This window comes from Sphaeramia orbicularis, chromosome 16 (assembly GCF_902148855.1).
Source record: "Sphaeramia orbicularis chromosome 16, fSphaOr1.1, whole genome shotgun sequence".
In the NCBI taxonomy this organism is placed as follows: domain Eukaryota; kingdom Metazoa; phylum Chordata; class Actinopteri; order Kurtiformes; family Apogonidae; genus Sphaeramia; species Sphaeramia orbicularis.
The window spans coordinates 15,191,983-15,299,666 of NC_043972.1; the positions used below are offsets into that span (position 1 = coordinate 15,191,983).

At 37.9% G+C, this 107,684-nt stretch overlaps 1 protein-coding gene and 1 long non-coding RNA gene across 2 annotated transcripts; both read right to left on the reverse strand.

Annotated features, from left to right (window-relative positions):
- Positions 1 to 56,416: 56,416 nt before the first annotated feature.
- Positions 56,417 to 85,122, reverse strand: cyb5r4 (cytochrome b5 reductase 4). The gene is made up of 17 exons (XM_030158329.1): positions 84,930 to 85,122; positions 79,791 to 79,915; positions 78,664 to 78,817; positions 77,712 to 77,812; positions 76,367 to 76,451; positions 76,004 to 76,085; positions 75,839 to 75,896; positions 75,642 to 75,735; positions 74,823 to 74,855; positions 74,601 to 74,723; positions 72,172 to 72,312; positions 70,331 to 70,477; positions 69,590 to 69,740; positions 67,061 to 67,147; positions 64,496 to 64,657; positions 58,919 to 59,582; positions 56,417 to 56,428 (listed from the first exon to the last, which is right to left on the reverse strand). Exons 1-16 carry the CDS (start codon positions 85,042 to 85,044, stop codon positions 59,528 to 59,530), a joined length of 1,713 nt encoding a protein of 570 aa, XP_030014189.1. The 5' UTR covers positions 85,045 to 85,122; the 3' UTR covers positions 56,417 to 56,428; positions 58,919 to 59,527.
- A 2,806-nt stretch (positions 85,123 to 87,928) lies between these two features.
- On the reverse strand, positions 87,929 to 94,851 carry LOC115435957 (uncharacterized). The gene is made up of 3 exons (XR_003937759.1): positions 94,839 to 94,851; positions 94,545 to 94,560; positions 87,929 to 88,006 (listed from the first exon to the last, which is right to left on the reverse strand). It is a non-coding gene; the product is annotated as an uncharacterized LOC115435957 (long non-coding RNA).
- Positions 94,852 to 107,684: the final 12,833 nt, after the last annotated feature.

Genomic DNA, 107,684 nt, shown 5'->3' on the forward strand with positions numbered 1-107,684 from the left:
TATTGTATCACTATAATACAGTTTGATCATTGGTTTGGTATTGGTAATATTTACACCTATTAGTAATAGTAGTAATATTGGAACTTTGGAAAAGGGATAAAAAAGACTCTAATCATGCAAACACTAACCCTAACCCTACTAACCCTAACCCTACTAACACTAACCCTACCAACACTAACCCTACTAAACCTAACCCTAACCCTACTAACACTAACCCTAACCCTACTAACCCTAACCCTACTAACACTAACCCTAACCCTACTAACACTAACCCTACTAACACTAACCCTAACCCTACTAACACTAACCCTACTAACACTAACCCTAACCCTACTAACTCTAACCCTACTAACACTAACCCTACTAATACTACCCCTAACCCTACTAACCCTAACCCTACTAACACTAACCCTACTAACTCTAACCCTACTAACACTAACCCTCTGTCATTGTCTATAAACCACCAGTTTCACAGGGTTAGGGTTAACCTTACTAACCCTAACCCTGCTAATCGAACTAACCCTAACCCTCTGTCATCATCTATAAACCATTGTTATGTGTGTTTTCTGTCTGAAGAACAGCTGATATTTTCACTACGTCTTCATGTATCTGTGGTTTTTTTTAAAACAAAGTTTAACAGGCTAAGGGTTAACCCTACTAACCCAAATCCTATCTCCACTAACCCTAACCTGTAACCCTAACCCAAAGCTTGGGGTTAACCCTAACCTTGACCATAGGGTTAACCTTAACCCTCGGGTTAACTCTAACAATGGGGTGAACCCTAACCCATAACCCCATGGTTAACCCTAACCCATAACCACAGGGTTAACCTTAACCCATAACCACAGGGTTAACCCTAACCCATAACCCCATGGTTAACCTTGACCCATAACCACAGGGTTAACCCTAACCCATAACCACAGGGTTAACCTTAACCCATAACCCCATGGTTAACCTTGACCCATAACCACAGGGTTAACCCTAACCCATAACCACAGGGTTAACCTTAACCCATAACCACAGGGTTAACCCTAACCCATAACCACAGGGTTAACCCTAACCCATAACCACAGGGTTAACCTTAACCCATAACCACAGGGTTAACCCTAACCCATAACCACAGGGTTAACCCTAACCCATAACCACAGGGTTAACCCTAACCCATAACCACAGGGTTAACCCTAACCCATAACCACAGGGTTAACCTTAACCCATAACCACAGGGTTAACCCTAACCCATAACCACAGGGTTAACCCTAACCCATAACCACAGGGTTAACCTTAACCCATAACCACAGGGTTAACCCTAACCCATAACCACAGGGTTAACCCTAACCCATAACCACAGGGTTAACCTTAACCCATAAACCCCGGGTTAACCCTAACCCATAACCATAGAGTTAACCTTAACCCATAACCATAGGGTTAACCTTTACCATAGGCCCGGCCCCCCCAACAGCACCTGCTTCCCCCTCAAGAAGGCAGAGCAGAAGTTGCAGGAGGCTGTCTTGTACAGGCAGGGGGAGGCTGTGGTGGGGCGGGGGGGGCTTTGTAGTCAGGTGATAGTTTTGTACATGATATGTCCATAAACAGTGATATATATAATATGTTCTCTACATCTGAACACAGCCCCTCAGACCCCCCCATCCACTTCCAAATAAGGTTCTCCATCAGCTCCCAGTTCTGTGTCTGCATCAGCCTGACTGTCTCCCTCTCCCCCTCTCTCTCTCTCTCTCTGTCTCTGCCTCTCTCTCCCTCTGTCTCTCTCTCTCTCCCTCTCTCTCTCTCAGTACACAGGACATGCAGACGTACAGCTGCAGGTGCTGCTGACCTGCCGTCCATACTACGTTGCTAAATAGGAAATTTCACACACTCGCATGTCCATCTGCATGCAGATTTTCCCCCCAAAATGCATGTCTAAATGCAGAATTAATAGTGAGAACACAACATCATTTATGCCTTTTCGATTCAGATCATTACCGTCTAAACGTCAAGTTACCGGCAGATGAGCGGTTTTAATCCAGCTCTGCTGACAGAGGCCAAATACTGGCCCTGACTGGACCAGACTGACCTGGGAAAGGAGTGAGGGAGTTCCAAAAGAAATACATGACTTAGAGTCAGAGAGAGAACAGATCGATAGTAACAAAAATAAAATATTATATTATATTTGTATTAAGATGAGTAGCTATAAATAACTGAATAGTTTGTGAGTTTTTTATGTTTATTTTTTACATTACTGTAGTCGCATGAAAAAAAAAATCAGAGAAAGAAGAAATAGATTTTGCTTTCAATAATAAAATCTTCATATAAAATTGGCTGCTTTTTAAAATAATCTCCAGCATAGTTTTATTCTAAAATACATTTCATAACACTGTTTTTCCACTGTGAATCCTCATCAGTAAATTAAGAACAATATTTACAGACATATTTGAAATGTCATGGTAAGCATAATTATTTTTGATTAACTTGCTATGAACATTATATCTTTAGATTTAAGAAATATCTTACTACATATTTAATCCACATTTTAAAAATTTTTTTGGGTATTTTTTACATTGGTTAATAAAGACTTAATTAAACTAATTTATTTTCAGCATTAAATTAAAATAAACAAAATGAACTAAAGTGTCATAAAGAGAGCATGTCAGAGACTATAAATGTGTTTTTCTCTTCAACATTACTTTCATCTATAATAAATTCATTTTTCACTCAAAAATCAGACATGAAACTAAAGGGAAACAAAGTGACCTTTATGGTGATAATTAACAATAATGACTGAAGTTAATTTTTAGCATCAAATGTTGGCTGATGTTGTCATACAATAATTCAGTTTCTGATGCTGTTAAAGTTCAATATTAATCCTGGTGTTTTCCTACAGTGAAATGAGTCCCACCGTCTTTATTAAAGGGACATTTTCATCATATTTCCATCATGGTTTCAGGGTCTTTCCTCTGTGTTGGTGCTGCAGGTGTACGTTATATCTTAACGGTCTAACCCGTCTAATTATCTGTTCGTTATGGTGGGGGTGGGGGGTCCACACATTAAACACAGATGACAGAATGTACGAATGTGTTGTATGAATGCGACGGTGCTGACGTTCCCATAACTGCCTGACACCTCCTCAGCCTGGAGAACCATCCATCACACTGCATTATTTAAAAGTGGGGGTGGGGGGTGGGGGGGGCACATTCAGGTATTCTTCAACACTTTGCATCTCCAGCCAGTCTGAGTTCAGCACCGCTAGAAAACACAGATAATTATCCTGGGCCTGTGGTTTCCCATGTGTTTTCTCCTCCTGTTACCGTGACAACACGCCACCAGGAATGTGACAAGCACAGCAGCAAGCAGACAGCTGTACAACATCCCATAATAACCCAACAGTGGCCCAGTGGGCTCCTCTTTCTGAAGCTGTGTTCAGGTGTCCTTAAACATGGACCAGGTGAGTTCCTCTGTCCTAACCCAGTGCATGTTGGGAACAGATGTTGTCCCTAAACCAGTGGTTCCCAACCTTTTTTGTCTCCTGACTCCATTTTAACATCACAAATTTCTGGCGACCCCAGACATTCAAAACAGAGACTTTTTTTTTTTTTTGCTAAAATTAATTTGTTTTTGATCATGTAATAGTTTTCTATACTTTGTTTTAAATATAGGCTAATTTTAGAGGACATTTAGTCTATATAATGTCTATTATTGTGGACGGAGGCAGTAAAGCCAGGTGTAGATTACTGCACAAAGGCTCAGGATAAGTACAGTCAGTCCAGCTGGATTTCCAAGGCTGACAATTAATACTGAACAAACAAGAACTCAAACTAGGAATTATGAAAGAGCTGCAGCATCTGAAACTGACCAGAATGAACATTTGACAGAGAAACAGAACCACAGATAAACAGAATCAACCACAGAGAAACAGAACCACAGTGCTTCAGTTTCAGCTTCAGTTTCAGCTTCAGAGTTTATCATGTCTTTTATGTATTGGGATTGTCTCTACCGTATATTTTTTATTAGTACGTTGTTGTTGTTGTTGTTGTTGTTGTTTTTCATCAATTACTACAAATTTCAGGTGACCCCATTTGAATTCCAGGCGACCCCACGTGGGGTCCTGACCCCAAGGTTGAAAAACACTGCCCTAAACCCCTTCATCTTCAGTAATCATGATGAATCAACTAGTACAGACAAAAGAAAAACAAAACAAAAAACAATAAAACTCTAAGTAATACAACTCTTCAACAGACATTACATCCACATGCTCCCAAATGGAAACTACAGGTTTGTCTTTACATGTTTGTTTATTTAATAATGGCAATAATTCATGTAATCATCATCAATCACAGTTTCATCATATAGTATAGTATAGTATAGTATAGTATAGCACAGTATATTATTATATAGTGTAGTATAGTATTATATAGTGTAGTGTAGTATTATATAGTACAGTATTGTATTATGTAGTATAGTATAGCACAGTATAGTATTATATAGTATAGCACAGTACAGTATTATATAGTATAGTATAGCACAGTACAGTATTATATAGTACAGTATAGTATAGCACAGTATGGTATTATATCATATAGTAAAGTATTATATAGTATAGTATGGTATAGTATAGCACAGTGTAGTATTATATAGTATAGTCTTACTATAGTGTAATATTATATAGTATAGCATAGTATAGTATATAATTAAATAGTATAATATATTAGTATATAGTATAATATATTAGTATATAGTATAGTATAGTACTATATAGTATTGTATTGTAAAGTATTATATAGTATGGTACAGTATCATATAGTATAATATAGTATTATATAGTATAGCGTACTATAGTATTACATAGTATAGTATAGAATTACATAGTATAGTATATAGTATAGTATTATATAGTATAGTTTCATTAATCATTCATTCATTCATTTATTTGTTTTGAGCAGAAAAAAACAAAATCTTTTTATGTACAAAGAATTAATATCCGAGCAAATACATTAATAAATAAAGATGATCAAGACAATATTACAATTGTCACGTCCAACAGTAATAACAAAAAGGAGTGGGAATAAGAAAACGTATTAAATCCCACACCCATCTCACATTTATACAACACAACACATGACTTTGACTTCCTTAATGATAAAGTTACAACTGTTTACAGTCCTGAAAATGTAAATAACAGATTGTAAATAGATTAAAACTGAAGTATATGACACTTAGTAACTATGTCAATGATAGTCTGCACAACTAAGAATACAATATATGTCAACAATAATCACATACCAACAGTGATAACGGAAGTGACACAAGGTAAACAACAACAAGCACATAACAACATGGTAAACAACAACAAGCACATACCAACAAAGGTAAACAACCACAAGCACATACCAACAAAGGTAAACAACAACAAGCACATACCAACAAAGGTAGAGCTGCTGTAATAGAAATCATTCTGTTCAAATCTCAACACTGCCCCCTGTGGTTCCCGGTGGTACTGCTCTGTTTCATCCGTCTGAGTTCACATCTACAAGCTCCCAGAAAACAGATAGAATTATGCAGGTAATGTACGCAGGGGAGGGACAGAAGGCCGTGTCTGTATCCGTCTGCATCTTTAACATAGAACATAAATGAGCCCTAAAGCTCTTCCTGGTCGTTCGAACCTTAGATCGTGTAATATGTCATAAGTACACTCTGCAAAAAAAAACCTCTGGATGTTTTTTGGTGGTGATTTGTTGGAGGCTTTAAATGAGATGAACAGGGTCTAATATTTCACATGGTCATGGATCTGGAACAGATCATTATGATGTGTTTTAAATTCATCCTTGTGCCTGATCCTCACTGCTGGTTTTTGTTGTATGAATAATGGACGTATGGAACATTTTGAACTGTTTCCACACACTTCAATCCAACAGGTGAGATACAGCAGAACTAAAGAACACTAGAATGTTCTGAGAGCATCATGATCCAGGAATGGTTTTGATTTGTTCATAATTGAGAGGCTTTTTTATATCTTAGCTCTTATTTGTCTGATGTGGACATTCCATGACAACTTATTATCAATTACTACTCCCAAGAATTTTTATTCACTAACACTTTCGCACTTTATCTGCAATTCTGGGCTACTTTTATGAATACCAAATATCAATACTTTTGTTTTAATTACATTTAGAATTAATTTGTCATGATCCCTCCATTTTTTAATTTTATCGAGTTCTCCATTAACTGTACTCACAAGTTCCTTACAATTGTCACGGCTGTAGAATATATTTGTGTCGTCAGCAAATAAAATTAGTTTTAAAAATTTACATACATTGAATAGATCATTAATATATATACGTTGAACAGCTGAAAACCCAACACTGACTCCTGAGGGACACCACAAGCAACACCAAGTTCCTCAAATATACACTCTCCCATTTTTTACCCCTCTGCAGAGGGCGACTGTAATAGTTTTGTCATCTGTATGTCCGTCCGTCTGTCCATTCAACGACATAATCACACTATCTGAAGAATGCATTATCATATCTGCTCCATATTTACACAGTGGATGCATCTTATCATAGAGCAGAAGGCTGTTGAAAATAGGTGACCTTTGACCTACTGTGTCCAGGTCCTATGTCCTCCTGCCTTGTGCAGTTAAAATATTGGAGTACTTTCAAATATAAACATGGAAGTAATAAGTTTTACACAAAGAAATTCTGATCTAAATTATAGGGCAGTAACTTTCAACAGAATCTTACACTATATTTGGCCGAGGAGGATTAAAAGTACGCAGTACGTTATGTTTACATATTAAGTTTGTCCTGTTAAAGTTGGATTAAAGTTAGTATACTGTATCTGGGTAAAAGTTAGTATACTGTATCTGGGTAAAAGTTAGTATACTGTATCTGGGTTAGGGTTAGTATACTGTATCTGGGTAAAAGTTAGTATACTGTATCTGGGTTAAAGTTAGTATACTGTATCTGGGTTAGAGTTAGTATACTGTATCTGGGTAAAAGTTAGTATACTGTATCTGGGTAAAAGTTAGTATACTGTATCTGGGTTAAAGTTAGTATACTGTATCTGGGTAAAAGTTAGTATACTGTATCTGGGTTAGGGTTAGTATACTGTATCTGGGTAAAAGTTAGTATACTGTATCTGGGTTAGGGTTAGTATACTGTATCTGGGTAAAAGTTAGTATACTGTATCTGGGTTAGGGTTAGTATACTGTATCTGGGTAAAAGTTAGTATACTGTATCTGGGTTAAAGTTAGTATACTGTATCTGGGTAAAAGTTAGTATACTGTATCTGGGTTAGAGTTAGTATACTGTATCTGGGTTAGGGTTAGTATACTGTATCTGGGTAAAAGTTAGTATACTGTATCTGGGTTAGGGTTAGTATACTGTATCTGAGTTAGAGTTAGTATACTGTATCTGGGTTATGGTTAGTATACTGTATCTGGGTTAGGGTTAGTATACTGTATCTGGGTTAGGGTTAGTATACTGTATCTGGGTTAAAGTTAGTATACTGTATCTGGGTTAGGGTTAGTATACTGTATCTGGGTTAAAGTTAGTATACTGTATCTGGGTTAGGGTTAGTATACTGTATCTGGGTAAAAGTTAGTATACTGTATCTGGGTTAGGGTTAGTATACTGTATCTGGGTTAGGGTTAGTATACTGTATCTGGGTAAAAGTTAGTATACTGTATCTGGGTTAGGGTTAGTATACTGTATCTGGGTTAGGGTTAGTATACTGTATCTGGGTAAAAGTTAGTATACTGTATCTGGGTAAAAGTTAGTATACTGTATCTGGGTTAGGGTTAGTATACTGTATCTGGGTAAAAGTTAGTATACTGTATCTGGGTTAGAGTTAGTATACTGTATCTGGGTTAGGGTTAGTATACTGTATCTGGGTAAAAGTTAGTATACTGTATCTGGGTTAGAGTTAGTATACTGTATCTGGGTTAGGGTTAGTATACTGTATCTGAGTTAGAGTTAGTATACTGTATCTGGGTTATGGTTAGTATACTGTATCTGGGTTAGGGTTAGTATACTGTATCTGGGTTAGGGTTAGTATACTGTATCGGGGTTAAAGGTAGTATACTGTATCTGGGTTAAAGTTAGTATACTGTATCTGGGTTAAAGTTAGTATACTGTATCTGGGTTAGGGTTAGTATACTGTATCGGGGTTAAAGTTAGTATACTGTATCTGGGTTAAAGTTAGTATACTGTATCTGGGTTAGGGTTAGTATACTGTATCTGGGTTAAAGTTAGTATACTGTATCTGGGTTAAGGTTAGTATACTGTATCTGGGTTAGGGTTAGTATACTAGGGCTGTGCAATTAATCGAAATTCAATTACGATTTCGATTATTACACGCAACGATTACAAAAATTATGTAATCGAGAAAAAACGATTATTAATTTTGAGTTGTTTAATTCACGCGCACGCAAGCTACCATGAGCTGCTCTGCCCCGCCCCCCTCTAAGCTACTGCTACCAGCTAGCCGGCAGGTCCACCCCAAGAGGAAAGTTGTACCTAGCGGTCTGGAAAAATAGCAGGAGAATCGCAGCAGAAGTGCTTGGTAAACAAAAAAGGCAAGTCAAATTCAATTGTATGGAACCACTTTGGGTTTGATGAAGAGCAAAAACCCCTTATGTGCAAAAAGTGTTTCATAGTTGTGTCCGCACCGACCGGTAACACAGCAAACCTTTTAAACCATCTAAAGTTTAACCACCGCGACCTTTATCATAATCTTATGAAAAACTAAAACACATTAAAAAAACTCCATCTACAACTTTGTCCGCAATGCAATCTTCAGTCTCCGAATCTCTTTACGCTGCAACTCCCATATTAACCTAACTGAAACCTCACGGCACGCCACTGAATTTACTATGTTTCATACTACACTGAACATACTTGAATTTATAATTTGCACTTTACGTGAGTTTTTTTTTTTTTATTGCTCCAGTTCTATGGCAAGTCTAGAGCAGTTTAATTCCAGTGCACTATTTGTTTACAAAATGAAACATACTTGAATTTACAGTATACTTATTTGCATTCAAATATTTTTTTGTTTCATACAAAAGTGAATATACTTTGTTTTAATGGTTAAAAGCTTTATTTATATTTAAAGAGTATATTTTACATTGTTTTGCAAGAAATAAATAAACAACTTTAAGGTTAACAAATAATCGTTTTTAATAATTGTGATTTCAATTATTGCTAAAATAATCGTGATTTTTTTTTTTCTATAATCGAGCAGCCCTATAGTATACTGTATCGGGGTTAAAGTTAGTATACTGTATGTGGGTTAGGGTTAGTATACTGTATCTGGGTTAGGGTTAGTATACTGTATCTGGGTTAAAGTTAGTATATTGTATCTGGGTTAAAGTTAGTATATTGTATCTGGGTTAAAGTTAGTATAATGTATCTGGGTTAAAGTTAGTATACTGTATCTGGGTTAGGGTTAGTATACTGTATCTGGGTTAAAGTTAGTATATTGTATCTGGGTTAAAGTTAGTATACTGTATCTGGGTTAGGGTTAGTATACTGTACTGGGTTAAAGTTAGTATACTGTATCTGGGTTAGGGTTAGTATACTGTATCTGGGTTAAAGTTAGTATATTGTATCTGGGTTAAAGTTAGTATAATGTATCTGGGTTAAAGTTAGTATACTGTACTGGGTTAAAGTTAGTATACTGTATCTGGGTTAGGGTTAGTATACTGTATCTGGGTTAAAGTTAGCATACTGTATCTGGGTTAAAGTTAGTATACTGTATCTGGGTTAGGGTTAGTACACTGTATCTGGGTTAAAGTTAGTATATTGTGTCTGGGTTAAAGTTAGTATACTGTATCTGGGTTAGGGTTAGTGTACTGTATCTGGGTTAGGGTTAGTATACTGTATCTGGGTTAAAGTTAGTATACTGTATCTGGGTTAGGGTTAGTACACTGTATCTGGGTTAAAGTTAGTATATTGTGTCTGGGTTAAAGTTAGTATACTGTATCTGGGTTAAAGTTAGTATATTGTATCTGGGTTAAAGTTAGTATACTGTATCTGGGTTAAAGTTAGTATATTGTATCTGGGTTAAAGTTAGTATACTGTATCTGGGTTAGGGTTAGTATACTGTATCTGGGTTAGGGTTAGTATACTGTATCTGGGTTAAAGTTAGTATACTGTATCTGGGTTAGGGTTAGTACACTGTATCTGGGTTAAAGTTAGTATATTGTGTCTGGGTTAAAGTTAGTATACTGTATCTGGGTTAGGGTTAGTATACTGTATCTGGGTTAGGGTTAGTATACTGTATCTGGGTTAAAGTTAGTATACTGTATCTGGGTTAGGGTCAGTATACTGTATCTGGGTTAAAGTTAGTATACTGTATCTGGGTTAAAGTTAGTATACCGTATCTGGGTTAGGGTTAGTATACTGTATCTGGGTTAAAGTTAGTATACTGTATCTGGGTTAGGGTTAGTATACTGTATCTGGGTTAAAATTACTATACTGTATCTGGGTTAAAGTTAGTATACTGTATCTGGGTTAAAGTTAGTATACTGTATCTGGGTTAGGGTTAGTATACTGTATCTGGGTTAAACTTAGTATACTGTATCTGGGTTAAAGTTACTATACTGTATCTGGGTTAAAATTACTATACTGTATCTGGGTTAAACTTAGTATACTGTATCTGGGTTAGGGTTAGTATACTGTATCTGGGTTAAAATTACTATTCTGTATCTGGGTTAAAGTTAGTATACTGTATCTGGGTTAGAGTTAGTATACTGTATCTGGGTTAAAGTTAGTATACTGTATCTGGGTTAGAGTTAGTATACTGTATCTGGGTTAAAGTTAGTATACTGTATCTGGGTTAGGGTTAGTATACTGTATCTGGGTTAAAATTACTATTCTGTATCTGGGTTAAAGTTAGTATGCTGTATCTGGGTTAGAGTTAGTATACTGTATCAGTGTTAAAGTTAGTATACTGTATCTGGGTTAGGGTTAGTATACTGTATCTGGGTTAAAGTTAGTATACTGTATCTGGGTTAGGGTTAGTATACTGTATCTGGGTTAAGGTTAGTATACTGTATCTGGGTTAAAGTTAGTATACTGTATCTGGGTTAAAGTTAGTATACTGTATCTGGGTTAGGGTTAGTATACTGTATCTGGGTTAAGGTTAGTATCCTGAATCTGGGTTAAAGTTAGTCTACTGTATCTGGGTTAAAGTTAGTCTACTGTATCTGGGTTAAAGTTAGTATACTGTATTTGGGTTAGGTTAGGGTTAGGGTTATTTTTACATTCATCATGTCATTTATGATCTTTTTCACTGGTTGTGTAAAATATTCTCCTCATTCTGTAAAACTGACTACATCAAATTCTGTCATTTGTGTCAAATGTGGAAGAAAATCTGGTGTTTTCATTGACTCAGTCTAATTCTATTGTCTGTAGAAACACATTATGTGTAATATCACTGTCTCGTATTACAATAGACATACAACTACGTCAAACAGAAAGAAACATGAACCATTATCTGCAAGTGAAAATACACACTAGTGTGGTTGAATGTTCTGTCATCACCTCCTAATCTTACACCGATGTACAAACTCAACAAATTAAGGAGAAAAATGTTATCAAAATCACCATCAAGTGAGAATTTAAATAAATAAATAATAGTAAGTAAGTAAGTAAATCAGTGAACACAGACCTGAAATAAATCTGTCTGCATTTCTCAACTGTAGCAAATATCATTGGAGGAAAAAAAGCCTCATTAACAATATTAATTAAATTTCAGCAACGTGATTGGTTAGAGGAAGTGTGGTTTCCTCCCTTTTTCATGGTATTTATGTAAAAGCTGTGTTGTTATTCCACATTATAGGGTTAGAGTCCACAGAGATGCACTAATTAATACAGAGGATTAATAATAATATCACAACACTTAGGTCTCTTTCACTTATTATGAAACGTATAAAATATTCACAGAAATATGATGTGTTTAAAATAACAGCCTATAGGAAGTGAATAAATGTACAATTCAACTTCTGCATCAGATTAAAATTTTTAAAAACAACATGTATTTGTTTTAGAATCAACATCATTGACCACCTAATGGAAGTTATTAAAAACAATTATAACCATCCCTACAACTTCCCAATAAAACATCAAGAATCAGGTTTGACAAATGTCTTGAATGATGCTAACATCTGTAAGACGAGGACAGCACAGAGCCAAAGCAGGTCCAACCTTTGCAGAGCAGATGTCCGTCAGATCAACGGTAAAGTGTCCTGTCAGGGTGACGCTGCTGCCGCGGCCTCGGACGCCGCTTATTTATGAGCCAAATCCTTCAGAACAAGGAGCTTTCTGTGCCTAACCCTGCCGACAGACAGGGGCTTTGAAGGCCCCCAGCCGAGCTTTCAACCAACTGAAGACGGGGCTTCATTCCACCCAATAAAAGCCCCCATCCAGGGAAACTTCGGAAACACACCGGCAAAACTGGGGAGGCTCTTTTTCTGCTGCTTCATCAATGTGAGTTCATCTCTGGTCATAAATTGTACCTTTTTGTCTCCAAATACTCCAGATGTTTGGCATCGCATCACATGGACTGAAACTCGTCACTGCTGTTAGGGTTAGGGTTAGAGGAATAGGGTTAGGGAAGTAGGTTTAGGGAAATAAGGTTAGGGAAATAAGGTTAGAGAAATAAGGTTAGAGAAATAAGGTTAGGGAAGTAGGGTTAGGAAAATAGGGTTAGGGAATTAGGGTTAGGGAAGTAGGATTAGGGTTTTGGTTAGAAAGGGTTTGGGTAAGACAGGGTTTGGGTTAATGTTAGACAGGGTTTGGGTCAGACAGGGTTTGAGTTTGGGTCAGACAGGGTTAGGGTTAGACAGGGTTTGGGTTAGACAGGGTTTGGGTTAGTGTTAGACAGGGTTAGGGTTAGACAGGGTTTGGGTTAGACAGGGTTTGGGTTAGACAGGGTTTGGGTTAGACAGCGTTTGGGTTGGACAGGGTTTGGGTTAGTGTTAGGGTTAGATAGGGTTTGGGTTAATGTTAGACAGGGTTAGTGTTAGACAGGGTTTGGGTTAGTGTTAGGGTTAGATAGGGTTTGGGTTAATGTTAGACAGGGTTAGGGTTAGACAGGGTTTGGGTTAGTGTTAGGGTTAGATAGGGTTTGGGTTAATGTTAGACAGGGTTAGGGTTAGACAGGGTTTGGGTTAGTGTTAGGGTTAGATAGGGTTTGGGTTAATGTTAGACAGGGTTAGGGTTAGACAGGGTTTGGGTCTCCACAATAATTAAAAAAAAAACAAACAAACAGCATCTCTGAAGACAGCTGAACATGTGCAGTCAGATCAGTGACTCCACACTCTTAGAAAAGCCTTTATCTGTCCCCCTCCCTCAGTCCTTGTCCCCCTTCCTCAGTCCTTTGGTCTCCGTCCTTTCAATGAGTCCTTCAGGACCAAACGGTCCTTCTCCAAAGGACAAAACACTGGACATGTCTCTGTGACGTCAACGCCATGGGACCCAAAACCAACATCCACATAATGGAGCTTTGTTGGAGCGCCTTAATGTTTCTAATATCATGTAAATGAGCAGTGAAGAGGAGGAGGAGGAAGAGGAGGAGGTGGTGCCGGCGGTGGGAGTGTTTGTGTGTCCGAGGAGGCGGCTGAGCTCCCATTACCAGAGGATTAGGCAAATGCTCCTGTTGTATGGACAGTGAACCACCAGCACTAATCCCCTCCCCTTTTCTCCTCTGACAACACTTGTCAACGCCTCCTCTACGCCTTCTTTACGCCTTTTTTACGCCTCCTCTACGCCTCCCCTACGTCTCCTCTACGCCTTCTCTCCGTCTCTGCTACGCCTTCTCTCCGTCTCCTCTACACCTCCTCTACGCCTTCTCCATCTCCTCTACGCCTCCTCTACACCTCCTCTTCGCCTTCTCTCCATCTCCTCTACACCTTCTCCATCTCCTCTACGCCTTCTCCATCTCCTCTACACCTCCTCTACGCCTTCTCTCTTTCTCCTCTACACCTCCTCTCCATCTCCTCTACACCTTCTCTCCATCTCCTCTATGCCTTCTCCTCTCCACCTCCTCTCTGTCTCCTCTACACCTCCTCTACACCTCTTTTATGCCTTCTCTCTGCCTCCTCTCCATCTCCTCGACGCCTCCTTCATGACTTCCCTCCGTCTCCTCTACACCTCCTCTACACCTATTGGTTACACAGGGTTAGGGTTAGACATGTATTGGGGTCTGTGTTTGTGTGTGTGTGTGTGTGTCTTTGTCTGTGTGTTTGTGTGTGTCTTTGTCTGTGTGTGTGTGTGTGTGTGTGATATGTGTGGTGACACAGTTACAAACAGAACGTGGAATACTCAATTATCACATTAGCACATCCAGGCAGAAGCCAAAAGGCTGCACACACGTGCACATGCACAAACACACACTAACATACATACACACAGGCACAAACACAAACACATGCACAAACACACACTAACATACATACACACAGGCACAAACACACACTAACACACATACACACGTGCACAAACACATACTAACACACATACACACAGGCACACACACACATGCACAAACACATACTAACACACATACACACAGGCACACGCACACATGCATCCCCACCCCCACATATCTGTGGAGCTGCAGGCCCCCTGGTGAGGAGCTCAAACAGGCAGCTGAGGAAGGGGCGGCGGGGGGTGGTGGTGGTGGTGGGGGGGTATAGAGAAGGAGAGGCGGGTTCTGGTTTGTGGAGAAACATGAGGCTGGTGAGTGACATTGAGACCAAGGTGAAACTGAAAAGGTGTGTTGATTGTGCTGTGGGCCTGATTCACATTCAAAATTTCAATGTAAAATGTCGTGTCTGCATTTGTACGACCACGGCGTCACACAACCACGATCAACCTGGATGGAAAAACCTTACAAAATGTTGACATGTGCTAAATCAACTGTTAATCATGTAAACTGGCAACTTTCTTCATCTGTAAACAGTCAACATGACTGTAGACTGGGTGAGAGTTAGGGTTTAGGGAACCTCGGTAGGGATCATCAGCCACGCCCACTCACACACAGGTCTGATCATCAGCCACTCCCACTCCCACAGGTTTGATCATTAGCCACTCCCACTCACACACAGGTCTGATCATCAGCCACACCCACTCACACAGGTTTGATCATCAGCCACGCCCACTCACACACACAAGTTTGATCATCAGCCACGCCCATTCACACAGGTTTGATCATCAGCCAATCCCACTCACACAACTAATATGTATCATCCGGGTTTGATCTTAGGGCAGAGTTTTCTGTTTTTTTGACTTCTGGTTAAAATTGTGTAAATGTGACTGTATTTCATCTTCAGAAGTAAAGGGGTTGGACAAAATAATGGAAACACCTTCACCTCAAGATGATTATGCCCCAATCCATACAGCTAGAATTGTTAAAGAATGGCATGAGGAACATTCTAATGAAGTTGAGCATCTCGTATGGCCGGCACAGTCCCCAGACCTCAACATTATTGAGCATTTATGGTCAGTTTTAGAGATTCAAGTAAGACGTCGATTTCCACCGCCATCGTCTCTAAAAGAGTTGAGGGTATTCTAACTGAAGAATGGCTTAAAATTCCTTTGGAAACAATTCACAAGTTGTATGAATCAATACCTCGGAGAACTGAGGCTGTAATTGCTGCAAAAGGCGGACCTACACCATATTAAATTATATTTTGTTGATTTTTTAAGGTGTTTCCATTATTTTGTCCAACCCCTGTAGTTAACTGTGTGGGAGACTTTCGTGACCAATTTTTCATCAAATCTGTCAAACCTCAGTCATATCCTCAGTATCATGACTGTTAGTCTTTCTGTCATTACTCACCTGAATCTCTTGCTCACGGTGAACAGTTTCTTAGTTCCATCCACCAGAAACAAACCATATGTTTACAAACAGAGCCAGGAGGGAACTCGGGCATCTGAGGAATTTTGTCACGACGTGCATTGTGGGAAACGCCGGTCCGCACCGCTGTCTGACAGCAGCAGCTGCTACAGACACGACACGGAAACGGCAGGAGCTCCCTTCCCTCTGTGCATATTCCTCCAGCCGTTTCCGCATTTCAGCCATTTCCGCGTCGTCTTTGTTTCATCCATATAATATCATATGGTCACGCTGCCGCTGTCAGGTGGCGGCGCAAGCCTTCACTTCCCACAATGCACGTTGCGACAAAATTCCTCAGATGCCAGAGTTTCCTCCCGACTCTGTTTGTAAACATATGGTTTGTTTATGGTGGATGGAACTAAGAAACTGTTCACCGTAATGCGAGAGATCCAGGTGAGTAATGACAGACAGACTAACAGAGTTGTGATACTGAGGATATGACAGATTTGACAGATACGATGAAAAACTGGTCTCAAAAGTCTCCCACAGCTTTAACATTTCAGGCATTAATTAAAATATTTACCTATTAAAAATGAAGTAAAACACCTTTTTTCCCCATTCAGGTTTTTAAAAAATGTTCCTATTTATTATTATTATTATAAATATGCTTAAGAAATATTTTAATTTTATCAGTGCAGTGAGCAGTCCCCTTTACGTTTTACTCTTATCTTAAAGCAGATGATACAGATCGGTATCTTCTATAAATTTTCTTTCTATCGGTAAATTCTGTGATTTAATTTTTTTTCTGTTGAACAAATGTAATAGTCTTCTATCTTTTGAGTGTAATGTTTGTCCTGTCCACTTGTATAATTGGCTGATAAATCACAGTTGGAGAGTCCAGATATTTCATTGGATGGTGGCTCACTGGGGTTGTGCATCCACCTTTATTTAACCATCAGGACCAGGTTGTACTGTACCCCACGAAAAGTGTAAAACACTTCAAGAAAATCTGGGACAACAGACATATTCCTGCAGAGGGACTGAACCCTTTCAGCACCACAAAAAAAACCCAACAAATAATATGTTAAGGTGAGGTCATCATAGTTCAAATAATTAACAAATCTGTGTCCAAAAACAAAGACAGAAGTTCACACACAACCCATTTGGTGGTGTTTTGCTGTCTCTGCTTCACTCTCCCTTTTTGTCTCTCCCAGCAGGTGTGTTAGTGGGTGTGGCTGATGAGCTTCACCTGTTTTTGAGTGGGCGTGGCTGACAGCCTACACCTGTGTGTGAATGGGCATGATGGGCCAAACCTGCCTCCAATCATCCTCATCCTCCTCAGTAAATAACCCAGATCAGTTCACCTCCATTCTGTCAGATCATTTCTCTGTATTTGGGCATCTGCACTTATTCGGGCATCTGTGTTGTATTTGGGTGTCTGCATTGTATTCAGGCATTTGTGCTGTCTTTGGGCATCTGCGTTGTATTTGGGCGTCTGTGTTGTATTTGGGCGTCTTTGCTAGAGACGCTGTACGAGGACAGATGCAGAGTTCCACAGAGTGCTTCTGGTCCAAACATCAAACACAGGTGGAGGTGGTGGAGACGCTGTATGAGGATGATGCAGAGTTCCACAGTGTTTCTACAGTTAGGTTAGGGAGATTAGGGTTGGGTTTATGATTAGGTTTGGTCCGGTTAGGGTTGGCTTCCAGTTAGGTTAGGTTAGGTTAGGTTAGGTTAGGTAGGTTTAGGTTAGGGTTGGTTTCTGGTTAGGTTAGGTTAGGTTACATTAATTAGGGTTAGGGTTGCTGTCTATTAGCCCTCTGTCTGTCCTGTCTTCCATTCAGTCTCTTCATGTAACAGCTGATCCATGGAGGGTCCACTGAGTCCTTTGGCCAACTGAGACCAAATAGTACGACACCTGAGTGTGTCTCAGTGTGTTTGTGTGTCAGTTGTTGTGTGGCCAAACCTGTGTGTTAAAATCACTCTGAATCCAAGTGTGTGGTCAGGCGAATAAAAACATGTCATCTTCAGTGTTGGCCTGGAAAATCTAGTGGAGTCAGGTGTGTTCCTTTGGAAAGCGGACCTGTGCCGCACATACATACATGCATGGGTCAGCTGTGGTAGCTGACTTGAGCATTTGGACAGAGTTAATACTTAATCCACAACACCTATGGTAAACAGTGCAGGGCCCACAGATGATGACAATGAGCAGGTCAGATGATCTCAGCCAGCATACGACCATGGAAATACTCAGTGGATCTCTCTCATTATGTGGCTGACGGAGGCTCAACTGGAGTATGTCCTGTCCACTGAACACCCACAACATGGGGGCTCTACATAGCTAACCCCAACCCTAACCCAGAACATGGCGAATGAACAAAGGCATAGGCCGCAGATATGCTGTGCACATGTGCATGTATCTGATAGACAGTGGTGTCTGTAAGATACCGTTCTGTTACTCCTCTTCCGTTTAACTGCCTGCTTTGGATGCTACCTGCAGTCTATTATTGCTCTGTTACACAGGCACTGAACTCATAAATCTATCTTCTGTTCAAGGATTTTTAAAGACTTGAAACGATAAAAAAGCACCAGAAATGACCACCCGCAGTATTATAAAACATGTTTGTATGTATATGTAATGTAATGTAATGTACAGGGTAGGAGAGCAAAATTTACAATGAACATTTAGTTGTTTTTTCTCAGCAGGCACTATGTCAATTGTTTTGAAACCAAACATATATTGATGTCATAATCATACCTAACACTATTATCCATACCTTTTCAGAAACTTTTGCCCATATGAGTAATCAGGAAAGCAAACGTCAAAGAGTGTGTGATTTGCTGAATGCGCTCGTCACACCAAAGGACATTTCAAAAATAGTTGGAGTGTCCATAAAGACTGTTTATAATGTAAAGAAGAGAATGACTATGAGCAAAACTATTACCAGAAAGTCTGGAAGATACTATTAAAGAAGAATGGGACAAGTTGTCACCCGAATATTTGAGGAACACTTGCGCAAGTTTCAGGAAGCGTGTGAAGGCAGTTATTGAGAAAGAAGGAGGACACATAGAATAAAAACATTTTCTATTATGTAAATTTTCTTGTGGCAAATAAATTCTCATGACTTTCAATAAACTAACTGGTCATACACTGTCTTTCAATCCCTGCCTCAAAATATTGTAAATTTTGCTTCCCCATCCTGTAATTATATGTAATGGAAACCTTATAATAAACACCATCAGAACTATACGGATAAGTGAGCAATGATGATGAAGGCAGGAGAATGGCAGGACCACAGCAGCAGGTCCAGAGATGATCCAGGGAAAACCTGTGATGATCCAGGGAAAACCTGTGATGATCCAGGGAAAACCTGTGATGATCCAGGGAAAACCTGTGAGGACATAAAGTACAGAGACTCTGGGGAAGAAGGAGAGTCAAGAACATGTATTCACTGGGGCATAAATAGAAGAGAAATAAGGAGAGAGAAGGTCAGAGAGAAGGAGGAGCAGAGAGGAGGAGGAGTGGGAAGGAGATCGGTGTATCCTGATGAGTCTCCCAGTCTAGGCCTACAGCAGCAGGACTCAGATCAGCCTGATCCACCCTAATTATTGGGTTCACCTAGGGCTGCACGATTAATCGATTTTAAATCGAAATCGGATTTTTTAATTAGGACAATTTTTAAAAAAGGGAAATCGTAAAATCGATTTCATCTCTCTCGTGCCTCCGGGCCGCGCGCCTCCGCGTGCCCGCGGGCTACCGTAGGCTCTTCCTGTGACAGCGGTCTGTCACAGAAGTCTGTGTAATGACCGGACGTTAAATCTGTTCATGAACCCGCAGTACTTATACCAATATAGGCCGTGGCTTCACGCAGGGATCCCGCAACTGAAATATAACTGCAAGCGGATCACTAATCTTCCGTTGTCCCGGATCCGTACCGTACTGTCTTCTTGCGAACCGGGTCCGGGTCTCGGGGTCATCAGCCTCAGCTGAGGAGCCCAGACAGCCCTGTGCCCACACACATCCACCAGCTCCACAGATAGAATCCCTCCAGTGTGTCCTGGGTCGGTCTGTTCCACGCACAGATCCTCCAGTTTAAATAGAACCGCATGGGGAACACTCATGTTAACCTGGTCCACGCACACACGCACGACTGATGCCTGTCACTGACTGACACTGGTATCACTTCTGTGGGCCAGATACCCAGAAAAGAAAGAAAAAATAAACTTTTTTTTTTTTAAATAATTAATTTAGTCCTCTTACTTGCTAAATTTTTCATTCACAAATGTAAATTCTGTAACACAAAACCAAATATTATTTATGTTTTGTAAGATGTTGAAATTTATTTAAAGCTGTTAGATAAATGTGGAAACAAAAAGGCTGTAACAACTATCAGTATTTGCTCTGATTTGGACATTTTCTTGTAGTGTATTCCCCCTGACAAACTTATGTTATTTTCTTGTTGTATACATTGTTTGTATACTCTACTTCATTTCAAAGATTTAATGAAGAGAAAAAACAAAACAAAACTGTGGGTTCATCACGTGATCCCATCACAGCTTTGAGGTCAGAGCAGTGGCTTGCATTGTGGGCTGCTCACAAAAACGACATGCTGACTGCTGTTGCCTTTTCTAGTTATACCCAAAAATCGAAATCAAAATCGAAAATCGAGTTTTTAGAGGAAAAAATCGGGATTTTTTTTTTTGCCAAAATCGTGCAGCCCTAGGTTCACCTAAAAGGACAGTTTTCTTCCTCCTCTTGATCGTACAGAGGGTGTCTGTCTCCTGGTCTAAGGCAAGAGATAGTTCCACAATAGAGGAGCTGGATAGCTGAAGGGTCTAGCTCCCATCCTCCTGTGGTAGGTTCTAGAACCCCCAGTGTGCCTGCATGTTGAGAGTGTAGTGCTCTAGATGGATGGTATGGAACTAAATGCTCTTTCAGATCAGTCAGTGTCTGGACATGAAGGGTGTTGGAAGTGAGGAGTATTTGAAAGTCTGTCCTAGCTTTAACATGAGCCAGTGCAGAGAAGCCAACACGGAACAAATATGGTCTCTGATACTGGTTCTAGTTAGTACACGGGCAGCAGCATTTTGGGTTAGCTGAAGGGTCTTTAAGAACTGTTAGGGACAGCCTGAGAGAAGTGAGTTACAGTAATCTAGTCTGGATGGAATAAAAGCATGGACTAATTTTTCAGCATTGTTCTGTGTTAAAATATGTCTAATTTTAGTAATATTACGCAGATGAAAGAAGCAGTTCTAGAAATCTGTTTTATGTGAGAGTTAAATGATAGATCCTGATCGAAAATAACGCCTAGATTCCTCACGGTGGTTTTGGTCTCCATGGTAACACCATCCATAGCGACCACTTTATTGGACACCAATAGTTTTGGTCCAAACACAGCGACTTCCGTTTAGTCTGAGTTTAGCAGCAGAAGGTTGTTGTTCATCCAATCTTTAATCTCTTTAACGCACTCCTGTGGTTTAGTTAGCTGACTGGCTTCATCAGGTTTAATGGATAAATATAATTGGGTATTATCTACATAACAATGAAAGTTAACAGAGTGTTTCCTTATTAAGTTACCTAAAGAAAGCATGTATAAAATAAACAGTATTGGTCCAAGAACCAAGTGTAATGTACGGTTAGGGTTAGTGCTATTACATAGTGTAGGGTTAGGGTTTGTGGTATTACACAGTGTAGGGTTAGGGGTATAATTTCAACCTTAGTGTGTTATTGGAGGACACAAGACTTTATTAGTTTTGTGAAATTTTTCCAAATTTCTGTATTGTTACGTGGAAAATCAAGGTCAGTGAAGTTACCATATTTAGTTCCTTCCCTGTAAGTGGCAAAAAAAAAAAATACAAGAAGTGAATATGAAAATAAACTAAATAAAAACACATGTAATGTGAAAGGAACCTGGCTTTTGTACCACTAGAACCTGCCATTGGTCCCATTAGAACCTGCCTTTTGTCCCATTAGAACCTCTCCTTTGTCCCATTAGAACCTGCCTTTAGACCAGTGGTTTCAACCTTTTTAGGCTTATGACATTTTAACAGGGCATTTTAACTTCACACATTTCTGTCGACCCCAGACATTCAAAACTGAGACTTTTTTTTTTTTTTTTTTGCTAAAATTAAGTAGTTTTTGATCCTGTAATAGTTTTCTCTCCTCTGTTTCAAATCCAGGTTCATGTTAGAGGACATTTAGTCTATATAATGTCTATTATTGTGGACAGAGGCAGTAAAGCCAGGTGTAGATTACTGCACAAAGGCGCAGGATATGTACAGTCAGTCCAGCTGGATTTCCAAGGCTGACAATTAATACTGAACTAACAAGAACTCAAACTATGAATTATGAAAGAGCTGCAGCATCTGAAACTGACCAGAATGAACATTTGACAGAGAAACAGAACCACAGATGAACAGAACCACAGATGAACAGAACCACAGTGCTGCAGTTTCATAACCACAGTTTGGGATTGGCTCCGTCAACTCCACACAGATTTTTATTCGGAAGTTTTCATTTTTATCAATTACTAGATATTTCAGGCGACCCCATTTGAATTCCAGGCGACCCCACGTGGGGTCCTGACTCTAAGGTTGAAAAAACACCGCATTAGACCCCCTTACGTACTGGTCCAGACCCCTGTCCCATTAGACCCCCATGCATCCTGGTTCAGACCCCTGTCCCATTACACCCCCATGCCTGCTGGTCTAGACCCCTGTCCCATTAGACCCCCATGCATGCTGGTCCAGACCCCTGTCCACATCCACATGACCCCTTTGAACATCATTCCCACATTAGTACCATTACTTCATGGTACTAAACAAATCACAGGTGGACCTTACAGACACTGGAGATCACACTGGACCTGACAGACCCTGGATACCACATTGGTCCTGACAGACCCTGGAGACCACATTGGACCTCACAGACACTGGAGACCACATTGGACCTCAGAGGTGGACTTTACAGACCCTGGAGACCACAATGGACCTCAGAGGTGGACCTCACAAACCCTGGAGACCACATTGGACCTTAAAGACCCTGGAGACCACATTGGACCTCAGAGGTGGACCTTAAAGACCCTGGAGACCACACTGGACCTCAGACGTGGACCTTACAGACCCTGGAGTCCACAGTGGACCTTGCAGACCCTGGACCACACTGGACCTCAGATTGGGGACTCACTGTCCTCGGGTGAACAGGTGATGACACTGGAATGTGTGTGGAAATGACCAAAAATAGTCACATAGGGTTAATAAAACTTAAATCTTAAATGTTACAGACTGATCAGGGGAATGAATGTGCATATAAATATATAAAGTGACTGTAGTGAATCAGAGTTAATAAAGGCAGATCCAGCAGAAAGGTCGACAAACTGAAAACAACAACAACAACAACAAACACCCAAATGCTGCCTGTGTTCAGAGTGTGAACTCCTCAGACACAGGTGCAAAGCCAGCGCTGCTGTTTATGTGTTTGTTTATCTGTGAGTGCATGTGTGTATATGGGGGGGGGCGTGGCACAGGTGGCACGGAGCCCCCACCCCCCCACCCCCCACCAGCGCCGAGGGCATTGGATTGGCATGTGGCACAAAGCCAACCATGGAACAAACGGCAAGAGGGAGGAGACAGACAGACAGGACACAGACAGACAGACAGGAGACAGACAGACAGACAGGAGACAGACAGACAGACAGACAGACAGACAGGAGACAGACAGACAGGAGACAGACAGACAGATAGACAGGAGACAGACAGATAGACAGGAGACAGACAGACAGACAGGAGACAGACAGACAGGAGACAGACAGACAGATAGACAGGAGACAGACAGACAGGAGACAGACAGACAGATAGACAGGAGACAGACAGACAGGAGACAGACAGACAGATAGACAGGAGACAGACAGACAGGAGACAGACAGACAGGAGACAGACAGACAGATAGACAGGAGACAGACAGACAGGAGACAGACAGACAGATAGACAGGAGACAGACAGACAGGAGACAGACAGACAAAAAGACAGACAGACAGACAGGAGATGAAGGAGACAGACAGGAGATGGAGGAGACAGACAGACAGACAAGAGACAGACAGGCAGACAGGAGACAGACAGGAGATGGAGGAGACAGACAGACAGGAGACAGACAGACAGGAGACAGAAGACAGACAGGAGATGGAGGAGACAGACAGACAGACAGGAGACAGACAGACAGGCAGACAGGAGACAGACAGGAGATGGAGGAGACAGAGAGACAGACAGATAGACAGGAGACAGACAGATAGACAGGAGACAGACAGACAGACAAACAGGAGACAGATAGGAGATGGAGGAGACAGACAGGAGACAGACAGAAACAACCACAGACCATGACAGAAACATTAAACAGCTTGTAGTTGCGCTCGTCTTCTTCTGTTTATCCAGGTGGTGGAGGGGGGGGCAGCTAATGGTTTAGAGTTAGGCTCACTAACCCTAACCCTAAAGCCTAACCTTCAGCAGAGGAGCCCACACAGCCCTCTCCACAGCCTACCCTAACCCTTCACTCTAAAAATTGTAACTATGCTCTACTCAATTTAATCTGTGTAACATTTTTATATTCAAAAATATTGAGTACATTTGAAAGCTGTGAAATTATTTAGATGTACCTGAATGAATGAATGAAGCAAATGTAATTTGAACATGAAAAGCACTCGGAGAGCGCAGACCTCCACCAAGACAGATCTGCCTCCCGTGTGTGTTTGTTTGTTTGTTAAGCAAGATAACTCAAAAAGTTAGGGATGGATTTTCATGAAATTTTCAGGAAATGTTGATACTGGCACAAGGAAGAAATGATTAAATTTTGGTGGTGATCGGGGGTGGGGGGTGGTGGCCTGCCCCCTAACAATCAAACAAACAAACAAAGCAATCACAAAAAAATTGAAGCACATCTGAATAACTAAATTGAGTACCATGGAAAATAAAACTGAGTTGATATAATTAAAAGTTTAAGTCTATGCAATAGTAACCCTAAATTCAAACCACTCAAAAAAATGAGTATATATAATTTAAATAGTAGGTAGATCCAACTGAAGATGAGGTTATTTTACTGCCACTTAATCTGCCACATTTCTTTAATGTTTTTAATAGAATGTATTTCATACTGAATTATCAAATATCAGAGTCAATGTTGCATCGTGGTCGGGGAATTGGCAAGAAGTTTACTGAGTGAGTTACAGAGCACAGGATGCACTTATAAATAGACAAATGTTAGGTTTAGTTTAACAGTGGCCATGACAGTGATAATCATAGATGCACAGGTACGGCATTATTGGACCTACAGCTTTCACTTATGGTGCGCCTCAACAAAAATAACAAACACAAAAAGGCCAATAAACATTCCCATACACACATGAACCTCAAATACACAGTAACACCACAACCTGCTGAACCCCTGCACAGAAAAACAGCACATAATCAAGCAACATGCACAATACCCACAATGCAATGCAGCAAACACAATATGCTACATTTACTTCGTTTTTAAAAATGTATTTATGTATTTACTCTTTAATGTAGGAGTACTTCAGGTCAATACATGGGTTAGTTTGGAGTAAGTCTTTCTCGATGACCCCCCCCACCTGAGCTGACTGATCAGATAGTTTAAAGTAGGAGGAGCCAAAGGCAAAGCACTGGCCAGTGCACGTCAGTCTGTAACTCCCAAAACTTACTGACTTTCTTCAGTTGTTGTTACAGATGAAGACTATTGAGTTTGAATGAGTAATAATTAAAGTTCTTGAAACTGATCGGCAAAGTGCTCCATACTCAACTATTTTCACTGGTATTTATAGAAAACATCTTCAAAAAAAATCTTTAAAATATTATTTGTTACTCAAATACTCATTTCTTTTTGTGAAATAAACTGAAATAATACATGTAAATATAAGACGAAATTAACTGTTGGATTTTTAAGCATTTATTTTCAGTATAGTTCAACTCAAATAAGCACTTAAGTGATTTTCACATATTTAATTCAAGTAGTATAGCTTTTTATTATTGTGATATTTACTAAGGTGTAACCCTACTGTACCCTAACCCTCAGCAGAGGAGCCCAGACAGCCCTCTCCCCAGCCTTCCCTAACCCTAACCCTATACCGTAACCCAAACACCAAATCCTCTGGGAAATTCCAAGGTGTTCCCAGGCCAGCCCAGAGATATAATCCCTCCAGTGTGACCTGAGTCAGCCCCGAGGTGTCCTCCCAGGTGGACATGCCTAAAACCCCTTCCCAGAGAGGCATCCTCACTACATGAACCACCTCAAGTGGCCCCTCTCCACATCTACTAAACGGCTAATACGTGCATTTGTATTTGACATCACACAAGAAAATGATAATGTGCTTAGAATCTGCTTTCTTGACTCTATTATACCCTTATAATGTTTAATGTAAATATGGATGAGCATGGCTACATTTCTATGAATTAACCTGAAATAAATGAACAAAATGAAAAATACATAAATACACACTGAGGTGTTTGGTAGTCTTAAAATGTACCTTTCTAAGAAAAAGAAATCCTGCAGAAGGCCACTGCCAGGAGAATATGAAACAAATTGCTGAGCATGCATATTTCATCTGTTTGTCAGGTCTGGTTTGGAGTGGGTGGGGTAGCAAGTGTGGATTTGTCAGTTTCATTAACACATGCACATGCAAGCTCACAAAGGCACGTGCACACACACACACACGCACGCACGCACGCACACACACACACACACACACACACACACACACACATACAGCTTTGTGCTGAAGGCTGAGCAGGTGAATTCACAAGAGGTGAGAGAGACAAAACCAAGATCCACACATCAAGAGTCAATCCGTCGCCTATTTGACATTTCATATTGTTCTCCTGTTTCAATTTTCATGGAAATCCTTACAATGACAACTTGAAAATACTATTAAGGACGCAATGAATTTACACCCATTCATATAAGGTTAAGGTCAGGGTTAGTTTAGGGGAATTTTTTCTGTAATGCATGGGCTCACAAATACTTTAAAAGTTGTTTTCCTTATTAAGAAACCCTGACCCTCAGTCCAGTTAAAACAATAAAGATAAACATCCCAAACTCTAGATACATCTTCCAGGTAAGTATAGTTGGGGCTGTACTAAGGATGGGGTGGGGGTGGGGGTTAGGGTTAGGGTTAGGATTTAGTTTTAGGTGAAGGTTAAGGTTAGAGGTAAAGGTTAGGGTCACGGGTTAGGGTAGGAGGTTAGGACTAAAGGTTAGGGTTAGGATCAGGTCTAACCCTAACCCTCCAGAAGGGGACAGAGTTATGTAATGACCCTAACCCTAATCAACCTAGCCCTAAAGACCCTAACCCTAATCGACCTAGCCCTAAAGACCCTAACCCTAATCGACCTAGTCCTAAAGACCCTAACCCTAATCGACCTAGTCCTAAAGACCCTAACCGACCTAGCCCTAAAGACCCTAACCCTAATTGACCTAGTCCTAAAGACCCTAACCCTAATCGACCTAGTCCTAAAGACCCTAACCCTAATCGACCTAGTCCTAAAGACCCTAACCCTAATCGACCTAGTCCTAAAGACCCTAACCGACCTAGCCCTAAAGACCCTAACCCTAATTGACCTAGTCCTAAAGACCCTAACCCTAACCGACCTAGCCCTAAAGACCCTAACCCTAATCGACCTAGTCCTAAAGACCCTACCCTAGCGAATGCTGACTGTGAATGGTAACATGCAGAGAACAGGTTTCCTGTGGCCTTGACTGTTTGCTGACTAATGAGTGAATAATTGAGTGCATGTGACTGATTAGAGCCAGACTGGGCCATGAAAAGGCAGAAAGACAGGAGTCAGGTCTTTCTTTCTTTCTGTTGTATCATTTAATCTCTGCTATACTGTCTACCCTCCACTGCAAAGATACTTATCACATCAGATAAGAACGTACACACATACACCAACACACACAAACACAGTCTCCAACACACACAATTACACACTGGCACTGACTGCTGAAACAACATGTAGTCCAATCAGAAAATACCGAACCCTAACCCTAACAGACCTAACCCTAACCCTAATACACCTAACACTAACCCTAACAGACCTAACCCTAATCCTAATAGACCTAACCTTAATAGACCTAACCCTAATCCCAATAGACCAACTATCTCTCCTACTACTATAACCTCTACTACTACTACTACTACTACTACTACTATTACTACTACAACAACTTCCACTACTACAACTACTACCACATTTACTACTACTCCTCCTACTACTATAACCTCTACTACTACTACTACTACTACTACTACTACTACTACCACATTTACTACTCCTCTTCCTACTGCTATAACCTCTACTACTACTACTACTACTACTACTACTACTACCACATTTACTACTCCTCTTCCTACTACTATAACCTCTACTACTACTACTACTACTACCACATTTACTACTCCTCTTCCTACTGCTATAACCTCTACTACTACTACTACTACTACTACTACTACTACTACTACTACCACATTTACTACTCCTCTTCCTACTGCTATAACCTCTACTACTACTACTACTACTACTACTACTACTACTACTACTACCACCACATTTACTACTCCTCTTCCTACTACTATAACCTCTACTACTACTACTATGACTATTACTATCACCACTGAGAGATGACCTAAAGACCACCGAGACCTCCGACAGTCCACTAGGAGGCCACCAACAGACCACCGACAGATGACTGATAGACAAATGACAGACGACTGAGAGAACCTCTGACAGACCACAGACAGACCACTGACGAACCACTGAAAGATGACCAACAGACCGCTGAGAGACCACTGACAGACTACCGACAGACCAGTGTCAGACGATTGAGAGACCACCAACAGACCACTACGAGACCACATAGAAACCACCAACAGACAACTGACAGACCAGTGACAGATGACCAACAGACCACCGACAGATGACTGACAGATCACCAACGGACCAATAATAGACCTCTGACAGACCAATGAGACCATCAAGCAGACCACCAACAGACCACTGAGAGACCACCAACAGACCACTGAGACCACCAACAGACCACTGACACGACTGACAGACCACCGACATACCACTGAGATCACTGACAGATGACTGACAGACCTCTGACAGACCACTGAGACCTCAAGCAGACTACTGTCAGACCACTGCGAGACCACCGACAGACCACTGAGAGACCACCAACAGACAACTGACGGATAACCAACAGACCACTGAGACCACTAACAGACCACTGACAGACCACCAAGCAGACTAACCAACTGACCACTGACATACCTCTGAGACCACCTGACAGACCACTAACAGACCACCGACAGACCACTGAGACCACTGAGGAGACCACCGACAGACCACTGACAGACCACCGACAGACCACTGATACCACTGAGCAGACCACCAACGGACCATTGACAGAGCACTGACAGACCACTGAGACCACCCGACAGACCAACAAGCAGACCACCGACAGACCACTGATACCACCGAGAAGACCACTGACAGACCACCGACAGACCACTGATACCACCGACAGTCCATCGAGACCACCAAGCAGACCACCGACAGACCAGTGAGAGCCCATAATTACCTTTCAAAGACGGCCTTATTAACTACATTACACAGACACACACACATATACACATACACACACATACACAGTGTTGTGTGTCTTAGTCTTTACACAAAAAAAATAGTCTTTAACTCAAACGTCCATTTAAAGTCATTGATGAATGTGGGCGGGGTCAAATGTCCTCTAAATATAGGGACATGCTTCAATGTGTCTACACACACTTTCGCTCTTATCTCTACTAGCACATACACACACACACACACACACACACACACACATACACAGACTGTTGGTCCATATCTGGGCCAGAGGTGAACACTTAGGATGATGTGATGACAGGAAGCACAGTCCAGTACAGTCCACGACAGTCCAGCACAGTCCAACATAGTCCACGATAATATAATACAGTATATACTATGATATAATACTGGGCTCTGACCTCGATGAATGGTCCATGTGAAAAACTTGTCTCTATCCCCTCCACCCTTCAACACCTTAGGGTTAGGGCCAACATGGTGCAGATTTACTCAGCAATGGGGTTAGGGTCAGGGTTAGGGTCAGGGTCAACATGGTGCAGATTCACTCAGTTATAGGGTTAGGGTCAGGGTCAGGGTCAATATGTTGCAGATAGGGTTAGGGTCTGGGTAATGGGAGGGCAGAGCACTCAGTGTAGAAAACCCAAAATACAATTTGTCAACCTGTAAAAGAATTGATATTTTCCTCTGAATTGAAGGTGGAGGAAATATATTTACCTTGTGTCACCATCTTCTCCAGGTCAAAAACAAAGAAATTAATATAAACATAGTAGACACTGTTCCACAAACTGACAAATACACCAGTAGTGTCAAATCATGACTAATGGGATCAGTAATAACGACTGTCAATCACAGATTTAACCTTCTCAAAACGCAGATTTCCTTTTGTCCAGAGAACTGGATAGAATTCGTAGTGAAAATACAATCTATTGAAAGGTTGTTTTTCCTGGTCCAATGCAGCTTGAATTCAGGATGTTATAGTTGTTGTTTTTTTATAATTAGTCCCATTGCACAGCAGAATCAGTCCAAGTGTTTTTACTGCAGAAATGGAATGAGTTGCTATGTAAATGAGTGTTGGCCAGTTGTAGAGTGTTAGTAGACACTGATGGAGTGAAATAAAGCTGGATGTGGATTTGAAGGTTAGAGGCTATTTGGCCGGCTGCTCAGGCTGGAACTCCCTCTGTTCTAATCCCAACACAAACACACTGAGTTAGTCAATTAGGCTGATTAGCAAAACAAGCCAAAAGCACATAGATGGGCTCTTATTAAAAACAGAGACTAAGCTTATTTTAATATATTTCACACTGGTTCATCTCCCAAATGTCATGTCACACTGATGCTCTTAACACCAACTATTCTTGACTCCGTTCTTTTGTTGGTTCATAACTAAAATAGTTATGAGGAGCTTTTTAGATGCAGTGCATAATTTCCCTGTCCATGATGACAGAATGTTGGCAACACAATGCTTCAGTTTATTTTGGGTAAGCTGCCAAAAATATGAACTAGAAAATACTTCAAAGATTGATTCAAAATGTTTTTTTCTTTTTTCATAAATCCCTGTGTCTTGTTTCATTCCAAGTCAGATCTTTGTAAACATTTGCTTTTGCACATTTTTTGTGATATGTTGAAAATAAAAGACAACGTAGATAAGTGTTCTCATCCTGGGTTCAGCTCAGGTCTGGATCTACTCTGCAGATTTAAGTCATTATAAGTTACTACCAATTAGTGGATTTGTGTTTGGTCCATATCATTGCTCAAATTCACAGGCTTGCTCTGCAGTTCATCTATATACGCTCACACCGTATTGAAAAGACAACGCAACTGCAAAAAATAAACAGCAGATGAGGAAAGGAGTTGTTAAATTATTGAAAAAAAAGCAGCTGTTAAAAATCTATTTAAGTCTCCAGAGAAACTCCCCGCCTGCTGATATTTGTTTTCCTCCATTCGATCTGCGTTTATTGTCTAACTACCATGGGCCAAACCATCACAAGTGTCTGGGAGGGTGGGGGGGTGGGTGGGGGGGTCAGAGAAGAAGCCAAGTTAAGCACTGAGCTGCTGCGTTTTCCACATTTACATTCAGGAGCCATTTTCTGATAGGGTTACCCAGAATTCCTCTCTGTCTCTGTATCTCTGTCTCTCATCCTATCTCCACCATTCCCTTCATTATCACTGTCCACTCTACAAGAGAGAGAAAAAAAGGGGGGGGGGGGGAGTGACAGATTGAGAGAGAGAGAGAGAGAGGGAGGGAGAGGGAGGGCTACAGAGAGAGGGGGAGGGGGGGAGGGAGGTAGGGAGGGCTACAGAGAGCTGCAGCGATCTGCTGAAATATTCATGTTGGTGCCAGCAGCTTTTCCATTCCCCACTCAGCAGGGGGCTGCTGTTTGATACATCCATCGCTCTCTCTTTGCTCCCCCTCCCCTCGGCCTCCCCCCTCCCCTCGGCCTCCCCCCTCCCGTCTCTGTCTCTCTTAACTAGTAAGGTTAGTAGAGAGTAAATGCTCATGGAGAAATGGAGGGCCTATCTCTCCCTGAAGCTGGACAAAGACATAAATCATCATGAGCGTATTTTCAACTTCAGTTCCATTCAGGTTGGACTTTTCTCAACAGCGTCAAAGCATCGACGATAACAGATTTTATTTATAACAGAAGAAACCATAAAAACAAGGTTTTGTCATAGACAGACAGACAGACAGACAGATAGACAGACAGATAGACAGACAGACAGATGTACTTTACAGTGTAGCAGAAGCACATCACACATGCAATAAAAAATAGAGTACCACATCAACCATAACAAATAATACAACAGACACTATACACTACTACTATAGTGTATAATACCATAATATAGAATACTATAATATAGAATATTAAACACCATACGTAAGATATTAGAAGTAAAGATGTGGGTAGAATCTGGATAATAACTATAATGTGTTAAAACAGTAAAGTACAAAACCACCTGTAATATTCAGAATGAGAAGGTTCAAAATGACATATAATTGAAAAAGGATTTATAAGGGTTAGGGTTAGAGAGGGTTAGGGTTAGGGACGTCAGACAGAGGTTAGGGTTTATGTGAGTTAGGGTTAACCCTAACCCAGGGGTCTGCAACCTTTATTATCAGTCAGTCATTTTGCCCCCTCTTCCGCCAAAAAAAAAATAGTCTGGAGCAGCAAAAATAACAGAGCTTATAAACTTTTAAAAGTTTTAATCTTTTTTTTTACATTTTATCTGTTACAACCACTGAATACAACAGAAGTGCAGTGTGGAATGGATTCTGGACTATGATTACTCCAAAAGTCCACAGTAAAAGTAGTTCATAGTATATGTGCTAATAGTATATGAAGTACTAAGACCAAAAATACCAAATTCATGAGGTACTTATTGGAAAAAATAATTTTATTCATCATTGAATTTAGTCTTAAAGCCTCTTTCAGATGAAAAAACACACTTTTGTAGCTTGGAAGGGAATCTGTTGTAGGATTACCCCAAAAGTACACAGTACTCATACTCATACAGTCGCTCTATGAAAAGTATCACTATTTATGGAAATTATTCTCTTCAAAACTCAACATTGCCTCCGCAGTTCCCAGTTGTACTGCTCCATATTCTCCTGGAAAACGGACAGAATTATGTGAGTAATATACAAAGGACGGGCAGAACCCTCTGTCCGTCTGCGTCTTTAACGTAGAGCATAAATGAGCCCTTACTTTTGTTGTCTGGAAGGCACATTCACTCCATGCAGCTCATCTGCCATAATTGTCGAATGAGTAGCGCATAAGAAAAACGCTAGCGGCTGGCTTGACCGCAGTAAAGGGAGGAGTCACTACAAGGAGGATGAAGAGCCGCAGGTTGCCGACCCCTGCTCTAACCTGTATGTGTATATATATATGTGTGTGTATATATAAAATGTTGTCCAGTTTTTGAATCTGTTTTTGTTTTTGAAAAATTCCTGTTGACATAAAGTTCCACTCATATGAAGAAGAGTGGATCTACTCGGTGAAAGCACATCTGGGAATTGCAATTTTCTCTTTTTTTTTTTTTTTAATATTGTAAAAAATGTAAAAATGTAATATATGAAGTTCTTTTTTTCCATATTTTACTTTTTATTCTGTGGATCCAACATACTGTGGTGACATTTTTATACTACATTTTCCAAAAACTTATTTTATTGCATCTAAAGTTTGGGACCTGGAGATTTTAGACATTTGATCTGATACCAATTTATTAAATTAAATTTATTGAAATTAGTGTTTTTTTGCTTGTTTTATTTTTGTTTTGTTTTTTTATTATTTTTTAATGGTTTTACTTTGAACTGGATAATGAAAATTACAGAAAGTAAAGACAGATATACCTACTTTAAGGTACCTTATACAAATTTTGTATAAATTATAAAGTATGTGAACTTTGCATGTCTTTTTCTTTGATCTGTTACTGACGACTATCTTACTTGCATTAAACATTGGACCAAACCATCCTGAGCACATGGTTCCATTACATTTAAGCTTACCAAGTGTACACAAATATGAATTAACGTCAACTTATATATTGATGAAGAACAGGGTGTGTCAGACTTAGTCAAAATTATTCCCTTTTTAGAATTTATTAGTTATATGTATCAAAAACATTGGGTACATGTCCAACAGAAATTTTGGTTCCAGTGAATTATCTAGAATTTTTTTTATACATTTGTCTTACAAATGTCCTCACAAGAATACATATATGATTGATTCTGTGATATGATTTCATGGCCTTTTAAGGACCTACAGGAAGCAGTAGTTTTATTCCCCTGCTGTGCAGAGTGGAGGCTTCCTCACATTCTAACCAGATGAGCTAGAGAATTAGATCAAAGCTTCTATGTATGACTTCATCTAATCGACTGAGTGCTTGGGTTAACCCTGACCCTCACCCTGACCCTCACCCTGACCCTAACCCTGACCCTCCTGAGGATATGATCAATGAGTTTTAAGTTCCAGCACAATGCACAAACTGTAATCTTTTGTTGACAATGTATGATAAAAGAATAACATCAAGTTAATCCATTTAATTACATACAGTTACTTGTTCCTTATATTCGCTATATTGTATATAATACAGTTGTCATTGGAAACTTACCTGTTTGGTTTCTTCAAACTAAAGAGTCTGTGCTTTTGACTATAGTCTGTTTAGATCCATTACTCAGTGGGCAGTTTGATCTGTTCCTTTCTTTTGCCCCTAATTAAATTTTAACTATAGCACATTTTTGCTCCAACACTAACTTGTGTTATAGAAACACATATTAGCTAACATAATTAACTGTATTTTATGTGAAGTTTTGTTGGGAACAGGGTATTTTAGCCATTTGCTTAAGTAAAAAACAACTGAGGTTCTTTTTTTTTTTCGTTACCTGGTTTATTTTGCCATTTTTTACCCCAAATATATCATTTAAGTAAATCATCCTTCTTGCCATATCAAAGAACTTATAAATACATACCAAATTACGTTTTATTTGTTACTTTAGCTTATTTAGTTGAAATGGTATACCCATTTGAACAGCAACTTCTTTGATCCATTACCGCTTGACCATGAACAATATTATGAGTGTGTATTACCCATGAAAGCAGTTATGTATATCTATGGAACAGTATATATAACTGCTTTCATGGGTAATACATACTCCTAATATTGTTAATATTGTTCAGATTTACATACTGTCATACTGTTAATAGTGTAAATTTGTATCTATTCATATTTTATCTTTTTTTATTTTTTATTCTATTTGCTCGTTTCTTATGTTACTTTGTAAAATTACAAATTTTATATTCTATTTTCTTATTTTAGTTTTTGTAATTTTTTCTGTAGTACCGGGGTTTTATTAACCCTTTCATGCATAGTGGTCACTACAGTGGACAGCTGTTCTCTTGTATATTCATGGATTTTTTTGTTTTAGTTCCATATCAGCGAACACAGTGGACGTTCACTCTGCAAAAATCTAACTCTGACCAAGTGTATTTTTCTCATTTCTAGTCCAAATATCTCACCACACTTAAAATAAGACATAATCACCTAAAGAGGAACTTTTAGGTGAGATATAAGAACAAATTTTTAGACAATAAATCTGCAAAATCTTATTTCTAGTAATCTTACCAAGATAATTTTCAGTTGTTCCTTTGGCAGATTTTTTTTTTTGCTTGAATTAAGCAAAAAAAATTTTACTCTTCAGGTGATTATGTCTTATTTTTAAGTGTGTTGAGATATTTTGACAAGAAATGAGAAAAATACACTTGGTAAGATTTAGATTTTTGCAGTGCATGCACCATCCCATACACTGCAATTCGTACCGTTACTGTAACTTTACTGTTTCTGATACACCTGATCTACAGCAACATATCTAAATGTAAATCAGTTGCTTGTTATTGTTACTGAACTGTAATTAACAGGTTTTTGTGTTTTGTTTTTTTTTTTGCATATTATCTCCATGAAGTGAATAATGACAAGTATTAATGTATGTTAAAATGTGAGAAAACATCAGATTAGTCAGATCAGATAGTTTTCACACAGTTTACCAGTAAATTTGTTTCTTTGCTTCAAAAACTTAATGCATGGTGTCCAGCTGACTGGACATTTTTGCAACTCCATGAAAAATGGGTTCATAAAATCAATTTCAATCGCATTGTTTTTTCAGTGCCTCGAGGAATAAAACACTCAGGAAAAAAAAATCTTGATTAAGGCTCTCATAATTCATGCATGAAAGGGTTAATGTTGCACTGACTGGAGTAGCACAATGACAAAAGCTATTCTATTCTATTCTATTCTATTCTATTCTATTCTATTCTATTCTATTCTGTTCTGTTCTGTTCTGTTCTGTTCTGTTCTGTTCTGTTCTGTTCTGTTCTGTTCTGTTCCAGCCACAGAGGCAAGACGACAGTCCAAGAGAAACACTGCAGTTGGAGGTTCAGTGGGCGAGGTTCGGCCTTTTGGTCAACAACCCTAACCCTGTATATGTGTGTGTGTGTTGTATGTGGGTCCGTTTTACCCGCCCATGTGTTGAGGGATGTGGCAGATGTTGCAGAGGGAAAGATTAGTGTGTGTGTGTCTTTAAGCATGTGCATTAAAAATATCTTTGCCACAGCAGGAAGCCACAGTGGCCAATTACAGCGCAGCATCTGGGCTTGCACATATTTATTAGTGTGTGTGCGGGGAGGGGATGGGGAGGTTCAGGCGGAGTTCAGGTTATTTACATCTTAGCATATAGAGTTTCAGTCAAAGGTGCAGCATATGACAATAGTACGGCTTTGTGTCACAGCAGCACATTCTAAACACATACCATGAAGAAGAAGAGACACGCAGAGGGAGGGGAAGGACACAAGAGTAAATCCAATGAGTGCATGAAGGCAAAAGGATGAGAATGAAAAAGACACTTTAGGGAGGGGAAACCGGTGAAAACTAAGACATAAAAGCCCTCTTTTCCACTTCCTTACCTCTCTCTCCACACTCTCATTAAACACAAGTACAACCAACCGGAAAAGCTACAGCTCGGCACATTTTATTTAATTGCATAATTTGCTGTTGTGGAAAAGTGCATCAGTTCATTTTATTATTTTTTACAGTTGGTTTTTAATAGTTGTTAGTAACAATGTACAACTACATAGATCCAACAGTGAAGTGGACCCTGCCCTTTGGAATAAAAGAACTAATCTGGGGTTAAAAATAGCATCCTGAACAGATCATCACATACAAGGTGTGAGCTAAGGAACATATGAAGGAGCATTTATAAATGATATTCTCCAGTTAAATTAGCTGTGCGCTCTCAAGCTTTCATGTTATTGCAGGAAATTAATGTAGAAAACCTATTCTAATTGAGCTTCTGAGACAATAGACCTGAGCATCATTGTAATTACTTTGGAGAATCCAAGAAAGCAGCTCATGAAGATGGCACAAGGTTATGGATAAGCATAAAAGCCTGCTTTAATGCTGCCAGTTATGACAGGGACCATGCAAGACCAGGTAGGACACATCTAGCAGATATGGAGAGATGGGATGTATGCCACTAGTACCCATAAGTTCATCACAGAAGACTTCAGCCCATCCTCATTGGAATATGGGACTAGTTTGGCTGCATGTCCAGGATTTTAGGGGATGGGGGGGTTAAAGGTTGACCTCTGAGGCATTATTTTTTTATTTTATTTTCTTCCTCTTTTTTTAATTTGACTGTCAATGATCTATCATCTAATGAAACTTGCTTCCTGCATTACTATCAAGGAATTCCACCCACCTCCATTTGTGCTCCAAACCCACACATGAAAATACTTTACTTAAAAGGTTTAGTGCAGGGGTGTCAAACTCATTTTAGTTCAGGGGCCATATTCAGCTAAATTTGATCTGAAGTGGGCCGAACAAGAAAAATAATAACATAATAACCGATAAATAATGACAACTCCAAATTTTTGTCTTTGTTCTAGTGTAAAAAAAAAAAAAAAAAAAAAAAAATTATGAAAATACTTACTTTTATAAACTATCCCAAAAAAAAAAACTGAAAAAAATGAAATTTAAATTAAAAAATGTTGAAAATGTAAAAAAAAGTTTTTAATTCTAGATGTTTTTTTTTTTTTTTTTTTATCTTCAATATTTTTTTACTTAACTGAATTTATTTTTTTTTTTTTGGCTTAATACAAGGTTTTTGTTTTTTTTTTTTACTTAATTGAAGATTTTTTTTGGCTTAATTCAAGATTTTTTTTACTTAACTGAAGTTTTTTTTTTTTGCTTAATTGAAGATTTTTTGCTAAATTTGAGGGTTTTTTTTGGCTTAATTGAAGATTTTTTTTTTTTTTTTACTTAATTGAAGATTTTTTTTTTTTTTTGGCTTAATTCCAGATTTTTTTTTTTGGCTTAATTCAAGATTTTTTTTGGCTTAATTCAAGATTTTTTTTTTTTGTCTTAATTGAATTTTCTTTTTTGGCTTAATTAAATTTTTTTTCCTTAATTCAAGCTAAGTTTTTTTGCTTAATTCAATTCAAGACTGTGGAATTTTTGCACTTGGCAAAAACATCCCAGGGGCCAAACTGGACCATTTGGCGGGCTGCATTTGGCCCCCTGGCCGCATGTTTGACACCCCTGGTTTAGTGTGTGATCTGTAACTGAATGAAGGCCTCCCCATCTTCATCTGCACAGCCCCCCATTACAACCAGGGTTAAAATTGACAAAAAAAACAAAAAAAAAGAGTTTTCAACTGTACAAACATGTTGACAGTGTTAACAATGACCTGCTCCATCTGTCTATGTGAACGGATCATTCAAAGGCACTAAAAACCAAACCATTTTCATTTTTACATGATTAGACTGTAGTGAAAACCCAATAATCCATACTTAGTGTATTTCTACAATTAAATCCTACTTGATTACCTCAAATCTCACAAACCGAACCTTAGACATTTAACCCACAAATAGAGAACACTGGTGATGTCAGTTTCTTTTAAAGGCATTTTAAATACATATTGTAAGAAATAAAAATGAGTAACTCTTGACTCTGCGTAGGGTTGAATTAGGGTTAGGGTTGGGGTAGACCCTAACCCTAGAGTTGTTGTTATGAAGATGAGTGACGAGCAAATGATAATGGCAGATTATTAGAGCTGTAACAAAGAGGAATCACCAGGAATTCACTGTGGGTGGATCAGGAAGTGGGCGGGGCTGAAGCAGAGAAAGACGGACACAAGTTAATCCAATAAGAAAAGCTTTCAGTAACTTTAGAGAAACTGCAGGTGACCATCGACAAAGACCTCCATAAATTCATATATTCAGTTTAAATATCATGTTGAACATACATGTTCCGTTCTAAAGATTGAAACTAAATGACATAAAAATATCAGATAAACTTACAAAATGATTATTATAATAAAAGAAAGTTTAGTTTTTCTCTACAATTGACAAAACATATAGGTATTTTGAAGGTGGGAATGTTCAATCAAAAAATAATTCAGAATGTCCTGTAACATCAGAAAATGACATAAATATTGTGTATCTGTTTCTAATTAATGGAATGAAAATGACCTTGGTCCTGCAGTGATAACTGGCTGGTAGACAGCTCATATAGGAAATCTGTTAGTCTCAAAAAAGACTAATGTCTTTTGCCACAGACTGTCAATAATCTTTACAGCTAAATACCTTGATTGGCCATTTATTTCTGACTGTTCTGTTGTACAGAGCCACCGACTCCACCGGTAAAGCAGGTCTACGGCTTCAATAAACGGAGAGTGAGAGTAATGCAGAGTATAGATTGCTGCAGTGGATATATTGCTGTACGTAGCAGAATGTACTCAGCAGGGGAGCATTACTCTATCAAGATAAAGCATGTCAAATATCCAGACCGATAATGCAATGCCTCTACTGCAGCACAACAAAACAAAGCCTCTTATAGGGAACTTTACACTCTTTTTATTGCTTTTACTGCTTTGCTTCATTGCCATTTGAGTCTTTTTATATGTGATGACTTTTTGTATATTCACCTTCCGTTTATACTGGAGCAATCACTGTTTTAACTATGCTGGTGTTCTTAGGGAACTGCCCCCAGTGACAAGCAATATCTAACCTCACAGATTAAATCCAAATTCAATCAAATAATAAGAGAAAACACAAATTGAATATTTATCCTGTTTCACAATAAAGATGTTGTTTTCCAGTATAAACCCTTTTTTCTCTGGTTGATTTTTTATCTTATTGGAATAATAAATCCATTCAGACATGTATAGTTGTAAGTGTCAGTAAAATGTACATGAAACATTGTCTTATGCAGGTTTTTGATTTGTAAAATTTAATATATTCTCACTTCATTCAGTAACAGGTGTCCTCTCCTTCGTAACATGTTTTAGTAGAAAAGCAACGACAAGTAGTTTTAGACAAATCCCTCCAATTCTTGTTTTTTTTTTCTAACCCTCAGGTCTTTTGTCCCAGTACTAGACACAGTTAAACCAAAAATGAGTCTTTGTTTGCGTGTTCCTACTGCCCCCCAGTGGAGAATACTTCTCACTGCCACTATAGAGCAATATATCAACCTCTTCTCAAAGAAGAGGGGGATTGCACGCTCACACCCACCCTATCCTACCCAACCTATCCCTCCCCGGTCCCCGAACCCTGTCCATAACCTGAGCAACGTTCTATAAATTTTGTGTCATGAGTGTATATGTTTGCGTATCCCTGTCCGTTATTTAGTTTAAAATTAAATTTTAATAAACCAATGACGATGTGCCTAAATCATAAAAAAAGTGGCTACGTTTTGACTCATTTCAGTTTTCATTAGGCCAAAAACAACAAAGTAGGCACACAGAAAAGGCTAAGTTTTCACACAGCGCACTCAAGTCCATATCTGAGTATGGTGGACCCCAAAGTCTGCTTAATTTTATCCATGTGAATGCAACTGTTCCATGCTTGCGTACCGTACCCAAGTCCAGTTGAGAAGGTAGACTGTCTGGATTGCAGAAAAGCCTCAGATCCACGCGGTGAAATATCAGGGACAACAAAGGTCATTTTGCTTCTTTTTGCCTCAAACAGCCTAACAGATAGGTAAAGGTTTGTCTTCTTCTGACTTCCATATTTGTAGGATAGTGACAGAATTCCCTCCACACTGCCACCTACTGTTTCGGCCCTGTAACACCCATTCGTACTCTGGCATGGGCCGTGGTACGCGCCTGTGAACGCAACATCTGCAGGAAAGGTGTGAGCATATCCAAGTACGGTACGGGCTGGAATATGCTGTGTGAAAGACAGGACAAGTGCATTCATTGTCTCATTCCCCATGTCTGAGGGAGCTCCATCTCAACATATCTGCAGGGCTTCCATATCACCGGGGGTGGGGGGGTGGGTGCAGTCCCAAAATATTTTGTTCTCCAAAAACTTTTTTAGTGCTGAATGTTTTAATCCCTTCAATTTTTTTTATGTTTTTAACCCTTGGACCAGGGGTGTCGAACTCATGTCAGTTCAGGGGCCACATACAGCCTAATATGATATAAAGTGGGTCGGACCAGTAAAATATTATAAATAATAGGATAAGAACTTATAAATAATGTCAACTCCAACGTTTTTTTCTCTGTTTTTGAGTGACAAAAGTCAATTTCCATAATGAAAATGTTTACATCTACGAACTGTACTTGAACATAACATGAACAAAAATATGAACAACCTGAAAATTCTTAAGAAAAATCAGTGCAATTTTAACAATATTACACCGTAGTTTATCATTTATACATATGCATCACAACTTACAGATCACAGTGGATCTATAAATACACACAACATTTAGTACGAGGCAGAATACTGGTACAATTCCACATACTTCTCTTAAGAAATTTCAGGTTATTCACATTTTTTGCAAAAAGGCTAGTCTGTAAATGTAAGCATTTTTGTGTAATTTTACTTTTTTTTTTACACAACAACAAAGAGAAAAATTTGTAGTTTTCATTATTTATAGGTTATTATGATAGTATTTTACTGGTTCTGACCCACTTGAGATTGAATTGACCTAAATGATTGGAACATCCTTGATTGTTAATATCGTCAGTGTAAATTTCTGCATTTCACACATTCATCCCAGGGGCCAAATTGGACCCTTTGGTGGGCTGGTTTTGGCCCCCGGGCCGCATGTTTGACACCTGTGCCTTAGACCATCCAATAAAGTAGGAACAGGGTTAGAATTAGGGAATATGTGTCTCGATGGCCTCTCCTGGTTTAGGATTAGGGAATATATGGCTGCATTAGGGTTTGGGTTAAGGGGCCTCGACATCTATGTTAGAGTCCGTGCTCTCTTCATCCTGCTCCAATATGGGTAGTGCAACCTGTGTCAATGCTGGGGACCTCCTGGCACCCCTCCTCTCTGTGTTTGGGATGTATAGAGGGTATGCACGTGACGTCACCGCTAGTGGAAGTCACCGCAGATCTGTCCACTGAGTGGCAGAAAGAGGGAGATGTGTAGCGGCTTTGGCTGGAATACTGCGAAAACTTTAGAACAATCTAAAAAATGGGTCAGAGCTGTTGTGCCATTGATTGCACAAATAGGTTTAAAAAGCACTCGTAGCTATCGTTTTAGCGGCGACCTAAAGCTAAAGACAGAAGAAGCAGATGGATCACTGCAATTCGTAGAAATAACTGGAATCTAGGCAACGAAACCTGGATTTGTGGTTGGCATTTTGTGTCAGGTAACGTTAGTTTATGCTGTGTTCTTGCGTAAAATCATTCCTTAAATTACATCTGGTTTTGGCTAACGTTACTTCTTAGTAAAGCTCTTAATGTTAGCATCTGTCATTTAGTTCTATATTTCAGAACTGAAACGTTTTTGTCTTCAGTTGTGAGATTCTGAACCTTGTGCTCTACATGATTTGTAAACTAGCTTAAACTGAGGCTAACCTCGTTTTCTAAATAAGGGGGTACTCTAGCACAAAGCTGTTGTAGCTGTGTTGTATCATGTATTTGATGTGAACTCTACTTAAATCTCCACAGTACCAGTAGATCATTCACTCACTTGGGTCAATACTAAGGGTTCAACTCCAGTAAATCAGTAGTGAACTGTGAGCACTACTGCTGGGCCTTTACCTTGGAAGTCACGAAAATACGTGTGCACTGACAGAAAACCTCCAAAACAATAGTATGTTGAATTGAAAGCACTCACCAGCTGTAATCCTCTAATTAACGATGACGAGGATGTTAACAACTCTTTATCTTTCGTATGCTTTCAGCCTTTGCATTGGGGATTTTCCCAGCGTTGAAATCAGGTTCATATAAATGTCAGGATACGGGATTTCTGTCACAGTGTTCGTAGACCACTTGCTGTTTGGTAGCTTGAATGGATCCATGTCCAGTCCAAGTGTCTTTAATTTCATGTTATATTCCACATTTTTCCTGGTCTCGCTGTAGTTACTGCTATGCTCCGCCATGTTGAGCCGGTTTGTTTTTGCCACTCAGTCTGACTCAGAGGGGCGTGGCCCAGGGAGGAAGTGACGTATGTGCATTCTCTCTGTAAGATAACAGGTAGGTCAGTGTCACTGTTCAAGGACCCAGGTGAGTATGAAGGTCTGAAATAGTATTCATCTGAACTTTGAACTTTAACACCCCTGGTATGAGTTGGCATGCTTCATTTTTTCCCCTATCTTTCCTGCCCTCTTTTTCTTCTCTCCTTTCTTTCTATACATGATTATAAGTAAGCACTTATAAAATATTGTTTATTGCTAATATTTTTCATATATACATCTGATATGTAAAGAATAAGCTATTTTTGTAACAAATGTGCTGTTCTTAAAAAAAAAAAAAAAAAAAAAAATGAAGGTCTGAAATATAACCTCTCATTTAATCCTTGTGGATGAGTAGTGCCCAGTTTCATAATCCACTTACATTCTGCTCTTTGTCTCTGTGTCTTGGTCCAATGTGGATTACATTCCAAAATAAGTACTCTAACAGCAGCCCACCCATGGGATGCAAAATGTTGGATGAGATGCCTATCTGTGTTTTTCCCTTTTAAAATGTTGTGTTTATGACAATAAAATCTAATGTTAAGGTTCAGACTAGTTTCACCTACATATCTTTGTTTGCATCTGTTGCATGTAGTCAAATAAAGGCAATTTTTGGAAAAAATATTTCCTTCTCTGGCTGTTTTGTATATTTGTTGGCCCTGGTAGTCGTACACCCATCCCTGTTGTTTGAAAAAACTCATATCTGGTCCTTTTTTCTGTGTAGATTTAGGTTTAATTCTAGCTTTGACCAGTACGTCTCTTAAATTAATGTTTTTCCTGTAAGCCACAATCCATCTAATATCATGGTTTGGTTGATGTTGCTGTATGAGGGAAGTGAAGTTCTTTCCAACATGTTTTGATAGTATAGTAGCCGAGGGAGAATATGTAATTACAAAAGGCAGCAAGGATCCCACTTGTATGGGTTTAACCTGGAGAAAGGTCCAAAAGCACTGTTGAAGAGTACCCTCTACTGGACAAAGCTGCAAATAACACCCTGGTGACTCATGAAATCATCCTGCTGAGTACAGATCCTACCAAATCTGAGTAATTGAAACTTTATGAGTCCTGCAAAGGTATGTTGAGCATGGAAACTTTTTTTGTGCAATAAAGCATGTGTGTTCGTGTCTTTGAAATAAATTTTGATAACTAATTTGTGTGAATTAGCAAATTCCTTCCCTTTAAAGGTGGTGGTATCCAGAAAATTAACTGAATTGGAATCCAAAGTATATTTGAGGGTTATGGAGGGATTTTGTGTATTGAGAGTATTGAAGAATTGTTTGAAGTCTTCTTACCCCAGATATCATCTAAGTATCTGAAGCAGGGGTGTCAAACTCATTTTAGTTCAGGGGCCACATACAGCCTAATATGATCTAAAGTGGGCAGGACCAGTTAAATAATACAAATAATAGGATAAGAACTTTTAAGTGAAAAAAAGTAAAATTCCGTAATGAAAATGTTTACATCTACGAATTGTACTTGAACATAACATGAACAAATATGAACAACCTGCAAATTCTTAAGCAAAATAAGTGCAATGTTAACAAAATTACGCCTTAGTTTATCATTCAAACATGTGAATCACAACTTACAGATCACAGTGGATCTACAAAAACACAAAACATTAAATAACAGGCAGAATATTATTAAAATTCCACATACTTCAATTTAGAGATTTCAGGTTATTCACGTTTTTTTTTTTTTTTTTTTTTTTTTTTTGTAAAAGGCTAGTCTGTAAATATTCTTGTGTAATTTTACTTTTTTTTTTTTTTTTTTTTTTTTTTTTACACTAAAACAAACACACAAAAAAATTACAGTTTTCATAATTTCAAGTTTATTATGATAGTATTTTACCGGTCTGATCCACTTTAGATTGAACCGACCTAAAATGATTTTAACACCATTGACTGTTAATATCTTCAGTGTCATTTTTGCATGTCACAAATTCATCCCAGGGGCCGGATTGAACCCTTTGGCGGGCCGGATTTGGCCCCCGGGCCGCATGTTTGACACCTGTGATCTAAAGTAATGTAACGGCTTTTTAATGCATTTTTGTAATGCGGTGGGTTACAGGTTAGGGGGTTAGGTGGCTTTAAGCGCACCCCCTAAAAAGAGGACTAAAAAATGAAAAGAGGAAAAATAATAAATAAAAAACCAAACCCTCATCCGTCAGCTACCCCCCCTCGTCTAGGCCCAACCGAGTTGTTACACCAAACACAACCACTGACATCCACACACCCAACACCACATACAACACTCCTATATGCCTCATACATTCTATATTTAGTTTTTGTAAGCCTTTTCCACCTTTATTTAGTTTTCATAAACGCTTTTCCTTTTCTATCTGTCTTTTTCTTAAGCTTTGGCACCCCCTACTCCTTCCCTTACTTTCCTTTAGCTACTTCTACAAGCCTTTCTCGACTTTTGTTTGTCTGTTTGTTTGTTTGTTTGTTTGTTTATCTGTCCGTTAGTGTGCAACATAACTCAAAAAGTTATGGACAGATTTGGATGAAATTTTCAGGGTTTGTTGGAAATGGGATAAGGAAGAAATGATTAAATTTTGGTGGTGATCGGGGGTGGGGGGGCCCACGGGGGGGGGGGCCACTGATCAGCCTTGGCGGAGGTCTGCGCTCTCCGAGTGCTTCTGGTTCTTTTCTGTTTCTTTGTCTTCTTGACTTTAAATATTTTTTTTTCTTGGCACCCTCTTCTCTTTCCCTTATTTTCCTTTTGTTTTTCTCTGTTTCTTTACAGGTGAGGTATCCTCTTCAAGACGTTTTGATTCTACTCGGTCTTCATCAGGTGATTCTATGTTGCACATTGGTATTATTCTTTGCTTTTCTCAGCTTTTCTACACCTATCTAAAATTTTGCGAAGTCCAATTAGGGTTAGGATTAGGGCAGGGACTACATTAGGGTTAGGGGTTAGGGTTAGGATTAGGGGTAGGGGTCTCGACATCCACGTCAGAGTCTGTGCTCTCTCCATCCTGCTCCAGTACAGGAGGCAGGACCTGCACCAGTCCCAGGGACCCCCAGGCACCCCTCCTCCCTATGTTTGGGATAAGGAAACAGGTAGGGCAGTACCAATCTTAAAGGGGACAGGTAAGTTCAAGGTCCAAAATATATCCTTTCATTCAACCCTGGTGGGTGGGTAGTACCCAACCTAATGATCTAGTTTCGTTCTGCTCTCTGTGTCTGTACTTTGGTCCAATGGGGGTTACGTTCCAAAACAAGTGCTCCGACAGAATCCCACCCAAGGGATGTGAAAAGTTGAACTAAATGTCTGTCTGTATTTTTTCCTTTTATGATCTTATGTTTATGACAGTGAAAGCTGATGTTAACACTGAGACAGGTCTCTCCTACATATCTTTTTTTTTTTTTTTTTTTTTTTTTTACATCTATTGCATGTGATCAAATAAATACAATTTTTTGAAAAAAACATTTCCTTGTCTGGCTGTTTTATGTATTTGTTGACCATGATACTCACAGATTCATCGGTCTTGTTTGAAAAAAGTTTTATCTGGTCCTGTTTTGTGTGTAGATTTAGATTTAATCCTGGCTTTGACTAGTATGTCCCTTAAGTTTTTGTTTTTCCTGTATGTGGCAATCCATCTGATAGTATTATTAGGTTGGTGTTCCTGTATAAGAGAGTGAAAGTTTGGGTTAGGGTTGGGGGGTTAGGGTTAGAATTAGTGCTGCCCCCCTTAAGAAAGGGTGGTGGCTGGTCCACCTGGCTAATAGGCTGGGGCCGGCCCTGGGAGCCATAAAATGGATGCTGGTTGCCGCGGCTGTTTTTTTTATATTTAGTTTTTATGTTTTTTTCTGTCTTTTTAAGGATTTTTATATTGTTTTTTGTCTTTTTAATGAATGTTTAGAATAGTTTTTTATTTTTTTTATGAAATATTTTTTATGAACTGATTTATTAATGATTTTTTAAATTAACAATGATGTATTTATTTCTATTTTTTTTTTTAGTAATTTTTAACTATTTTTAATTATTTTTTAGCTACCTTTGAACTATTTAATTGATTAACTCTATTTTTAATATTTTTTTGTTGTTTTGTCTTGTTTTTTGTCTTTTTTATTTTTTTTATATTGTTTTTGGTCTTTATATTATTTTGAACTTTTTGGTCTTTATGATTTTTTTTTTTAATTACATTTTATAATTTGTAAGTTATTTTACCTTGTTGTTGATGAGAAACCTAAAAAAAAAAAAAAAAAAAGTTTGTGCCCATGATTCTACAAAGTTGAAAACAAAAGTATAAAATAAACCAAGAAAAAAACAGTCGGTGAGGACATTTTAACCCACTTTGATCTTCTTCAAGTCACCGTAAATTAAATAAAAGAAATAAAATGAAAAGAAAAAGGCATGCTTATTAAGTAGTCCAACAATGGCTGTCTCCAGTTCAGTTCAGTCTAACTGACTTCTGCTTGTTAAGGCCCAACCACACCGTTGGAGCACACAGAGCAGAATGAGCTCTGTCCTGAGTGTGAGTGCTATTGAAAGTGGGTGGGTGTGGTTGGAATCAGCCAATCAGCATCCCCCCTGAATTTCAGAACAAGTCTGGACAAATATCTGAAAGTGGTTTATTCTACCTTCTTTCCTCGTTTTCTATCTTAAGTTTGGCGTTGGGCAGTCCCTCCAGGATTTTGTGGGATTGTTTTTTGATTGTTGCGGCCGAAAATGCCTGATTTTGCGGCAGCTGTTCCAAAAAATTGCGGTGAAAGTTGAAATGATTGGAGGCTTCTGTTGTTAAAGTCACAGGAACATGGGCATTTGCAAATTACCTAGAACAGTCTGTTTTGAGTTTTTAGCCTTAAAAAGCACCAGGAAGCAATGATTTTAAACAAAACAGATTTTTTTTCATTCATTCATTTATTTGTTTTGAGCAGCCAATGAGAGTGGAGCATCAAAGAACACCAGCCAATCAGAGTGCAGCGTCACAGAACGCCAGCCAATGAGATCGCAGCGTCACAGAACGCCAGCCAATCAGAGCGCAGCGTCACAGAACGCCAGCCAATCAGAGTGCAGCGTCACAGAACACCAGCCAATCAGAGCGCAGCGTCACAGAACGCCAGCCAATGAGAGTGAAGCGTCACAAAACGCCAGCCAATCAGAGCGTAGTGTCACAGAACGCCAGCCAATCAGAGCGTAGCGTCACAGAATGCCAGCCAATGAGAGCGCAGCGTCACAGAACGTGAACCAATGACAACGCAGCGTCACAGAACGTCAGCCAATCAGAACGGAGCGTCACAGAACAGCAGCCAATCAGAGCGCAGCGTCACAGAACGCCAGCCAATCAGAGCGCAGCGTCACAGAGCCCCAGACAATCAGAGTGCAGCGTCACAGAACGCCAGCCAATCAGAGCGCGGCGTCACAGAACGCCAGCCAATGAGATCGCAGCGTCACAGAACGCCAGCCAATCAGAGCGCGGCATCACAGAACGTCAGCCAATCAGAGCGCGGCGTCACAGAACGTCAGCCAATGAGAGCGCGGCGTCACAGAACGTCAGCCAATCAGAGCGCAGCGTCACAGAACGTCAGCCAATCAGAGCGTAGTGTCACAGAACGCCAGCCAATGAGAGCGCAGCGTCACAGAACGCCAGCCAATCAGAGCGCAGCGTCACAGAACGTCAGCCAATCAGAGTGCAGTGTCACAGAATGCCAGCCAATGAGAGCGCAGCATCACAGAATGTCAGCCAATCAGAGCTGAACGTCACAGAACGCCAGCCAATGAGAGCGCAGCGTCACAGAACGTCAGCCAATGAGAGCGCAGCGTCACAGAACACCAGCCAATCAGAGCCCAGCGTCACAGAACGCCAGCCAATGAGAATGCAGCGTCACAGAACGCCAGCCAATCAGAGCGCAGCGTCACAGAACGTCAGCCAATCAGAGCGCAGCGTCACAGAACGTCAGCCAATCAGAGCGCAGTGTCACAGAACGTCAGCCAATCAGAGCGCAGTGTCACAGAATGCCAGCCAATGAGAGCGCAGCATCACAGAATGTCAGCCAATCAGAGCTGAACGTCACAGAACGCCAGCCAATGAGAGCGCAGCATCACAGAACGCCAGCCAATGAGAACGCAGCGTCACAGAACGTCAGCCAATCAGAGCGCAGCGTCACAGAACGTCAGCCAATGAGAGCGCAGCGTCACAGAACACCAGCCAATCAGAGCCCAGCGTCACAGAACGCCAGCCAATGAGAATGCAGCGTCACAGAACGCCAGCCAATCAGAGCGCAGCGTCACAGAACGTCAGCCAATCAGAGCGCAGCGTCACAGAACGCCAGCCAATGAGAGCGCAGCGTCACAGAACGCCAGCCAATGAGAGCGCAGTGTCACAGAACGTCAGCCAATCAGAGCGCAGCGTCACAGAACGTCAGCCAATGAGAGCGCAGCGTCACAGAACGTCAGCCAATGAGAGCGCAGCGTCACAGAACGTCAGCCAATCAGAGCGCAGCGTCACAGAACGCCAGCCAATCAGAGCATGGGGTCACACAACCTTAGAGCCTGATCCTTAGTTTTTTTCTTTCCTGTTTTGCTGTTCCACAGTTATAACAAACATTTTTTGTAATAAATAACTTATATGTACAAATGTAATGTAGAACATCACTTTCATCCAAATACATGCAGTACGTTAGGGCTAGGGTTAGGGTTAAGGTTAGGGTTAGGGTTTAGGGTTAGGGCTCCAAAGTCGAGGTGCCCTGATGGAGAAGAGTTAGGGTTAGGGTTACGGTGTTAAAGTTTGGGTTAGGGGTTAGTGTTTGGTTTGAAGTTAGAAACACACAACATCAGTGTGGGAGCCTGAGCCCTCTCCATCCTGTCTCGATGTTGGTGGTTCCACCTGTGTTGGTCCCTGGGTCCTCCTAACCCTGACCCTAACCCTAACCCCAGCTCCCTATATTGGGATATATCCTAAAGGCAGGTTAATGTCAGGCATCAAGAGAAGGTGAACTCTGAGGTCTGAGGTAAATCCTTTCATTGAGACCTTGTAGGTACGTGGTACCAAGTTTGATCATCCAGTTTCTTTCTGCTCTTCATCTTTAAGACTTAGTCCAATGTGGATTACATTCCAGGACCAATACTTTCACAGCGTCCCACCCATGGGATGTAAAATGCTGGACTAAATGTCTTTGTGTTTTTGCCCTTCCTTATGATATGTTTGTGACAATAAAATCTAATATTCAACTCAAACTGGTCTCTCCTACATATTTCTTCTTACATTTATTACATGTAACAAACAATTTTTTAGAAAATCTTTCCTTCTCTGGCCGTTTTGTAAATAAAATGTCCCTGATAATCATAAACCCATCTATATTGTTTAAAAAAAGTGTCAAGTCCACTTTTGTTAGTGATTTTAGCATTGACCAATATATCTCTCAAATTTTTATTTTTTCTATATGCTGCAATCCATCTAATATCATTTTGTGGTTTATGTTGTTGCACTAAAGTGTGAAAATTTTCCCTAAAGTTTTTTTTCCAGGACCGCTGCAGAAGGTGAGTATGTAATAATTAAAGGTAAGGAGCTCACTTGTGTGGGTTTGACTGCTTTGAATCTTCTGAAGCACCGTCTAAGAAAGGACCTGCAGTACCCCCTACTGGACAATACTGCAAATAACACCACGGTGGCACTCATGAACTCTTCCTGAGTGCATATCCTATCAAACCTGAGTAACTGGGATTTAATTAGTCCTGCAAAAGTATGTCTAGGATGAAAATTCTTTTTGTGCACGAGTATCTGTATCCTTGAAATAAACTTGGATATCTAATGTGTGTTTCTCTGTGAATTTTTTCCCTTTAAAGGTAGTAGTGTCTAGAAAATTATTAGAATTGGAGTCCAGAGTATATTTTACTGTAACAGAAGGATTATGAGTATGAAGGATGTTGAAAACTTGTTTAAATTCCTCTTCAGAGTAATGCCAAATACCCCAAATATCACCCAGGTTCTATGGTCATATAAAGGTTTCTTATTACAGTTTTCTAGAGCCATGGCCTTCCAGTCGGCATAGGCTGGGGCAAATGTTTTGCCCATTGCCGTAGCATTAATTTGTAGATAAAAGTCTCCATTAATTTCAAAGTCATTTCTAGTCAAATTAATTTCTAATAACTGTAAAAGCTCTGTATCTGGTCTTTTAATATCTGGGTATTTAAGAAAGCATTCTTTAACTGTCTGAATACCCTCTTTTGTGTCGATGTTTGTATATAAACTATCCACATCAACAGTAAATAGAATCGAATCAGCTGGAATATAAAGAGTTTGAATTTTATTAATAAAATCATAAGTATGTTTAATGTAACTGGGATGTTTTTTGGCCAAAGGGTTAATATAATAATAAATTCTGCCGCTCTATACGTTTCACTGCCACAGTCTGAAACTATCGGCCTTTTGAGTCTCTACGACACAGGTGTCAAACATGCGGCCCGGGGGCCAAATCTGGCCCGCCAAGGGTTCCATTTCGGCCCGTGGGATGAAAGTGCGAAAATGAACCTGAACAGTCCAGGTTGTCCAAATCATTTTGGTTCAGGTTCCACATACAGACCAATGTGATCTCCAGTAAAAATAACAACACAATAACCCATAAATAATGACAACGACAAATTTTCTTTATGAAAATGTATGTGGAAAAATTGAAGTGGAAAAAAAACAAACAAAAAACATTACACTGTGAAAATATTTACATTTACAAAACTATTCTTTCACAATAAAATGCAAATAAATACATAAATAAAAACACAGATGAACAGCCTGAAATGTGCAATTTTAACAATATTCTGCCTGTTACTAAATGTTTTGTGCATTTATGGATCCACTGTGATCTGTAGCTGTGTTAATAATAATAAGAGATGTGATATTGTAGAAATTGTTCAAATTTCAGTTCCAAAGTCCAAAATTTTAACAATATTCTGTCTGTTACCAAATGTTTATGCAACATTGTGTGTAAATGTACATGTATAAATAATACATTGAGGCATAATATTGTTAAAATTGCACTAATTTTTCAAATGAAATTTCAGTTTTTTCAGGTTATTCACATCTTTTTTGTAAAATGTAAATATTTCCATAATTTCATTGGGGGTTTTCTGTATTAAAACAAAAAGAAAAACTTGGATTTGTCATGATTTATAGGTGATTTTCATTTTTTTACTGGTCTGGCCCGCTTGAGATCAAGTTGGGTTAAATATGGCCCCTGAACCAAAATGAGTTTGACACCCCTGCTCTACGACCTTCTGTTCCAGAGATATTCCAGGTCAAATTTCGCCATAGGAAATGAATAGGCCATTAGAAAATCTGACATTTGACCCCAACAAGTACCATTTAAAAATGTCATAGGAACATGTTTCTATGTTTGGGGTCGACAGGACCCCACTTCAGGTTAAAAACAAATACATAAAAATAAATAGGTTAATTGGTTAATCTAAATTGTCCATAGGTGAGAATGTGAGAGTGATTGTTTGTCTCTATACGTTCAGCCCTGCGATGACCTGGTGACTTGTCCAGGGTGTACCCCGCCTTCGCCCCTATGTTGCTGAGATAGGCTCCAAGCGACCCCCGTGACCCTAGTGAGGATAAAGCGGGTTCAGAAAATGAATGAAGGACCCCATTTTATGAGGTACTTTTTTTTAAAAACTTGACTGTAATACCTACCAGCATCCAGCAGAGGGCGCTGTTTACATGATAGTTACTATTTACATGACAGACCTGTTCAGACCAGTCATTTAAAACTTTTACCAGTATCAGAATGCCTTACTGAGGCATCGACGGCATAAAGTAAACATGTCTCAGTCAGTTTGAGACCCCCTTTTGAGCGAATGTTACATGATCCAGGTATGGCCCCTGATCGGGTCCTTGGACATAGAACTACCTGATTGGAAACCAGCGCCACTCAGGACACAGAACTAAATGTTTCTTGGTGTGAGTGTGTGTAGGTGTTTCGCTTGGAGCTAACCACTTTGGGACAGAAACTTAAATGATTTTAGAATGTCCTGATATGCTGAACTCCATTTCTGCGAAAAGTGGACATAGAACCGGCTGATTCTCAACGGACGATATGAGAATTAAACCTTTTTGAGTTTCAAAACCTGGTGGATTTCTTTTACATTTTAGTTTGACACACGCTTATTAGGAGAATTTTAAGATTACAAACGAAAAATGTAAAAATGCCACATCGTACAGTATAGCTTTAAGAAAAAAACAAACTCCAAGTCACAGAAGGAATCAGACTTTATTTCACCTTTCTAAACCAGAGGACTTCTGTAAATGCTCCGTAAAAGAATATTTGCAAAAACAGAAGTGGCAGTACTATGTTTATATCAGTCACATAAGCTGCCAGAATAATGTGCAATACAGCACTTTTCAGTATAATCAAGACATGTATAGAAATGTTCCATAAACCGTGTTCTTTTCAGGGTTGAAAACAGCATAAAAACCACAGTCTGCATCTTATTTTTCTCACACAGATGATGATTACACTGACGGGTGTATGTTAATTAAATTTAAATAATTACCCACATACAAACTGTATTTCAGTCTAGCCCTTGTATGCACAACATTGTCAAATAACTAAGAATTTGTACAGGAAATAATACAGTGTATATCAGTGACATTTTCAGTGATGAGAGAGTAAAGTAGTAACAGTAAACCAGTTTTCTCCTGTCTAGTCTTGCACCGTACGATCTTCTGAAATAACCTCCTGTTATGTTTTTTCCAGATTGAAACGTCTGTATGTGACACAGGATTCGACCTCCGACCGGAATAAAACTGGCTGTAAAACCTGAGCGTAGACGGCTGGATCTGACACTAGACTGACTTTGTGCGTGAATCAGCATCTCTGGCAGGAATACGATTCACGTGCACCGCATCTCTGAAGAGGCACGTCTTACAATTGATTCGTTTCCTTTTGCGGTTTGCGTTATATAAATAAAAGAAGTGAACGCAGGAAAATGCCACCTTCTATACCTTGAACAGCAGAATGAGTTTGTTAACCACTTCTGACCTTTTCACTTTTTATCTGGGGTTGGAGTACTGGGCGTCTGCAGCGGTGATGACAGGCCTTCTTGGACTCTGCACAAAGTGTTCACCTGTGCTTTTAAGGGATTGTGTCGCGTCTTAAAAGAGTCTGGACAATCTACTGGAAAATGCTGTGCGCTCTAGCAAAGCTTCCCACTCCTCCTAAATAGTTTGTGAATGCAGAGAATAATTAATGCACGTCTTATCTGCTTTTCAATTCAATAACTATTTTAATATGTCTAAATGCCGAAAATATTTTAATATTTTTATGATTTTTTTTTTTTTTTTACTTACTTTGGCTGATGTTTTAATAATTGTAAATTTTTGTACTGCAAAACTTGTTTCGTACTTGCCTGTGTTCGGGTATTTTAAAATTTGTTTTTAAAATTGCATGTTTTGATAATCTTGCTCTACTTTTATTAGTCTTCGGTTCATTGATTTGTGTATTTGGACCCTAAAAGTTCATAAAGTTTGAATTTGAACCCTCCAGGTGCTGCAAAAGTATCTTTATATTCATTCTGGCAAAAATCGAGTGGATTTCTACAACCTGTTTGAATTCCTGCTTAATTTGTTACGTCACGACATTTGCACATATAAGGTCAAGACTCCTGACGAACATTTCGAGTACACCATAACTTCGTGCTGATTACCTAAAATGTTCAGTTGTTGGTTGAATGGGACAGAGTAGCACAGCCAACAACCTGGAGGGGGCGGGGCCTGAAGCAGCTCATATGCATTTAAAGGGCCAGCACTCGGAACGACCTTTTCTGGTGTCATTACTCGGAAATAGGGTTGAAGATGGACCTGAGGAGTTGAATTCAAGAAGAATTCAGACCCAAGTATAGCATTTACAGTTTATGTAGACCACAGGGAAATGTTGGAAAATGAAGAATTCCATTAAAAAAAAGCAAAATATCACTTCTTTAAGGTGACATTTTAACATCTGTCCAGGGACTGCAGGTGAAAAATAGCCATTAAGCTAACTGGTGCATTTACAGCAATGTGAATCCATATATAATGTCCTGTTAAATAAACCAGTATAAAAAAGAGCAAGAGCAAAAAGATGCAAGATGATTAACAAATAACACTGGTCTACAGTCTTTTAGAAATGATTTGCTTCACACATTAAATGTGCTATTTTAATAAGATTAATTGGAAAATAAAAGTGCCGGTTTGCTAATGTTTTCAAGGTATATGATTAAGTGTTATTACACATACAGGGTGGGGAAGCAAAATTTACAATATTTTGAGGCAGGGATTGAAAGACAGTGTATGACCAATTAGTTTATTGAAAGTCATGAGAATTTATTTGCCACAAGAAAATTGACATAATAGAAAATGTTTTTATTCTATGTGTCCTCCTTCTTTCTCAATAACTGCCTTCACACGCTTCCTGAAACTTGCGCAAGTGTTCCTCAAACATTCGGGTGACAGCTTCTCCCATTCTTCTTTAATAGTATCTTCCAGACTTTCTCGTAATAGTTTTGCTCATAGTCATTCTCTTCTTTCCATTATAAACAGTCTTTATGGACACTCCAACTATTTTGGAAATCTCCTTCGGTGTGACGAGTACATTCAGCAAATCACACACTCTTTGACGTTTGCTTTCCTGATTACTCATATGGGCAAAAGTTTCTGAAAAGGTATGGATAATAGTGTTAGGTATGATTATGACATCAATATATGTTTGGTTTCAAAACAACTGACGTAGTGCCTGCTGAGAAAAAACAACTAAATGTTCATTGTAAATTTTGCTTCCCCACCCTGTATATATTGGTTTATGTACATTTATATAATAGTTTTATAAATCTTCCACTAAATAGAACCTGTAAAGTGAATGTATTCTGATGTGCAGACAGTGTTTTGAAGTAGATCTTGTAGCTCTGAGACAAATATTCCTTTTGAGTCAAACCCATTCTCTCGTTAATTCTTGAATTTCACATTTTGACCCAAGGCTGTATCTTGGAAAGTTCAGCCAACCAGCATTTTTGACTTGATTTTTCTTTATCAGTGACTCTCATGTGGTAAAATTTCATTACTTTTATTCTGGAAGCATTTTCCTTGTAGACCAGTTTAATTTTAACTTGTAATAAGACACTTTTTTTTTGGAGGGGGGGTTATGTATGCTTTGAACGTAGCAGCAGATCTGTCTACACTGAACAGTTTTGTTCAGGTATATCCAGTGGTGGAAGAAATACTGATACAATACTATGAAAATACTCAGCTATGAGTAAAATTCTGCAATAAAAAAATTATATCCATATTCACATAAAACTACTATATCCTACTGATTTGGAAATTAAAGACCTTCTGTTCGGGGTTAGAGTCAGGATTAAACAAAGAGTGGTGTTTCAGTTTTATGCTGTATGCTATATTAGACAAACCCCAACTCTGATAATATTGAAGTCCAAGATGAAAATATTTCTTTTTAGCTCTGCATACGCCAACTGAAATCTTTTTATTTTATTTTTCAAATGTTCTGTTTAAAATCCTATCTTACTGTTTTTAATCCTCATTCTTGTGTAATGCATAATTTGGCTCTTATTTTCGTAAAGTACTTTTACACGCATAATTGCTATGTATATGAATTATGCAACACAAATACACTTGCCTTAACTCTCACATCTGTGTTTGATGCAGCTCATTCCAAGTGAAGTTTGTTTTCTACTCAAATTTACTGACATGATCCTCCATTTGTGAGGTCAAGAGCAGATTTGTCACTTTCAGATAACTGCTGAAAGACATATACATGTTTTTTTTACTGCATCTTTATGTCATCAGTGTCATCATTTCTTGAGATGTTGCTCTTCTGAAAAGTTTAATTTAGCTGTCTGAGTGAATATCCATGTTAAATTGTGATGTCATATCACAGCTTCCATACAGTGTGACCAAGAAACAGACTGAACTAATGCATGGAGGAAGCCTAAAATGTTGCAAATCCTTCCAAATCACAGAGAAACTGATTAGTTAAAGTTGTGGAATGTTTAGATTGACACAGGATTAAGATTAAGATCATGGATGACCTCCACATATGGTATAGATTACTAAAGGTCACCAAGTTATACTAGTGCAGCACAAATAGAGCTTTAGATTAAAGTATGCAACTACTGTCAGTGAAAGTACAGAACGTAAAAGTAGTTTTCTATCACGTATAATATTATTGGATTCAATTTGCTGCTGTGTATGGTGCATTTTACTGCTGTACTTGTTTCTCATTTCAAGGGATGCACCAAGATCTATAAGATCATCAAATTTGAAGCGTCAGTGTCCTGTGAGACCCACGTATCTATAAAAAACTGAAATTTCATGAGCTCAGGAAAATGCTCCTGAAACCAGCTGTGTAATGATGCAGTTTCTAGTGAATTCAACGCTTTTCTTTTAAAGAGTTAGAGATGATTATAAGATGAAAAGTTACTAAAGACATCAGACAATATGCTGCAGAGCAGAAAAAATGAGTTACATATGACAAATACTGCAAATGTGTGCTTAAATTTAGTACTTGAGTAAAAGTACTTACATATTCCACCACTGGCTATATCCTAACAACACAATCAGGGTCCTCTAGTAACTAATATTTCCCTAGTTGTCTACATGAAACAATACAGAAACACAGCTGCTTTTCTTAACATACTCTGATGTCAGGTAATAAACTACACTACATACTTATAGGCAAGAGGGGTCATTTAAGCATGATTTTGCACATACAGGGTCATTAAAAAGCATGAAAAATCATTCAATAGATTTTGTGAAAATTAAGGCCTTAAATGGCATTAAAAAGCATTAAATTCAATGTCCAGAGGCATTAAAAAATTAAATATACTTGATGGGAAAAAAACCCAATTGTTCACAATTTATTTTGATTAAATGCATATTTAATAATTTTGATCCGAAGTGTGATGATTGACAGGCGGAACCTTTTAATTGGCTATTGTTTATGACCGATACATTAAGTCATCAACACCGGATGCTTGGAATGCAACGTGCTGTGAGCGTGCTCATGCTGTGGCGAAAGAGCGGAGGGAATATTAGCAAATGTCGGAAAAATGGGAAAATGCAAAAAGGGGAAAACGCAAGTATATGTAGATACAGTTATTTACACACACACACACACACACACATATATATATGTGTGTGTGTATATATATATATATATATATATATATATATATGGAAATAACTGTATCTGCAGTTGGACATGTGAATTAAATTTGTTTAAAGTGGCATTATAAAGAGCATTAAAAAGCATTAAATTAGATTTGCTGATACCTGCAGAAACCCTGACAGACATAGTTCCCACTACGTCCAGTTTTACCTTTTAAGATCCAGCAGTGACTCCAATGGAAGCCTGAGCTCTAAACCTAACCAGGATGAATTTGTCCTTATTTTTCTATCCTATGGGAGATCTAATTTTTCGCAAATCAAAAAATATGTCAGTCCTTCTGCAAAAACACACAGAACTGCATGCATACTTTTAACAGTGGGATTGTCATCTGTGCATTCACAAACTATTTCTTTTTTAACAGGGGTGATAAAATTCAGGGGGCAGTTTTGATGTAACATTGAACTATGGCACAACATTGCATCATGTTTCCAAAGTGTGCAGTTACTCTTTAAAAACTCCTAAACATGTCTCATTATACATAAAGACTAATTTTTGGGGGATAAAACTGGAGTTTTCCTATGATGCATTTTATTTCCCAACAGTCTTGACAACTGTTTACCTGTAAATGCATTCACAACCATTAAAAATTCATAAAATTCATGGACAGGCATCTTGCATATACTTAATCTCATGACATAATCTCTTTTTTCGCTCTAAATGCTACCGTTGACCTGTACAAACTCCCAGAAACTGGCCCTACTGTCACCGATCATTAGGATACGAGGTCTTTTCTCTAACAGCACTGTGGATTTCATGTGTGTTGTGTGTGTGTTGTGTGTCTGCTGCCAGTGTCATCAGGTCCTTGGTGCATAGAAATATAATGTCTCTTTCATTTTTTCAGTTTATAAATAAACTCAGCTCTCTCCATCGCAGGCACATCTGAACTTGGACGAGGTCCTCAGCCCTGGAAGGCGAAGATCTCCTGTTCTGTGAAACCCAGCTGCTTCACCAACCTAAACCAAAAGAGAAGAGAAACAGGTCACAATGCAAGGAGGCAGTGTTTTGATCTGGGGTTCCTTCAGATGGTCACGTCTAGGTTCAGCAACGTTATGTGTCCAAAAAAATGACAAAAATAAAGATTGTAACGTTATATCAGACTATTGAAACCATGCCACAGTGAAAACATGCCATAATTAAAGCTACAGCTACTGAAATGTGTAAATATGTAAATACTGTACATTGACAACACATTTAGTTTTTCTACAAATTTTTAAATTAGAAGTCTTTCATTTACAGTATTGTACAGGAGTTTTTTAGAGTAAGTTCTTTAAGCAAGTTTTTTAGAGTATATACTAACCTTAATGTCAACCTGGTTACTAACCCGCCTGTTTTTGTTCTGTTTTCTGTCTTCTTGTGCTGAAAACAAAGCTGCTGAATGCTTGAATTGCCCTTAGGATTAATAAAGTATCTATCTATCTATCTATCTATCTATCTATCTATCTATCTATCTATCTATCTATCTATCTATCTATCTATCTATCTATCTATCTATCTATCTATCTATCTATCTATCTATCAACAGTAATCAACAAAAACAAACATTTGTTGTCTTATTGTTAAGTGGAAACAGTATATCAACTATCTATCTACCTATAGGCTAAATTAGAGAAAGTGGAACATTTCTCTGGCCAGGCTGGGTCTATTATAGGTTTTTAAATCATTTTAAACCTTCTCACATTGGTGAGGACTGGTCATACTTTGAGTCATTCCTACATTCATTCATTTATTAATGCAACTTACACAATAAAAAAAGAAAAACTTATAGCTCAAAACACAACAAAGGTGAGACCCAAAACACAAAAAAGTACAAATTAGAAAAATTAAAATCAATAACAAAAAAACAAGTGGTTCCAGGCACAACAAACCCTGCGCCTCACACATATTGTATCTTATTTTGGCATCCATCCAGCTGATGTCATCATGTCTATGCATGTGCTGATGTCAGCATTTGAATGGCCTCTATTTATGTGGCAAGTCTGAAGTAAATTGGAATAAATTTAATGTTTTTATAGACATTTGAAATTTCCCCCATTACATAAATGGGGGAAGAAAAAAGACTTTAAAAATTCCTAAAAAATTGAAACTTTGACCTACTGTTCCCAAAATGTAATGAGATCTTTTCTGGGTCACTGGCAATCCATAAACCAAATTTGGCATGAATTCAACAAATAGTTTTGCTGCTAGAGTGTTAACAAACAAATATACAAAGCGAATCAAAAACAACACCCCTTGCCTCCCCTTTGGGGGCAGGGTAATAATCTAACACGTCAATAAATGAAAGACAGAAAAGACTGAAATATAAATAGAATTGTCTGTTAAATCCTGTGCTGTTTTGAAATGTGTTAAAAAAAATATATCACAATCTACAGTCTGAGTTCACATTGCTTCAGTCTGGTTGCACATACATCCTACCATGTTGCAAAACCAATAGACATTAGAACTCTTTCATTCCTGCTGCTACTGGGTTCCTGAATAGTGTGTGATTTGTGTTTTTGATGTGTGTACTACTGGCTATACAACAACTTGCCCGTAGACCTTAAACCTTGAACCAATCAGTGCCATCTGATCCAAGATGTTCCAGCCACCTGTCCTTCAGTCAGACTGAATCTGACAAACCTGATTTTCCAACAGGAACTGAAGCTAACATACTGCTCTCTTGAGAACCACCAGATTAGTCTGATTACACCCACAGTTGAACTTCTTTTTGTACTGCTTCAAATGAGGTCACCGCAGAATTGCTGTTATTGTTCTGTGAGTCTGGTTGGGTTCAATTCCCCATTGGAAAGAACTGTACAGCAGCAAGGTAAAACAGAGAACATACTCTGAACACCTGCCTCATATGGCTCAGAGGAGTATTATGGATTTTAGACACTTTTAGACACGGATCATCCTCATATCAGCGTCTGTGACTTTGTAGAACTTGGGGTTAAGACAGAAGACCCACCAGTGAGTTGTTTTATGAGGTTACCACCTGTTAAGAGTAAATCAAATAACAACAATAACATGATATGTGAATTCAGTTTCCTGGTTTAAACAGTAGACAAGCATCAGAAGAGTTCATTAATGTTTACCTAAATACGAAATGCAAAGGACAGGTACAAAAGATACGGTAAGATGTAAGAGAATTGGGAAAAAAATCTTTTAGGTTTTCAGCTCCTGATGTCTGGAACAAGCTTCAGTCTGAGCTCCATCTACAAAAACTGAACCCTTTGTCGGATTTTAAAGAGTGTTAAAACTCTGGAATCAAGGCTGTTGGTCTGCAAATGTTTTGACTGATTGTATGTTTCTTTGTTTGCAAATGCTTTTATTATTGTAAAACTGTAAAGATGTGACTGTATCACTGCTATTTTGGCCAGGTCTCCCATGAAAAAGAGATCCCCATCTCAATGGGACAGACCTGGTTAAAAAAGGTTAAATAAAAAATAAAGAGACAAGAGAAAGAAGATACAAAAATGATTGATGAAAACATAAAAGATCCAAAAAGATAAAGGATGAAGATGATGTAATGTAATGCAATGATGAGTGTAAAAGATGCAACAGTACGGAAAAAAAAAGTAAAAGACAAAAAAAAAAGAACAGCATACAAACTGTGTAAAAGCAAAAGACTGAGATTAAAAGATTTACAAGATGTGACAACAAAAACAGCATGTTGTGATGTAAAAAGACACTGATTTCATGTTGGAAGAGTGGCTAAAAATAGACACTGTGGCACTTACAGATGAATTTTTGTAGATTTGGATCTCATGGATTAATAACATTGACTTTTGATACTTCAAGGTATTGTTCACTGCCCAATAAAGCACTTAATTTGAATTATCTGGCAAACTCAAGTATACCTCTACAAAATACTGATTTATAGTAGAAATACGGGTGTAAAGGAGTGAGAGGTAGTATTTCTCCTTCAAAATATTCAACTACAACCTTAACTGATCATTAGAGTGTTTAGAATGAAGAGCTCTGAAGGTCTGACAAAGACACCAATGTACTGGATTGTAGAGATATGAAGTGAATTTCTTTAAAGCGATGGGTTGTTGGATTTATGTGACCACTAGAGGGAGCAGTGAGTCACTCTCCTGTCAGAAAAAGATGGAAGTGATTTGTGGTTTTCACATGTCTGTTTTCTGTCTAAAACAGAGCTAACCTAACAGAGCTATCATGTAAACGATCAGCTGATGGAGCATTTGCAGATTATAAAACACAGTGTCACCTCTGGCTGATATAATCCTGGCATCAGCTTCTGTGCATGTTTAAGTACAGCTCTGGAAAAAATTCAGAGACCATTGCAATTTCCTGTGAAATCAGCATGTCTGCATGTATGAAAGCCATTCCATTCCTGTGTCTGTTGAATACCACCACAAGCACACCCTATTCTACTGAATTAACACCTGATCCATGTCTTATTTAATTAAGTAGAAGAAGTTAAAAAAAAAAACAAAACAAAACAAAAAACACTACTGTGGCCATCACTATCTTCGTACAATAGGTAAAAACAGTGCCATTAGTACCGCAAAAGTAACTGGAATCCAAAAATAACTATTGAAAACTACTAGACTTCTGCTCTGACAATGTTCCCAAACTCCGAGGACTGGTTTTTCTATCAGAACAATGCTCCTGGCCTCAGCTAGGTCAATAAGGGTGTGGATGACAGACCACCAGATGAAGATCCTGTCATGGCCAGCCCAATCTGCAGACCTGAACCCACTTTGAAAACTTCTGGAGGAACATGGATGGTCACAAGCCACGGAACATTGCTGAGCTTCTTTTTTTTGGCATTTAAGTTTTTATTAATTTTATCATATTTTCAGTCCCTTACAAAAAGGAAAAAAACAGGACCAATGGCCCTGTAGCTTACCCGCCAAATTAAAAACTTTGGGAAATGTATCCAGATGCCATTTATTATCACCCAGTTGTGTATTTATTATATTACAGAAATAGCCAGTGTTTTGGTCATATTCCAATCAGATCTGTAAAAAATTCAAATTCCAACTTCATATCATTGATACTTACTGATTTATTGTATCAATCCACTTCCTATCTGTTATAATGGGAAAATTTTTCAAAGTCGCACCAAATCCAGAATCAGATCCGTATCGAAATAATTTCACTAACTTTTGTTGACATCATCACAAAGAAGCTGTATACCAAGTTTGCAGTCAATTGGAATGGTAGTTTCAGAGAAGAAGACGACTGAAATTTTTGTAACGGACGACAGACGACAGATGTCGACGACAGACGCCGCATGACGACAATAGCTTATGGCCTGTTGGCCGGTAAGCTAAAAACAAAGTGGAAACAAAAAAGAAAGAAAGACAAAAAGCAGCTTCTTGCTTCTTGAATTTCTCTGCCAGGAGCTGCATAAAGTCATCCAACAGCAGTGGTGGAGAGCGTGAAAGCTGTCATTGAAAATCAGGGTTATTCCACCAAATACTGATGTCTGAACTTTTCCCAAGTTACAACATTAGTTTGTGTTTTTTAGAAATTAATAGGAACTGGTTTTCTTTGCATTATCTGAGGTCTGAAAACACCTGCATCTTTTTGTTATTTTGACCATGTGTCGTGTTCTGCAAATACATGCTCTAAATAAAATAATTTTTATTTGTAATTTGGGAGAAATGTTGTTGGTAGTTTAGAGAATAAAACCAAAATGTTCATTTTACTCAAACAAAGTGATCATTTTGCAGTGGTCTCTTATTTTTCTTCAGAGCTGTATATTAATGTGGTCAGTGTATTCTTCAGTCTGGGTCTAGGTCACAATGGAGACTCTTCTGCTGCCTACGCTGGACATTAAAGTCTATTCTGTTCTCTCCTATATATGACCCAGCACCTAAGTTATATTTATTCATTAAAGGAGGCGCTCATCACTCACCCTATTGTCAGCTCTGTAAAAGCTGTGGGACCACACACACATACATAACATTTGGACCCCTCTGGCCTCTGGAGGAAGTCCTTCAGCATGGACTCATCTACGTGGCCCTTCCTGGTGCTCCAGCTCTCACAGGGTTCAGACAGGACATACTCCACCTGAAACCTAAAACACAACACACACACACACACACACACACACACACACACACACACACACACACACGCACACGCACACACGCACACACGCACACACACACTTACTGCTTTGCATGGATGACTTGAGCTGCATATAAATAGTCCCACACTGTCAGATCTGTGTAGCCGTGTCCTTGGTATAACTCTGACATTCACAGACTTTCTAATGTTAAATTAACCTTGTTTTTAAATGAACGGCTTCAAATGGCTTCAATGTCAATAAAAGCTAGAGAAATCATTACATGCTACAACTTCTGATACTGTTTAGAGTTTGGTCTTCTCTACTTTTCTGTCCCTGTAACTGTGTTAATAGTAGATTTAACAATACATATTTGAAAGCTCAATCACAAGACACAGCAAAACAGGTTAAACAGCCTAATAATAATAATAATAATAATAATAATAATAATAATAATAATAAATGATGTATTAGATTTATATAGTGCTTTTCTGAGTTGTATTTGACAACATATCTTCTTAATGTAACAAGAAACAATAAGAAAGATTTTTAAAAATGCCATGAATGTCATCCATTTTATCATCTTCTGATATTTTTATTCCTCTCATGGATTTGAACATGCACTTTCTGTAACTGGGTCCCAATGCAGTGGAACAACTTGAGCCTCTTGAATTTGCATCCAAAATGCTTTCAAAACCTTCAGCGACAATCCCCAAAGCAAATCCTTATTTCTACACTGGAAGAGGCAGAAAAAAAGATGCAGAGAAAAGCCTATAATCTTTTTCAGATTGTTACAGTGTTTCTTTAGGAACATAGGTCAAGGGAAAATGTTTTCCAATAAAGAAACATCTAGTGTTGTTAAGTGTATACGTTTGTAGCAACATGTATGTTACAGACACATATTTAATAACTATTCCCTTTGTGTTCATTATTTATACTTTTCTTCCACATCTTTTCATGTTAAACCTCTGTACTTTTCATTAAATCTTGTCTGTTTGTTTGTTCAGTCCTTAGCTGTGTTATGAGACAAAATCAATTATTACTATCATCAATGTATTTTGGATTCTTTTCGTTTTTGTTTTTTTTTTTTTGAAATGTTACTACTCAGTCCATGTGTTTGAAGGTAATTTAAGGAGCTGAGACCAATTATAAAAGGGATTAAAAGGGTCAGCTGGAAACCAACGTGTGAACCATGTTGTGTGTTGGCTCTTCACTTATATTCAGACCATTAAAAGTGCATTTTAGGAACAACTGTAAACACAGTCTAGGGTTGAAATACATATCAAATCCATCCTCTGTTAACTCTTTTAAGACTAGAACGAGACACTCAGCTCACACTACAGCAAAGACATTTTTCATGGCTGAATACTGTATATTTCATATATTCAATATTATACATTCATACATAGGGGAGAACGGGGACAGTTGTAACATGGGTCAGTTGTAACACTTGCAATTACTCCAATCAGAAACAAGTTAGGACCCACCTGATTCACTTTGCACATGCTCAGTTTAGTCCTTATGGCACGTTGTAGTGCCATGAGGCAGACACATCTAAATTTGTGTGGGAAAACATAATTTTGTGATAAGAAAGTAATTTTTTTCCCTCAAATTACTTTTGCGATTACATAGCTTACCTTGTAGTTGGACTCATTAAAGGTATATCATATTGATTATGTGTCTGTTTAGCTATCTTTCATTCAGGTTATTTGTGGTAATGTTTTAGCTTCTAGCTGTAGGCTACATACAGAAGCAGCAACAACTGTGGCATCAACACATCAACAAACTCCACAAACCATTTCAGCGGTCGTTCTACTGTGCACAGGTTACTACTTGTTCTGTATTCATTATCAAATTCATTCCAAGTGAAATTTATTCTTTTGTTAATTCTAAACCTTCTATGCAAGTTAAAAAACATTGACATTGTTGTGTCTTATTGTTTTGTGCACTTTTATAGTATTTGATTTAACTGTTATCTCATAACTGGATCATGTTTTTAGATGTAAAGCACTTTAGTCTTCTTTGTGTTGTTGTAAAGTGCTATATAAATAAACTTTGATTGATTGACACTAATGAAAAACTTTTGTACAAGGAAAGTTTGGAGAGTAAAATAAAATGGCCTTCTCTATACAGTGTAGTATACATAATAGTTTCCACTTCATTCCTTACTGCCATGATAAAATAAATTTTATCTCCTTCAACAAAATCTGATTTATTTCAACAAAAGCAGTCTACCAAAGGAGAAGAATAAGTGGATGTTCTCATATCATGTTTCCTTCCTGTTCTCTCAGATCTTCTGTGCTTTTCTTTTGCTTTCTTCTCCACAACCTTGTTTCCTGTATTGTGTCTAAAACTGGAAACACTGGATGCAAATCCAAATTGTGATGGGGACAAATAACAGGGCTACAGTACCTTTCATCATGAGCAGCCAGTTCATCCAGTTCACAGCGCCACAGAATGTCCTCCTCACGGCGGTTAAAAAAAAGCAGCTTGGTTTTTCTGAGAATACACAAACATATTGTGCATTTAGACACATCCTTGGCTTTCAAGTATTAGCAATGATACAAACAGACATGGAACAAACTGTGCTGCACTGGAAGAAGAAACAAGAGGCAGGTGTTTTTATTAAAAACGATGACCAAAACAAGAAATACAGGTTCTAATTTGGTTTTACTGATATTCTTTGCTGTTTTAACTTTAGGAAGGACTTGATACAAAAAATATGAGGACTGTGCTGAGCAGTAATGGAAAGCAATTAAATCATTAACCCAAGTCCATCAGCACAAACTTGAAACAGCTGATTTTTTTTTTTTTTTCATTTTTATGTACTTTTATGAAGTTTACACAGTCTGATAGCTTTAATTTTATGATTTAGAATTCACACAACAGATTTAACACATCGTTAAAGATGACACTGGTAATTTCTCATCTTTTTTTGTTTTTTTACATCAGACTTTGGATGTGTATGAGTCATCAGAAGCTCCATTGTTAATCATGTGAAAATAGCTCACATTCATCTCGTGTCCTTGTAAAGACTAGATACAACATAGACATTCTAGTATTCAAGTGGATTAATACTCATTTGACAAATGTTTATGAATCTTTGTTAAAATGGGAGGGTAATTTTCAGCCTAGAATCTTTCACTCATGGTGTCTAAGCTTTGCTATTCTGCCTTGTGGGTTGTTAACACTACTTTGGCTATCAGGGTTCCTACACATTTGAAATTTCAAAATTCCATACTTTTTCCAGACTCTAATTTCCAGATGTCTTGGTAAAAAACATTCCAACCAGTCTTTATATTTGGGATTTATGAGCCATTCGTCAGAGAATTTACAGCTACCCTTTATGAGTTCTGCCAACGATCATACAAGGCTCACTAATGAACAGTGTGTGGACGTCACCTGTCCGTCGAAGCAGCAGTGAAACTTGACAACACCTGGGCGGGCCTTAAAATGAGTTAGAGGAGGATAAGAGCAAAAGGCTGGGCATTCAACTTGTCAATCTGCCCAGATGTTTTCTGGGACGCGTATTGTATGTGCTGTCACACAAACATTTTAGCTGCGTCAGCAAACACCTTAAAAAAACAGATCGATCCATTTCTTTTTTTTTGGATATTCATAATTTTATGTTTTAGAAAATAGAACAGTGGTAACAGTCTTGGAAACATGAAGATTTTTCCATGCATTTGTTTCCATTTTCCATACTTTTCCAGACCTGGAAATTTATAAAATCAAATTCCATACTTTTCCGTACTTTCCATACTTGCATAGGAACCCTGGGCTAGTCTGCTAGGTTTATTTCAGACTGTTTCTACTGATTTAATCTTAAGAGTCTGTCGGCACTAAAACTGTTTGGTTCGTTCACCTTCAGCTGCAGAATATTGTGTGAACCTTGCTGTTGACATAAAGGCATGATGCTGAACAAAATCTGGTTGGTTCATGTTTAGCTGGAGATGCAGACAAGTTTATCATTAAAAGTTATGGACATGTGCAACACTTTTAAGATGATTTTGCCAAGTGACATTGTTCTATGTTCTGTTTATGTGTGCTGGGCAGATGAAGCTCTGATCCTGCAAGCATCATCTGGTGTTTGCAGGTGGAAAAGTATCAAAATTAAGTTACTCTTCTCACTTCTCAGGAAAAATTACTGAACATTTTTTTCCAGAGTCAAAGTATTTTCCTAAAAAAGAGTAAATTTTGCTCTATATTGAGTTTGGAGAGCTCTACCCAAAGACTAACTTTTACTCTTTTAAGAGAGGGACCAAATGTTACATGAGCAGAGTAAGTGTTTCTTCAATTTGAGTAAATTTTACTCTTAGAGGGACTGTAGTTCTGTCCGAGAGAAAACAATGTCTGCCTGTCAGAGAAAATAGGACCATCTGATTCAGTTGTGTTTCCTTCTAGAATACACCCACAGAGTTTTGAAGTCATGTGGCTGAGTTTACATGTGCTTTAGCAAAATCACTGCAAAAACAATCAAAGAGCTAGGTTTATATTTTCCTATTTCAGTGCTCGCTCTTTCCATTTACTGCTCACTTGACCACTGCTGCTCTCCCTCATTCACTGAGTGGAGAGAATTAGCCAAGTATGAACAGATCTATGAATACAAGCCAGAATACTTACTGTAATTTCTGGTCTATAAGCCACTACTTTTTTCCACACACTGTGAACCTGTGGCTCTAAAATGATGCGGCTAATTTATGTTTTCTGGGCTCACGATCGATCTGGCTGACGAAGAAGGAAATAGAGCTGCTGCATGTAAGCTTGGCATCAATGAAGCGATGGTGAGATGTTGGAGATGGGGTGAGTGCGGCTTATAGTCAGGTGCGGCTTATAGTTTGGAAAGTACGGCACATACTTTGCATTTACACTTTTAAGTAGGATTTGACTTCTTATACCACTGATGTTTGTCAAATGTTTGGTGAACTTTAAAGTTCTCACCTGACCGTCTCTATGTCCTGTAGGGCCACCTGGATAACTCTCGCCATCGGTGTAAACCCTGTACCTGCTGCTAACAGGTAGAGATCTGTGACATCACGGAGGGGGCGGAGACTGAAGGTGCCCTCTGGACCACTTACAGATACACAGTCACCTGGTGAGGAATAACATATGTGAATAAAGCATCATTAACACCACAGTAACAGCATCCAAAGAGGAGACAAACTTAAAACAGCAAATAGGACTAAAATACTCTGAAAAAAGGGAGAATTCAAACATTTGCAGATGGTGGTTGATGGTTGCCTGTAGGGCTAGGCGATATGGAAAAAAAATCGTATCATAAAAATTTTTTTCAAATCAGACGATATCGATATGTATCACGATATAAATCAGTATAATCAGTATTTTTTGTCAAGCTTAAATTTTTTGTTTCTCATAAGTTAGTTGTGAAGAGAGAGAGAGAGAGAGAAACAAATGCATTTGTAGCTGTACTTACAGAGAAGTCCCTCCCTCTGCTCTTAGAATTACCCCCCCCCCACTGTTATGTATTACTCCCGCCCACTTTATTCAACCCCCCCAGTTATGATTGGCTGTTCTCACATCTGTCAAAGTACATACAAATGAATTTATCTGAATCCACACATTTTCTTTCACCCAGAAGGCACTCTGGTGGCTGTCTAGGCAGTAGGCACTTACTGATTTATTTTTTTCCCCCCATAACAGATACACATGTCTTTCACTTACCAGTGCTGAGGCTGTTAAGATGTGGGGTGAACATTCCGTCGGGGTAGACTTTGATCATGAGGTAGAGGTCTGAGTCCTGTGCAGAGCGCTGGGAAGATGCTGACAGAGTCTGATCTACAGGAGTGTACGGTCTCACTACCTCAGCATCTAGATAAGCAGAAAAGAAACAAAACCAGTAATGAAATAACAGTTCTTCTCATTAAATAACTAGAAAATAACCAAGAGACTGGGTTCTGTCCTTGTCTGAAATGTAGATGTGCTGATGTGTTCAGGCACCGAAAACTCTTAATACTTAAAAGAAGGTCATTAAGGCCATGTTCACACTGTTTTAATATTCCCTCCCCTCTAAGATGTAGATACGAGAATGGTGGGGTATAATATCTCTTCATATGCAGTACTGCGCAAAAGTGTTAGGCCACCTTTAGGTTGTTTTATTTATTTATTTATCTGTTGCATGGCTGAAATGAAAAAAATACCTATTTCATGTTTCAATAAAAAAAAAAAATACAGGTAATAAGGCTCATTCAACCACTAGGTGTCACACTCCCACTGAGCAAAAGAGAAGAAATGAGACTACTATAGTGAATGACTGAGGATGAAGTGACCCCAATTCACTTCGAAGCTGGTTTGACAACTAATAAACACAGTTTTTGAAAGATATCCTCATTTGTGCCAGACTTCACTGTTTTTGTTTTCATTTTGTTTTAATGTGTTCACAGTTCTATGTATATAGTATATGTAGTCTTATTTTTGTTCTTTGCTGTTTTATCCTTTTTTTTTTTTTTAATTTGGTTTTTATTGAAAAAAGTGACAAAATATCTCCAACATTACCATCCATACAAATATTATCTATTAGAGCCCTTTTTGTATTTCTTATTTTATACATACATACATGTAAAACAAAACAAAAAAAACACACAAACATATGAACTGGGTGCTTACAGTTTTGGTATTTCTCACTTAGAAACCATCATAGCGTTACAGTACCTCTGGGTTCTTTAAACATTACACACGTTTATGCAGAAAAACATAAAACGAAGAATAAATACAGGGAGATTAGAAAAAAAGGACATTTTTAGAGGAGTGATACAAATTCTGGGTGGCTAGAGGATACAAACTTGATCCATTTGTCCCAAGTTTTATCCATTTTCAGCGCTCCCCTCTGTACTTTTCAGCTGCTGTGACAAACAATCTTATCTTATGTCATCTTATTTTATCTTATACTAACAAGAAGAAGAAGCAGGAATGAGGCAGGAATGAAGCAGCACCATCCTCAGCGTTGTCAAGATGAGGCCAAATGTGAGACTAAAGCAACAAAATTTGCAGGTTTGCCATCAAATTATTCCAGCTATGTTTTGATTTTGTTTCTTTCATGTTTTTCAGCTCATTTCTTTCATCAGCTTTAAATCAGTCACACATTACCATACTGGTATATTTTTAGTGTTTTATGTCTCCTCTTACGTTGCCACAAAAAGCACATATAATGTGATCTTCCTTTGTTTTACTGGCTTGTCAGTAAGAGATTCTGGCAGCTCTGTTAGGGTGTTAAGAACAATATAAACAACAGTGTATAATTTTATGCCCATCGCATTGTTATGTTGCTTGTTAATGCAAAATGGAATTGCACTTACTGACATGATGCCATCTACACAGGCTGGGGATGTAGGACACTTTTTAATTCGCTATAATGACACATGTCGCTTCAGCCAATTTGAATAAATCAAACAGGTTTAAGATTCTACACCGATCATTGTACTCTTTTCTTGTTTGAGAAACATAAATGGGTAATTATTTTTATAGTCTATAGCATAGTGTAAGTGTAGAAAGTGTGCATTTCTTACCTTGAATGAGGGCTTTGAGGTAGACGTGTTTTCCCACAGGCACATGCATGACGGTTCCACGGGGAAGTTTCAGTCTGAACAGATGTGTGTTGTGGTTTACTTCAGTCTTAGATACTAACTCACAATCCCGATAGTAGACAGCTATGAAACAGAAAAGAAGATGCAGGTTTAAAATATCACAAATAATTAAATATCATAAGGCATTTGTGTAAAAAATGCTTTTTCTAAAGCCATTTGGTGCCATACAGTACCCGCACTTTCCCTCTAGAAAAGAGAAAAATCATTTAAAACAGAGGCAACAAGAATAAATTTGCTTAATGTACTGTCTGCAAATGACCCAGATGGGGACACTGGTTACTGATGTCTAATAGACCACGGCTATTTAATGTTGAATCGGACTCCTTTAAGAATATATCTTTTATTTCAATGGAAGCATAAATAATAAAAAAAAGAATTAATTAAAAAATTTATGATACATGTGATTAACATTCTAATCATGGCTGAGGAAAAGAATTCACAGATTTTCACTGTGGGGTGATTTGTTCTGCATTTTCCAATAAGTGCCAAAAAAAAAAACAAAAAAAAAAAGACTACTCATTTAAGCCCAAGACGAGAACCCCATTATATTAATTTTGGACTGTAATAAAATAAATTTGATTCATGTGAATAATTTTCTCATGCACATTTTTTAATTGTCTGTTTGCTGCCCGTTACTGTGGAGTGTATCAATGAAGAAGAAAAAGGAGAGGAAAGGTGCCGCTTAAAAGGAAGGTGAGTGTTGTGGTGCTAAATATCAATAGCTTTCTACTGACTGTTTGGGCTGATATGCATGAGAAGACACATTTTCAATGATTTGGTAGGGGAGAAAACCTATCATTATGAATGTGATGAAGGTGTGGGAATGTGAGATTAACTAGTGAATATAGAAAGGTGAAGTCCTGCCTTATCTACTGTGCCCCACGGAAAGTAATTTTGAAAAAAAATACGAACAATAGTTTAATTGTTTTGAACCCGTCCGAATTGTGCCACCATTTACGCATATGATGCTTGTCTATTCGTAACACATATTACATAATACCAGACTTTACAGGTCAAGAAAGTTACAATGTGAGGCAATGTTAACTAAATAACATTTAGTTGTGTGTGGAACAGCAAAGTGGACTGAATCCCTGTTTCACATGGTACACAACAGTGACTGTAAAAGGCCATTCCCTCAACATGTTTCATCTCATTCATCCAGAAACAGGTAAAAAGTACTAATACAGTCAAAAATTACAATAAGTCTGGTCATGCTGAAGCTGCAGAGACATATTCAACTGCACTGATCAGACATTATGATAATATAACTTATGTGACTTTCCAGTATGTTCTGTATTTACATGTTTTTGAGTGACTTTCTTGACTTGTATAATTATCTTTTAAACCGAAAAACGTCCTACAGTTGTGCTCATAAGTTTACATACCCTAGCAGAATTTGTGATTCTTTAGCCATTTTTCAGAGAATAAGATGATAACATATAATAAATGATAAAACAAAACTTTTCTTTCACTCGTGGCTAGTGGTTGGATGAAGCCATTTATAATCAAACAAATGTGTTTGCGCTTCTTAAACCATACTGACAACAGAAACTATCCAAATGACCCTGATCCAAAGTTTACATACCCTAGTTCTTAATCCTCTATATTGGCTCTTTTAACATCAATGACAGCTTGAACTTTTTTTGTGGTAGTTGTGAATGAAGTTCTTTTTTTTTCTCAGATGGTAAAGCTGCCCATTGTTGTTGGCAAACACCTTCAGTTCCTTTAAGATTTTGGGTTTTCTTACATGAACTGCACGTTTCAGACCTCCCCAGAGTGGCTCAATGATACTGAGGTCAGCAGACTGAGATGGACACTCCTTCACCTTCACTTTTTTCTGCTGTAGCCAATGACAGGTCGACTTGGCCTTGTATTTTAGCTCATTCTCATGTTGGAATATCCAAGACTGTCCCATGCACATTCTGTCAGGGTATGTAAACTTATGAGCACAACTGTATGTCTAAATGATGCATCATTCAAATGGATTAAAAAAATGCTTGCAATTTTTTTTCCTGTGATGCTGTCCAAAGGGGCAGGGATAGGGTATGGATTTTGGCTCTCTATAGTAATGCTGGCTCTGTTTTCTCCAATTCCTTATCTTTAAGGCAACTGTGGTTCAGTTGGTAGAGCGGGTCGTCCAACGACCAAAGGTTCGGCAGTTCAAATCCTAGCTCTGACTGTCCACATGTCGAAGTGTCCTTGGGCAACACACTGAACCCTAAATTGCCTTGCATGGCAGCAACCGCCCACTGGTGTATGCATGGGTGAATGTGAGGAATTGTGAAGCACCATTGAGGTGTAGAAAATGTGCTATATAAGTTCAGTGCATTTAAGGAAAGCCCTGATCTCACCTCTGTCTTTCTTGCGTAGAAAAGTATTGTGGAATTCCAGCGGTTGTCCGAGACTCGCCCATTTTCCTTTCGCCTGTTTGCGTATCGTGACTTGGATCTTCCCTACTGCAAATGCTGTGTGGACTGTTGAGAGAATGAAAAGTGCAGAAAAGCAAGACAATGAACTCACAAAAACTTAAATTTGACTGATTTTTTCAAATGCATTCTCATGGTTTGGCTTACCTGAAACATTTCCCTCAACTTCTTCAGCAAGACCTGGAAGAGTACAAAAAGGCGGATTTAAGGACTGAACTCATGTGTCTAGTGTGTGAGTATGGCTATTATGATCATTTGTGCTTTAATTTCCACGTGTAACAGCACAGTTTCATCTTATTTTATTACCCTGCCCCCCAAAGGGGAGGCAAGGGGTATTGTTTTTAGTTCAATTTGTTTGTTTGTTTGTTTGTTTGTTAACACTTTAGCAGCAAAACTATTAGTTGAATTCATACCAAATTGGGTTTCTAGATTGTCAGTGACCCAGAATAGATGTCATTACATTTTGGGAAAGCTCACATTTTTTTGTGATTTTTTAAATATCTTCCCATTTACTTATAATGGGTGAAATACATGCAAAGAGCAAGGTTTGTTGTGCCTGACATCACTTGTTTTATTTTATTGTACTTGGCCTTTAATTGTAACTATTTACCTATGACAGCTTTATGAATACAGCAGTTCTCTATTATAGATGAATGAGTTTAAGCTGCAACCAACTGAATATCCTCTCATATGGTGGTGGCAAAAAATCTCATTAGAGCCTTTTTTTTTTAATTTGCTCGTCCTGCTCTTTTTGGTTGAGGGGATATTAACAAACAGTAAAAAGTAAAAAGTGAAATAAATTAACTATAAACCACATTTGGGATATTTACAGAGTGAGGTAAAGCATGTCACAAACATAAATTTTGCACACAAATCATATAAATCCTGGCACTTATTATGATTCATAACTGCTTTCTCTCACATAGATTCATCACAATTAAAACTCTATTTTTTTTTTTTACTTACGTAAATGTATCATATAAGACATTTTCTGCAGAAGCACTTCAAGTCGTAAAACACCTGCCTCCAGGTCAACAATGGTACAGCCTGAGTTGGGAATCTACAGGAAGAATAAGAACGTTTGTATTAAATTTGTCAGCCTTTTCTAATGATCTGTACCTGCAATAATCTAATATCGGACAACTTCATGTGTATACATTTACCTTCCTTTTCGCGTAAACAACAAGATGAACAGTCACATCAGTTTGGAACCAGTCGTACCTGTTCCAAGGACAAAAAAAGACAGTGCATAACATGGTCATTCATTATGTTCTGAACCAGCATTAAAAAGTGCATCACGTTTGTTGGTAGATATGCTTTTTTAGTACCGTGGCCGGCTGTCTTTGTCTGGTGGAGGAGCCACTGAGGTAGCTGGGGCAAGGCCAGTGGGAGCAGGGGGAGGGAGGATGGCTGATAAAAAACAAAGATAAATCATACAGAAGAAGAAAATTCACATAAAGGTTAGGCTTAAGTTTACTGCCTCTAAGTGACTTTACTGCTTTCCTGAAATGTTGACATTTAAAGAAAAAACCCAGTGTCCAGTTTTTTTTTTTAGATACAATGTATACTGATTGCTAATGATTCTACAGTAGCATAATCCACAAATCTACACATCAGCCCAAACCAAAAATACTTAGCATGATTCAAATTAGCAGAGGTGTGGAAGTGTGTAAACTGTACAGTATGCATACCGTTAAGTGCTGTGGTGGCTTTAGTGGCCATCCTGCCCACCAAACACTCCTTCAGCATGGACTCATAGTTTACCCACCGATGGACCTATAACCAGAAACATTCATGTTACCATAAGAACATTTCATAGAGCACTGACAAAGGCCAGTAAAACAAAACATGTTCAAGTCCACCTAGGGTCACAAAGCTTGTTTATATTCCTGTTTAACTACATACAAAGAATGAATAAGACACTAGGCTTTATTTTAGAGATGAGGCTTTTTACCAATGCCACTTCAAGTTCTGTTGGAATATTAGTGACATGTGGCAGTGGAAAAATGAGACTCTGCCACTAAAATATCTACTATAATCATCATTATCATTGCTTTTATATTAACAGAATTTCAGAGATCCCTGAGAGAAATAGTGTTCATTTTTCTATGTGTAATCTAAGTATTTGGATGAAAAAATGAGATAAGGTCCACACAACCTGTGAGCTCCCAAAAAATACTTATTCACCACAGTCGTGATGTTTCGGGCATCAGCCCTTCATCAGACATGGGACAGGTCATGACACACAGCTGTTTATATAGAGTACTAATTGCGATATCTCGTGATAGGTAATGCAAATTATTATTATTATATTATTAGTAACTTTTAAATAGATGTAAGTGTCTTTAAATACATAATAATTCATAGAAGTACAATAATCAAGTTTCTTTCAATGAATATAAATACAATAATCAAGTTACTTTAAGTTCATGCAAATTCATGCAACTATAATTATCAAATTACTTTGAATTCAAGTTCATAAATACAGTGATCAAGTTAAATTAAAAACAAATTCATTCTAATACAATAACAAAGTTACTTTAAATTCATACAAGTTCATGTAACTACAATGATCAAGTTTCTTTAAATACATATAAATTAAATAAACTGTGTATTTTTCTGCCCGTAGATTACTTCACTCCAGTGTATGTGGTGTACATTATCTTCCTCCATCACTGTAGTTTTGGTGTCTATTTGGATGTACTTCAACATTGCTTCAAACATATAATTTGTAAATATGTAAACATTGCACTCATGCTGTGGTTCTGTCACCACATTCAGATGGGCGCAGTTAGTACTCTATATAAACAGCTGTGTGTCATTACCTGTCCCAAGTCTGATGAAGGGCTGATGCCCAAAACGTCACTACTGTGGTGAATAAATACTTTTTCGGAGCTCACAGGTTGCGTAGACCTTATCTCATTCTTTCATCCACTGTTTTTTTTGGGATCCTGCACACTTTTAGCAACTGGATGTGTGTGTCATCACCTCTTATCTAAGTATTTGACCACTAATGTTGAAATGACACAGTCGTACCTGATCAAATAGGTCAGTGCCATCTATGCCAGCAGCCTTCATCAGCTCCTCCTCTCCCCCAGGGTGATAGTCCATATAAGGAGTGACGTTATAAACCATACCTGAAAGCACACAGAGAAAACTGGATTCATGTAAAGGTGTGAAATTCCAGTGCCCTCTGGTGACAAAAAATGAAAGCAACACCAACCAAAGACACATTCTATGACACTCAGGTAATTATTTCTAAAAAATACCTCCACCAAATAGCCAAGCTGTACTTGATATATTACTGCAAAAAAGTTACAAAGAAGCAACAAAGTCTAAAATGTGGATGCTTTGTACACATCTGCACCTCAGTGGAACAAAAGATCTAGAAAATCACCACAGTTTTGAAAAGGACATTAAAGATTAGCACACACACTTAATGTCAAAATGTGAAATATGGTTACAATTTCCACATAATAATGGAGTCACTTTATTCTGCTACATATTTGTGTAAATTGGTATTATAACTGTTTTTTCTGTAAGCAGAATTGTGTAAAAATCACTGTCAAATTTTATTTAATTGATATGAGGGATGAAGGTAGATCATCAGTCAAGACAGAAGCACTTATTACATTAAAAATAAATTTAACTAACCAGTAGCACCCACTAACAGAAGGAGCAAAACAAATGTTATGTCACTTCAACCTAAAGATTTGCCCCTTTTTAATTAATTATTAGCTACTCTCCTATTTTTATGGAGTACACAGGGAATATGAATAGTCTGTGATGTTCCAGTGCATTGAACAAGTCTCTCTTTCTTAAGCACGTCTCTCTAAATTGTACTCTATCCAAGAATGACAAGGACAAAAGGGATAAAGCATCCTCAAGTGGACATCAAGCATCCTTCAGTAATCCTACTGCTTTCTTTTTGGTTCCTTATTTCTCTTGAGTGCGACCCAGTCTCTGTCAGAGTACCAAGGAGTCTCACCTCTTATACATGTCCAGCAGTCGTCTCTTGTGTTGTGTTTTTGCAGCTCCTCCTGGGTAACTTCAATCAGACGCCCTCTCAGACCGGTCAGATCTTTGCCACTTTTGGCAAAGCGGATCCAGTCCATGAGACTATGGCCCGGCTTCAGAGCCACCTAAAAGGCAGGACATTTAGTTATTGGTGGAGTTAAATTATGCAAGTCAAGTTACAGGTTAAGTTGAACTCATTTTAAAGCAAATAAACTTTTAAAAGCTTTCTTGCACTGGAGAATACTTGTCACAAACCTGAGTTGCAATGCATGATGTGTATTATGTATTATGTACAAACAGGTTAACAAGTTGTAGGTTAAAACAACAAGCGGGATGTTATGTGAACATTAATAAATACAGGATGAGATAATAAAAAAAACAAAATGCAAAGTTCTGTATTAAAAAATGTAGAGTTATAATATTTAAAAAATTGCCTGTGTCAAAATAAAACGATCAGTCTCTGAGATTGCAGTTCTTTCACCAAAACCAGAGTGATTAAAATACAGTCCTGCTTGGCAAACATATAGCTGTGTTATTAACAATAAAAGAATAATACCTGAAAACTTCCTGACCCTGATATGTAACACTATGTAAAGTGGCTACAAAAACCATTTTACTGCACAATTACTACTTTTAAGCTTCATACTTGCAGAGTATTTTTTGTAGTTATGTACTTTTACCTAAATAAGGGTTTGAAAGCATGTATTTTGGTGGTAGTGCAGTTTTTTCACAGTGTGGTAATAATACTTTTTCTTACGTTAAGTATTTGAATACTTCTTCTGCACCCTAAGATATGTCAAGTTATGATAGACCTTGTTTTAGGACTCGAAGGCGTCCTCTTGACGCTGTGTGGTAACATATAAAACATCTATCGTACACAGTAATAAAGCAGATGTCACTATTACCCTTATGTAAATAGACACAGTCACTTAGAAATAAAATCATGTTCTGTAAGATTTGACATGACATGTGCGGCTGTTATGGTTTGTAGTACTTCCACTCAAGGCTGCGTTTACCTATCAGGTTTTCACAGAGGATTTTGTTATTTCCTGTACACACAAAACTAACAGCTGTACTTGGTTTTGAGTGGACTCTTACCTTGTTTCTCCCGGACTGTCCGGACGGAGCGACCCGCTGCTGGGAGCTCGGAGCTGGGAAGGACTGGGTCGGGATGTTCAACATGTTGGCAGCGCTTCGAAGGCAGCCCAAGTTCTGAAGAAAACCTGTCAAACCAACCTTATGTTACACAACACTACATGAACTGTCGGTCTCTAGTTTCAGTGGCTGCTAGGTCGTCCTGGTACAAGCTCTTCCCGTGTTGTGACACATATCTGTCAAAACTGTTGAGCAGTGCTGCTTAGCTAAGAGGCTAGGCTAAGCTAGGCTAACGAGACATTTCGCGAACCGACGTACAAATTAACGGGAAATTATGTACTGACACATTGAGCTTCGATTTAAGTACTGTCCTCCATGTTAATTTACATGAAAACAATAAACGCTGCTTAGTGGCTGTCAAATGACTCAGGCTAGCTATTTAACTTCAGTGCCTGTAGCTTCACAACCACGTAAAGACTACAATGACTGTCGCAGCCTGTGACGTCATGTCAACAAACAGTGTCATTAACATGAGACGGTGTATTGCCTTCTACCGTTCCCCTACAGAAGGCTGCCACTCAAGCTGAAAGGTGCCAGTAGATGCATGTCATCACTGAACAGAGGTTAACAACAACAACAGTAATAATAATAATAATAATAATAATAATAATAATAATAACAACATTCTATAACTGGTTCTTGTTTAATTCTAATATACATGCATACATTAGGAGGCAGTCCACTAACAGTCACAGTCAATTCTCACATACAACACTGGGTCAATTTAATATCAAATTCAAAGTTTCCACATTATGGAGTAAAAAACCCTCCATGATCAAAAATAGTGCCTTGATCTCATTATTCAAATCCAGACTCAAAATCTTTCTGCTAAAGAAATAATACTACATTCCATTCCACTATGATGTTCATTTTAAACATTTTTCATGATTGTGAAAATGAAATCCTATATGAGTCTTGATAACGGTTAGCTCATCACCAACCGGACAGTAAGTGATGGGTGGGCGGTCTGATGAAGGACCGCAGAAGGCTCCAGACCAAAGGTTTGGAGGAGTCCCATACCTGGTGGCAGACTACAGTGACTCCAAGTCCAATTCAGAACAATGACCACACTCTAAATGGGACAGTTTGGATGAATTAAAGGTGATTATCTTCATGTCACTGATGTTGTGCGTAATTTATTGGTCATCAGGCCACAGGTCACATCAGGCCACAATAGAACTATTATGTTTTTATTTGACAAAACCTGTAAAATAAATGAATATGTGATATATGTAAAGATGTAAATTGTGAAAAAGTGAGAATGGGGTTATGTTATAAAACAGATGTCTTCAGATGTCTTTAACGTGGCCACACAACAACAAGAACCTTTTAAAAATAAAATGTGAAATACAATACAATGCTATGTTAAGGTGAATGTTTTCTGAGGGATAATTGAAACTACGTTTGCAGCCACGCTTCTGTCAGTCTGCCCCAGGGCAGCTGTGGATATAAATGTAGTTTACCACCACCAGAGGGAGAATGAGAGAGTGAATGAATAATGGATCCATTGTACGTGCTTTGAGTATGCGTTCATAGAAAACGGCTTTATAAATCTAATCCATTATTATTATTATTATTATTATTATTATTATTATTATCTTCCATCAGTAGCTAAGGCATTGTACTGTTAAAAACAGTGCTTTTCGGCATTCCATATTTTCTGTCTGTTTTAGTCACATGACACACAAAGGAGTTAGTACTTGATTGCATAACCATTGTTTTTGATGACTTTTGATGGTCTAATAATTTTTTCCACGACTGTATGTTCTTTCCGTTCAGACTAAATGTGCCTTGGGCTTCTACCTGAGACTCCTCCTTCTCCCAGCCTGTGGGATGACACACAACAAAGGACACAACGCAGACAGTAAATACCTACACTGGTTCCACTGATGTCACTCAGTACATATTAGTGTATGGGGCATACAGTAATATCATATGTGTGATATGTTGACATTCGGACTGAGCACAAACTTAGCTAAGCCATGGGACCCCATAATATAAGAATTGATGACATCTTACATCAGGAGGCATGTATGGATCCACAAAGTCCAGGCTTTGTTCCCATATTCTTCAGTTCTTCAAAGCAGAGTCAGTGAATGGAAGCAGCCAAAAACTGGACAGGTAACCCTGTGTGTTTTTTGCTATCATTTGACCTTACCAATAATGTTAGTACATGCCAACTAATATTTGTTGATTGTTCTGTGTTTTGGTTCTAGGTTGAAGAGGAGAAGAAAGAGGGCTGGAAGTAGCTGCACATCCTCTCTGGCTGACACCTCCAGCTCTGTCACAGCAGATCCAGGCTTCTCCACCACGGAGCCCACAACAGACTCAGACCATCAAGAGGAGCTTTGTACTAGTAAGCCTACCACACATTCTTCTTAGCCCAGGAATCCTACTGTGGAGATCATGCAGGGTTGCAGATGGCTCCATTACAACCAGGTTAACAACCTGTGTGAAGTTGGCCCCCCACCCAATGCAAATCTCTGGATAAATGGTCTTATTGGTTTTTGCTTCGTTTGTGCTGTTAACAGTTTGGTTTGTGCTGTTATGGTTTTATAGATATTACAACATGTATTTTCAGGTGATAGCGTTAACCCCGCCCCCCTCTGCTCCAACTTAATTATAAGAAATGGTTTGGTCAGTGCTTCCCCTGCATTAAAATGCATTAAAATCACATGAAGCACAAACCAGATTCAAGAGATTAAGTTGTAGTGCATGCTGTTTTTTTTTTTTTTTTTTCTTTTCACTTTTAGTTCTGTCTGTTTGGGTGTTTTTTTCACTCAGCCTCCAGTCAACCAGTCAAGTTCTTGGGATGTCACCCTGATGAAGAACTCCAGGTAAATATTTTTACGTGTTCCAGTGTTTTGCTTGTTTTATGACCATAGAAAAAACCTGTAAGGATATGATCCTCATAAGATCCGTTAGCTATACCAATATTGTTGTTCAATGTCGAGACTTCCTTATACATTTGTGTTGCTATCAGGTAGCCAAAGTGGGCGGAATATCATACCAAATAGGAGTATTTTAGGATGCACCTACAAACAGTGACATTACTAATAAAGTGTAATAACTTAGGTTTCAACAGTCCCTAAGCAGTGCCTTCATTGTTTTTGTAAATTGTCTGTAAAATCGAAGATCCCTGGGAGACACTGCTGCGTTAAAAACTGTTCCAGTTACTCCTGTGATTGACACCGCAAATGTAGAGACCCAGAGGTCCGTTATTTTGGGTTTCCAATTAGTTTAATGCATGTACAATTCCCACACACTAACACACTAACCAGGCCATCACTAAACCAGATTCGAACCCCAGTCACTTCACAGATACACGAAACAAGAATGTGGAAAGGAAACAAAAACATAAACGATGCTGTCTGTTGACTATGAAACAGTGTTGATAGTATTTCACCATGACTACCCCCCTGATTGTAACATGTAAACAGTGCACTATCCACGGGCTGACCTTTGACCCCACCACAGTGTTTTCACAGTCATCGGCCTTGGAGATCGCCAAACCTTGAACCCAGCCACAGCAAAACTGTTCATAGCTGTCAGGGGACTTAAGGCTTTTGCATTCTTGCACATTGTAGTAACTTACACCAAAAACGAGATAGTTAACTAGCTGCATGTAGGTACAGGGTGGCAGAGTCCAGATCCTGCACCAGTCGGACACCGGTGAACACTGATAGCTCATATGGGTCTATATCCTTCATATATCTGATCTTCTCCAAATGCCTTTGCTTAGCAGTCATGTTGAGCTTCTCCCGATAGAAACCCCTTGCTTTCGCTGCCGCCTTATCCATTTTTTTCTTAAATCTTGATTCATATGGCTCTTTCCTGCATGTCTGTGCTATGCTGTTGCTCATAGCAACCGATAGCTTGTAAGTTCAAAATGGTGCAGCCTACGCGACATGTCATGTGATATGATGTATGTCCTCAGTCCTATTATGAGTCTTGATTGTTTGTTTTCACAGTAATAAAATATTGTGTGTTTATTCTGTATACTTCTGATTTTTAAAACCTACATGTGAAGCTAAAGATAAATTTCCACATCTGTGGATAGTAAAGTGGTTATTATTGTTACTGTGCTTTACTCACACAGGACAGTGACATATGTTTCGGTCGGCTCATTGAGGCTGAGACGCAGACAACAGGGTTTTAAGTTTTAAATCAAATATCTGATCTGAAGGGACATGGACGGTACAAATGAGCAGTCTTTCTCAGTTACAGACACATGGATATGGAGGCACATGGACAACACACAACAGGAGAAGAGCCTTTCGAGCCAGTCAGAGGCAAGAAAGGAAGTCACTTCCCCTACCATCCTACATTTCGCAAATTTGCCTACCGTTCAGACAATTTCACTAAATATACTTCTGTTGGGTTTCTGTAAATTGACTTAGAGTCTGGTTTTGACCAACTCTATATATAAAATGTCAAGAGATAACTTTTTTTTGTGATCTGGCGCTATATAAATAAAATTTTGATTGATTGAGTGATTTAATTGGTTTTCCCCTGTAAGTCGCTTTGGAAAAAAGCATCTGCCAAATGCGTAAACATAAACATAAACATATACTAAATTGTACTCAAAAAATTTGGCATGAAACTACTGTACTAGCGAAATTTATAGTAGTCTGTGCCATAATGTTCGGGGTTGATTTTTAAATGTTTTGGTGAAGGAAATTCATTCAAATAATATATGTCAATAATTTGCTTGTTATCTTAACCAAATCTTCCTTTCACAACAAGAAATTCCTTAAAAAAACCCAAAAAAAACCCAAAAAACTTCAAGCATTAATTTAACATCACGTATATGCGTGTAGTTGTACCACAAAACTACTGAAGAATATAGTTGAATGGTAGAGCAATTATAGGTCACTACCCCTCAAAACTGGAATTGTGACACACTTTGGGAAAGTGACATTGCATCCACATATTATGACTTCTTATCATAACAAGACGAGCAAATTGAGAGAAAATCTATATAGTTGTGTAGCCTGGTGGTATAGTTTAAAATACAAAAGAAGACGTAGCCTGAAAAGTAATAGTGAGTAAAAACCTCCATATAAAATGCCAGTAACCCACCTGAAAATAAATTGTTGAAGAAAGTGGTGAGAGATGAGCTGTGCTGTCCGACTGATCCACTTTCACTGTCCTCATCTTCGTCTTCCTCTGAGTCTCTCTGGTTTTTATCTGACATTGTGAAACATGGTGTCTATCACGCTGTGCTGTTGTATTTACAGTGTCCATCAGCATTCCATCATGGCAACTGGAGGGTTTGCCTCTGCAAGTCTAATCTGTTAAGAGGATTCAAGGATCCTCTGACTTCAAAGTAAAGGTCCATGTGTGCTTCAATGTCTAATGTACTTTTAACAATATTACCATTAGGAGAAAACCTTGAATGTAAATATAATGTCCCTTTTCCGTACAAACACCAGTAATAATTGTAATGTAATTTAGTTTGATCAAGTAGTTTCTATTTAATACTGTGATACGTTACAAAAGTATTTCATCACAGGACAGACTCTTCAGTTAAGACACAGCTCATATATACATTTTTTTTTTTTTATCTGCATTGCTGCTGTTGCTTTTGTAATCATCCTAGGCATCATCAGCATTTTTTAATTGACAAAATAATAATATACAGTGTTTGATTAAAGAGTAAGACATAACTTGAGTGCAAGAAAGTATAAATTACACAGATATTTTATAGACATTTAAAAAAAAAAAAAGTGTAAATAGGCTATAATAAAGGAAATGAAAAAAGCTGGGGAACACATTTATGCAAATATTAAGATAATTAATAATTAGTTAATAATTAATTAATTATTAGAGTTTCAGAGCGAAAATCACAGAATAAAAAAAAAAACAAAAAAAACTTGTCACTTTTTATTACTCAATAGTTTGAGTTATTTGGGAAAATAATTTAGTCGTATGACAAAAGGTGAAAACTGTGACAGTGACGGAGACGCCGCATCGTAAGCATCAGTTGACAGTTTTTCTGCAGGTGTTTTTCCATGCTGCTTCCTGCAGATGGCAGCATAGATCAACTTTTTTTTTTTCAGCTGATTTCCTCTGGTTAATTTTTTTGACATGTCTTTTGTAGAATAGCAACAAAAGCACAGTTATATAATGTTTGATAGTATTTGAGAGTATTTTACACAGAAATTGACTGGTGCATTAAAAGTGTTTGTTTCTTTATTCGCTTGATTTTACCTCTCTATTATCTTGTGTATTCTGCTTCTTTCTTTTTTTCAGACTCTTTCTTTTCTTCTCTCCCTGTAGATCCAGCACTGGGGCACATAATTACAATTTCAAAACCATTTGCCAGATCATTACCAGCTAATCCCGTGTTTGGTCTGATGAGTCACGCGCCTCATTTGCCACGGTGGGGGCAGCTTGGGGCCCTTTCACACTCACCGGCCAAGGACCACTGGACCTGCCCTGTGGTGCCACCAGACTGCAGGACCTGAGGAAGGATGGGGTAGAGTGTTACACTTTAAGAATCAGAGATCACAGGAGTGGACAAAATGGAAATGAGGAAGAATGAATTTGAATATAATTTTTAATTATAATTTTTCTATCTCTGCTGAAAGATATCTAACTAAACAATAGCGTTAAGCATAAGTAGTCTTGCAGTGTTGAGTAAAAACACTTACACACATACTTGCTATAATTGTGTGTATATTTACAAGTGTATGTGTAAAAAAAAAAAGAAAGAAAAAGTCAATATATTGTTAAAAAAAACACTTATACACCCCATTTTTTTCAAACTGTACACAATTACCTCCTCTTTTTTTATTTACAAACTAAAAAAAGACAGTGATAGCAGTAACCGATGTGTGCAGTGTAACAGTATGACACTGATGGACTTCTATAAGCTCTTAGTTTATTAAAATAAGTTATTTCAGAATTTTGTAGATACAATTCATAATAACAGAAAACATAATGACAATCCCATGTGCACAATGTATGTTATGCTGTTTTCAATTAAATAAACAAGCAAATGATTTAAGCAAATAGAAGTTAAGTATTTTGGGGTGAAAAATACACACGACGTATATACTTTCTTTGAAGGAGATATGTGTTGTACTCCATCTTTAAAATATTACAAAAATCATCAAAAAGTACCATTTGAGTGTTTAGAATAAAAAGCTCTGACATTAAGGTATAGTTTTATAGAGAACTGCATTTATGCGCAGCTGCAGGCCAGTATGTCATTATGAATATGCCCACTAGCGGGATTGGTGAGTCACTCTGCTGGTCTACAAGGCCACCGAAAACTAAAACCAAGGCTGAGTTGAGGATGAAAACCAGTGAATCTAAGAAAGTGAAAAGGTGCTGTTTTCTGCATTGGACACAGCTCTAAAATAAAAGAAATGGCTGCATTTCTTCTCTACTGGTGGGTCTGATTATGATGCTTATTAACCCATAAAGACCCAGTGCTACTTTTATATCAGTCCCCAAATGAATTTTTCCTCTATATTTACCCTTTCTTAAGCGATTTAACACTATTTATTATCATATTATCCTCTGAATTTTGCATTTTTTCAATAAAAATCAGGTGTTTTCCTACATTTAATTCACTAATCATGTAGATTTTCGTAAATCCTCATATTAAAGTTGATTGTCATAATATCAGACACAGAGAAAAATGAAGAATATGTGACTTTTTCAACAAAATATATCATTAATTAAACATAAACCAAGTGTCTCCATCCACTGTCATTTATCAAACTCCATGGGTTTTTCTGGTGAATCAGAGTTGTTGAAGATGACAGTGAACATCCAAATGGGTCATATCTGATGATCATGAAAAGATGACAAACTGTGTTTTACACCAATTATTTACATATATTGATAGGATTAGTGGATCAACAGGTATTAAACATTTTTGATCAGTAGATGGTTTTGGTTGCCGGTAGCCGTTTGGGTCTTTATATGTTGTAGTGTTGCTGACATTTGTTGACTAAAGTTTAAACTATGACAGTTCTGACATTGCTCAGATGATTCAAAATGGATCAGCTATTGACAACACAAACCGTACAGAAACTTGGGGGACTAGTGGTTTTCCTGCTGCTGTTTTCTGTCTAAAAACAGGGCTAAGCTAACAGAGCTAGAATGTAAACTATCAACTGACGCAGCACGTGAAGATTGTAAGACTGTTATTTTGACCAATGGTCTTAGTCTGTGTTTGAAGGAGACAATGGGATGACGCCTTAATAAAGATGTGTGTCAACAATAGTGGTAAGAAAGGTCAATACATGCTGTAGAAATGTAATATTGATTCATGGGCAGTTTTAGTAGCCATGAATGCGTGTTCTGGTTCACAACTTCATCCCACCATTGATCATGTAGTACACTGTTTCTAAACCTTTTTTGAACGAACACCCCTTTCATCATTATCAGCCTCCTGCCGCCCCCTGCTCCCCCTTCGAGGGGGGGAGTCAGTCTGACAAACGTTATTTAGTGTTTGCTCCTGGAAGATTCTGTTGGGTTTCTGTAAGTTGGCTTGAGAGTCTGGTTTCGACTGGCTCTATATGTAAAGTGTCATGAGACAACTTTCGTTATGATTTGGCGCTATTGATTGATTGATTTACGTTGTATAGATACTGCCCCCTTTGTGACAGGGGTGGAGTGGATGTCATACTGCTTAATATTGATACTTATACAGACTAACGCCCCCCATTTCGGTCTCAGCGCTCTCCTCTCAGCTTTCTAATTCCAAACGCCCCCTGACAGTGTCCCAGCGCCCCCTGGGGGGTGGTACCGCCCCCGTTGAGAAACACTGATTTAGTATATGATTACTACATCCAACCTTTCTAAACTACATAAACCATTTTATCCTATTGTTTGTTTTAACAGCCTGCAGCTCAGTCTTATTTAAAGCAACAGCAGACAGCTGTCCAGTTTTTAAGCTCTCATGAACCCGCTGCACTCTACCTGCTCAGCACCAAAGTTAGTGACCAGAGGATTAATCTGATGGACAAATTAAACTCATATACTTTCTCAGAAGTTGAAGAACATGCCAAACTGTTCTTTTAATGGCTTATTCTTGACCAGTCCTTGCATGAATCCTGATGAAAAGGCCAATTGCAGCAGCTGTTTTTGTAGATGTGACCCTGTATTAGCTAGTGGTAATAATGAAGGAGTTTCGGTAATTCTCCAAAATTGTAGAGTATTTTCTGGTCATAGATTTATTATTATGACATCTTAAAGGTTCCTGTAACTTTTGCAAGTCTCCATCTGTGCCAGAACTTCACATTGTTGCTGTGAAGACAAGCAGCATGAAAAACAATTGGCTCTTAGCAAAAAGCAACCCATTAGACCTTAATGTCCATCTGTTTCTTACTGTGTGTTCAAATCTTAGTGCCAGCGTCGTCTTGTAAACATTCACACTGAATGGACTGTTTGCTGTTGTTGTTGGCAGTTTTTTCCCAGCGGCACACTGTCAGCGCAGACATACTACATGCCATATGGTTGTATGTGCAGTTCAGCAGCCTGTGTTTCCTTCTTTGGGTCAGTTGACCAGGCAGCTTGTGATACCAAAGAACAGGGGGTTTCTATGGCAACGTATGAGGCTGAGGTGGGTGGATCAACAAACGACTTTGGCAACCACTTCCTTTCAGTGTGATGCACACTGGCCATTGTTATTTTAACATTGTGAATAATATTTGCCAAACACATCACACGTTATAGTTTGTGTGCAGAAGAATACAGCTTCATCTGTCATACAGTAAAAGTCTTATTTGCAGCACAAGGTATTTTAGTTTTCAGACTCCTGTTAAAAACTTGTATTATATAGGAAAACAACATAAAATATCAATCTGCAAACATGAAGATCAGCATTTGACATGTTTAATATCTGCAAAATTTTACACCAGAAAGATGGCATTATTTTGGAAAGAGTTGTGCAAAGTAAAACTGTAACTCCAGGTATTTGGCTTAAACGTATCAAACATATCAGATTTCCAATTTTTGACCTCTTTAATTATACATGAACTCTTAATTGTGGATTAGTGAATTCTTTTTTTGTTTTGTTTTTAGGGTCAGGGTACTTTGAAGCAGAGACACTGTATAAAAAGCAGAAGTCTTACTTGTTCCAGTGTGCTTCACTGAACTTAGAAATAATATTAATGGTGGTCAATGACGAGAGGAAAATCTTTTTTTTAATCCCCTTTTAATTGTGCCACCATTTGCACATATAAGGTTTGTCAAATTAATTTTACAAGCTAACAAAGTAACACTTTTTGGCCAAGATAGTAGGGCTGCACGGTTAATCAATTTTAAATCATAATCGGATTATTTAATTAGGATGATGTTTAAAAAAGGGTAATAGTCAAATCGAAATTCATCTCTCTGGTGTCTCCAGGCCACTGTAGACTCCTCCTCCTAACTGTGAGAGCGGTCTCCACAGTCTTTGGTCTCCACACACCAGTACAAAAACACCGTTTGCAAAGGAGAGTGAGAAGTTCATGATGAAAAATAGCAACAGGTACGGCTTTGAAGAATCCAATGAAGACTAAATCATTCCTCACTGCAAACTCTGCCTGATGGTGGTATCAAAGACAGCAGCACAACCAGCTTATTTCAGCAAACAAACATCATCACATGCCAGAGTGGGAGCAGCTGTTGCATTGCAGGCTGCACACAAAAACGGCATGCAGGCTAAATCGCTACCACCACCCCAAATCAAAATCAAAAATAGAGTTTTTAGAGGAAAAAAAATCAGAATTGCATTTTTGGCCAAAATCATGCAGCCCTACAAGATAGTAAAGTAACATCTAGTTTTGCAGTTAAGAAACACCATGGGCTTCACTTCTTGCATCTAGTACACTTCACCAACACCTACAATGCTACTGCCTTGGCACATTTTACCTTAATCTCCAAGACAGTTGAAAAAGTATTAAAAGAGATGAAAAACACCACAGTCTAGTCATGTTGAAGCTGCAGACGTATCTTCAGACTCTGAACAGATTGTGGGCAGAGACAGTTACTATGACGTCACATCCAGTTTTTATATTCATGCATTTTCAGTCTGACAAACCACAAGCTGTGACTTTCTTGATTAGTAACGTTATCTTTTAAATTGACAAATATCATATGATTAAATAATGGAAGAATTCAAACAGGATGAAAAAAAACAACTATTCTCTCATCATTGACAGTGATGCGATTTTTCCAAAATAAAGTCAAAGGGCTGGACTTCTGCTCACCATTAGCATTTCCTGCAGTTGTGCTTCTGACCTCCTGATGAATATAAAGATGGTATTCACACTCTTTTTTACTGTGTTTTTCATCATAACAACACTTAAGTGCTCTTTAGCATTCAGAGTTTGCATTCTGCACTGGAAAAAATCTAAATCTTACTTAGTGTATTTTTCTCATTTCCAGTCAAAATATTTCATCACACTTTAAATGAGACAATCACCTAAAGAGTAACTTTTCAGGGAGATATAAGAACTTATTTATGGACAATACATCTTGAAAATCTTATTTCAAGAAATCTTATCAAGATAATTTTCACTTGTTCCATTGGCAGATTTTTTTGCTTGAATTAATTGAATTGTGATGCGATATTTTGACTAGAAATGAGAAAAATACACTTGGTAAGATTTTGAATTTTGCAGTGTGCAACTGTAGGATGAAAAAACTGGCTGCTAATTTGACCGGTTTCCTATTTGGGACTAGACAGGCCACTAGTGCATTAATAACCTTTTTGCAGAGTCTACTTCTCTACACGTAAAGGCTATTACTGTATTAAGCATTAACAACAAAATATATTTAAAGTGCAAAAAGTAAAATCAGTCACTAAAATGGTCCTTCTCAGCTGATTTTGACTCATTTTGCTGCTATTTTAATAAATTTTTACTGATATATATGTGTAACTGTGAGCTCATTTGAAGTACTATAGACAGTGCTGCTACAACAATGAATCATATTCTATATAATCTCTTCATCTGAGATATGTTTGTAGTGTTGCTATTCTGTAAGCACCATGTATCTCTTAAAAGTCAACTTTTCATAAGCTCTAAAAACAATGCATTTTCCACTAATCCAGGAGGGATTTAAGGTGTTTATTCATCTTAAAAGGAGGAGAATTTTCTCAACCCATAAAGGAACATTTAATCTGTTTAGTTTATCACAAACACTCAAAATCAACATATTTAGAGATACATGGAAGGGGATAAAAAAAAAGTGAAATAAAAAGGTGCTAAAGCTGTAAGACAAATGCAGTGGAGTAAAAATTATAAGGTCTGTGTCAGATATGTGGCAGTGTAGAGGTGTAGAGCTTCATAAAACAGAGAAACGGAAGTAGAAATACTTCAAATTTGTACTTAAACTGTAAAAATCTAAATTTTACCAAGTGTATTTTTCTCATTTCTAGTCAAAATATGTCATCACACTTAAAATAAGACATAATCACTTAAAGAGCAACTTCTCAGTGAGATATATGAACTTATTTTGAGACAACAGATCTTTGAAATCTCATTTCAAGAAACCTTACGAAGATAATTTTTGCTTGTTCCATTAGCAGATTTTTTTTTTTGCTTAATTCAAGATTTTTTTTGCTTAATTCAAGCAAAAAAATTTTTTCCAATGGAACATGTGAAAATTATCTTTGACAGATTTCTTGAAATAAGATTTTCAAGATCTATTGTCTCAACAAAAGTTCTTATATCTATCTCACTGAAAAGTTACTCTTAGGTTGTTATTAATGCACTAGTGACCCATCTAGTCCCAAATAGTAAACCGGTCAAATTAGCAGCCACTTTTTTCATCCTACAGTTGCACATTGCAAAAATCAAAATCTTACCAAGTGTATTTTTCTCATTTCTACTCCAAATATCTCATCACAATTCAATTAATTCAAGCAAAAAAAAAAATCCGCTAATGGAACAAGTGAAAATTATCTTTGTAAAATTTCTTGAAATAAGATTTTCAAGATCTATTGTCTCAAAATAAGTTCTTATATCTCACTGAAAAGTTACTTTTTAGGTGATTTTGTTGTATTTTAAATGTGATGAGATATTTTGACTAGAAATGACAAAAATACACTTGGTAAGATGTAGATTTTTGCAGTGTAAGTACAAATTTGAGGTATTTCTACTCAGTTTTTCTGTTTTATGAAGCTTTACACTGCCACATATCTGAGACAGACCTTATCATTTTTACTCCACTTCATTTGTCTTACATTTGTCTTCTTTAGTGAAAAAAGGCTATTGATAATAATGCTCTACAATTCCCTGAGGCAAAATGCTCAAAATATTCAATGGAGCTTAAAGGCATGAGCAATGGATCACATTTTCCACCCATGACAGAAAGTTATTTGGTCCATTAGATATATAAAAACACTATCTGTGAATGTGCATGAGTGTTTGGTGACGATGTAGAACTTTACTCAGCTGTCTGTACGAGTTGTGAACAAGCTCTCACAACTTCTTGCTGACTTCCTTGCTGACCTGTAACCTTTGACCCCTGCTCAGATACTCCATCATAATCAGTTTTGCTTCACACTTTTGAAGTGAAAACGGCTCGGCCTGATTGGCTGTGTCTAACTCAGATAAATGCCAAAAGAAGGTCAGGTCCAGATAAATCATAAAGACAGCTCATGAGAGAGTTTTAGATTTTGTCATTCGTTGAAAAAATTACACTCAAAGGTGTAAAAATAATCAAAGTTTTTGTTAATTCTCAAAGTCCCTGATATATTTTAGTCCTGTTAAGCATTGTTTCTGTATAATACCAGCATTTTTCCCATATTGTTTTTTCAGAAATTGTAAAATAAATGACAGTCTGAAGCGCTGCAGCCAAGAATGTGTCTGCATTTGTCTCATGAGACCCAGAGATGTCAGTACAACCTAACTACCGTGACAATCCCCTGTTCACTGTGGTCGGTCGGTATGAAGGGGAGGGGGTGGGATGGGGGGGTGCTGTCAGTGTGAGGGCAGAACGAGCGGCCCCTTAGTTAAACTCTCAGCAGGACAAAACCAACTGAGCGCCCATTACAGCTGTGGGAGGCCAACGCCTGCCCGTCAAAGTCGGCTTCTGTTTCAGAAAAATCATCCTCAGGCCCAATGGTTTAAGGGCAGCACGCTGGCTCAGAGTAAAAATATCCAGAGGAGAAAGTGATTTGAGCAAACACACATTTACAAAGCGCATACAGTGGGAGAAATAAGTATTTAATTAAACACAGTTCCAGCGAAGCGATGCGCATTAAACTTTGACCAGACATTAACATTGTGCTTAATAAAGTGGAATGAACCAGGAAAAATATGTTGAACACACTAACTGGAATTCATTTAATGTCTAATTTGTTATGTTATAGTTTCTTTTTCTGTGAGAACACCAAGATTGGGGGAGAGGTTTATGTTAATATATCCATCAGAACTGTTAAAAAAAAAAAAAAAAAAAAAAAAAAAAAAATATATATATATATATATATATATATATATATATATATATATATATATATATATATAAATATAATATATATATATACATGCCTGATATTACATATATAACTATGCCAAAATGATTAAAGGGAATTTTTGATTTGATAAAATATCATTAGAACAGTTGATTATCATGTCAAATGCATTTATGTAAGAAACTTTTACTATGAACTGTGTCCAGGCGTAAACAATGGCAATGTTTCCATTTTTTTAATCTCTTTCCTTGGCAATAAAATTTGTTTCTTACCAGTTCTAATTATTATCTATATATTAGTTTTCATCGTTATGAGCAATAATCTGTTTGACTCCCTACTCCCACACATCGACCTATGGCTGTGACTGAATTCAGTTCATATAACTGCAAAACAATACAATGAAATCTTTGATGTTGCGTCAGAACTTTTTATTCTAAACACTCTAAAGATCATTTTAGGTATTTTTTAATCTTTTAAACTACAGATACTACAGTATATAATACAGTATATGCAGTATAAATATAACATCATACAGCTCCTAAGGACAGTACTTAAATACTTTCCACCACCGTTAAAATAATTTACAGAGAAGTTTCCATCAAAGTTTCATCTGTGATACATCACCACAATGCCTCCACAGCAGTTTCACTCCCATTAATTCCTCATGATGTCTGAACTCAACTGGAAGTCATGCCATTCTAACTAAAGAAAGTCCAAAAATCTCCAAAAACTACCATCAATGTTTAATTTGGTTAATATCTGGTCACTGTAGGGCATTACTATCCTGGAATCAACCATCCCAACCAAATTTTTCCTTTAATTTTTGGCATTCTTTTGGTGTTTTTAATTCTAATTAATCTTATTTTTCACCATTTTCTGTCAGATGTTTTCCCACAGTTGCCCTGTTAGGTGCAGCTTTATTATAAATAGCCTCATTTCTGTGTTTGTCCTGACAGAGTTCATTTAAGCTTAACACCAAAAGACAATGACGCTGACACTAAATACTGTCCCTTCTAATGAGTCTGACCTTTGGTAGCTTCTTAAATGTTCTACACTTGTGCTAATTAATGGAAGAAGCATGCTTGCGCTAATTGCTTCGTGCCTTATCGCCGACAGTCCTAATAAAGTAGAACAGGGTTTATTAATTACAACTGACTTGGTACTAATGGTATCACACACAGCCCTGAGAGGTCAGGTCAGTCAGTGTAATCACCGTTGGACAGGTAAAGGTCTTCAGCAGTCTGTTTTCAAAAGGAAGAACTTCTGTTGCTTCAAGAAAAGTTTCTTTCTTAATTTACAACTTAACTTGAATTATTAAAAATAGTCACTTTTTCTTTTTTCTGCCTCACTCTTTTGTGTTTCTCCCTGTTTCGATCTCAAGAACTTTCCTATACCATAAATACAGCAGAAAGTTGTAAAGATTAGAAGTTAACTTAAAACTGTTCATGTCCAGATGAATTTATCTGTGCAGCTGCTCAGAGATCATAAGTGCTTCTTACATTATTTGTGGAATTCTGTGTCTGTCATTATGTTTGTCACAGTAGGACATTATTCCCATTGGTAATGTCTTTACACAACAAAACAAATATGAGTAACATCCTGTGTCCTTATTGGCAGTTAACTTTAGAGCGACAGCTAGAGAAGCTAATGACTTCAGGTAATAATGAACCTGACATGTAAGGTTTTTAATTCAATCCAATTCCAAATTCTCGGACAACATTATTCCTCGAAAATCAAGACCTCTGTATGTGGATAAGATGATTATTTTAACTAAACTCAAAAACTTTTTAAGCACTAATCCCTTCATATGATTTAAGTCAATTCAACTTTTTTTATAGAGCACATTTCATGCACAAGGCAGACTCAATGTGCTTCACAACAGATATACAACATAAAAATCATAAAAAAGAGAGTGCAATTGCAAGTAAACAATCATATGCACACACACAAACTTGCACATGTGCATATAGCCACACAAACACAACTCAACAGAACGCTGTGTATTAAAAGGTATGTTTTTAACCTGTTTTTAAAAATGGCTACTGATGTGGCAAGTCTACTTGTATCAGGGAGGGTGTTCCATTTTTGTGGGGCATATACACTAGAAGCTGCTTCCCCTTTCTTGGATCTGGTGTCAGGTAAAGTGTAGTTTCTCAGCTTATAAGAGGTATCTGAGTCAAACTGGGTAAAACTGTAACATTAGAATTTCTTAATTTGACTCAATATACGAATGTAACAAGGTTAGGGAAAGTTAGATGTAGACAAAACATGAATTTGGAAGTCAAGAGTATTCATGTTCAACTTTATAATTAAGTAAAACATGAGTTTCACAGTAAAATCATTTCATTTTTACCACAGATTTTTCTTAATTTCTTGTAAATTCATTGATTCATTTCATTTATGCATTTGTTTCAAGCAGAAGAAAAAACTAAACTTTTGTGTGTACAAGGAACTAATAGCAGAATAAATACATTGATAAATAGGTGATTAAAACAATATAGCAATTGCCATGTACACTTATAATGACAAAATCAATCAATCAATCAATCAATATGTATTGCTTGAAAAGGAGTGGGAAGAAGAAAATGTATTAAATCCCACCCCCACCTCTCATTTATACAACATAACACATTACTTTTGCTTCTTTAATGATAAGGTTACATCTGTTTAGAGTCCTAACAATGTAAATAACAGATAGTAAACAGATTAGGAAAACTGATGTATATTCCACTATCTAACTATATAATTGATAGTCTACATAATTTATAATTCTCAGACAATGCAAAAGTAAAACAGTCGCTTTTCCATTGGACATCTGTGCAAAACTTTACCGATATTTACTAAATGTCGAAAAAACAGAAGTGTGTAATGTCGGTTTTTCCATTAAATCACAAATGCGATGATGTGTTTATTTATTATCGCGAGATGACACGAGAAGTCATTCCATAAACATGAACGTAAATATGGTGTTGATTTACAGATATATTCATTATTATTATACATTTCCCCTCTATCTCGTACTAAATTAAAAAATGATTGGGTTTTCGGGTGTGTCTACACATACATCGCCATGTTTCTTTTAAAACTATTCTTCGCTTGTTGTAACGTCCGTCAACATCCAGTTTTTTTAATTCACCTGACTCTAGTTGCAAAAAAAAGTTCTTTCCATTGCAGTTTTGCGTGATATAGTATTTGCGCTACTCCTGAAAAACCACCTCTTGCCAGCGCAAAAACTTTTAATCGAAAAATGAGACTTTTGGTGAAATTGTTGTTTTCCCATTAGGTAAATTTTTATGCGCAAGTTATATTTGCGCAATTTGAGGGTCAATGGAAAAGCAACTAGTGACTTCAAATGAAACTTGAGGTTCATGTCGATGAAATAATGTTTACACCTGATACTAAGGGTTAAAAAAAACTTAGTACAGGTCATGTGCTATGAATACTGTTCTTGGTTTGAGAGGGTTAAAGTGCATCCAGATGGTGTCAAAGCCTCATCATATGAGTTTTCTGCTGTATTTGAATGCAGATTAAAGAAGCAAATTTACCATGGTGGCAATACACATGCATGAAATTGTTTTCTGACTGAAAGTGCTTGTTGCTGGAAAAAAAGATCTTGTATCTCAGTTGGACTTTCATGGAAAAATAAAGGATAAATAAGATGAATAAAAGAATCAGTGATGGTTGTTTGGCTGATTTTTTTCTTCAGCTGGAGAATGAGTCAACAATGAAAATGTTCAAATTCCTGAGAGTAAAGTTATTAGTCTGTATGAAAAAACAAAACAAAACGGTTCAACTACAACTCACCATTCAACTTGACACTAATGCTTTTACGGATTGATATTAGAGACATTAAAAGAGAAAATACAGGTGCAGATAAAACAGTTTGGTCAGAGTTCAGCAGTTTTTGGATGTTAAAACCTCCGGCAGCTGCAGCCGGGTGAACAAACACAAAGACTACAGAGGAAAAAATTTCAACATGTCATGACAAAAATATGACCCACCTTATCTGTTCAAATGAAATCATCAAAACAGTTTAACCCTCAAAGACCTGAACATCTGGCAAACAGAACCATCCACTGATATCAAATATTTAATAACTTATGAGCCTTTAATCCTATTAATACATGGAAATAATTCCGTTTTTTTCAACTTTATTTAAAATATATAGGTATACAAGACATAGAAATTTTGAATAAACATCAAGATGTCAAAAGGAAAACGCATTTGAACAAATAAATTAAAATAATGCAAAGATTTAGAGACACAAAGCAGAATAGACAAATAATAATAAAAATGTAAAATATACAGATCTAAGAAAAAGGAATACATCAGAGTAAGTTCAATCTGTTTTAAAGAATTCTTTATCAATTGCCAGGGTGCTAGTCCTTTTTTTGTTAAAGATAAATTCTAATGATTTTATATATTTTTCAAATTCCATCAGAAAAACTTTCAAATTTGGATGTGTTTTGGTATATTTATTTTTGTGTATATGAAATTTTCCAAATAAAATGATCAGATTTACAACAAATTCTAAATTATGAATGTCATGTTCAATATATGTAATTAAATTTTGAGATGTTACAGTTATTTTTTCATTACTTTTAGATATGATATAGTTTTCAGTTTTAGACCAGAAGTTAGAAGAGTGCACATAAAGAAAGAATAAGTGTAGAGTAGTTCCAGGACAAGAATGACAAAAGTTACACATTTCTTCCATGTCAGAAAATCGAGACAAAATAGCGTTGGAGGGATATATGCTATGTAAAATCTTGAGATGTAGAGCAAATAATTCAGGTAAAATGCAGTTTCTTAGCTTTTCACTGTCATCAGATATGAGCTGTTTGGACGTTCAGTGGGTCTGTAGTGAACATGGAAACGCAATCCTCTTCTGAAACTCTGATTCATCTATAAAACCCATGTAATTTCACAAATGACAGTGGTTGTAGACACTCGTTTCCATGTTCACTATGGAGCCTCTGTTCAAATAGATCATATCTGATGACATTATTTAACTCTGTTGATAAGATTGGGGTGACACCATAGTGGTCACCTCACAGCAAAAAGGTCCTGGGTTCAATTTTAACCTTCCTGTGTGGAGTTTGTATGTTCTCCGCGTGTTTGCATGAGTTCTCTACGGGTACTCCGGCTTCCTCCAACCATTCAAACACATGCACTGATAGGTTAATTGGTTAATCTAAAATTGCCCATAGGTGTGAGAGTGACTGGTTGTTCGTGTCTATATGTCAGCCCTGTGATGAACTGACTGAAAGAGTTTGCTACTGGAAGTGAACTGGTGACTCGTCCAGGATGTACCTCGCCTTCACCCATAGGTAGCTGAGATAGGCTTCAAAACCCCCGCAACCCTAGTGAGGATAAAGTGAGTTTGGAAAATGAATGAATGATGGGATTAGATATGACCCATGTGGATGTTCAGAGTCTCCATAGTGAACATGGGAACACTGTCATCTTGTGCAACATTGATTCACCAATAAAACCTGTCACTTGACAATAGAGTAGACTAGAATTTATTGTCATTGTGTTTACAATTAAATTAACAAATGGCAGTGACTAGACGGTTGTTTGTATGTTCAGTTAATCATTTCTTTTGCTGACAGTCACTTTTTGATATAATAACCTTTGCATTTAGAATCAGTATCATATTATTTGCCATTTGAAGAAAAGTTGCATTGGAAAACGAGTTGCAAGAGCTCAGCATAAAAATACATAAAAGACTGCATAAAGTAAAAAAAAACAAAAAAAAAACAAAAAAAAAAACAATGAAAAATTACATGAGTAAGAGTAATAAAACTAGAAGCACTCGGAGAGCGCAGACCTCCGCTAAGGCTGATCAGTGGCACCCCCCGTGGGCCCCCCCACCCCCGATCACCACCAAAATTTAATCATTTCTTCCTTATCCCATTTCCAACAAACCCTGAAAATTTCATCCAAATCTGTCCATAACTTTTTGAGTTATGTTGCACACTAACGGACAGACAAACAAACAAACAGACAAACAAACCCTGGCAAAAACATAACCTCCTTGGTGGAGGTAAAAACAGGTGCTCCCGTAGATCAACTGACACTCACTTAGACAAAGTGCATGAATATAAAGTGCATTATTTATACACAAATACAAAAATAAAACCTACACCATACATTGTTAAGTATATGATATAGAGTTGGGAAGGCTACGCACAGCACTGGGACAGAAATTGACACTGATCTTTTACGAACTGCATAAGTAAATTAGATATAGGAAAATATTTCATTTTCACTGAAACATACAAAATACAGAGTATGATAATGATAATACTAAATATATAAAAATGGTGATGAATCACTGACATAAAAATTTCATCCGTAAATGGCCACAAAAATAGTTCAAGGTGTTTTACGGTTAAACCATGTGTTGACAATGATGCAACCCAACCTGCTGTACGACCTTTAACCTCAGCATGCGAACATTATGTTCTGCTTTGAATTGATTATACGATATGATGCATTCTGGTTCATTTCTTTTGTTCCAGGCATTCCAGCTCTACTCGACTCCGACGATGATGAGGACTGTGTTTACCAACAAGCGACGCTGAAATTTCCCACCTTTCGAAGGTAAATATGTACTCTCCCACACTTTGCTATCTCCGAGAGAGATAAAGAGGGGTAAAGAGAGACTGATAATGACTTACAGGGAGAGAGGAGGGGGAGGCAGATGAGGGGAGGGAGGCAGGGAGAGAGAGAGGCCAGATTTGGGGTGTAAACAGTGGTTGAATAAGCTGACAGTGTGAGCACAGCTGAGAGTGTTTAAGCCACGCTGTCTCCCTCCGTAGGTCCCACATTGTTCTCCAATGCCTCAGGCTGCATTTTACAGCATAATTAGACCTTATTTTACTTGAAAACACCCACGTGCTATACATTCCCATCTGCTTGGTTTGCACTTCCTTTCTTTAAGTAAAAGCCCAGAGAGATGCATTTGGTGTGGATGTGATTTTATTTTCATGATGCATGATGAACTGTCACCACAGTACATAAAAAAAGGAATATATTTCCCACAAATCCAGTTAACACATATAGTTTACTTTAAATACATACAGAGGCTATGCAAACTGCCTGCAGTACAAGTCAAAATACTCTGAGAATATGTTGTGTGGTTTCAGAGGTGGGAAGTTTTTGGGATATCTATGTTTAAGTATTTATTTTTCTCACAATGTTCGACTTTTACTCCATCCATTTGAAATATCAGAACTTTTTGCCACAGACTCAAGTTTTAACGCAATTCAGTATTTCTATTTTGCATCATTACACACTGATGTCCACCTAAATGGATGGAACGGTAATATATAGAGAAGATGATCTTGTTGTGCATAAACATAAAAGATGTAACAAATTGAATGAGACTGAGTTTCCTCATTCTTTAATAAATAATAATGGTTCTTATTCCAGACAATAACAGATGGAAAAAAAGGAAAGCAATTTAGACAAGAGGATGATTTCTACTTTTGTTTGTATCACATAATAAATGTCACAACATTTATTTCTATTCATAGATGCACACCCCCCACTTTTTTTTTTTTTGGCCAAGATCTTCCTTTGATGATGTTGAGTCAGACCACTATGTAAAGTCACCTCCATCACATACATATTAACCAAAATATTCTCAGTGGGGTTCAAGTCTGGACTCCGTGGTGGCCAATCCATGTGTGAAAATGATGTCTCACGCCCCTGAATCACTCTTTCACCTGGTGAATCCTGTTATTGGCATTTTGGAATATGAAGGTGTAATCAGTCAAGAACAAAATCGAGTTAAGGTAAAACTTGTTTTCACTGACTACATTTTATGGACACATAACATTGTGAACCTAGACCTGACCGAATGAATCAACCCCCGATCATAACACTGTCCCCACAGACTTGTACTGTCAGCACTAGGCATGATGGGTAATCACTTCATCCACCTCACTCTGGAACAGGGTCAGGCCACATGACCTTTTTCCAATAAAACACAGCCCAAACTTTATGCTATCTACAAACTGATGATATCAAAGAAATGAGATGCTCCTCACGGTATCAGTTAAAGGGTTAAAGAACATGTTCCCAGTTTAAACAAATTAATCACTGCAATAAATATTTTTTGGATGGACAGTGTAGATTATACACTTATCTGATTTGTGATGAACACAGTTATCAAATGCTAGTTGAAGTAGTGAGGTTTAGCATTGTATGTATTATTATTATCATGGTAACTGCACAACCACAGTGTAATTTAGGGCTGCAACTAATGATAATCTTAATGATTAATTAATCTGTAGATTTTTTAAATAACTAATCGATTCGTCGGATAAACACAAAAGACGCAATTCTCAAAGATCGGTATTTAACCTAAACCAATGTAGGCTGTAGACAAGTCATTCATGATTACATCCCCACAATGGCTTCGGGTTTAGCTAGCGAGCTCTAGCCCGCTATCTAGACTTGTTATGGCTGGAGACTAGCAAGATATAGTCTTCAACCAGCTCCGGTTTTATGAAATTAGCATTGTATGTATTAGTTCCAGTCAATGATAGGTAACGTTAGTCTGGTGGTCTGATAAATGGAGATGGATGAAAACGTTACATTTACAATAATAGTGTCTAACTAGCTAGAGGGCTAAAGTAATCACAACACATAGGTAATCTTAAACTAATGTTTATATTATGTTCCCAGTGGCCATGGCAGCCCCATTTCCCGAAACGTAGTGTGCCGTGGGATTTTGGCGATTTTTTTTTCTCCATATTCAAGCTTTGATACATAAACAGCACGCTATGTTTGGTCGAAACGTGGCCGCCATGGCCACCGCGAACGTAATGTAAACCTAGCTTTAAAAATCTGCCCGAGCATCCAAAGCCTCAGCCATGCTGCTCTGCGTTTTCCTGTTACACTACACAGCGTATGGACATTCCTCAATGCTAATGTGCTCAAGGCCCAACGAATCGACTGCCGAATTCGTTGCCAGCTCTTTTAAGAATCAATTTGGATCATGTAATCGATTCGTTGTTGCAGCACTAGTGTAATTGTGGTTGTTAATATGGATAGGCTCACAAAGGTCTCAGCTTACAAAGTGTACATAATCTTTGTGTGTCTTAGTGCACAGAGATCAAACTTGTATTTCTTCCAGCCACATCAGTGAAATATAAACTTTCTGAGATATTGTACTGGGTTACCAATCTCCATGTTCAACATACAATGTTAGCTCTCCGTGTAATTATTGTGCACAAAGAGTGACAAATGGAATGAAATGTAGAGCAAAAACATAACAATTAGCTATGTGTAAACACTTTTTTCTTTCATATTGTCAATAAAGTATAATGAATAAAAAAAAAAAAAACTTTAAGTTTGTGCCTCATTCTGACCCATACTTTGACTATTAAGTCTCAAAATGACTTAAAGTATACTAATGTTTTGTGTTGCAACTTTAAAGTTGAAGCTGGGTTTGAGTAATTAAACCTACTTAGTGGAAGATAACCTTCATGTGAAAAATGCTAGTGTGGACTGATTGATTTAATTTATAGATTTTCAGAAAGAGAAAAACAGCAAAATTCCAAAAGCATAATACCTTAAAGTGAAACGTTTGTTTTCCTCTCCTAACATATTAAAAGACAAAGAAGTCCTAGCTATTCAATATAAAACATCAATCATAAACAGTCCAGAAAATAATCTTAAAAAAACAAAAACAAAAAAAACATATCACCATAATTTAGTATTTTAAAAAATAACACCCACATCAACAAACTTCAGCAGCAAATTTGCATAAAAGTTTTACCTTGTTCCATAAAATAGTCCTTACCTGACCTCATATTTAACAACTTGTGTGTAGCTGTTGGCTGCTGCTTTAACAAGAGGAATCACAGAAACATCACAAAGTTGGAAGAAAATATTTTGACCTCTTCTCTTGAAATGACTGTGATAATATGATTTATTCTTGACTGATAAAGTAAAACTAGGACTGAGTTTGTAATCAGTGCATGTGGTCAAAGGTGATGACTGATGTGTATAAATAGGAATAAAAAGAGGAATGTGGCTGAAAATAAAATGATTCCAACTTTATGGTCCATAGTATTTACAGAGGAGTAGCCCACTCCTCCAGTTTGTTTCTTAAAACCGTCCATATGAATGTATACTCTGAACTGACACCGTAACCCTTTATTGGGCAAGAGACTATTTTTGGTCATTTCCGCATACATCACAAGACAGTGACAGCAACAGTTACAGTGAGTCAACAATCTCAGGTGCAATGTGGTCTCCAGGGTCTGTAAGATCCACCTCTGCATGAACAGTGAGTGTACCTGCTTTGTTAGGTACCATGAATGAATGGTACTAATGTAAGGAATGATGTTCAAAGGGATCATGTGGATGTGGACAGGGGTCTGGATCAGCACTTATGTTGGTCTAATGTTCTAAAACTGATGTTCTAATGTTCTAAAATACATGTTCCTTTGACCTTACATGTGTTTTTTGTGTATTTTATGCATTTACTACTTGTATTTTTAGGTTTTTTTTTGTCACTTAAAGGTAAGGAACCAAACAAGGTAACTTCATTGACCTTGATTTTCTACATAATAAAAAAAATTTGAAAAACTTCTTTTGTCCAATAAGGCCCTAAGCTTGAAATTATGAATTTCAGAGTATTTCTATAAGTGCCCTATAAAGGGTTAATGCAGGAAATCTGCCAATTATCACTAGTATTTTCTAATTTGCCACTAAAATACTTAAAGTTTCCTTAACAGCCCTAAAACTACTTCATTAATGAAACAACCAGAGCTCTCGCGTTCTATGGGAGAATTCCTCTACTGCTGCCAGAGTTTTATAATCACAACACAAACAGGGTCTTGGAGGTCGGCAAATTGGATGACGTGGCTTAAATCAGCTCTTCAGAGACTGAGCGAATTAGATCAGGCTGTCCTCATAAAAGTGCATATGCAGAGCGAGTTGAGACTATCATCCCTTGATAAAAGTGTGTACTTAAAATATTAACACATCGACACATTAACAGCGCACAGCTCCAGACCCTTGGTGGAGGTCTGCAGTTACCATCTGACAACAAGCGTAAATTGCCAGAATATTTGCAAGTTTCACTAAACTTGAATGTGAACTTTTCATTGCTTTTGGAAGAAGATAAAAGTAAAATTAAAAAAACAAACAAACAAAAAAAACAAACAAACAGCAATTTGGTTTTATTTCTTGGCTCATAGACAATCTTTCTCAGGGCTATTTTAACTGTGGTAGGATCAGCTTTTACTGAAGTGCATTTTTTCAGTAAGAAGACTAATGCAAATCTTTAAAAAGCACAGCACACACAATGTCATTTAATGACTGAAAACAGCTCGCAGACAGAAGTAGTGAATGCAGTGGTCAGGTACACTATGACCATTCATGGAGCAAAAATATTTTCTGAGGTGCATAAGATCTTGTCTTTTGATGTAGTTTTTTTGATAGACTTCATGTACCACAGATGCATTTGTCTGTTTCCTGATGTACCTGTATTCTTATAATCTCTTGTAGCTACTAAGGAAAATTACTATTTACAAATCAAAATGTTGGACATGACAAAGATGTGACTTCAAAATGTATTCATCTCTGTCAAAAGCACAACCTGTATGGAAAAACATAACACTTGTTTTGTTGCTTTGCATCTTTGCAACATTGAAGAAATGTGTCTGTCACACTTTAGTAACAGTTTCACAGGTTTAAGTTCTGTTATAAGGGTTACATAGCATTAAAGTCCAAAAATATACCTTTATATCACTAACATTTATGCATTAAAAGTAGTTCTGTCAAACGATTACAATTTTAATCAGATTAATCTCAGGGTTGCTGTGGATCAATTTCGACTGATCATGATTAAATATAATTCATTTTTAATCTATATTAATCGCATTTCATTTTGCCTGAGCAAACAGACTCAAGAAAGAACAGACTACATATGCCCTTAATGCGTTTGTCACAAGCTGGGCGACGCGTTAGCCGATGTGCTAGCAGAATTACTACTAATGTATGCTTTGTGTTAATGTGGTATATTAAGCTGGAAGTGGTTCAATGAAAAGAAAATTCCTTCCTGCAGAGTGTGTATAATACTTTATGTTGGTTGACTGTTCCATCTCGTTTCCTCATATTTCCATCCAGAGGGCCAACGTGCTGTTTAGCGTCTTCCATCTTTATGTGTTGGTTCTGCTGCCTGTCACTACTGGATCAACTGCCCATTTGCACATTTACAACGCTAACTCTACTTGGACAAATTGCCCAAAATGCATTGCCTGCATGCATTCAGAGTCATTCTGTGCTGCAGATGGGTTAATTTCATCGTGTTAAAATGTTTAATTAGATAAATCATGATGATGGATTGATCTGCGTTACTGTGTTAATTTTAACAGCCCTAATTAAAATACCAAAAAATAAATAAATAAAACACCAGGCCTGTTGACTTGTGCCCTTTAATTGTATAAATTCAAATGTATATTTTTGCCTCTCAGTCTTACCATATGTACTTTACCTACAGTATGTTAACATTACTTATGGATTTTTCATTAGATTGATGAATGAAATGACTTAACAGGATGTCATGTTAGAAAGATTATGATTGGCAGTAGTACTAAGAACAATTCCCATGATTCACCACATTATTAGCTATTACATTTTGTTGCTATTTTGGTTGTAAGACACATATTACTTGGTTTAAAACACCCAATAGAGGAATAATCAGAAAATTATCTCCCAGTACAGAAGACCCACAGGTGTGATCTGCATCAAAAAAATGTCTGCAGACCAGAACTGCTGTTAATGTTCCCAGTATCCCCTGATCTACGTCTGCTTTTCCAAGTCAAAACTCTGCCATGGTTGCATTATTTAGTGCAGTTTAAAGGGGAACCAGTACCAGATTACATTCAACGTGCTTTATCAAAAGTAGAATTTGTGAGACTAAATTAGGAACTGATGCCCTAATCCAACCTCTACGGTGCTCGAAGGAGAATGAAGTCATGGAAGAACATCAACCTTAAAGATATTTAATGGAATTAGACCCATAATGGTTGAACCCCATTTGATCAGCACCTGGATCTGAGTACGTACGTCTGGTCTGGAAGCAGCGTTCTGACGTGGCAGAGCGCCAACATACCGAACCAACCATCTGGCATAAGCGTTCATCTCCATCATCTAACACTTCCCTCGACTCCATCATCCTCCCTCTCTCCATCATGTTCAGTGTGCTGTAAATGTTAATATCAAGAAAGGTTCTCAGATGACGCCCCCCCCAAATACACATCAATGCTTTACTAATCAGCTTAGCATTCTCCCGCTCCGTCTCTCACCCCACTTGTAGAGTAGGATTGATATCTGATTATGTTGGGTCACTCATCCAGATGGACCCACGTTCAGCCACCCAC

Coding starts and splice junctions, on each gene's coding strand:
- cyb5r4 (XM_030158329.1), bottom strand. CDS start 85,044: ATGTCAGATAAAAACCAGAGAGACTCAGAGGAAGACGAAGATGAGGAC. Junction 78,818..79,790: donor GACAGTCCGGGAGAAACAAG/GTAAGAGTCCAC, acceptor CCTGCCTTTTAG/GTGGCTCTGAAGCCGGGCCA. Junction 77,813..78,663: donor CTGCTGGACATGTATAAGAG/GTGAGACTCCTT, acceptor GTGTGCTTTCAG/GTATGGTTTATAACGTCACT.